Genomic DNA, 144,179 nt, shown 5'->3' with positions numbered 1-144,179 from the left:
TTGTTCAGGAGAGGTGCAAGAAGAGGGTGCAGGTGAGTAGCTAGTGGGGGGTGGTATGGTTGTTTTACCTGGGTCACTGGGATGTCCGGTATGTTCAGGGGTCAATGTTTTCAGCTCCCACTATACAACACGTTCCTCTTGATTGAGGGGATGAGATCTACGTGGAGGATGTAGCAGGTGGGGGATATTGGGAGTTGACCAGGTGAGAAGGAGGGACATATACCTTGTGGTTTTGGGGCTGTGTGGGGGGCTTTGAGGCAAGGTGGAGGGTTGGAGTGATGGGCTGTGTGTTGGTGATGGTTGGGTTCGGGTGTGGTGTGTCTCATCAGTCCTACTAGCGCACCAGTGTGCGGCTCTGATTTGACCAGTGTGTGGCATGGTGTCTAACCTGTGGGAAGAATACATTGCATTTTGTGACTGATGTAGGGGGGGCATGTCCAACTGGGTTTCAACAGTAGATGTGTACTCACCTGGCCGTGGGGCACCTAGTCTGCGGCAGGATTGCTTAAGGTGGGGGTAGTAGGAGCTGGCGTTGGGACACCTGGATAGGAAGGGGGCACCTAAAAGGGGCAGTAGACACACAAATGCAGTAGCCACAGTAGACAGTAAAATGCAGTAGCACCTAAATTTGGGACACCTGGATAGCAGGAGAAACGCTGAAATGGTGATACAACAATAGACAGTAAAATGCAGTAGCACTAAGATTTGGGACACCTGGTAGCGGGAGGGATGCCTAAATGGGGATACAACAGTAGGCAGTAAAATGCAGTAGCACCTCGATTTGGGACACCTGGATAGAGGGAGAGGTGCCTAAATGGGTATACAACCATAGACAGTAAAATGCAATAGCACCTAGATTTGGGACACCTGGATAGAGGGAGTGATGCCTAAATGGGGATGTAACAGTAGACAGTCAAATGAAGCAGCACCTAGATTTGGGACACCTGGATAGAGAGAGAGGTGACTAAATGGGTATACAACCGTAGACAGTAAAATGCAATAGCACCTAGATTTGGGACACCTGGATAGAGGGAGTGATGCCTAAATGGGGATGTAACAGTAGACAGTAAAATGCAGTAGCACTAGATTTGGGACACCTGGATATAGGGAGAAATGCCTAGATTGCTGTGAGTACAACAGTGGGCAATTTGCCTAAATGTGAGATATTGCTACCTGATCCAATCCGTCTGATTGTGAGATATGGCTGACTAACACAATCTACCTAGATGCGAGATATGACTGACCAACACAATCTACCGAGATGTGAGATATGGCTGACTAACACAATCTACCTAGATACGAGATATGGCTGAATAACACAATCTACCCAGATTCGAGATATGGCTGACTAACACAATCGATCTAGATGCGAGATGTGACTGACCAACACAATCAATCTAGATGCGTGATATGGCTGACCAACACAATCTACCTAGATGCGAGATAAGGCAGACTAACACAATCTACCTAGATGTGAGATATGGTTGACTAACACAATCTACCTAGAAGCGAAATACGGCAGACTATCACACTATCTCAATGCGAGATATGGCTGATTAACACAAAGGGCCTCATCACGCTATTACCGCCGCATTTAAGGGTCCGTCCTAATGTGAGTTGGCAGCATTTACCCCCAGCACTAAGCTGGGGGTAAATACGCCAGAAAAATTCATATTTTCAGTGCAAGTAGCATACAGTAATACCACCAGCGGTAATTGCACCAAAACTTCCCCATTGGATCCAATTGACCCAATGGGGAATGGGGAATACCCATTACCACCCAACCCTTGATCCGGTGTTAATAGCATCGGACGGGTGGGCGGTAACACAAATACAATTGGGCGGTATCCCACTTGGGATACCGCCCAACTCGTGATGAGGGCCAATCTATATAGATGCAAGATAGGGCTAACTATCACAATCTACCTAGATGCAAGATATGGTTAAGTGACACAGTTGGCATAGGCGTTAGGTATGACCAACATACAAATGTGCAACAAACTACAAGCTTTTAGATAACATGATAATAAGATGGGTCGGACAGTCTAATGGGGAGCAGTAATGTTTGGTCCCCCAGTCCGGTTCTCGCCTATCTTGTTAGTCACTGCTGGTTGACGGCTGAACAGCAGGCTCCGCTGGCGAACACTGGCAAACACAATCTAGAGCTGCTTCTGCGGGAGCTGCCCTTTGCCTCATGGCCCTTAGTCAAAGGGAGGCTGCATGGTCAGAAGGGCTGCCATAGTGTTATGTGTAATATGATGCAATGGCCCAATCAGGGTCGGGGAAGGGTCTGGGGTGGGAGGAAGCACTGGCACACTAGGAAACAGATCGGGAGGGAAGGGGGAAGCACAGGCTGAGAGTCAGGTGATTTTTACCAGTTGCCCATTATCAGAGCTCGTACATCCCTCAGTGTTCGATTGATTGGTGTGTCCACAGAGGGCAGCCAGGTAGGGGGCAGATGCCAAAGGGGTAGCAGAAGTAGAATGGCCTATTATTTGTACTGCAAGATGCACGGGGGGAGAGTAACACATTTAGGCCAACAATGGATAGGTAGGGAGGGGGGTGCAAGAGTGTCTGGCATAAACCGAAAGTTCCTCATATTTCAAAGAGCTAGCTTGACCTCGGGAGTATCCACTGAGCTCATGTCTAATTACTAGGTGCGCATCACTTGGTTGATATGCAAATAGAGAACTATCAAACTAATTGTGTTGTGATGGCCCAAAGTCTTCAAGGCTGAGGACCACGTGGACGAAGATCGACACACAAAATTGTATCCAATTACTTGGTATTCACTAAGGACTAGTCTATATGTATATAGGGGCCCACTAATGAGAGTGAGGAGGGAATACTGTATATTGTTTGCATCACCAGTGATGCTGCTGCCCTTTAAAATGTCTTGCTTGCTTTGAACTAACCAGTGCACTCCATGGCAGTAGGGTTTGAATGCCCCTGCTGACATGTATTTTCTTTTTAAGAATAAAAAATGTTGTTATCCTTGCCAAAGGTGCATCAAGCTTTTCTTCCCTAGAGGGTTGCATTTTTCCCATGTTTGGTTGTCTGGAGGTCCGCCTTACAACCGCTTGTGCTACGGTGTCATTGTAAAGATTGACAAGGGCCTTGGTGTTAGTTGCTATGTTGGTCAGGTCCTTGAGGTCGGAGAGGAGAGGTATGAGACTGTCTTTGTTGAGGTTTCGGGAGCAATGGGCTAGGGCTCCTGGTTTTACTGGGTGACAAGGTTGGGGTGTTTGCTGATGGGAATGTCAAAGGTGATGGTGTGATGGTCTGAGCACAGGCAAATTGTTAATGTTAATGTTAAAGTTATTTGTACCGTGCCCCGTTACCAATGGAATTGGTACCCAGGCGCTCAAGTGGATCTGCAAACAAGAATACGGGGAGGGGTTAATCGAGTGAAGAGGGAGTAGTTAAGTGAGAAAGGTGATGTCCTGTTGGCAGCTTCAGTTCGGCTTTCACAGTACGCTGAGCTTGGGTGTGAATGTCGGATCGATCTGAGTCCTCGTGTGCTGTTTGTGTGTGTTATGTGATGTTTCTTTGTTGTTGCGGTGTGCTGTAGTGTGCACGGTTTGCCGTGCAAGAAGGTGGTTGTGTGGATTTTTGTGTGACTTAAGTATGCAGAAATTTGAGGTTTTGGGTTAGTGGGTGTTAGTGTCTCTTAGTCCTTATCATTCTTGTTCTATATATCCGGTTGTCCTATGGAGTAGGCATATTCTTTCTCGTTTTCTTTCCTATCCATCTAATTGTCAGGAGTGATGGCCTGGCAAGTTCCCAGCTGTGTTATTTCCAACCTTTGTGTACCAGGTAGAGGCGTGCATTGTTCCCCACTCTGGTATTGGTGCTGTATTTTTACAATCACCCGCTCCCTTCCTATTTATTCCCTGTCAGTGATCCATTGTTACCTGTGTTTACTTTGTAGCCGAAAGTGTTATTGACATATCACCCTTATCCTTCCATCCCAATCTCTCTGTGATCGTTCTTTGGTATGATTCTACCTTATCTATCTTTCAGTTAGTAAGTTGATATGCTGTAGATTGTTCTTCCCTTACTTCAGTTGATGGGCAGTAGCTTAGGAAGATAGGGACGAGCGGTTGACTTGTTTCCTCTCTCAGCATTATTTCAGCTGTGTATGCGCCCCCAATGGCACTCTTTCCAGTTATGTGGTGAAGAGCCAAGATTTGAGGAGTTTTCTGAATAGGTGGTGATCTCTTTTGTTATATATGTGCTTTGGTAGCTCGTTCCAGGCTTTTGGGGTGAGGTGAGAAAAAGAGGATCATCCGAATTTTCTTTTGTTGTATGGTTTTGGTTCCAATCTGATGTCGCTGCAGGATCTGAGTGCCCTTGTTGAGCGGTGTACGTTTATTTTTGCTCTTAGGAACTCTGTGCCTTGCCCGTGGAGTGCTCTGTACATTATGCACATTAATTTTAACTTGATTCGCTCTTTTATTGCTGCCAGTGTAGCGTTTTCAGTGCTGGTGTGATGTGTTCTCTTCGAGGTCGTTTGAGGAGCAGTCTAGCCGGCGCATTTTGTATGCATTGGAGTGTTTTTAGAAGTCGTTCTGGCATGCCCGGATGTAGGCTATTGGCGAAGTCTACTCTGGACATGACTAGAGCGATGAAGGGGAGTGTTTTGTTGGCGAATGACAGGAATGGCAAGATCCTTTTTACTTCTCGCAAGAGAAAGAAGCATTTCTTGATTAGAGTGTTTACTTATGGCACTGGAGTAAGTTTGTTGCCCATCAGAACTCCCAGGTTTTTTACAATCGACTATGGGGCTGGGGATGTAACAAGTTCTCTTGACCAGGGGATGTAGTGGTTGTCTCCTCTGTTTTTTGTGATGATCATTATTTCTGTTTTGCCTGGGTTGAGTTTGAGGTAGTTCGAGTTCATCCAGTTGTAGATGTCACAAAGGCAGCTCTCTAATGTTGTGTTTTTTTCTTGTGTGTCTTGTATTTTGTAGACTATTTGTGTGTTTTCAGCGTAGTTGTAACAGGTGCGGCCGTGTCTTTTAATGATCTTCATTAGTTGAGATAGGTAGATGTTGAATTATAATGGGGAGAAGGATTATCCTTGTAGTACTCTGCATGAGGACTCTCTTGGGTTGTTTTTGAAAGGTTTGATCCATATGGTTTCTATTCTGTTTGTTAGGAAGGATTTGATCCATAGTAAGGCATGGTTGGTGATTCCAATTTCTTCCAATCTCATAATGAGGATATCGTGGTTAACTGTGTTGAATGCCAGGGAGCGCTCTAGGTAGCAAAGAGGTACTATTGTCTGAGTCTACGTTTGCCTTTAGATCATCCCAGATTGAGAGAAGTGCTGTTTCCGTTCCTCTTATTGGTCTAAAGCCTACCTAAAGCCTACTTGTGCCTGGTCCAATAGGTTGTGCTCTTCTATGAATTCTTGGGTTGTTCTATATATGTATGTTTCCAGCAGTTTAGCTGTGTACAGGATGTTGGAGATAGGTCTGTAATTTGAGAGGTCCTCCATGTTTCCTGCTGTATCTTTGCTGTATCTTTGAGGAGCAGCTTGATGTATGCTGATTTGAAGGATTGTGGCACTTTCCCTGTTGAGATTGATTGGTTGAAGACGTTTCTGTAGTAGTCCATGGGAGTTCTTTGTGAAAGGATTGATTTGTATATGTCTGGGGGAAGGGATCCGTGGGGTAACCTGTTTTGTTGATTTTGTTTACCAGTTTTGTAGAACCTAATAGAATGGAGAGGCCTGATTTGTTATCATTACAGAATCATTACAGAACCATTACCCATTATTACCCATTTAGGAATCCCCGTAACACGGGACTTCACTAATGCTGACTGATAACATGGAACAGAGAGTCCCACTTATCGATTTTGCAGCAGTCGAAGTTTGAACATCGTGTGCAGCTGTGTTTTTTGTTAGTTCGTGGGAATAGATATTTTTATGTTTTATGTTTTATCTGTCTTGGGGATGTTATGAATTAGAGCATGCTTCGTCCACAATGTTGTTCACCGTAGGAAGGGACGCACAATTGTCTGACTCACTTTGAATCCGGAATTGAATTAGGAATTGATCCAGAGCAGTATTTCATGACTGGCACTTTTTGGGAATAAATGTACATTTATTTAGCCGAGCTAGAGAAACAGTTTTTTCTTGAAGACGCTTGTGGTATTTTGTTTGTTTGGAATCCGCAGAGACTGACACTTTTTGGGGAAATCTGACCTTTGTTTGGATTCCTATTGGTTGAAATTTGTGTGCACATTTTCGTCAAGTCGACAACTGTATCTGCATGTTTAGAGAAGTCTTGGAACTTGTTTTTTAAAACTCACTTGAGTGTCGTGAGATTTGTTTGGAGAGAAATCCAGAGGGTGAATAATTAAAACTGCAGAATGAGCTCATTTTTTAGTGATTTGAAAGCAGTAAGAAATCGGCTTAGAAATATGCTTGATGCCTGGGAAGTAATTTCACCAGCACCAACCATATTGAAAGTGAATAGTGAAGTAGCAGGAACAGACATGAGTCCATATATTGGTGACTTACAGGCAGTAATATATCGTCTCAGACATGTAATTAAAGACTAGGAAAATGTCCCAACAGCAGCTGTGAAATTACACCCATTGAAACATTTTTCAACAGCAGTGATGGGGGGGAACAGAGTTCCTAGAGAAATGAATATTGTTCATGGGGAGAAAGAGTTACCTTCGAATAATACGGCATTTTTGACAGACATGAAGAGAGTGCATAGAGGGATTGCCTATGAAGATTTGCATTATGAAACTGTAGCATTGGAGACACCTGTGCATGAAGGCACGTATGTTAAAATCTTTGATTTGAATAGTAATGGCATTTGTAATGACATTGTTGGCAGGAATGATAAAAGCAGTATTTTGCCTACGTTATCGAGTGAATTTTGTTTTGTCCAATGACATTGAAACTTGGATAGCCTTGAAGGAGAACGTTAATAGAGTGAATCGTGCTAAAATTGGATGGTTTGAGATAAAGGATTCCTGGAATTTTTTGAGTTTGGATGGGTGCATGGAGAGAAGGATTGTTGACGTTTTTCAGAAAGATTGCACGGGACTAGCAGACTGTTTATTTGAGAAGGAATGTTGTTTGAATCTGAATTGTATTGCACATGCGGGAAGCAGTGTTCATTTGAATGAAATCGATTTGTTTTTTGAACATGGAGTGATTCAGCTTCGTGAATACTTAATGTTGAAAGGGGAATGTTTGGCCAGAATGCATGGAAATGACACAGAAAGCAATTGTTTTGCAGGACATGGAGTGCAATTGTATGAGAGGAATGCAGTTGTGAAATGTTTGAATGTGCAAATTTTTAAGTTGCAATTTTTGAAGTACATGAAATTGGCTGTTTTGGTTTTGTTTGAGAAGGATAGAGATGGAGGCAGAAGTCATGTATTAAGCATACATGGAGAGACAGGCATGGTTAGACAGGCACTGATAGACTGATACACTAGGATTGAGACACTGAGAAACTAGCATTGATGTCTTTAGGAGACATGGGGAGTTTAGAACTAGCTATGTGCAGCAGTGCACATGAGAAATGCTGTTTTGTTTTTGGCTTTGAATACATCTGAATCTGATTGAAGACTGATACTTGCACTTTTGTTTTCTTTGCATGACATCTGGAGAGACACCTTGACCAGACCCAGACCGAGATCGCATTGATGACAGACCAGATTGCATCGCAGGAATTGACCAGACCATGATTGGCAGCAGCATGACGACTGAAAGCAGCATGACTAGAATGATAGATTGACCAGACCAGATTGAGCAGACCTTGATGTGACTTTGCATGGCTGTTTTGAAGCAGCACCGAAAAGAGACTGGCTTTTGTCACCTTGTGATGTGACACCATCTGACTTTTGCTACGCTTTGCAGCAGCACTTCTGGGGAATGCCGACCGACCGATTTGAGGCCTTAGAATGTGGCTGTGCCTATGGCTGGGCTCTGAGAATGTACCCAGAAAACCTGCTTGCTACCCAAATTTCCTGGCATGACAACTATTGCCATGGAAAGTGAAGATCGTGACTGACTGTACAGAGAGAATACTCCTTGCAGCATTCTGTGCCAAGAGAGAGAGAAAGAGCAGTGAAAGAGGTTCAGCAAAGAGAGGGAGAAATTCGTTTGTGAGATGTTTTGTAATCTGCAGCGAGAAGAGAATCCATTTGGAATGCCTTAGAACCATACACAAGTTTGGGGCTGAGGAGAATGAGAGAAATGCAGGAATTAGCAGGAAGAGCGCTCTGAAAGCATTTGAATTCCTGGTCTACGTTTGAGAAGCAGTGAAGCTTTGTCTCTTGATTGAAAGAGAGAGAGCATTGATCTGACACCATGGTGCTTTGAAATTTGCACTTGCATTCAACGTTGGCTGGTCCCTCATTTGAAGAGCAGGGACTAGCATGGCTGGCATGGCATGACAACAACTGACAACATCATGACCTGGCAAGGAAGGAGAGAATTTGAAGCTGGAGTTTGGCCTATGAAGAAGGGCCACTGTGCATGGAATTGCCATTGGAGAGTTGCCATCTGCATTGTTTTGCAAACACTCTGAATGTGTGCCAAGTGAATGCATTGTACATCAGTGCTTTGTTTTGCCTTTGTTCCCAAATTGAATGAAGTGGGAATGGAGGTCTAGGGAAAAGGGAGCGTATGAGCTGTATCAATCTGCATCAAATTGAAAGTTCTGACACACGGTTTTCCCGGTGTTACCATTGAAAAGTGAAGGACCAATGTGATCACCCCATGGGAACAAATGGGGCGCATATGGTACCGACACAATTGATGCTTGCTCCTGCCTTTTTGGAGCTCTGTGCAAAATCTGCTTCATGTTTGTTGCTGTGGAGAACTTTGCGACGAACATTGAAAACCTTTGCTGAAAACATATATATATGCTCATTGTGACACATTTGTGACCGATTTGTGAACACTTGCTTCATTGACACGCTTTGTTGACATTCCTTGGCTGAAACTAAAGCAGAAATGGATTTGTACTGCCTTGGAGGTGTGCACAGATGTGAGGACACACATACCTCATGAGAACCTGGAAATAACTTGGCCTGGAAATGTAAATGAATTGGCCTATATGACCAATATACTGGACGTATACACTGATATTTATGCATTGATCTGTAATGAATTGACTTGGCCTGTTTGGCTACTGACATCTGAAAGGAGCTTTGACACCTGTGAAAGTGACATTGTTATTTTGTGCTTGACACATTGAAACTGAAAACACCTGAATCCATAGTACACATGCATTGATTTTATGCATTGCATTTTCGTTTTCTGCTTGTACACACTTTCACACTTTTGACTTTTAACTTGACCTTTGCTATAATTTGCTATGAGAAATTGTACTATTCTGAATTCTGACACATTTGCAGCTATGCATTTGAATTTTTAGCTTGTCACTGATAGAGTGAAATGCTTGCATTTTTGCATCATGAATAGAATGTTTTTTCCCTTTGCAATTTTGCTTGGTTTTAGCATGCCGCAATGAGACATTTGTGACAAATAGTTAGAATGATTATATAATGATAAGAGGAGAGATTGTAGAACCTGGAGAGGCCTTATTTGTTATCATTACAGAATCATTACAAAACCATTACCCATTATTACCCATTTAGGAATCATTGCATCATGTTTAGTTATCCATCATATATTCTGATTAGTACATGAAACAGTAACATTACACTGTCCACATTATTCTGCCACATATAGGTAGCATTTGCATTTGCTTATAGAATGAGGCCTGGTATATTCGCAGAGACATGTAGAGCCATGTAGAGACACAAGACACATGTAGAGACTGTTATGTATTATGTATGCATGTGTAGAGACACGCATTGAGTGCGCACTTAGAATACATGGAGTTTGCATTGGATAGCGCTTGGATTTGCGAGAGAAAGAGTAAAAGCTAGAAAGCATTTAGCTGCCATTATAAAGCCAATTCTGGATGGGGACACAGAGGAGCGCCGCAGCACTGCGAAATGTTATGGTACAGTGTGAAGAAAGGAATATAAACAGTTTCTTGGCAGGCACAGATGATCCTTGTCCGAGTAGAGAGGGATGCTGGTCTTATCAGCATGGCTTGTGTGCTTCGCAGAGACAGAAAAGGTGGGAGGCAACGCCATGGAGCAGGGAGATGGTTTGCTCTCTGAGAGAGAGGGATAGTGAATGGATATGAATTTAGAAATATGAAGATGGTAGGATGCAAGCAGACAGAAGAAGGCCATGATATAGATAGGCCGAAATGTCACATTGAAATAGAACACGACCAGAACACGAAGTGAAAGTACATGCAAACACAGACTTTGAGGCATTGCTCATATTTAGAAACGCTGGCAGACAGAAAGAGACATTCTTAGCTTAGAGAACAAATGTAACCATAGGGATTTGTATACGTCATTGCACAGTATAACCAGGGGAGAGGAGAGTTGCTGGTTCTAGTTGTTGGAGATGGTGCTAGATGTAGATGAAGTTCGAGTTCGATGAGAGAGAGAGGTCTGGTTGGCATGAGATCAAGAGATGTTTGGTGGGGGATTGATGCAGCCTTGGCAGACCAGCTTGGCAGAGATCAATGAGCTTGGCAAAGGCTTGAGGCAGTTTGAGTGACCAGACTTGGCAAATAGAGCTGCTTAAGGGAGGGATGGGCAAATGGGAAGTATGGTTCATGGCCTAAACTGATTGATTAGAACAGACACTCACAAAGAGCTTTGAGTTTGGGAAAGGGGAAATCAGACAGGGGTTGTATTAAGAGAGAGAGAGTGTGAAGTATGGTGTGGAATGGAGAGGAATGCTGATAGATCCAGCTAAATACAGGCTTGCATTAGAAGCCTGTAAGGTTTATAGTTATTGAACTACATGGTAGATTTGCACCAAAAGTATAAAAGTATAAAAGGTGTAAATTCGATATTTGCATTATCTTATTGTTTGCATCATGCCTTGCTGTACATGAATAAATGTATTCTATTGTTATAATTGAATCGATTCATGTGTGTTCTTTGTGTCTTATGATATTGTGTCCATAGGAGTAAGATAGGAGTATGTTGCATAGCATAGGAGTAAGTAATCTAGGAGTAACACACTGCACATAGGCCCTGAGATACGAAAGCAGGGGGGTATAGCGATCCACACCACCCTAGGAGATTGTCTAAGATTGTCTAAGACTGATGCATGGTCGCCCATGCGGGGCTCGACCATGGTAAAATTTGTTTTATGGTCCCACAGTTTGACAAATGTCTCCACTGATATTTGGGGGAAGCTTCAGAGTTTGTTCAGGCGTTCCTCATGGGGTGGATGAGTTGCATATTGCGGTTGTACAGTCTGCTTTGTATGGTCTGTTGGATGGTCATGATTTTGTTTTTTAAATGGTCTGTGTGGTCATTGCATAGTTTGCCATGTGGGTTGCTCCTTTGACTAGTTGATGTAATTTTATTGTGCTAATTGGCTGGCTAGAGATGTTTGTGTGGTTGTGGTTTCATTATTGAACCAGATGTTGAAGTCACTGTGGATAATCAGGTAATTGTACTCAATGGCTAGGTTGGTGATTTCTTCCGTGAAGGCATCTTGGAAAGTCCCATCGTAAGCTGGTGGTCTGTAAACCAGTATGAATTTCAGGTTTGTTCTGGCGTTTGTTGATAGGTGAAGGATTAGAGATTCACAGTTATCGATGTTTAATGGGTTTTCCAGTTTAATTGCCAAGTGTTCCTTGTGGATTATTGCCAGTCCGTCACCTCTTTTGGTTTTTCTGTTTGCTTGGACGCACTTGAAATTATCAGGCAGGCAGTTGTTGAGAATGATCTTTAAGTTGTCATCTAGCCATGTTTCAGTTACAAATAGGATGTCGATAGCTCCGTCACATAAGAGGTCGTAGATTTCGGTGGCATGTTTGGACATTGACCTTGCATTGATTATATTGCAGTGGATCTTTTTGGTGTGGTTCGGTTTATTTGTTGTTCCTTGTTTTGATTTGTGGGTGTTCAATTGGGATGCTTCTGTGTTGACGCCAGTTGGTTGAGGTTCTGTGGAGGATGCATCATCATTGAATCGGTCTGTTAGATTGATAGTTGGGTTGTTGACTTCTACTGCTTCATCATCTCCTGTGGTTTGATGTGGATATTGGTAGTGCCCTTCCATTCTTGTGATATATGGAGTAAGGATATTGGTATCATCCCATTCTCTTCTTGGGTCCTCCTGTCTTTTTTTTCTGTTGTTTGGGGAATTCTTTGCCTGTCTGGAGAAGTCAATGTCGTTGAAGTATCGAGGTTCTGCGGTTGTTGCGAGGTACGGTGTAAGGTATAAGGATTTTTCTCTTACGATGTTTGTTCTATTGATTTTATTATTTGGCAGGGTTTGTTCAGTATTCAAGGTGGCTTCTACTGGAGGTGGTTGAGTTTGTGTATCCATATTAGTTGTTCCATGTTCCTGCTCTCTTTATCGGCATCCAATTCTGTGTCAGAGCATTTTGAGTCCTTGTGGTAGGAGTTGGTCTGGGTATTGAGTTTACAGGGGCAGATGCCCGCCTGTCGTGCCTTGTGCTAGGATAATGTTGAGTTTTATCCTCTTATTTTTGCGATGCCTGGATGCTCTCCCAGGGTGACTGTCTGCTCAGTCGGTTGCGTTAGGGTATTCCTCTTTCTATGGGAGGACTGTCCAAGGGAGTAAGGGGGTACTAGACGTTGGACTGTGGCACGGTTGGTTATGGGAGAGCTATGGGGTGCAGGTTAACTAAGATAGTGATTTTGCTTGTAATTACTAGTTTTTAGTGGCTGCTGTGTGTTCTTGGGTGTCTGGGATTCTAGGACTCAATTATGGCAGGTACTGATAGAATACCCAGAGATTTGAGATGACAAGATAGTGGGGAGCATAGGATTCACAGGTGGTTTACAATGAGATAGTTCTCTTAGCTTTAGGATATCAGAGGGTTGGTAAGGGACCTAGGTTTCGACGAAGGGCAAGTAATAATTAAACACCTCGATTCCTGACTCCTAGATGAAAGGAGAAAGGCCTAGGCTTGACAGAATGATAGGCAGTAATTAAAACACCTAGATTTGAGACACCTAAATAATGGGAGAGAGGCCTAGGTTTCATGGAATGGCAGGCAGTAATTGAAACACCTAGATTTCAGACACATGGATAGAAGGAGAAATGCCTAGTCCTCACAGAATGGCAGGCAGTAATTAAAACACCTAGATTTCAGACACCTGGATAGAGGGGGAGAGGCCTAGTCCTCACAGAATGGAATGCAGTAATTAAAACATTTACATTTGAGACACCTTCATAGAGGGAGAAAGGCCTAGTCGTCACAGAATGGCAGGCAGTAATTAAAACATCTAGATTTGTGACCCTGAGACAATGGAAGAAATGCCTAGTCTTTTCAGAATAGCAGGCAGTAATTAAAGCACCTAGATTTGAGATACCTGGACAGTTGTGGTGGTAGGGCTGACGGTGTTGTAATTGAGATCAGCAATCCAGTCAAGAGCGTGACCCTGGATGGGGGTAGGTTCAAATGTCTGCCGTGTGAAGCCAGCGTGGTCGAGGGCTGTGGCTAGACATTTTGTGTGTGTGTCTACAGGGTCGTTGAGGCCTAAGTTGAGGTCTCCTAAGATCAGGATTTTGGAGCATGGTGGAATGATAGTTTGCATGAGGGCCTCCTCAAGGATAGAATAGGGCTTTCAGGGTAGTAGATGAGGTGGAGACTGATAGTTTGGTGGGCGAGAAAGAGAGCTTGGTGGAGAGCATTTCACAGTTTGGGATTGGGCAGATATGACTGATGGCGAGGGTGTTTTTACAGATAAGAGCGACTGCGCAGCCTCTCTTGAGAATTCTATTATTGCGTAGGATGGAATATCCTGGGGGGATGGCAATAGATAATGCGTGGCCCGTACCTGGATGGAGCCAAGTTTTGGATATGGCAAGCAAGCATGTCCAGGTTGTTGGAGGTATGGAGGTATGGAGGTTATTTCAGGTGAGCAGTGACTAATCTAGCATTGATCAGAGGACATTTGAGGAGCCTTTAGAGGTGGCCACTGGAGACGACCAAGAATGGTGTTTAGGGTGGGGCGAGAGGATGGCGGGCCAGGTGTGCATGTAGAGGAGCTTGTTTCTGGTGTGGAGAGGGGGTGGTGCTCTGGAAGGAGAGGTGGGCTTGGGTGTGAAAGTTCTCCTGGTGCAGTGCTGGAGTCAATCGTTTCTGGTTGGTACTGGGGGAGTTAGGCAGGTAGGGGAAGAAGTGAGTGGCATGGTGGCTGCAGTCATAGTGAATACAGTGGCACAAGTTGCCCTGATGTGCTTACCTGTGCCCATGAGTTGCGGCCGTAGACGGGTGTCGGGATGAGGGAGCAGTTCGGAATCTGTCGTTGCAGTGTCCTGAGGGTGCCACATCACGGCACCTAACACCTGCAGTGCACAACACTGCACCCTTTGTCTAATCGGGCTTAGGGATGTAATTTTGCAAAAATGCCAAGGGTAGCGGAAGTGACATCATACGAACCTTGACCCCTGATGACATCACAGGAAGTTATGTCATTTGACCCCACCCTGGAGTGATATCACAGGAATCACCTGAACACGACCTTTCACCCTCTGACAAAGCAGGAAGAGGCATCATATAGCATTGTTTCTAAGTACACTACAATAAATATGGTTACGATATCACTGTAAAGTGATATACATTTCATACAAGAATGGATCACCATATGCTTCGTTAATATCAGTGTGTATAGTCCCATATTACAAAATTACTGTGAATGCAAGCAGACGTCCAAGGCCAAACGATAATGATGTGTTATTATATGGTACTTACGCTTAAGCGCTTCATGTAGAACAAATATGCATACAATAGTACAATTATGTTGGTAGTCATTTATCAACCTCAGCAGGATGAAAGGCTGAGTTGACCTTGCTCAACCCACAGAGCTATCTTAACGGAAACCAACCACTCCACAAAGAGCCACTATTCAAAAGTTTTTTTAATTATTTTTTGACCCATGGCGACCCCTAATGATGTCCCTGAGCGGGCATCGCCGCAGTGGGCTTCAGTGTCTGGTCTGTATGCAATCGACGCCAGATCTTGGCATACATTGCGTCTGCATGACGGAAGTGTAGGACCGACGGAATGCCTTATTGATCATGGCTCTGTAAGAAAAGATGGGTGAGGTTGTTTTTGGCTTAGCGGGAGTGGCAGATTCACATCCTGCCATGTTGATGGTTGCAGGCCAGAAGTGCTTGGTTCCTGGTTGCCAAATTTATTTCTATGGGTTTGACGGATGCACTTGCAAGCATATTATTTTAAAGGGTGACCACAAAATCCAAAGACTAGAGCACATTTTGCGCTGGTTCTGGGTGGGTGTGTGAGAGGGCTAAAGAAAAGAGCCTAGCCACAGTTAGATTAGTGTTGATGTGCAAATGGCTGGGCTTCTGGCGGCCACCTCTGGGAGATTGCGTGTGTAGTGCAAAGAGTTAGGAGATCTTAGAAGGGAGTCACTTAAGCGGTGGGGAGAAGGGAGTAGGCTTCTCAGGAAATATAACATGGGGTGCTCCACGCACTCCTACCACCAGTGGGGGCTCGTTCCTAAGAGTGACTGGGGCATAGCCCCCCCTTTCCTTCCCTGTTCTCTCCCCCATGTGCCACTGCACTCAAGAGGCTCTGCCACAGCCCGTCTGTAAGGCAGATTGGCAGAGCCTCACTCATTTCATTTCAGTGACTGTGCATGTGGGGTTGGAAGGGTGCTTTGCTTTTCTGAGCAGCCCCTCGCCCCCAGCCCCACATGCACGAATCAGATGGCTGGGTATCCCTGGCTGGCAGACGTGCAAAATCATGTCTTGGCTGGGCAATTGAATGCCTCGCCTGTCGTGTTGATGGAGGAGTCATGGCCTGCCCTGTATCCTTGCATGTGATTAGTTGGAGTGGGGTCAGGAGCCGCTGATCTTAAACTTTACTCTAACTTGCTCAGGTGCTGTGCGCAGTGGCCAGCTGGGGTTTTTGCTTGTCAATGCCCGGCATAAAGAACTGGATATTCAGGCGATCAGGGCATAAAGAACTGGATATTCAGGCGATCAGGGCAGGGGTCAGAATCCCTAGTCGTTTATCCCAGAGATCTAGCCAAGTGTCTCAAGTCCCAAATTCCTGACACACAATGCATACTGCCATATTGCAAATTGAATTCTCCCTTACTGCTGCCATAACTTGGCTTTCAGAATGATCGTGTAAATATAATTGTTATTTTATAACACGCTTAATACCAACGAGTGGTTTCTAAGCATGGGATCGGAATTCGAACCTGTGTTGTCCTGTGCTGTCTTGCTTCCAAGACAAACACATTGCCCATGAGCTATCCATCCTCCCCAGTGATGCTTAAACCTGAAGGGGGCTCTTCATAATGAAATGAGCAGGGTGGAGTCAGCCTCAAAATTGTGAAGGGCTGGAGGATGGTGTCTTGAAAGCTGATAGTGAGTGGAGCCATTAAACTTACTGCACTATTGATCCTCCCCACTCCAACCCCAGGTGGCTGAATAGATCTCACGCCTTCCTTTGGCCCATTAGATGCATATTTCACCACAACTCACAGGCTATTTTGTTAGACAAAGGGATGCTAATTATTGGAGGTGTGGGCCATCTAAAAGCTGAGACCAGCAGTTAAACCTTTAGCTTAATTACATGGGGTCTATCGATTTCGCCTGGGCAGGCTTTTGTCCTCTGCCTCTGTACGTAAAGAAGAGAAGCCTACTGACAGTGAAGGAAAGGGCATCTGGGCAGAGGATTGGAATATCAGTCACACATCACTGTACTCTCCAATGTTTGGTATCTCTGGCCCCTTGCTAGGTAATGATCTCTGCAGAAGCGCATGCTAGGGGCAGTGCAGTAGATAAACAAAATAACGGGAGCAGTCACAGGTATGCAGTATTCCTCTCAATGTAAGGGCTGTTTTTCCAGTGAGAGGAAGTGACTGTCACTGATTATCATATGCACATGGTGTAGGCAGTGCCTTGGAGTCAGAATGGCATCTTCTCAACCAATAGCAGCTATTTACACTACAAAAGATAGAAGGAGAGAGAGAGGGACTGCCTTTCTGGAGTACTGCGGTTTATTTATTTAGTATTTATAATGCGCCTATACAGCAAAAGTTGTCTCAAGGCACAGCAAGACAATGGGGCGGGGGCGAGGGCGAAAAACAACAAAAACGGTCCTACTAGGCCTTATGTCAGTTGGATCGTGCAAGTACAGAATTCCGACTGTTTTGTGCCGTTTTACATCATTTGCATTCAATTTCTGGTATGGGTGAAAACAATTGTGCTTGCATTCAAAAGATATGTGAAGACGTTTGTTTTGTCTATGTACCCTCCATTTGATTGCCTGGCCATTTCTGCCTTTTTGTTATACATGGCCCCTTAGGGGAGGAAGTGAAGATTCATCTGCATAACCCCAAGGACTGCAAGGGATCCTTTTCGCAAATGGGAACTGCCATCTTGGCCTCATTGGGCCACGAGGGCGTGCATTAAAATGCCCACACTGTTAGCTGTGCATTCACCGCAGTCGGAATACCGAATTGCTTGAACAACCTGCTGCAGCATTCCTAAGGCATGTGAATGCAAGTGATGTGTTCATGTGCTATGAAGGAAGGATCGTAGCAAGCCCAGCAATGCCCTTAGCAGATGGGCCCTTCAGAAGAGCAGGAGTCATTTTGGAATTGCATCTAAATCAAGACATCATCAACCATTCTGATATATGTCACATAGATGAGGTATGTCGCAGATGCCATATCACACTGCAGCTACTTCACACTTAGTAGGGCAAGACAGATTTGGACCAGCACTGTTGCGTCACAATGAACTACCGTCTAATCTCACCAATCTAATCCATACAAGCCATGACAATGAGAACCCTGCTAAACATCTGAAGTCAAAGAAATGCTCAGCGCAGTTACCCTCACCCACCTAGAGACCATCATTAAGCCCCTATTCCATTTGTGCTACTCATGGGACAAATGGGCAGATTCTCGAAAATTAATACAAATGAAGAAGGTGCAGAGGATAGCATTGTTTCATTAGCGTTCCCTAAGGAAATGTGCAGATCACCTCATCCTCAAAGGTGACCTGTGCATTTGTTTGGTCTCAACTGCAGTGCAAATGATGCGCTGCTGGTCAGCCCCTTTGCATACATTAGTTTCTGGAGTGCGCTCCCGACACTAAGTTATAACTAGTTCCCCAGGCCAACATTGGTGCTTGGCGTGCTTTTCGCAGTGACTGACTCTATCAGGGCCACTATGAAAGGCCAAAAAAAGACAAAAATCATTTCTATCCCTGTTTGAGGGCTAGAACTACAAGTGAGGCAGCAGTGGTTCCTACTGCTCCTGTTCCAGGAATGACCTTGTCATGCTTTTTGCATATTTCCCAGTGTCTCTCAAAAGATCACATGGGAATATGATGGTTTGAGAGACACCAGGGAATGCATAAAACATGACAGGCCATTCCCTGACCCTGTAATGCATTTTTATTTCAAAGCACATCCCATTTTCTATTTTCAGGATGCACCTTGAAACACCCCAAAGGGGGTGGAAAAGGACATCTGTGCACCTATGTGATGATCACATTTTGGTGCCCTCTGAGAATATGGAGCAAGTTTAGTGATAACATGCGCTAGTACATCTCATCACTTTTGCCAACAATGTTTTGAGAATGTGCCTGAATGGTCATACCTTGAGGCTTGAGCTGTAAGGCTGAACATCTCATTTGTAATGAGTTTCATTATATTCTGCTTGCTGGAGCCTAACCTCTACCCCAGACACAGGGTCGGATTGGCCCCTCGGCCTTTCGGCCCGTGGCTGGGCCGAAATCATGTCTGGGTAGTGGAGGGCGGTTTCTGTCAAAGCCTGGGCCGATTTGGGAAACATAGAAATTGAAGAAAACATTGTTTTTTCTTCATTTTTTTTCTTTTTTTTACAAAAAGCTTTTCATCTTACTAAAAAAAAGAGCTTAAGCGTAAGTGCTATACAATAACATATTATCATTTGGCCCTGGGCATCTGCTTGCATTCACAGTAATTTGACAGCATTGATCCATACACACAGATATTAATGATACATATGGTGATCCATTCTTGTATGAAATGTATATCACACTAGTGAAATCATAACCATATTTTTCGTAGTGTAGTTTACTTAGGAACAATGCTATTTGATGCCACTTTCTGTTTTGTCAATGGGTGAAAGGTTGTGTTTCATCGCTTCCTGTGATGTGACTTTGGGGGGTGGGGTCAAATGACATCACTTATGGTGATGTCATCAGAGGTCAAGGGTCGTGAGGCAAGGGGTGGGCCACTTTTTTGAGGCGAGGAGTGGGCCACTTTTTTTTGGGTGACCGGGTCTATTTATTGTCCCTGTCCGACCCTGCCCAGACATGGTCGAAATATCCACCCTGTGCTGTGACATGTTTTGAGATAGAGGATAGATGTATACCTGATGCACGGCTCTGAAGTGAGTTGGATAAATTCCCTTATATTAGTGAAAGAGAAACCACTACTCTGAGCACCTGAATGGCTTAATATTGGACTGCAATATTGCCATGTGCCTTCCCTCAGAACATCTAGGAACTAAATCTTATTTCCCTTTGGTAAATGAACAACATTAGATGTCATCAGTAACTTTCTTACACGGTTTTATCACTAATGTAGCAAACATTTACACCTGCAATACAGTGTCTCTTTATAGCACTATGGGTGCTTTTCTTTGTTGCTCATATATCGTCTGACCAACTTCTGACGAAGAATTCTCTGGGACTTCGAAAGCTAATGGAACTACCTTCTCAACATAATATTTTCAGTTAGTCCAATAAAGGTACATAAACTTGGATTTTCTTGACTCACAAGTAGAAACCCACAAAGAAAGCCTGCACTCTTTTATTAAGTGTTCATGAGTAATTATTCTCTTGTAAAGAGAATATATTAGCATTAAAATAGTATTGTCAAACAATACTGTCATGCGCCAGCCATGGCGTGTCTGGCGGCGGTGGAAGAATCAGTACCGAAGGGTACAATGTACTTCTTTTTGTCCCATAAGTGACAGTGACGGACTAGTCCTCATCCAAGATGGCCGTCCGACATCACTATAACAACACACTACGCGTTACGCGCAGTGCGTTGTATCTGTCTTTCTTCTGGGTTCTCGCTGCTGCGTTATACAGTTCCTTACCATCCTGTGTTGCTACTACGCTCCGTATCCAATTATTTCCCTTGGCCTTCTGTTTCTCTCGCCTCTCTTCTGTTAATATTCAGCTGCCGTGACTCAGTCTTCTTCTGTGCCCTCTTTCGTATCTTTGTACTGCAGCCTTCTCTGTGATACCTCCTCCTTCGTTTACCGGCATTCGTCTTCTTGTCTACTTTCCGTTCCGACTTCTGCGCTTGTGCGTTCCAAGTAAGTGGTTTATTGTGTTCTGTATGTCTGTACACCCTATAACCAGTCTGGTTTTCTCCCTATTCCTCTACTTTTCTTCCGCCTGTGATCCATCTTTTTTTGTTAGTTTCCTAGTCTATCCCTGTTGCCACTCTTATTTTTGAAGGATTCCCGGCTGTCATTTACTCCTACCAGTCACCCCTTCAGGAGGACTTATCACTACAAGACTTACGGACAGCTGCTCTTTCTAACTTCCAGAAAGAGTATACTCACCAGTACTATTCCTACCCAAGTCTCAAGGATTAAACTCACTGCAGGGTTTTTTGGTGCCAGCAAGCTTTTTCCCTGCATTTGCGGTTGGCTCCCCGGGGTTCCATTTTGGCTAGGAGTTCAGAACCTGCCAAGGTGGCCTCTGGGGAAGCCAGACCCTACCTACACGACAAGAAGGAAAGGAAACCCAAGAAGCCTAAGGAACCAAGAAAGATACGCCGCAAGCTCACATCTGAGACCCTAAATGGCTCATTTGAAGAAGGCGGGTACTCCAGAGCCATCTAAACGGGACATATACACAGTAAAACAATAAGCAGTCCCCAATATTAAAAATAATGTTGGTGAATATATTTCTAGCCCCCAAAACCTTTCTCACATTCACTACCAGGAATCTAATCCTGGCGCCAATCAACTTTATAGTGTTCAGCCTGAAATATGGCACAATAAAACTGAAATATTTGCTCACTCACAGCAGTGCTCTCAGAATTCCAATCCCATTAGATAGGTGATGTTATCGCAACCACTGTAAACTATTGTACACCCAATAAGGGAAAAAGCCCATGGCTTCTAAAGGCAATTTCCTCAAATTAAAAACAATTTAAAGCCAAGAATAAGGAAAGAACACTATGATCCCCCTGCTACTTTTGACCCTTCCATCCAATAGTGCAAATGTGGTTCCCCCTATCTTGGGCGGGGAACTGCAAGGAGAATAGTGGCTTTTAATGGCTGTATAAGACCATGAAAAAGAAAAACGTGTTCCTCAAAAAGGCTTTGAAAAGGATAAAAACGATGGAGCAGGGCCGAGAACAAGCTGTGCCCGTGGTCTCCAGCAGTTCCCACATTCTGTGACAGAGTGTTCGGTAAGCCCTCACTCTCTTTAGACGATGTAATGCCTCCTCAAGGCACCATTTGGGCACTTATTTGCTGGAGGCCTGCTTCGAATTTTATTGGTGATAAAGAATTCCAGAAAAATAGCGGTTTTGGCAGCAGAGAGAGGCTGCCGGTATAACAACAACAACCAGACACCGGAAATGTAACGGTATGGCAGCAGAGAGATGCCTACATTGTACTCGGCATAGCAACCTGTCATCGAAAATTTGAAGGTATAGACAGCCCTGAGCATTTCATGTACACAACTAATTGGGTGATTAGGTGGACAGCCAAGCGGTGACTTTGATGTACTGTTAGTTCTGCTTTAGCACTAACATGGCTGCCACTTCTCACAATGGGCAAGTGAAAAGTCCCTTCAACCCATGCCACTGATCCATCTGGCTAGGTTTTTGGCAGTGGCTTCTCCAATGAGCACCTTACCCACATCAGACCCAGCTTTACCAGCTGTTACGTCAGATAACCAGCATGCTCATCTTCTGGAAAAGAAGCGTTCCCTCCTCCAATTAATGGCATATTAACTGTTGCAGATATATTGCCTGGTGTGTCTAAGGAACTACAATCCTTGAAGAATAAATGTTCTGAAGAACAACATTTGACTATGTCTTTTCTAACAAGTTTTTTTTTTAAAGACAGCATTTAAGCCTTTATTTATCATCAATGACATTTTAAGAGATATCAAGAAAGAGATCTTGATGCTGACTCATAATTTGTCTATGCAGAATATAAAGCAAGTCATGAGCTCATCGAATCAAATAACTCCTGTTAGTTATCAGATTTCTAGATCTTCAGCACCATTGTCTCTACACAATGTTCAGGACCCACAGCCTCTACGAGTTCCAGCTGGGGTTCATAACCGTAAGGGCAATTCTGTGCTCCCTTCCCAGCCTTCCAGCCCATAATACCTTAAATGTCCCACCCTCAGCAATACCATTGGTTGCCGTGATAGTTGACGTTAATCTCTTACCAGGCAGATACATAGAATCTACCATTTCTCTATTAAGTGGAACCACCCACTGGATTATCACCAGACTAGCCGGGCCCCTCATTAACCCACACACAATTAGAAAGGTTTGAATAGTGGATTAGTTTGGAACGTCTACAAAAGATCTGCAGGGTGATTGTATTGTGGTTTCCTTTTTGAACCTGATCGCAGTACAGTATATTCTAATCTCTAACTTGGGGGTTGGATCTTCTAATACATGGTTAAAGATGTTACCACTGTCTTACTTTTATCCCCAGCCTGTCATGCCTGATATACTTAGGAGAGGTAATTCCAGGTGCCATATTCTATTTTCAAGACCTCCCAAGTATAATTATATTTAAAGTAACTTAATCCATTGCCAAAGGAAAGAACCAAACATTATGAAAAACATGTCTCAAACTCTGGTTATTATGATCCTCAATGACACTGCCAATGAGGATTGTTCATAGACAAAAACAGATTTGAACTATCCACAATAGAGGAACTAGATTGATTACCAGCTCTGCTGGTTAAACAATTATGTTCAAGTTCCTTGCCCATTAGGCAAATTCCAGCATGTGAATTTCCTCTACCGATTTTGGAGGGAAATATTACAAATCAAAGGCATGATGCAGCACAGCTGGATTTATATTATTCCACTCTTTTGTTGGTTTTATGAAATATTGCTGGAGCCAATGACAAAATAAAAGATTATGTTTTATTAAAATGTTTATACTCATATGATATCATCTCCTTACAAAAGACCTGGTCAATAGAGCACATCACAGTTGACGGATATGCCACTTATCAGATGTATGCTACCTAAAAAGATTGGGGTTGAGATTGTGGTACTCATTCAGACTTCGATTATGTGCACAACAGCCCTTTCCCATACATTCTTAAATTATGTACAAGTGCTTAAAATAAGAATTTCAGGGGCGGACCTCATTTTGTTGATTAATTTCTATACCTCCCCACAAAAACATCAAAATAACACTAGTTTAGCATTTTCCAAATCCTTCATGGACGATATTATAATGAAGGCAGTCAGAGAGCATGACTGGGTGATTTAAAGAGATTTCAATTTAATTGCCTCTCAGAAAAAATAACTGGGCTAATCATCTAGTCTGAATTAATTGAGGCTTCAAGACAGAGAAATTTAAGGACATTCTGAGAAACTGTAACACACGGCCCAATATACCAGCGAAGCTCCAAAGGACTAGAAGCTAACATTGAAGATCATGCATGGATAGATAATTTTGCCTCTCTGTACAGATGTAAAATGCATGTAGACAATCTGTTTTCACAGACTGGAACTTCAGAACAGAGACAAATTAAATTTGATTCTCCGTATGACCCGCATCCATGCATTTTTCCATATTCCGAGGCCCTGGAGGTGATAGAGAATCAAGCACTTGGTTATTGTACTGAACTAGATGCCATACGAGCAGATCTATTTAGAGAAGTAATAGTTATTTGGACATGTGTTTTGACCATATGCCTCCATGCAATGATCAAGGAATCTAGTTTCCCAGGATCATGGAAACAAACAATATTTGAATGCATTTTTAAGACAGGACGGAGAGAGAAGCCATCATCATAGACCAATCATAGTCCGAGATTCCCAATTTAAAATTTGTCGACCGGTCATTTTTGCAAAACTACAGACTTGGATCATGGACAACAACATTCTCAGGTTCTTATCTTTATCTCATCATTGTCCACTCAGTGTGCATCAAAGAAGTGTGTATTTATGTAGCGTTCAAGGATCTGGGTATTACATTTGACGAAGGGAATAGATGCAAACTATGGCAGATTCGGCCAATATACTGTTTATTTCCCTGTGACTGTAAGAGCTCTACAGGGTTGTGTACTTGCCCCACATTTATTTTCACTCTACATTAATGACTTGTACACAACCCCGGTAAACATTAGTGCTGACTCGCTAAAACAAATGGCAATAGGTTCATCCCAGTATTAGTATATGCAGATAATTCTCTCATCGTAGCACATACTCCCCGTGCACTTCAACTGTTTATAACAGAATATATGAACATTTAAGAATTTGTTAGACCTACAGATTAATGATGGTAAATCAGCTATTATGGTCTGTTAGGCTGGGAAAAGAATCACCAAAGTGCCTTCTATGTATACTAGCTTAAGTAAAATCACTTGAGTATTAACATTTGATTATTTGGATGTGAGGAGGTCCACTTCTGATTCATGAAAATGTGTACGGGGCAACTTATATCTATTGCCGTAGAGGTCTATAAGATCATATCAATAGCGGTAGGCAAATATGGTTTCACCCTTTGCGTCCTCTTGGATCTCGCACCCCTACAAGTTGTAGAGAACAACTTTATAAGGAAACGTTTAGGTCTCCAGTGCTTTCTGCCTAACTTTGCTGCGCTCATGGAACTGAGTTCTTAGTTTTTATAATGGATAACTTATCATGCTATTTGTATTTTGTACCTCCCTCTCTTGGTTTCTGCTATGCCTTATTGCTAGGCCTCAATCAGCAGGCTATTATGGTGGTGGAAGCAGAAGTCTTGCACTGTTAGTTAGCATGACCCCAGACTCCAAACATTCGCTCATCCAGACCAAGAATGCACTGAAGGATCTAGTGAGAGGTGCCCTTGACAGCGTCTCTAATTCTTTGCAACAAAGCCTTTCTGTACCAGATAGTTTATACTTATATCTAAGGTTCCTGAAGTCTACAATCCTATCCCGGAGCCTGCAACTGTCTAACAGAGTTGCTATCACAGTTTGTCCAGCTGTGCCAAATTAGTGGACTCCAGAGCTCATCTTTCAGGGCAGTATTATTCCAGAGTGATGATTCACTGGACAGAATCCTGTCATGACTTAGGTTCCCCCGATACTTCTCCCCATGCACGGGCACTTTCTTTCATACCTACAGGTTTTAAACATCCCATAACTAGTCCTGTGCTGAGGAGAGCTGCTCTTCCAGGGCAGTGTGTGCTCATTTCAGGGTTCCAATCTGAAAACTTGTGGTGAATACATATCTGTTTATATCACTAGAGCTTCCGGAGTCCAAAGCCCCCACTTGTACCTGCACTATGTAATGTTGGCCATGAGAATTCACATTTCTTTCTCTCATTTTCATTACCTCGGTTCACATTGAATGCCGTAACACAGTGCACCATATTATCAAGCTCCTTTGTCTATTGATTGGACCCTGATTGTGTCGTGGAGATGTGCCTACACAGGTATGGTAGTGCAGGGTAAGTATAAGAACAACTGCACTATGCAGCTGGCCATTGTTTCCCTCTGAAAGCCCTGCTTTCAGTGCACTGATGGGCGTTCCCTGGTTGCTTGTGAGGCTTCCAGAAGAAGGGGGAAGGAGATCTAATCTAGGAGTGGGAAAAACTATCCTACGGATGCGTCCATGGCCAGTCTTTCCTTTTTACCTATAACTCTCCGAATTATCCTGCAGGGTGGTATCCTTTTGTAATCTGCGCTATGTAAACCTCGAATTCACTATCCCAAAACATCCATGTGAATTTTCTAGGAAATGTATTGGCTTTCCTGGGGCCAGCCCTCGAGTCACCCTTGCCCATCCAACCTAATGAACAGAGACATTGGGCCTCATTACAAGTACACCGGTCCGGAGTTAACGCCGGCGGTAAAACCATACCGGCACCGTTTCCACGTCCGCTCAATCATGACCAGCGGCCCAGGAAATAGCACCTCCTCAAACCACCACCACGGAGTTAAGGGTCCCGTAAAGTCCACCTGCACGGAAACCCCTCCGTTACCGGCAACACGAAACACTGTGAGCATCACAACTAGCGCGGACATGGAAACACCGCCAGAAAAATGGCGTTAAAACCGTACCGCCGCCACCGCGAACATGACGTTAAACAGTGCCTGCTCAACAAAATCAGGGCACAGGTGCAACAAATCAGCCCAGCTGGACCCAGCAGCACATGGGGAGCCCACAAAAGGGCCACACCCAGCCCAACACAACACAGAACCATGCAGGCAGCAGCTCTAGTAGCACTTGGACTGGGCCTACTCAACCAACAGGCAGCACTGCACATGATGGCAGTAATGGTGCAGAGGAGGAGGTGGAGGAGGCGCAGACGCCAACCAGCCAACCCTGCACCTATGGAAAACCCCATTGTGCAGCCACCACTACCCCGCAGGCAGCCTGCAATACCACGCATCAGTGCCTCACCCTGGAACCTTACCCCAGGACAGATCCACACACTATACCGGCTGGACCGCCCAACAATCCTGTACATCACTGCCATGATTGAGGACGACATCAGCAGCCACATAGACACCCCCACTGCCACCCCCCCCCCCCTGAAGGTTGTGTCTGTGCTGCATTTCCTTGGCACTGGCACCTATCAACTCACGGTCGGTGAGCTGCACGGCATATCACAACCCAGTTTCTCGAAAATCCTGGTACAGGTACTGGATGCCCTTTTGCGCCATGTGTCGGAACACATAGCCCTACCCCGTACCCTCCCCGAGGTCATTGCCACAAAGTTGGCCTTCCATGCCATAGCAGGCATGCCAAATTGCATAGGTGCACTTGACTGCACCCACATTGAGCTGACAGCACCACGTGCAATTGAGATGGTGTTCCGCAATAGGAAACAGTATCACTCAATGAATGTACAGATGGTATGTGATGCCACGCTACTGATTATACACTGTTGCGCACGTTTCCCAGGCTCAACCCATGACTCAATGGTACTGCGGAATTCCACGTTGCCACGGTACATGGAATGCTATGCCGGACAAAGCACATGGCTATTGGGTGAGTACAGCTGACAATGCTCTGACCCTGTTGAAGCGTTATGAATGTGTCCAGGCCAAAGAGCAATGTGAGTGTGCCGCTGAACCGCACATGCATCACCCCCCCTCCCATCTATCAAATAGACAGCGGATACCAAACATCACAAAGGAAGACATGACAGGTCACCACAGTGTGCCTGTACACACCCTGCCACAGCCCATCCTGTCACTGTCCCATACACCTTGTGCCACTGCAGACACCCACCCACAAATGGAACACTGCCCTCCCAATGCACGAGATGCCTGTAAATGAGACGTCGTGCATTGACTACTTCAGTACAGTGGAGTCACTCTGCCATGTGTGCACATCACTGCACTATGACATACTCACAATCCAATGTCACCCGCAGGGCACAGTACACATGCACATAAATGTGTAGGCCAATATCCAGTTGTGGACATCCACTGTGATGCCCAATGAACACTTCAAACCACTGCATGGCACATATGCATGAATGAACAATGATACAAGATAGCACAGCATCAGATTAAGACATGATACCACAAACACTGACATGTCCCCCCATCTTCATCCCATGTAGGTGATGCTGGATATGCACTCACGCCATGGCTGATGACACCTGTACGGAGACCAAGGAACAGGCATGAAGAGGCATACAATAGGGCACATGTCCGCACACGTGGAATGATTGAGAGGACATTCGGACTGCTGAAGGCCTGTTTCCGCTGTCAGCGACGCGAGCCGCTACAGATGCAGTAGCCCCGAGCAAAGAATACACTCGACGCAAGACATCTACAGGGTAACACAGCAATACTAAGGAACGGCTGTGCTGGTTCCAGTACCCTGACATCGGTTGCCTGACCGTGTTCCCCAGCCTGCAACCTATCATCCAGGCACTTCGAACAAAGAACTGCTTCCCCACAACATCCAGCCCACTATCCGCTGCGGGCAGCACATCATTGTGCCCCAGCATTTCCAGTAGATTTAACATCTACCTTCAACTTTCTCCTTGTTAAGCCCTGATGTCGGACAGTTCAATTGAACTCCCCATCCTCAACATCGAGAAGCCAATTTAAACCCCGGACTTCCGTCCAGGGGAGACCAGGTCGAGGCCCAAGAAGAAGGCTCATTGCCGAAACGTCACGGGTTTACATAACCTTGAGGGCTTCATTCCCACAATCCCGTTTCATTACCTGATCTGATTCCTGACATTGACCAACGACTAGGTCCCTGTCTCTTTTAGAGCTCACAGACACCATGCTGTCTTGCATATATGATCCACCCAAGACACAAAAAAACATGATTGATGGTGACTCTGTGCACTATATTTGTTAGATATGTTGTATTTGCTGAATGTCTGCCACAATTATGTTTAACAATCACTCTTTCTTTTTTAATACATTTCCAAAACAAAATGAATGTATTTTGATCTAAAATGTATATTATGAAATAGCAGTATTTCTTGAAAAATTCTAAATGTATAAAATATGTTTGTGCACCTATTAGCATTAGCAAAATAATAAAAGCATGCTATGATGCACTCTTGAAGGGCTTTTCTTGCTCGTCTTTTTAGAATACCTATGACAGTCAGCTAAATAACAAAGCCACTGCCATACTTAACATGCGAAAGAATTTAGCCTTTACCAAAACACGTAGGTAAACGGCTCCAAAGGAAGTGGCAGGACGCCTTCCCACTTGTTTGAACCGTTTCCGCTGTCTGAGCAGATCTGGGGGATCACTGCTGTACAGCCCAGAGAAGACGGGTAAAATCACGCTTGTATGTGCCATGCTGCACAATCTGTGCCTGCGCAGGAACATCCCAATGCCCCCAGACGCAGATGAAGAAGATGGGGATGGAGATGGGGATGGGATGGCACCACCTCCCCCTGGGGGTGCACTTGATGGCTAAAGAGCACGGGATGAGCTGATTCGCATTTACTTTTGAGACACAGCACATTCACAGCAATGCATAGAGTGATGACAATAAATGATTAGTTGTACTGCAAATGATGATATATTGATGAATTCACAACAGGGAAGGAAGTGAAATGGTTAGGGAAGCTGTACACCCAAGCCCACCCACCACCCAAACGTACCCACCCCCACCCAGGCCCCAATGTTCAAACACCCAAAACACCCTCCCCCACCACCCAAACATACCCACCCCCACGAGGCCCCAATGTTCAAACACCCAAAACAACCTCCCCCACCACCCAAACGTACCCACCCCTCACACCCTTCAAGTCCACGTGTGTCAATCAACATGGCCTCAATGAGCCTGGAGGTGTGGTTGTTACCCTCATGCACATGGCGTGCCAAGGTGACTATTGTGCTTGCAAAGCGTCCAATATACCTTGAGAGGCGACGCACTGACGTGCTATAGCACTCCCTCTGCAGCCTAGATTCTTCAAGCTGCCTCTCCACCAGCTGTGTGAGGGTTGCCTGCTGCTCCTCCATCCGCTGCATGCGGGAATTCAGCTCTGCCATGGATGGGGTGGGTGACCTCATGGGACTTCTGAGTGAAGTGGGGCTAAACTCCAGCTGATGGAAGGAACCCAGGTCATCAAATGTGGGCGTCGCCCTCTGTGGCCCAGTATCAGAGTGCTCTACGGGGGCACTGTTGTCACTACAGGCCGCCTCCTCTGCAGTGCAGCTGCCTTCTGTGTTGGTTTGGGTGGGCATGGTGGGTTCCCGTGGCACTTGTCTTGCCTCAGGCAGCGTGGAGACGGTGGGGATGTCGGTGGTGGTGGCCGGCACATCTGTTGCAGTTGGTAGTGGGGGCTGAGATGCCGAACTGCTTTGCAGCATCCTCTTGTGTGGGGGCGGTGGCTTGGGCACGTGCCGGTGCTGATTGCCTGGCCTGTTGTGCAGTGTCACTGTCACTAGATACAGCTGTGGGGACACAGAGGACATGCAATTAGTGTTGTGGTGGTGGCTGATGGGTGCATCACATGCATTATACAGGTTGGTCATTGTATGGTGTTTGTTACATGCATCTGATTGCTTGGGGTATGCATTGTTGTGATATTGGGTGCCATACGGATCTTGATGGGTCCTTTGGGCCAGTCATGCACTGCCTGGGGGCGGTTTATTAATGGGTCCTTTGGGCCAGTCATGCCCTGCTTGGGGGGGTTATTAATGGGTCCTTTGGGCAAGTCATGCACTGCATGGGGGGGGTTATTAATGGGTCCTTTGGGCCAGTCATGCACTGCCTGCGGGGGGTTATTAATGGGTCCTTTGGGACAGTCATGCACTGCCTGGGGGGGGGGGGGTTATTAATGGGTCCTTTGGGCCAGTCATGCACTGCCTGGGGGGAGGGGGTTATTAATGGGTCCTTTGGCACTGTAATGCCAACAACATATTCTTTTATGGCATTCATGTTTGACCACTTACCAGCATCTGCAGGTGGGCTCACTCCTGCCTCAGCCTCCCCGATCCCATGAATGCCCTCAAGGTGGAGGACACTGCTGCAACGCTCCTCCCATGCTTGCAGCCTCAGTGGGGAAGGGGGTCCTCCACCTGTCCCACTGCTGCGTTGGCGGTGTGTGGAGATGAGGTTACGAACCCTCAGCCTGAGGTCGTCCCACCGCTTGTGGCAGTCCTTGACGCTCCTCACTGTCACGCCCACAGCAGTGCACTTGCGTGCTGCTTCTGCCCACACTTCCTTCCTCCGCTGCTGTGTGGCACGCCGTTGATCGGCACTGCACAGCATCTCTGCATGCTCCACTATGTGCTCCACGAGCACAGTTAGCTCCGCCTCACTGAAGCGCTGTTTGCGCTGCCTCTGCGCTGGAATCCTGGCAGACATGCTAGTGGTCCCTTTTGCCTTCTCACAGTATGGATTGTGCTTGTGCTGACTCTGGATGGCAATGGATTGTGCTTTATATGATGGCCACCTCTCTGTTTCTGGTTTTTGGCGATCATGGTATTTCCGTTTCCGTGGCGACGGAGGCGGACACGGGTTTTGCGCTACTTGTGGCAGCGCTATGTCCATTTCCGTGGCTTTTTCCGTGACGGCGGTAACAACGTTTCCGCGTCTGTGTGGTGCGCGCGACCGACAGCACGTAATCGGACGGTCTTTCCGCAAGCTTGCGGACACGGAAAACTTTATTACCACCGTCACAGAATCACCACGATCCGAAGCTGCCAGGTTGTAATGAGGCCCAATGCTTCCGCATCAGAAGGGGTTCTCTGCTCTTTCGAGAAATTCCTCTCTAAAAGTACTAAAATTCAAATGTCCCCAAATATTTGCAAACAACACAGAAGATTTAATGGAGATGTTTGAGAGGAGAATGGACAGAATTCTACAGATTGAAGCCTTCTCAATAAATGTGCATAGTTACCATTTGTGCCTGGAACTATTGGTGCAGCTAATACAGGAGATCCAGGCTTGTTTACATCAAACAAAAACTCACGGAATACTGTCCCAGCAGGCCATTGAAAGACATCTGTTGGCTCCCGATCTCTTGTCTTGCCTTCTGTTAGGAAGGAGAAGTTTGGGGCAGTCTGTGTGACACTGCAGGAGTCGCCCTTGGAAGCAAGCTTCCCACCACTCTGCAATCTTTTGACAACTGCTTACGCCTCAGGAAAAGAGTGAAGACGTTTCTGGTCACAAGAGCCCTTGACTTTGAGATTCCTTCGCTTGGTGGCTTATCCTTCACACACCTGGCTGCCCAGTGTTTATGTTTATGTTTATTGGGTTTATATAGCGCTTTAATCCAAAGCACTTTACAGTATAACAACAAGGTACAATAATGAAAGAAGCATATTCACAGACATGAAACAAACCAGTGTACAGTGGCCAGTGCCGTCTCATGGGAACACAAATACTTTCGGGAGGTCAATCTTTATACCTGCCATTACCCAACCCCCTCATGTAATTCACTAGAATGTATTAGATCAGTGACTAACCTGGTTTGTGCTTTACCTATGCACTGGCACTTATCATGTTTTGCATCTACTGATATACAGGCACTTCTCGTATTCCCCTAGCCTTCTGCACTTATCTGATCTGAAAGGTTCCATAGCTGTGACCCACCAATCCCATCTCCACTCAACTGGCCCTCCCATCGACCACTAGCCTTACTCCTCTGGGGGTGTAATAAAGTGACTGCGTTTACGGTTGGTTCCTGAAAAAACAGCAATAGATAAATAAATAAATAAATAAATAAGTAAATAAGTAAATATACGTGCTTAGTATGTAGGTTAACAGTTCAAACCTGTGGTCAGAGCAGCTAGTTGATTGTGCTGACTCTTCCCTGTACCCGTGCTACCTTGCACCACCATCCTCTCGGCTCCTGAAGTAAAACAAACCAACTTACCTATCTCTGGTGGCTCCTTCCACTGCATCGGCATCTCCCAATGGCCGCACTTGTAAATGGAAAAGTGTCTCTCTGTAGAGCTGCTGTCTGCCATTGTCGTAGTGACCAGCTGAGGGCCTGATTCTGAGGTGTGTACAAACGTAGGAAAGTGTTTGTCCATGAAGGAGGAAAACTATCCTTACAAGCACCATATTCTGATGATGAAAGGATGTGGTGCAGGGACATGAATGTCTCGCTTTTGCATGTGCCCGATTTACAGCTTGACAATAGCCCTAGTGACCACCAGGAATGCAGGGCAACCACATGGAGGGGATTCTCCTTCCAGAAGCACTGGTTTAGCACGTCAAAAAAAAGAAGATAAAATACGGCACATGTGAGGTGACGTTAAACTCTACTGCACACTTATATAAAAAAGCATTTCTTAGACTGCAGCACCACTTTTCTAGTTCAATGAAAGTTTAAGAAAACATTCTTAAATTAGAAAAGAAGTCTTTTAAATGCATGAAATGCCACTGGAGCACGTTTCCCCCACAATGAGAGATTTTAGGAGCTTCTGGAAAGCAAGACATCTCTCCTCCAATTCTTCCACCCACTTAAAAATGCGGGTGCTGGAAACTGGAGGGAAGAATGCATTTCCACACTCTTTTTTTATCATGAGTTCAGAATTGGGCCCTCAGTTGTATTCTCATAGGTAAAGAAAGTGACACACACTCTGTGTGGAATGTTTTTTTCTCTCACCAAAAGTGCCTTTGACACCCAAGTTGTTGCTACCAGGAGTGCGGGGAGCTAAAGCCATTGATGCCTTCCCTGGTTGGCCTGACTGGGTGGTAACAACCCCCCCCCCCCTCCCGTACTTGCTAAAGGTGCCTGCTTCTATGGAGCCTATTGGCTCTCGTTGCGGGCCATTATCAGTCAGTACAGCATGCCAGGGAAGGCATTTTTGTCAAATAAGTCATTGTGCATGGAAGGTTGACACCTCTGAGTTCTGCAATTCTCTCTGGTTAGAGTGGTGCCTGAAGAACGGGTAGCCTGTAGATTCTGCAGAACAACTTGAAATTCCTCCCACTGTGTGGAAGCACCGTACATTTTGCTCAGGGGTGCAACTCATAGCCACGGCGTTTGAAAGCTCGTCTCTGCAAATTGCATCTCTTTTTCGCCCTTCTGTGACTCCACAAACGCCTTGTCCACTTGACCGTTTCCTTTGGCGGAGGCGAGTATTGATGACACCTCTGTGCAACTGTTAGGGAATTATTTACAGCAATAGCTATATAATCCTGAAAGTAAGTACTATCGATCGACGCAGGCAGGGTCACCCTCATTATAATTATTGCACCCTTAGCCCAATCCCCTCTGCCGTTCAATAAAGTCTCAAGCAGCCAGAGTGCATCTTGGGTCCAAGGGATGTCGTTAAGGACTCCAACGCCGGATCAATACCATGGCAGTTTTTCTTTGCTGCAGTGAAGTCCCGGCGCTCAATCAAATATGATTGCTCTTCTGTCACTGCCTTTGGGCAGAGATGATATGGTGCCCCTTGCTCCCTGCGGTCAGGGATTCGGCCCTCCAGGTGACCCTGTCTCTGTCCATCGATAAACGTGGGATGCAAATTACTCAGAGGTCGACTAGCCCATAGGGAAATTGGGATCTTCAGTGCTGGCTATGTGGCTCAGTAGCCTGCTCCTGTTCTATTGGCCTTCCAGAGACAACACTGCTCCATGAAAGTCTTGCAGGCAAGTCGATTAACCCCTGTGTCTGATCTCCTCAAAGACATGATTGTCAGTGAGGCGACTGCATGAGGCACATGGAAAATGGCCTCAGACACACACGGCAATAAGGGTGGGCGAAATGATTGCTCTTGAAGCGAAACGTGCGAAATTCACACTGGAATCCGCTTCTAATCAGCATTACGGTTTCACTGCCACTGAAACTTCGTCCGGTTTTGGGCAGAGATAGTGTTTCGCTCCCATGTTAGTTTTGTGTAGCGTGACAAGAAACTTTGCACAGATCTTTTTTTCTCGATCTGTGCTAGTTTAGCGCAGCAAAACGAGAAACTTTGCAGGGTTTTTCAATTCGTGATAGGCTCGCTCAGTGATACGAGAAACTTTGTGCATGTCTTTTTTTTGATCAGTGGTAGTTTTGTTCAGCGTTATGAGAAACTTTGCACAGTTTTTTTGTAACCGTGCTCGATTTGTGCTGTGGCTCCAAAAACTTTGCAGAGCTTTTTCTTTGATTCGTGGTAGATTTGAGCAGCAGCACAAGAAACTGTATGATCTTTTTTGATCTGTCGTAGTTTCGCATTACAGCAAGAGAAACTTTGCATACTTTGTTTTTCTCCAACCTGTGCTAGGTTCGCCCAGGGCCACCAGAAACTTCGCGCAGCTTTCTGTTTGATCAGTGCTAGGTTTCCGTGACGGAATGAGACACTTTGCGCTGCTATTTTTTCGAGCCGTGCTAGGTTTGTGCCACGGCATGAGAAACTTTGTGCCGCTCTTTTCATTTGTGGTAGGTTCGCGCAGCAGCACGAGAAACTTTGGAATGCTCTTTTCAATACACAGGGATGGCGGAACAGCAGATTGCGGCAAAACGGATCGAAATCTTACAGATTTCGCTTCCGCTGGTGGCAGAAAGGAATTTAACAATTTCACCCAGCCCTACACTGGAACTGGTCACGAGTTCTAAATAAGAATACCATGAAAAGGGAAATAGCAGATCCAACGGTTTTTCGGAAACATTCAAACTCATCAACCTTTCAGGGACTATTTTTTAAAGGTTGAGGTAGCATCAAAAGTCTAAAAAGTTCTATATCTGGTATTGAAAGTAGCTATTTTTAGAAACATCAGTGCCAGTGAATTCCTGTGCCTACATTATCACACATATCGAATCCCAAATCCTGACATAGCCTCCCTCACATATAGGATCACACTATTGTGGCCTCTCACACATAAAACCTCAAAGCCCGCATTTGCCCAGTCTGCCCACGCAGCACACAGTGGCATAACACACACGCAAAATGTGGTGTTGGGCCCAAGTGATTCCAGCACCTATACACATCCATATTTTCTCATTACTCCCTGCATAGGATCACACAGCCTAAATTATACTGGCCTTTCACAAAGTAGATCCCAGAGCTTGCCCTAGCAGGTCCCTCAATCCCAAATCTCTCGCACGTCCGATACCAAATCCTGCGTCATCGCCCCTCCACCGCGCACTCCCCAGCCACAGGTATAGGTTTACAGAGCTTGCACTAGCCTGGTCTCTCAGATGTAGGATTACAGAACTGTGGTTAGTGTGGCCTCTCACACAAAGGACCAGAAAGCCTGCATTTTTCATGTCCCCAAGCAAAAAAGAGCAGGTGCATAACACACACGTAAGGCCTCCTGCACAATGTAGTGTTGAGCCCATGTGGCTCTACCACCTATAGGCATACACAGGCCTTGGACCAATTAGGGGGCCTGTATGGTTGAGGCCACCTGCTCCGGAGGTGTGTCCCATTACACTGCTGCGGGGGATCTGCATGCCTGCATGAGCTTAGCCTCTCACAAATTGGAACAGGAATGCATTAGCCCGCCCTCTACCTCCAAATACACAGAGGATCGCAGAGCCTGCAATAGCCTGGCCTCTCATACATGGGATCCCAAAGCCTGCTTGTGCCTGCAACCCTCTACACAGCTAGAATCACAGATCCTGCACTCTATTTGGCCCCATGTAATAATGTCCCTGCAAAAAGGACGCCTGGCCAAAAAGTCGCCAATGAAAAATTCCCGTTTTTTAGCAGGGACATTATTACATTAAACATGCAGGGAACACCCCTGCAACCCCAAAAACTTTTTTTTTCAAGTGGTGTGGGGGACACCGCCACAACCCCCACTCCCCTTGACTCCAGACTTATGATCACCATATATAATGTAGCCACAACATTTTCCGGGCAACATCATGTATGGCGACCATATTTATGGGGATAATATTATCTGATACCTTCTGGGTTGAGGTCATGGCAGAAGATCCTACAAATCCCCCGGTCGGTTCCACTACTAGCGTACAGTCTCTCCTAAACCCCCTCCTCTAGAGACAGGAACGTTGAGACTACCTGGGAATTGAGGGGATTACAGTCAGACTAATCCTGGAATTACAATTCCCCCAAAGTGCGGTCTTTGTGGTGATGGGAAGGGGCTGACGACCAGAGGTTGGGGAGCCGGGGCCTGGCGTTGCCCCAGCAGGTGCCAGCTGTCTGGTAACTGCCATTCGCTGTCCTGGATGCCTTCACAGAGAGGGTCTCTGCTCATCCCTCTGGCAGTGCACTTTGCGGCATTGGGCTGTCCTAAACACACACTGTTACTCACACCTGTCCCTCAGGGAGAGAGGAAATGTAAATTACCTCTAGGCTCATTCCTCTGCCACATATGTGGTCTCCCCTAAACATTCAGGGCAGTTGTTTCCCTGGGAGGCCTACACATCGCAAACAGGTGCAGACATCCTTGCAGATAACTCAGTACCCAGGTCTAGGTTAGCTTCAAGCCCGGTGCAAGCTGCTCTCTGGGGAACTCTTCCGGTTCACCACTAGGCCAAAGCGCCTTCGCTTCCCAAACCTAAGCAGACAACCCCTCGTCTGTTCCAGAGCTGCTGTAACAGCTTAAAGGCATCTCCTGTTACAGCCAAACCGGCTTCGCTTCATGCCAGGCACAGAGCTCCTGCCGGCCCCCAGACTACAGAGGTAGACTTTAAATGGTCTCAGGGGTACGTTGCCGCGATGCAATCTGGGCAATGAATCGGCCATGAAGCCTTCTGTTTCACACGGATCTCGCTGATGAACCTTCCATCTGGCCCGGGCTGCGCAGATTGTGGAATGAGTGAGAAATCGCAGTATGTGGGATCTGGGATATTTTGTGTATATCTTAGTAAGTCACCAAAAAGAAAAATAATATATTGTGTGTCTGTACATACATAGTAATCTCGGCATGTCCCCGCGCTCCTACTCTATGCGTGGGCAGTTGTGTACGTGTCCTGTTTTCGTATAATACCTACGTGCACTGTGACAACCTGTGACCTGCCCTTGCCATTCTTCCACACACAACATCACCATGGCTATTTCTCTGCCCATTTTACAAAATGCCCAGGAAAAACGGGTTCTTATCCCGGCCCTTAGACAGTTCCAAGTAAGGATGGATATCTGCACAAAACACAAGCCCTGTGAGCTTGGATTACTAAAATAGATACATTTTATTCGGATGATGTTTAGAGATTGCAATAATGAATTGTACATTTTAAAAATTATTTCTGTTTTAATGTGTAAATCATTTGTTAAGGGCGTTTTAGTTATATTGTTTACGTCCAGTATTGTGTTTTTTTTTTAAGTTGCACGTTTTAAAAAACAATAACCGAACAGACGTACTGATGATTATGATACCAAGGTGTTGCCCAAAACCTCCCAGATTGTGGGAAAACTGAGGCATAAAGAAGGGAATGGAATCTGCCCAGGATCACACAAACCTGAAGTTGTGGAGGAATCTCCTGGTTAAGCAGTGGGCGTTTTAACCGCTAGACCACATCACCTCTTGTGATTGGGCGGCAGGCAGGACCATACATGCAAATATGCCCCATCCCATTAGCGAGATGCTAGCCCAGTCCTGGTTTCAACTTTGCATTCTGGGAGTCCTGGGTTTATAAAGGGCAAACACAGGACTATAAATTCGAGAATGGCAAATGAAAACTAGGACTGGGCTGGCATCCATTGGATAGAATGGGGCATGTTGGCGCATATGCAGGGCAAGCATGCGGAGGCAGGAGAAGGGGCAACAGGACATGAATGGGGGTAGTTATCCCTGTTGTGATTGTTCGTAACTCTGTTGCCATGAGTTACCGGCATCTTCTTCTGTGAGCGGATACATCATTCCTTTCAAAAGCTGCACTGCTGGATGACAGACAGGGTCAAAGGCCAGCCCTGTCCCTCAAACCGTTAAGCGGCCCTCCACTGCACCTAGCTTTAAATTGAATGACGCGTCTGGCCGAGCGATGTCACCTTCTCGTGGTGACAATTTATAGGGCATCACCAGTCATGTTTCTTCAGCCATGAGATGTCCCTTTTTGTGCCAGAAAGACGGTAATAACCGAAAGTGATACGTAAAGAGCTGTCATTGTTAGTGTGTGAAAGGTGGGCGAGTGTCGTGTGTCACAGTACCTGTGATTTAAGACAGGTCACATTACCCTGCTCGCTGGCTCATTGAAGAATTGCGTTGCTGTTTCCAAGGCACTCATAAGATGTTCCATGTTGTTGTCGCTGCTAGGGGCGAGTGAACTATTTGCAGATACAGCAGTATCGATTCCGCTACACGTTCTGCGCAACCTGCGTGAGCGTAACCCCGTGAATTCAGCTTGATTTCCTGTCAGCAGGGTAGAGAAGAGGCAGAGTGGCCAGGGCGTTCTGGCCATCCGGGATAATGGAAGATGTTATAACGTCATGACGCCGAGTGCGTGGAGCTCTGGCAGACATGACGTACAGAGTCTGTAATAATAGACATGCGTGTATCATTTGATATTCATAGGGATGTCCCGTAAAACTGACTGTGGTGGCCCGCCTCCGGTCACAGGGGCGGGCCGCCGCATCGGGTCCACCCGACACGGCACAGATACGCTGCGCCCACGCAGCAGATGATTGTCAGCGATCATCCTGCAGCGCCAGGATCACCAGGGCACTGATCTCAGGCCAGGGGTCACCCCAGCAATAGCGGCCTAGACATTGGGGGCACCCAGGCCAAGCTGCAAACCAGACCGCGTCCACGCGGTCCAGGGACCCATTTAACAAAAACACAGACACGAATTGCCACTTCCTGGGGCTCTGCTGCATTGCTGTCTGCGTGCTAGCAGAGCCTCTTTTAACGCTCACGCAGAAAACCACTATACCAACACACAACACTGACAGTGAAGGTTTTGGGCTCGGAGTCTGGGCATAGGCTGAGTAGTGTGGGCTCCCTTTGCTCCCCTCCCCAGACCCCTAAGCAAGCAATAACATCACAAATAATATTACAGAGTAGTTGTATTTATGGAAATATAGTAGGCCGTAGGCATTTTTATTTTCTTGCAGAAAATACTTAACACAAGAAAAATAATACATAGTGATCTGCTTTTGGGCACACTGTGTCCAGTTTCGGAGTTGCCCAAGGTTTGTTCCGAGTCCTTTTCCTCCTTGGGCCTTCGTCCCTGGGCACATGCCGCCTACGACTTGCTTTGGACCGTGTACGAAGAAAGTACTCGGCGTTCCTTGATGTTCCTTTTTCTGTTCCTTTCTTTTTCCGTTATTTTTGCAGGGCGGGATGGGTGGCCAAAATTGCTTTCCTTTGTCCAGGTCCTAAGGAGCTTACCCGTGAGAGGTAGGCTCCTTACCTGGTTTGTGCCTTGCTACACTACCTACCCCTTCTTATACCTCTCAGCCCCTTTGTCCTTTTCCTGGGGGCCGGGTTTTGCATGGCCCCCTGCAGATAACTTTCGCACCTTTCCCAGGTGCCGCTTCCTCCCTTCCTGTCGTCTTTGTTTTCTGGCGGTGCCATCCCGCCGCCCCTCCCTATGGATTTCCCGCCATCTGCACCCTCACCCCGCGCCTAAATTCCCAGGCCCTCCAACGGCCCGTATTGCATGCGTCCCAGGGCCTGGGTCATAGGCTGAGTAGTGTGGACTCCCTTTGCTCCCCTTCCCAGACCCCTAAGCAAGCAATAACATCACAAATAATATCACAGACTAGTTGTATTTGTGGAAATATAGTAGGCCGTAGGCATTTTTATTTTCTTGCAGAAAATACGTAACACAAGAAAAACAATACATAGTGATCTGCTTTTGGGCACACTGTGTCCAGTTTCGGAGTTGCCCAAGGTTTGTTCCGAGTCCTTTTCCTCCTTGGGCCTTCGTCCTTGGGCACATGCTGCCACACCTGTGTGGGTGTCCGTACCACGCACACTCAGGTCCCCCCCAAAAGCTTTCTACCTACAGCCTCGTTCCTTGAGGGCCCTAAAGATGTTCTCGTTAAACACCCCCATCTATTTTGCTGATAGGTGCACCCCATCCCGATAGAACATGTCAGGATTGTTCTGGTATAACACATGCCTTAAAAATTGGAGTCCTGTGCTCCTGCAATATTTTTCTATTGATTTATTCAGTTGTTTCCTGGCTATTTCTATCGCGTGCCTCCTCTGTGCGCCATGCCAGATCCTCCATGGAATTACTTCTGAAATAAAGATTTCTGTCTTCCACCAACAGTGGGCTATGCTGTTTAGTGAACTGCAGATTTTTCTCTGCAGTTCTCCCCTATTTGTGCTCACCAAGTCATTCCCCCTGAGGTGTATAATGCTTTAACACTGCCTGAAATTGGTACCTGCTGAGTGCACTGCCGTTTTTGTGTATTAACAGCTGGCCTTCTATCTCTGGTCTGATGGTCAGGAAATCTTGGGTTATGCATCTGGGTCAATGATCTCTTTCTTTGATGCAGTTGAGCTCTATTCCTCTCCCCTTACCCGCCTGATCTGTTTTAGATTTTCGTAACATTATTGACATGCCTTTGCTTCCAATGCGGACATCATTTAGAGCCAGGCCATTCCCTGCTACTGTGTTACTGGCCCCCAGCTCACCCACCCTAAAAGCCCCATAATATGCCAGCACAAATGCTGCCCTGAACAAAGCTGTTTCATACCCGTTAGTGCATGTTTCTTCTAACATTCTCAGCAATATCACTAACTTCCCAAAGTTTACCGGCCTTCTGCTGTCTGGTTTTTTCCCTTCCAATTTTGCCCAACCTTTTAAAGCATATTTTATTCTAGGGCTGTTTGTTGGATCTCCCATGCCTGCCGCTTTTGTAGTGTATGCCACTGCAGCCAGATGCGCCGCCGCCCAGCTTTTCCTTTTACCTTTGGCAAATGCCTTCTCCAAAAATTCACACATCTTTTCACTTGAGATATCCCCCACATTTCTTGCTCCTGTTTCTGTTAATACATCTTTTACGTGCTTCTTTTATTGCTTACCCGTCTTGTATGTTAGGGCGTTCCTGGTCAATTTGTCGATGACCCGTTCCGTTCCCTGTGGTGTTTTGGTTTTTCCTGAGCCGACCTTTTGGCCAACCGTGTGTTCCTTCCCATTTTCTCTTGAGTCGACCTTTTGGCCAACCGTCCTTTCTTTAACCTTTCTTCCAGCAGGACCCATGCCTTGCTTGGCGTGGGCGTTTTCTCCTTATTGGCGTCGGGTCTCAGCTCGCTGAATTTTCTCCACTGAAACCGAGACCAGGCATCAGCCATCACATTTACCTCTCCAGCTATGTGTCTCGCCCTTATGTTTGTATTCTTATGTAGACATTCCCCTGTGATGGCCCGCAATAATTGCAACACTACTGAGCAAGCCGCACTTCCCTTATTTAATACGTGCACCACTGCCATCTTGTCGGACCAGGCTGTTACTTCCTTGTTCCTGAGCTCTTCACCCCATGTACATATTGTGTGCCTCCTCTGTGCCCCATACCAGACCCTTCTTAGTATTATTTCTGACATAAAGATCTCGGTTTTACGCCAGCTGCGGGCTATGCTATGCCGCGGCTCGCAAATGTTCCTCTGTAATTTTCCCCCTATTTGTGCTCGCCAGGTCATTCCCTCCGAGGTGTATAACCAGATGCTCGGGGTCCCTGAAAACTATCCGGACCGACAGCCAGTCGTGAATGTCCTCCCGGTGCGTCCCCGGGAGGCCTCACCAGGATGTAATCGCTACTGTCCCTATGCATTAATAGCTGCCCGTCGACCTCTGGTCGAGGGTCTAGGAATTCTTGTGTGATGCATCTGGGACAGTGGTCCTTCTCTCCTGTAATTTTGGTCTGTTGCTCTCCCCCGTTTGGTATGCTTTAGCTTTCTCTAGCATTATAGACATCCCCTTGTCACCCATACTAACATCCCTCCTTGCCAGGCCGTCTCTTACCACCGTATTACTGGCCCCCGGCTCCCCTACCCTGAAAGCCCCGTAATATGCCAGTGCAAGGTGCTGCCCTGAACCGCGCAGCTTCGCCCGTGCTGCTACTTGCCTCTCGTAATACTTTTAACAGAATTATCAGCTTCCCAAAGCTCACCCGGCTACTGTCACCTGGCTTCTTCCCCTCTAATTTAGCCCCTCCTCTCATAGCATATTTTATTCTAGTGGTGTCGGTTGGGTTCCTTATGCCTGACACTTTTGTGGTGCGCCGCCGCCCATCTTTTCTTTTTCCCTTTGCAAACTCCTCTTCAAGAATTTCACACATTTCTTCAATTGCAATTGTACTTCTTTTACCTTGTTTCCACCAATCAGCTTTTCCTTTTCTCCTTCGGTAAATGCCCCTTTGAGACATTCCCACCTTTATCAACAAAAATGTTTCCACCTCTTTTACAACACAACCTTTTACCACTTTTCTTTTTCCCTTTGGCAAATGCCCCTCTGAGAAATTCACACCTTGTTTTCAAATAGCAATTTTTTCCACCTCTTAACGCTTGTTTCCGCCAACACCTCTTTTACCACTTTACTTTTTTCCTTTTGGCAAATGCCCCTTTGAGAAATTCACACTTTTTCTCCACTTGCAATTTTTTTCACCTCTTTTACACCGGCAATAGTCTGAATGCTGATTTGATATCTACCTTGGCCATCTATGCCCTTTCTCCTGCCTTCCTCACTAGCTCCACCGCTTCCTGAAAATCAGAGTAGGTCACCGTTGCCTCACTTTGTGAAATCCCCTCGTTCACCGACGCCCCCGCGGGGTATGATAAGTGGTGTATTAACCTGAACTCCCCCTTCTCTTTTTTTGGTACCAGTCCCAGTGGTGAACATATTAACTCTTCAAATGGCATTGTGGCAAATGGTCCCCCTACCCTACCCAGCTCCCTTTCTTTCTGGATCTTTCTGGTTACCATGTCCTTGTTCTCTGAGGCTGATTTTAGATTTCTTGGAATGACCTTTGTCCCCTGGCCTCTAAAAGGTATGTGAAAACCCTCTACAAACCCCTGTCTGATCATGTTTGCTGCTTCCTGGTCCGGGTAATTTTTGAGCCACCTCCTTATTCTGTCAATTTCTACCGGAGTGACTCCCTTCTCGTTCCAGCCCCTAGTTCCTTTTTTCATTGCTCCTGTTGCCTGTTGCTGCCGGTCTTGTGCATTTGGAGCTGCTGTGGCCACCCTTACATCTCTCACACTTGTGGCTGAACTTGCACTTCCATCCCCAGCTGCATGGCACTCCTTTCTCAAAATTTTTGCATTGCCCTTGTTCTGCCCGTACTGTCCCCGTGCTCCCATTACCTCCCCCTTGTGTGGTTGGGGTAAGCTGCTCTGCCATCCTCTCTGTGACCCATAGTTTCTGCTCCGAAAATTCTGATCCCTTGTTCTGTCATAGTTGCAATCGTACCTTCTATTATTGTATCTATAATCTGTTCTATAATCATTCTGCCAGTACTGCCTCCTCTGTTGCCCCCCTGGGTTCCTTGTTTCCCCATTTCTCCTTTAGTACATTAAATATGTAAAGATTATAGTTCTCTTCGTCTCAACCCATGTCTGGGAAGCAATCCATCTCCTTTCTAAATTCGTAATCATATTCCTGCCATGCATCCCCCACGAATGCTGCGTGCACTTTTAACACTCTTTGTTGGTATGGAACCAATGCCGCCCCATCTTCGGGGAATTTCTGCAGTATGATGGATGACATTACATTAAATGCTTCCATCCAATTGTCAAAGTTTCTTGTAACTGGCCCCTTCTTTAGCAAACCTTTCTCATCTTCCTTTATGTCCTCTGGTGGCACATTTATCCCTCTTTTCTGGCAATCTAGTAATGCATAAATATCGATCAACTCTTTCCTCCATATCTTTTCCTTTACTTTGTCGCTAATATCATTGACCTGCCTTGTGCGTCTTTGCCCAAAGATGGCCTGCCATATTTTGTCATGGTTGGGCCTTCACTTGTATTCCCTAACACCTGTGGTGGTATCCCCCCTTGGGGAGGATTCCCTGCCACTGGTATTGCTGGAGTCCCCTGCGCTGATATCTGCAGTGGAAGAGTCCCTGTTGGTGTCCCCCCCTGGCTTGTTATTTGTAGTGGAGGGGTTGCTATTGGTGTTCCCCCTTGGTTTGGTACTGCTGGTACTAGTGCTCCCGGTGGTGCCGGGACTGGAGCATCTACTGGTTCCCCCCCTGCTCCACCAGCCCCTTTTTGCTTCCCCTTGCTCATCACCCCCTCCACTTTACCCATGCCTTTAAATGATCTTTTTCTTCATCATCGCTGCTTATTTCTTCTGATGACCCAACCTCCTGGCCCCCTTTTCGACCCTTGGTTGCTTTTTTTCCTTCTGTCATTGGTTATGGGCGACTTACCCTTACCAGTCACACAAGTTTTTAACATTTCAACAATTTTTTCCCCCACATTTTTGTTTACAGTACCTCTGTTTTTTCCTTTCTTCTTCTTCTTCCTGGGTGCTTCTGGTTGTGGCTGGGGTCCCCTCGGTTCTTCTCTCCCCCTTTTCTGTCCTTGGGGCACCTCCTCCTCTCCTTCACTGCTGCTGGGCTCTATGAACAGCAGAGGCGATAGTGCCTTAGCCCTTTCTTCCTTTCTCATCACCTCCAGCACCCACTGTTCCCCATATTCTTTTTCCGCTTTTTCTGCCCACTCCTTGAATTCCTGGGCCCTCCGTGCCCTTTCTTCCGTCATCCTCCTTGTTTCCTGCCTTCTTTCCGCCAGGCTACTTTCTTTTCTATCCGCGCTGATGCTTTTGCAGATTTTGGGAAACAAAAAAATTTGGCGTATTCAGCAGACCCCCCTTGAATGGCAAAAAGGCGCGATACAGGGATTGAACCCATGACCTTGTTCTTTTAGCAGCTCGCTCTAATCAGCTGAGCTAGCTGACCAACTCTGGGGCTTGCTCGCCTGTCTCAGGTGGTGCCCGTATCGCAGTATTCAGCGCTCTTGGCCTTGGAACGGAACCCCCTTAAAGAGTTATCCTTACTCCTGCACAATTTCCCCCTTTTTCTTGATATCAGGGACAAAGTTCTTCGAATGTATTCCAAATGCCCCTTTCAGGGGTTAAGTGCCTGTCCCTTTAAGGGGTTTTTGCTTCCGATCGCTCGGCCACGCACACCTGTTGTTGCTTTCGCTTCTGTTTCTTTTCGGCATCCTCTCCGCTCCCCGTTCGGCGACCACTGTGCGTCTTTCGTTCCTGACGTGCCTCCCGTACCACGCTGCAGCTGCATCCACTTCGTTCCGGCACCGCGGCTCCGTTTCTCCATCCCGTCAGCTGTGACTTCTTCCTCCGCCGATCGCAGGCTTCAGTTCTGCTTCTCCGCCGTCGATGAAGGTAAGATACGCCCGCCGCAGCCTCCTTATCTTCCGTAGCCTGTAAACCGATGCAGGATTGATCAGAGTAGGCCCGCAAGAGCAAACTTCCAATGCAGCAACAATTTGAGCCTGCAAGAGCAAAAATTGCTTTCCTTTGGCCAGGTCCTAAGGAACTTACCCGTGAGAGGTAGGCTCCTTACCTGGTTTGTGCCTTGCTACACTACCTACCCCTTCTTATACCTCTCAGCCCCTTTGTCCTTTTCCTGGGGGCTGGGTTTTGCATGGCGCCCTGCAGATAACTTTCGCACCTTTCCCAGGTGCCGCTTCCTCCCTTCCTGTCGTCTTTGTTTTCTGGCGGCGCCATCCCGCCGCCCCTCCCTATGGATTTCCCGCCATCTGCACCCCCGCCCCGCACCTAAACTCCCATGCCCTCCAACTGCCCGCATTGCATGCGTCCCGGGGCCTGGGTCATTCTTGCTCTACCTCCATGTGGACTGCGTCTTCACTGGCAACGCGAGCCCCGTCTCTGCACACCCACTGCACAATTAAGCAATAGGGGAGCACTCGCAGTATGCCCCTGGCTTCTGAACATAACCCACGCTATTTTACGAATGATGTGGCTCCACTTTTTGGAGGTAAAAAGACTGCATTTTATTCTAGAAATTCAGAAAACATTTATGACAGCGACCCACTGTTCTTTGAAATCGTGCATCATCGGTTACCATGACCTTGAACCCAAGCATCCCAACCTACCCGCCAGCTGCCTGATTGCCCTACTGGCTTTCTGAGCTGACCCAGGGTTAGTTGAAGAAAATCCAGAAAAGCCTCGGCTAAAAATCCACCCAATGGGCAACCCGAAGGGCCACCCTGCTGTCCGCGCCTGCTTGGTCTATTGGACGTGAGTGGACCCATCAACCCACAACCTGGGTAGCAAATTTATATTTCCTGTTAGTTTCACATTTTGGTTTTAATATAATCCATTGTGTAGGTCCCCGTCAGCAGCGCCAAAGGGCTGATTGGGCTACTGTCTAACAGCCCTACCGCCAATGCTCGGGTACAGACACCAGTGTTTACTCCCTAGCAAATCGTGAACGAAAGCGTCTACGCCCTCAGGGAAGAGAGGGACACCATCTCTGTGAACAAAACTCTGGTGAGGAAAGCCTTTATAAACCATGCCTAAATCTGCGTAGATGAGGTGTACACGTGAACTTTGCCAATTCCATGTTCAACTTTCTTACTGATGAGTTCATAGCTTCGGAGATCACCCCTTTCCACAATCCATCCTCCGGATTATCTCTGACCAAACTAGGACCGTACCCCCGAAATGATGCATTAAGAAAGCCAACTCACAAAGGATAAATTCCCGCACTTGCCTGCCCCACCTAGACATGTCATTACTCAGGGACGTCATTTCACCAAAATTTCAGGGGTAGCCAAAGTGACATCACAGGACCCTTGACCTCTGATGACATCACAGGCAGTGATGTCTTTTGACCCCACCCTGAAGTGACGTCACAGGAAGCAATGGAACAACATCTTTCACCCCTGGACAAAACAGGAAGTGGCATCACAGCATTGTTCCTAAGTACACTAGGACAAATATGGTTATAATATCACTCTAATGTAATACACATTTCATACAAGAATGAATCACCATATGTATCATTAATATCAGTGTGTATAGGTCTATTTGACCAAATTAGAATGCAAGCAGACGTCCAAGGCCAAATGATAATGATATGTTATTATATAGCAATTATGCTTAAGTGCTTTATAGAGAACAAATTTGCAATCAATATCACCTAACCAGTTTTGGTAGTTATTTATAGACCTCAGGAGGATGAAAGGCTGAGTTGGCCTTGCTGGGATTTGAACCTGCAACCTGCAGATCACACACACATCGCAGCAGTGAGCGCCCAAACCACTGAGCTATCCTACCAGCTATAGCTATCTTACCAGCTATAGTAAAATGAAAAATTACCTGTCTGAATGTTCTCAAAGTCAGAAAGTAAATTTTACTTTGTAGTGGACACCAATAAACTGGTAACTGAGATTTAACAGCAGGCCAGTTTATCTGCAGGTCTGGTGCAAAGTTGGCCACACGTCAAGCCTGCGTAGATCTACGTTTCAGGCTTCAGAGGTTGGCAAAATACATACCATTGCAAGGGTTCATAACTGTGTATTAAAGAATTTAGAATAGCACAGGAAAAGCAGCGCACTCACACGGCATCCCGTACTCTGGGCACTCGTTACCTCATACATGCAAACAAACATCCTGAACACCATGCCATTGAGATGGGAAAGATAGACACATTGCAACAAAGCATCAATTGTGGCACAGTGAAATCAAGGACCACTTGATGTGCAATGGTCAAACATTTCTACACTGTACACAAGCTTTTAGGCACAAGGATTTTGTCAAGTCACAGAGGACACCAAGATGAAATGTCTTGTGATGATCGTAACAGAAACAACGGCAGAAAAAACATGCTATAACTGCAACTTGTGAACAGCAAAATACATATAGTTTTTTTCTGCATTATGAATTTGAGGTGTTTAAGAACAGACAAATCAGACGAAATCAATGACTCACCCCCTGAAGTGTGCCTAAAATAAAGCTTTAATGAGTCTAGCAATTATTGTATAGAATTCCAGAAAGTCTATTTGATATTCCTATTCTTTCTTGTTAGAGTCACTGCTCAAAGTGTTACACTTGTGGAACCCGCTATTTTTTTAAGAGGCCTGGTCAAAAAAGCCAGTCACTCCAGAAACAAAGAGCCAAATATTACTGGCCGCAGCTCAGAAGCTTGCATTAAAAAAAAAAAAAAAAGAAGAAAATGCTATTTATTTCTTTTTTTCTTTTTTTTAGGGGTAGCAAGGGAGACCTCAGGGGTAGCCAGGGAGAGCTAATGGGGTCGCAATTGCGACCCCTGGTGACCCCCAAATGATGTTCCTGTCATTGCACCCAACATGTAGCATCAAAACATCGGGTGAGGACACAGACCCCCCCTCTGACGCTTCCAACAAGACTTTACAGAGCTGTCTTAGGCGCAGGCCTCCGGCTCCCAGCCAGTAACATGCAAATTCATCGTACAACCGATCTCGATACAAATAAATGGCCACATTCCCGAACCACTTTTGGCATGGCCCACACGTCTGCAAAAAGAAATGCAGAGTTAGTGCCAACATCTTTTAATGCTGAACCATTGGCCTGAAAGCAGGCCGAATATAGCGTTGAAAACATTCCGACTTCCCCCTCCCAATACGCTGGAGTGCTTGCGGGGGCAGACCCACACCTGCTACTTCGGTGGCGGCCCCTATGCGGAAGGAGTGGGAAGTGAAACCTGCGTCAGGCAAACCCAACACCTGGCATGCTTTTCTGCATCACCCTTGTACATTGAAATTGGGTCAAAGGTTCCCTCCATGCATGGACCAGCAAGTTATGATGACCCCCCTCCGGTCTTCCCCGAAGTAGCATTCTAGAAGGAGCCTAGGGCACCCCTCCTCGTCGGGGGCAGGAAACAACGTGACCCAAACGCTCAGCCCAACTGGTCCATTTTAGATGTTGACAAATACAACCTGACTTGGTCGGCAGGACATGCGTGTGAGACCATTTCATCCCTCCCAACGGATCTGCTCTAGATGAAGCCACCAGATAACAAACCCTGAATGCTCCAAAAATGCTAGGCTATAGGCAGCTGAAAACAGCACCACCTCATCTGTAGAATCGCAGACTGCAGAGAGAACCTCCCTAGATACTCTGGAGGAGGGCCAGGGTAATTGGCCTGCGAGAATCAGGGGGAACCGGAGCCATCCTAGCCCAACCCTGAAAAGCTTTCTTTATTGTAAAATGAGTGGTACCCCCCCCCCCACCCCCCTGCAACTTTGAGAAAAAGGAGATTGCAGACACCTGTTTATTCGCGAATGCCAGCAACCAGCCCAGGTCCCTCAATGCCTGCAGATTGGACGCCACATTATACCAGTTACCCATGTAACTTCAATCACTCTTTTGTCACTGGAAACATCCCCTCCTCTCTTAAGCACTCCTTTGTGCACCCACTCCTTCAGAGGCCTTCTGCTGATTCTTCCTCTCCGGCAAATAATCGCCTGATCTCCATCACTCCTTTCCTGGGCAAACTCTTGAAAAAGCTGGCCATCTCTCAGCTTAATCTTCACACTGAATCTGTTGGTTGTCTCCATGACCACCAGTCTGGCTTCGGAGGAGCCAGAGCAAGTAAACTGCTCTTCTGAACATCCGTGAAGACTTGCTCTCCAATCTTGACTCTAACCTTCCTTCGGTCCTCATTCTCCTCAATCTTTCTTCTGCTTTTGATACGGTCAACCATGCCCTCCTGCTCAATCGCCTCCATGATAACCTGGGTATCACTGATCAGGGCCTGGCCTGGCTGACCTCCTTTCTCACCGATCGACCCTGCCAGGTCCAGCTGAGGTCCTTCCTTTCTTCTATTTCTTTCTCTCTGCCTGTAGTGTACCTCAGGGGTCTAACCTTTCTCCCTGGCTGTTCAATCAATAACTGGCACATCTTTCCCACTGCATCGCTGCTGTCTGCTCCAACTTTCAGTGCTATGTGGATGACATCTAGCTCTCTTTCAGGCTGCCCTAGGCCACCTCTACTCCCTCTCTAATTCCAGACTGCTTGTGCACAATCCAGGAGTGGTGTGCCGCCAATGATCTCTGCCTTAATGCCAGTAAGACTGAGATCCTCCTCATCAGAACACCAACTCCCGCCTTTCCTCTCTCTCTCTCTCTCTCTCTCTCTCTCTCTCTCTCTCTCTGGCCACCCACTCTGGGCCCTCTTCCTACTCCTACCTGTGAGGCTAAGAACCTTGGGGTCATCTTCAAATCCACCCTCTCCTTCTCTCCTCACATATCTGACGTCTCTAAGAAGTCAAACTATCAGCTGCACGTCCTCAGGGGTATTCTTCCTATCCTCACTTTCCCCTAGAAGTTCACTGTCTCCAGAGCTCTGTTTTTTCTCTCTAGGCTGGACTACTAATATGATATGATATGGAATTTATAACGCACCTATACACAAGCGTTTCAAGGCATGACGAGACAAAGGAGGGGGAACAGAGGGAAGACAAACAACGATCCTACTAGGCCAAGTGTCATTCAGCGATCGTGCAAGGGCACGGATGGGGATGGAGCAGAAGTGCGGGGGGGGGGATAGTGCAGTGCATAGGATATAAATAAATAAATAACAGTAAGGTAAGGCCAGCAGGTGGCAAGTGCAAGGGTAAAGGCAGACAACAGGTGTCAAGTGCTTGTACTGGGACTGTAGGGATACAGAAACAATCCCCAAGTGCGGGGGTAGCCAGGAAGGCAATGCAGGAGTGCGACTGGTGGGGGAGGGGACCTGGGCCTGAGATCAGAGGGTGGCCAGGTAACCAGTGCAGTGTCAGTGTCAGCTAGGTGGTCAGCAAGGGAGAGGGAGAGATAAAGCAGAAGCAAAGAGAAAGGTTTTGAGGTGCTTCCGGAACTGAAATTGATTCTCCTCAAGTTTCAGGGAGGCAGGGAGGTTGTTCCAGAGGGAGGCCCCAGCCAAGTAAAAAGATCTACGACCAACTCGTTGCTTGGAGAAGCGACTGACCCCGAGGGAGTTTGAGGTAGATGAGTGAAGAGCTCGAGAAGGAAGGTATTTAGGAAGAGAGAGTGAAGGTACTGAGGCCCCCGGCCTCAGAAGGCCTTGTGAACGATGCAGAGGGTTTTGAACTTAATCCTCGCAGTTACTGGGAGCCAGTGCAGAGATTTCAGTCCTGAAGAGTTACGATCCCTGGGCTTGAGGCCAAGGACAAGTTTCGCTGTCCTGTTCTGGATAAGTTGCAGGGGGCGGAGAGTAGAAGCAGGCAGATTAAGAAAGAGGCTGTTGCAATAGTCCAGCCTAGAAAGAAACAGAGCTCTGGAGACGGTGAGCTTCTGGGGGAAGGAGAGGAAAGGAAGAATACCCCTGAGGAGGTGCAGCTGGTAGTGTAATTTCTTAGAGACGTCAGAGATCTGGTGAGAGAAGGAGAGAAGGAGAGTGTAGAGTCGAAGATGACCCTGAGGTTTTTAGTCTTGCAGGTGGGATCTGGAAGAGGGCCAAGAGAGGCCGGCCGGAGAGCTACAGAAAAGGAGGGAGCGGGTGTGCCGATGAGGAGAATCTCAGTCCTACTGACATTAAGGCAGAGGTCATTGGCGGCACACCACTGCTGGATAGCAGACAGACAGTCAGAGATAAGGGAAGTAGAGGGGGAGGCCGAGGGTAACCTGAAGATGAGCTGGGTGTCATCTGCATAGCACTGGAAGTGAGGGCAGAGAGCAGCAATGCAGTGGGCCAGGGGTGCCAGGTATTTGTTAAAAAGCCAGGGAGAGAGGTTAGACCCCTGTGGGACACCACAGGTAGAGAAAAAGATATCAGAGAGGAAGGACCCAAGTTGGACCTGGGACTGTCGGTTGGATAGGAAAGAAGTCAGCCATGCCAGAGCCTGACCGGTGATACCCAGGTTATCACGGAGACGGTTTAGCAGGATGGCATGGTTGACAGTATCGAAGGCAGAGAAGAGATCAAGCAGGATGAGGACGCAAGGGGTGTTAGAGTCAAGGTTGGTGAGCAGGTCTTCACGGATGTTCAGGAGAGCAGTTTCTGTGCTTCTGGCAGCTCTGAAGCCATGAAGGCAACCAACAGATTCAGTGTGGAGATTTAGCTGGGTGATGGCCAGTTTCTCCAGGAGCTTGCCCAGGAAGGGAGTGATGGCGATTGGGTGATAGTTAGCAGGGCAGAAGGGGTCAGCAGAGGGTTTCTTGAGAAGGGGGTGCACAAGGTAGTGCTTCAGGGGGGATGGGAAGACTCTAGTGGCGAAGGAGTGATTGCAGAAATCAGCCAGAGCAGGAGCCAGGGAGTCGATAATGTCCTTGATAGTTTTGGAGGAACATGGGTGAACCTGTTTCGACGAGAGTTTCATAGATCAGACTTATCTAGAAACCTTGTCTGCGGAGAATAGGGGAAAGGCAGAGAAAGAGGGAGGGGAGGTGGCTGCATAAAGGCCAGGGGAGGAGCAGGGAGTGGGGAGAGAGAGGGCATAGGAGGAGAGAGAGGACAGGATGTCCTGAGTTTTAGAGATGAAGTGAGAAGCACTTACAGATGGCCTAGGAGGGGACAGGAGAGGTAGAGACTGGGGCAGGATTGGCAAGTTCCTTGCAGATTTTAAAGAGTTCATCTGAGTTGTTAGATGCTGCAGAGACGCGGGCTTGGATATGCGCTCTTTTCTTGGTTAGGACAGAGAGCCGGTATTGCCTTTGCAGCAGGCGGCAGGCCGTTTGTCAGAGGATGTACGTGAAGCACGCCATTTCCTCTCGGCCACCCTACACTTGCGTTTTAGGGTGACGAGGTCTGAGTCATACCAGGAGTTGCATTTGACTTTGGGCTTCAGGCGGATTCTCATGACAGGGGCAAGGATATCAAGAGTATCAGATAAAGCAGAGTGGAGCATAGAGAGGGCTGTGTCAGGATGAGAGTCAGCCAAACGGGGAGGGGAGGTGAGAAGGTGGCGGCGAAAGCCTCAACTGACACGCGCTTCATGGGTCGGATGACCGAGAAGGTGGCTGGCAGTGATGGAAGTGGCTTGGCCTGAGTGTTAGGGAGGGTAAGGTGGGAGGAGAGGAGAAAGTGATCACTCCAGGATAGAGGAATGGTGATAGGGACAGAGAGGGGAAGGTCTGAGGATATCAGAACATCCAGGGTGTGCCCTGCAGATTGAGTCGGGCCTGAGGGGAGAATAGTGAGTGAGAGAGAGTCACAGAGGTCGCAAAAGGGAGGACAGGAGGCATCCAGGTGGATGTTGACGTCTCCAAGAAAGAGGAGTTGAGTAGTAAAGGCCAAGAGTGAGGAGGAGAGGTCCTCCCACTCAGAGGAAGGAGGAAATCTGACCAGGTGGCCGATAGGTAGTTGCCACAGTAAGTGAGTGGCTAGGGGAGAGAGAGAGCCTGCAGACGAAGCATTCAAACTAGGAGTAGGCCTGCGTAGGAGTGACAGGGGCAGGAAACCTCTCAGGGAAGATCGGGGCTACACCCCCACCAGAGTGGATGGCCCTGGGGGCGAAGAGGATCTTGTATCCGTCAGGTAGGAGCATTTCAAAGCTCGTGACAGAGCTGGCCGTGAACCATGTCTCGGTAAGACCAAGGATATCAAGGTCAAGTTCTTCCAGAAGGCGGCAGATATCAGAGGAGTGTTTGACAGCAGAGCAAGAGTTTAGAGTGGCAATATGCAGAAGGTTGCCATCCTTGAAGGACTTCCAGGAGGGGTACAGATCAGAGGTACGCCCTGCAGAGGTCTAGTAGGGGCCCGAGAGGGGGCAGAGAGGGGTGAGGCAAGGTAGCCAAGGAGGAGGCGGAAGGGGGAGGAGGGGTAATCAAGGAAAGGGGAGAGGGAACAGCAGGTGAAGAAAGGAAGTTGATGAGGCGCGGGAAGCGTCTATCAAAGAGGTGAAGGTTGGCCTGAGGGCCTTGGACTAGGACGGTCCCATTAGAGTAAACATTAATGATGGCCTTATAGGAAAGGAAGGAGGACAGGAGGGCATCCCAGCGGGTGCCACCTTTAATGGGAGAAGAGGAGAAAGGGGAGAGCACAGAGACAATATGAAGGGTCCATAGGTCTGGTGAAGGCACGACAAAGAGGATGTCGGTGAGAGTTTCCTTGGAGGAGGCAGTGGTGTACGTGTCAGCAATAGGGAGGCCTGGGTTGGAGACCAGGATGTCCTTTTTAAACCTTTTCCTACCAGATTTAGAGAGGAGAGCAGGATAGTCGATAGAGAAGCAGTTTGAAAACACAGGAGAGACAGAGTGCACAATATGGTAAGGTGGGAGAGGAGGGGGGGTGGGAGGGAGAGGGGAGGACACTAGGGAAGGTCACAGGAGTGGGCAGACAAGACAGCAAGAGGCAAGCAGTTGCGCAATGGGACAGACTACGACACTCAGGATAAGAGTATTCAAAATGCGCCGGTCTGAGACAGGTAGGAAGGCACAGCTAGGTTTGAGCGTCCTAAGTGGGGGAGAAAGACCTGGTTTTTCAAGGTGCAATCATTCAAATACTGACACAGTGTGTATTATAACAACTCAGGGAAAACACCCAAGTTTGAGAATCCTAAAAGTGGGAGAAAGGCCTGGTTTTTCACAATGCAATTATTTAAATACTGACACAGTGCATATTATAACAACTCAGGGAGAACACCTAAGTTTGAGAATCCTAAAAGGGGGAGAAAGGCCTGATTTTTCACAATGCAATTATTTAAATACTGACACAGTGCATATTATAACAACTCAGGGAAAACACCTAAGTTTGAGAATCCTAAAAGAGTGAAAAGGGGCTGGTTTTTCACAATGCAATTATTTAAATACTGACACAGTGCATATAATAACAACTCATGGAAAACACCTACGTTTGAGAATCCTAAAAGGGGGAGAAAGGCCTGATTTTTCACAATGCATTTATTTAAATACTGACACAGTGCATATTATAACAACTGTGGGAAAACACCTAAGTTTGAGTATCCTAAAAGGGAGAGAAAGGCCTGGTTTTTCACAATGCTGCAACAGCCTCTTTCTAAATCTTCCTGCCTCTACTCTCCATCATCTGCAACTTTTCCAGAACAGGACTTCGAGACTTGTCCTTGGCATCAAGTCCAGTGATCGTATCTCTCCACCACTGAAATCTCTTCACTGGCTCTCAGTGACAGCAAGGATAAAGTTCAAGACCCTCTACATCGTCCACAAGGCTTTTTGGGGCCTCGCACCGCACTACCTCCAACACTCTCTTCCCAAACATCTCCCTTCTCGAGCTCTCCACTCATCCACTTCCAACTCTCTGAGGGTCAGTCGCTTCTCCAAGCAGAGAGTTGGGGACAGATCTCTTTCTTCGGGTGGGGCCTCCCTCTGGAACAGCCTTCCTGCCTTTCTCAAACTTGAGCAGAACCACCTCCGTCTCCGGAAGAAACTCAAGACCTTCCTCTTTGCTTCCCCTTTCTCTTTTCCACTCACATGCTGATGATCTTTCTGGTCCATGCACTGGTCACCGGACTGCCCTCTGAACTTGGGCCCAGGTCCCCGCATGGCCAGTTGCACCTTGCAATGCCTTTTGGCTCCCCCAGCACTTGTGGTCTGTATCTGTAGCCCGGCAGTCCCCCCTCTCTGTGCTTAAGAGCCATCCTTTGGCTGAACTTTTGATTACCTGCACTTCTCTATCCCATCCCCTTTGCACTTCTCCCCATCCACTTCCCTGCACTTGCGCAATCTGACTGACACAAGGCCTAGTAAGATTGTTGTTTTGTCCTCCCTCTGTTCCCCCCTCGACATGCCGCGCCTTTAAACACTTGTGTATAGGCGCATTATAAATGCCATATCATATCATGTCACCTAACTTGTTGTCAATATAAAAAAACAAGAATAAGCCCAAACCACCACTTCATATGCCTTCTTAGTCTTAGGATGGACAGAAGACGCTATTAATGAGCTTAATACATCTGCTCATCTGCCTTTGGACACAACTTCCGAACGTCTGCCATCTTAAAATGAGACAAAGCTTCTGCAGTTTTATTATAAACTCCTGGGGCATGGCATGCCCGAAACATAATCCCATGTTGTAAACAGTACAGTATCAACTTCGTCAGCAGATGCAGGATCATCTCACATGTTGCCGATTGTCTGTTATTGACTTCAATGACTGACATGCTGTCGGATCAAAAGATAATTCTCCTAACCTACAGCGCATCCCCCGCATACCCAGACTGCCACTAGTACCGGGAATAACTCCAAAAATGTAACATTCCTTTTTAAACCGGACTCCATTCTGCTGGCCAAAATTGCATGCACCACCGAGAACCAAACTCTGCCCCAAAACCCATGGAGCCCGCCACATTCGTGAACAGAGTGGCCAAATAACCTTTCCATTAAAATCTTCCAAAAAGGTTAACCACAACCTCATGTCGTCCTTCTTTGATTTTTATTTTTTTATTTTTTTTTATTTTTGGTTGGCTAACTAATTAACCTTTCAAAACAAACATGTCATAGAAAAGGAAAATAATCATATAAAAATGTTCTCTAAAATGCATAAGACATTAAAAGTTAAAGATAGAATAGAACTATCTATTAACGACTTTGCAATATATACTTAAGAGAAACATTAGGAGCAATAATAAGTAACAGAAACATATAAGGGGAGAGACATTAGGAGCAATAATAAGTAAAAGGAACATATAAGGGGAGATAAAGCCACCAGTTTCTAAGAGCATACGTGGAAAAACCATTTTTTATGCATATCTTATCATGTCTTAGCTCCACTCATTTATAGTTTACCACTAATAATCCATCATTTATTTCTCAAAGCACGTGGTATACAATGCTGTATTTAAAAATGTAATTGTCGCTATTCTTATAGCAATTTTTGGAGTGGCAAATAGCTCATGCCACAATTCATCATTTGACCGCTTAATGTAGTGATGTTGTGTTATTTTCTTGATAATCGCTTCTCTCTGCATTCTCAATTCATCACAATCAATTAGTAAATGCCTTAATGTTTCTTTGGTATTTGATACTTTGCAGAATCGACACGTTACATTTTCGACTTGTATTAGACCTCTTCTTACTAATATCTGATTGGTTGGCCATAGGTTCAAACAAAACCGTAGTATTTGATTTCTTAAATTGAACAATGGACATTTTAGTAAGTAATCAGCCGCCTGTTGAAATTTTTTGTGACCTAAAAGCGCTCTATCAAAGTCTATTAATTGCAGACATTTTTGTTGGGTGTTATTCCAATCAGACTGGTGCAATTTCAGTTTTGCTTTGTTAGGGTTGTTTAATAGAGTATCAAGCGAGATGTTAGCATTACTCATATCTGCTATTACAGCAGCTCTTCATTTCAACGGGAAAACATGTTCTGATCTTAATAAGTAATTTGCCAACACTGTGAGCACGTTTTTTTCAGGTAAACCTAGTACACATTTTCGGAACAGGCAACATCTTTTCCAGGCTACTTGTACGTGTATAGATAGGTTACCCAGCTCAAAACAGAGGAGAGCAGTAGGAGTTGAATTAGGGAGATTCAATACTCTTTTCCAGAACTGTGCTTCTAGTTTATTCCAGTAAGTTATGTTTTGTGGCAGCCATGTCTCGGCTCCATAGGTAATGATAGGTACCACTTTTTGTTGGAAGAATACAAGAATATGTGCACAAGAGAATTTCCCAAACTTATATTGAAGAATCCTTGCTTGTGAGGTGAGCACTTTTAGTTTATTATTTATACTGTTTAGCTGAGGCTTATTCACAATGGAGTTGCTGAATAGTACTCCAAGGTATCTATATTCATCAACTATGGTAAGCTTTTGATTTTTCAGGACCCAATTCAAGTGATTTTTTTGTCTCTTTTTTGTTTTTGCCTATTATCATAATTTAAGTTTTTTCTAGATTTAATGTTAAATTGTTTTTGTCAACGTACAACTCTAGTTTATGTAACATGTTTTGCAGACCACTAGGCGTCTGTGAGATAAGTACAAGGTCGTCTGCATACAAAAGCCAGGCGATGGACTGCCCTCCAAGTTTGGGTGCATCATGCGTTACTTCCATAATATCTAATTCTAGATCAAAAATGAATAGATTAAATAGAGTAGACGCTAGTATGCATCCTTGTTTTAGGCCTCGCTCAGTATGAATCACCTCAGACAGTAACCCATCCAGATTCAGTTTCACTTGCATTGAGGTGTTTGAATGCAATAAACGTATTATGGAGACTAATGCTGCTGGACACCCAAATCTCACTAGTTTTTGAATTAGCAAATGGCGATCTACAGAGTCAAAGGCAACTCAGAAGTCTACATATGCCAGATAAAGCGGTTGTTTTTCCGACGGATAGAGCTCCTTGATCGCATTTAGAGTTGTAATATTAATCGTTGTGCCAAGGCCTGCAACGAATCCAGTTTGGAATGGATCGCGGCATTTCTCATTAATCGTCCAGGCATTAAGATCTCTTAGTACGATTCTACTGAAGATCTTCCCTGGCGCATCCAGGAGAGATATTGGCCGATAATTGGCCGGGTTTGTTCGATCTCCTTTTTTATATATTGGCACTGTAATCGCTTTGCACCACGACGCTGGCACACTTTGTTTTATTAATAATGTCTGAAAAACTGCATATAATATGGATGCCCATACTGTAGGGTTCCGTTTCATGACAAAGTTTGATATGCCATCCGGCCCAGGAGCTCTCGAGGAGCTAGCCTTTTTAATATAGAATAGCACATCCTTGAGGTCAAATTCGATTGCAAAAGTAGTTTTTTCCAATCGTGGATTACTTGCGCAATACTTGTTTGAGGGAGCGCATACATATTGGTGAAATAGCTCACCCAATCCTTTTCAGAAACCCCATTTAGTTGCGATTGCATCTGCGGGCGTGTTGTACTCATATTTAGCAGCTTCCAAATTTGTGACGAACGTTTGTTCTTAAATACTTTCAGCCAGTGTTCACCATCATTTTGGTTCATGGTAGCCTTATGCATACGCATCCAGTTTTTATACTTTGTTTTTATTCTGCGTAGAGCAAGTTTGCGCTTCTGCACTGGCAGCAAGAGAATCTGTCTCTTTTCCTTCCGGAAAACCATTTTTCGAGTTCTTACAGATTGATCGAATATATGAGTTCATACAATGTTGTGCTTGTTATTATCAGAGACAAGTGCAAACAAGTGTATTTTATCAGAGTACTCGGGGGGCGTCAATCCTCTCTCTGCACGATGTCGATCTTCTCTTAAGCTACCCGCGAAATCTTTCAGCACTGGAGCAGTCCAATGCAGTCTATTTCGTTGTGGATTTGTGACTAGATTCTCCAATATTTTTTGTTGTAATTGAACTTTTTGGGGCTGATGCAACGCAAATTCAGCTTCCACCATCAGATGATCACTCGCTGACGTTTGCACAACAGAGAATTTGACAGTTTTAGCAAACAAACCTCTATCCACAAACATATAATCAATAGTTGCCTTTTGTCCTCCGCTAGACCAAGTATGAGAAGGAGGGGAGTCAGACTCTAGTGCTCCATTCAACATGAGCAAGTCCCAAGCCTTGACAAAGTCGAGCCACTGTGTGGCCCGTTCTGAATTGCTTTTTTTCCCTACTGCCACCAAATGAATATTCAAATCCGCGGCTAGAATCACATGGTCAATGTTTTGAGTAATCATGATTTGTTCCATCAATAAATTCATATCTTTCAAGAATTTATCAGCTACAATTGCAATTGGATTCCAATATATGTTAATTATTGCAAATTTTGAGTTTTGTATTTCTATTATGGAACATTGCACAAAGGAATTCGGAGAGGGCCACTCAGCTAGATTGTTTGTAGTGGTCATGTTTGAGATGGTAATCAGGCCAGACATCGGCCTGCCTTTTTGACCTTTTATTGCTGGCAGTAAATAGACAAAATGGTTATCCCATGACAGAGGTACACTTAGCCAAGTTTCCTGCAATAACGCTACATCATATTTCTTAAGATGGCGATTATCATTATTAAGTAAGTGCTTGTGCCCTCTCGTGTTCCAACTCACAATAGTTATATTATGAGTTGCAGGACATACATCATTAAATCCTAGTGAGGTTTTATTACAATTACAGGTAATTTTTGCCAAACCCTCACTTTTATCCTCTTGCATTCGAGGCTGTTGCAGCGCCTCATCACATAGGTTCTCTTTTGTAGTAGCAATTAACATAAATCCAAGGTCATGTAAAGCAGATCTTGCAGACCATATCATATTATAAATGATGCGGGACTTCATCCACAAACAGGATACAGTCGGGTCATTGTCATCCGGAAATTCAACCTGCTGGATATCTCCTGAGACTATGTCCTCCAAACTATCTATGTCAGAGAATAATTGTAGAATGCTCATTCTATTTAAAGTATATAAAGGAAAGGAGCCTCCCCGACAACTGATGAACACCGAGTACATTGGAGATGTTTTTGTATTCCTCGCTGTCCACTTAGAGTTCCCCTCCTTCATTTTTAATTTACTCTCTTGGTGCAAACCACAGTTCTCTTTTTTAGAAGGTAAATTGAATGAGACGTTCTTCAGAATCACGTTTTCCTCACACCTATTTGCTGCTTTGAGTTTGTTATCTAACATCGATTTCATGGAAGATTTTAATGTCTTCTGTTCAACAGTCAAAGCTACTAAGCAATCTTTGATTGTGTTTAGAATATTATTTTGCAGATCATCCTGCATATTCGGAAGAGCAGAATTTTCACTCATTTTCCTCTCTTCAGTTTTGTCTTGGCTCCTTATGGAGGAGCTCATTAGATTTGTTTTAGTTTCTTTCTGTGAACCTTCCTTCGAGTTGGATGAGGTAGTTTGTTTAGCTAGAGGATGGCTCACATTTGACACTAAGTGGACTTTGCTCATATATTCGTCCACAGCTTTTCTGAGCTCTTGTCTATTTAGTATTGAGCCGTGCTTCACGACCTTGCTCATTATGTTATTTATAGGCAACCGGTCTGTAGACTCTACATCCAAACTCACCTGGCTATTGTTCATCTCCTCTGTAACCTGTACCAACTTATCCAAGGGAGAGTGCGATAGATCAACTTGTGGGACATTTTTAGCATCCTTTACATTCTTATCTCTTTCCAAGGTTTGATTCAGATATTTTTTGGTGATCGAATTTTCCGCTAATGTGGAGCAATTCACTGGCTTGGAAAGAGACTTAAAAAACTGCCTTGTTTGTCCACTCCCACTCACACCCTTGTTTTTTTGATTTTTTGTTTTCTTCAAATTGGTTCTAAGTTCCGATTTCTGGATAACTGGATTTTTTGCAAATATTGTATACGCCTCTTTACTAGGTTTGGTAGTTTTGTTCTTGAGCACGACCACCTCCGGTGGCTTACAGGTTTCGCTAACACAAGTTGAATGTAAGACCCCTTGCACATTTGTTGCAGCATCCAGAGGTATTGCACATATAATACCTTCCACACACAGAACCACCGTCTCCACACATTGTAACTTTGCATCTCCAATTTGAAGTTCCTCTACACAAGGAGCTGCAGTCTTTGAACATTTTAGTTTACCCTATATTGATTGAGTTTCTGGTCGCAAATTCATCTGGCCCATTAGTTATTTATACAATGATGCAATGACTTCAAAATGTTTCGACAGTAATTCTGTTTCTTTCTCATCCGTCACTTGTTTTTGAGCCAAAGAATCTCTGCAATTGTTTTGCCATGCAGCTATATTTTCCAAATTAATATGAATAAGGTCTACCTTGGAGTTTAGAGCTTCAAACAATCTGGCAAGAGACATTAGTGCTGTATCCATATTTTCAACAGTCATCACAGGAGGTTCTTTAAATTGTGAGCCCATATTTGTAACCGACTCGTTCCTAATCTGTCTCCTAGGGGTTGGAGGGATGTATGAAATGGAGGATTCTGATTCTGAGACATTCCTCTCCTGAAACATCGCCGACGATTTTGATAGATCAGATTCATCTTCCTTGGCTGAGAAACAAGAATCTGAGGATTCTAATTCTATAACCGCAGCACCTGCCACCCCATCTGCATCAGACTTATTCAACATGGGTGCAACAGTTCCATAGCAGGCATTCTGCAAAATCATAGTATCAGATAAGGAAATGTTACACAAGTGTTTGTGTCAGAAATCGGTCCCAGGTTCGCAACATCCCTCCAGTTACCTTGTCCGCTCGCAGGCAGCAGCGGGTGCGTTTACCGGATGAAAGACGGGGGGCGGTGGTGTCTTGTCCACGAACTACCTTTTGCAGACCCCTTCGTCGGAAACCGTGTTTCCGACGCTTCGTATGGAAGTTACCATGGAGACTACGGCAGTGGACGCGTAGTTTTCCACGTGATTCTTTACGCAGTGGGTCACGTGATTGACTTACTGCCGGTAGTTTGGTATTTAACTCTCCCTCGCCCTCCAGTCGCTGCTTCTGATCGTGTTTGACAGCAGCTTTTGTTTATGCTTGGATCTTCTGGTTCCTTCTGACCTCGGATTACGTATTTTGGATTTCTCGCCCGGATTGCCCTTCTATATTGCTTCTAGGAATTTTGACCTCGGATCGTTCTAGGATATTCTTGCCCAGTGATTTTGTGTCAGTAGATTTTGGACCTTGGAGGCTGGTGACCGCTTCCTCTCTGATACTTCCTTCTGTTTTCTAATCTCCCTGGGGTTTACTTGCTTTCTTGTTTTCTTACTCTCCTATCTTTTTGTACCACTGTCCCTCCTTCCCGTGTTGTCTTTAGGCGTCCTCGCGCCGGCGGGCACAGGTTAGGTGCTGGACTAGAGACTTCCCTAGCACTCTAGGCGTCCTCGTGCCGGCGGGAATAGGTTGGGGTGCTGGACTAGAGACTGCCTTGGCACCATAAGCGTCCTCGTGCCGTCGGGACAGGCGAATGGTGATTTGGACACAAACCCGGAACTGGAGTGGAATCCTGAGAGACGACAAGGACAAGTACTCGCCTGGGTCTCACACATCCTGAGAACACTGGTAAGAAAACTTTCTCTCTCTTGCCATTTCTCTGTACCTCTTGTTACCTTATTGCTAAATACCTTTTGTTTTCTTGTGGTCTCCAGAACTCATCAGTCTCGAGGATCAATTTGTATGGAACTTCTTTGCTTAATGCCACGTTTCTCTGCAGGTTAGTCTTTTGATTATTGTAGATAGTTATTAGAGGTTTTCTATATTAGCTGGTAATTAGTTGTACTTCTCTGCAGTTATCTGGAGTACCTGGATATCCTCGAAATCGTGAAGCAGTTGCGGTTCCAACGAATTTACAACATCTTTCGATCAATTAGTTTCTCAGTTTGTCCTCTTGTACCCCTGAGAATCACATTGGTAGGAAGAATTAAATACTTCACGACGTGTCAACAAGGAGCACTTCGTCTAAGGGATCTGACAGAATCAGAAGCCTACCTTATGGATACAACTAGTGACCCGTTGGCCGCCTTAGTACAATTAGTGGCCGACCTACGTGCTGATATGACAGCTGCCCATGCTGACACCCACCGAAGCATTGATGCTATGCAGGATGGGATCAGGGAAGTGGCCTTAGGTTCACCGTCTTTGGCTTCCGCGGGTACCTCAGGACAGGCAGGGTCCTCAGCCAGACCAGATTCTGCGCCTGTTTATATGGCCGCCCAGTTTCCGCTTGCCCCTCCCGAAAGGTTTACCGGAGATCCTAAAACCTTTCGGACCTTCATTAATCAATGTAGGGTACATTTTTTGTGTCGGCCTGCCTCGTTTCCTGATGCAACTACTAAAGCAGCCTTTGTTTTATCGAATCTCGGAGGTATGGCCGCAGTTTGGGCGAACCCATTATTGGAACAGGGCAGCCCGCTATTGTTTGATTGTGATGCCTTGATACTTGCTATGACTCGGGTATTCGATACTCGGTATAAGACTCAGGCCACCGATTTGGAGTTATTAAATCTCCGTCAGGGAGAAGCTCCGTTGTTATCGTACCTAGCTAAATTTAATCAGTTGTCTGCTGAAACCGGGTGGCCAGAAGAAAAGAAGGCAGCCTTGTTCTATAAGGGGTTATCAGACTCATTGAAGGATACTATAGCCACGGTTCCGGTGGTCCCTACATCTTTCCCTGACTTCCTAGATTTAGTACTCCAGATCGACGCCCGACGGGCCGAAAGAAAAGGGGAAAAGAGAGTAACCCTGTCTAACCCTGCTGGTCTTCCGGTTCCCGTAACTGGCGCTGAAGAACCCATGCAAATCGGTGCAGTTAGAGGCCCGTTAACAGTGGAAGAGAGAGAAAACCGGAGACAAAACAATCTATGCTTTTACTGCGGTTCTGCTAACCATTTACTTCGTGCATGCCCTAAGAAGCCCCGCAAGTCGGGAAACGCCAAAGCCCGGCAGTAGAAGGAACCCCTACTCCGAGCTGTTCTATGCAGGGTTCCTGTATATCTATGCCCTTTTATGTTAACATTTCTTTGAGCTATCAACAGGCCGTGCCATGGAGTTCTGAAGCGGTCTTAGACTCTGGGGCTACTGGAAATTATATCGATGCTCAATATGTCCAAACATGGGGTATACCTCTTCTACCGAAGAAGGTTCCAGAGGTGGTGAATGCTGTTGATGGTTCTACTCTTCTATCTGGACTAGTTACTGAACATACCAAACCTTTGCAGTTAACCATTGGTCTCGACCATTCGGAAACTATCATCTTTGACGTCATTATGGCACCCCAATACAAATTGATTTTGGGATTACCTTGGCTCAAGCTCCACAACCCGGTAATCAATTGGGAGACTGGGGCTATTGCCTTTAGCTCCCAGCGGTGTCTTCAGGTTTGTAACTCGGCAGGTTCTATACTTGCAGCTCCTAGTCGGGCCCTATTGGATTCCGCAGTCACTGTTGGAGCAGTTGTAAACACTGTCTTGCCTATTGAATATACACAATACATGGATGTATTCGATAAGGGTAAAGCTGAGAAATTGCCTCCTCATCGGCCATACGATTGTCCAATTGATCTCAAACCAGAGGCTAAGGTACCATCGGGACGCATTTATTCTCTTACCCAAAAGGAGGATGCCGTTCTCAAAGAATACTTGGATAAGGCTCTTGAGTTAGGTTTTATTCGTCCTTCTCATTCTCCGTTTGCCTCCCCGTTGTTTTTTGTGCCTAAGAAGGAGGGTGAATTAAGACCTTGTATAGATTACCGCGAGATTAATGCAAGTACTATACGAAATCAGTATCCTATTCCTTTGATATCTGTCTTGCTAGATCAGTTGGGTTCTTCAGAGTTCTTTACTAAATTGGATCTTAGGGGGGCTTACAACTTAGTGAGGTATCGCCGGGGTGATGAATGGAAAACGGCATTTAAGACCAGATATGGCTTATTTGAGTACTTGGTAATGCCATTCGGGCTTTGTAATGCCCCGGCCACCTTTCAGAATTTTATTAATGACGTCCTTCGTGACATGATCGACAGGTTTGTTATCGTTTACCTCGACGATATACTCATTTACTCCCCATCCATGGAAATGCATGTGCACCATGTTTCGGAAGTTCTACAACGCCTGCGTGATCATCTTCTTTTTGTGAAGTTAGAGAAGTGCGTTTTTCATGTGACCCATGTTGAGTTTCTTGGATATGATATCACCAATAAAGGAGTACAGATGAGCAGAAATAAGATCAAAGCTGTACTAGATTGGCCCAAACCTTCTACCAGGAAGGAGTTACAGTCGTTTTTGGGCTTCTCCAACTTTTACCGTCGTTTCATTAGACAGTTCTCATATATATCCGCGCCACTCACTGAACTGACCAGTAACAAGAAACCTTTTCTATGGAACGATAACGCTCAACAAGCATTTGAATCTTTGAAAGCAGCTTTTACCTCTGCACCTGTTTTGTTGCATCCTAACGTCAAACAACCTTTCTACGTCGAAGCAGATGCTTCGGATGTAGCTGTAGGAGCTGTTCTATCCCAGCCTTGCTCTGATACAGGCGATCTGCATCCAGTTGCCTATCATTCACGGAAGTTAACACCTTATGAGCAAAACTATACCATCACTGAACGTGAATTATTGGCTATTAGAGATGCATTTACGGTCTGGCGGCATCACCTTCTTGGTACTGAAATGCCGGTCCAAGTATATACTGACCACAGAAACCTGTTGCCCTTGCAATCTCTGACTTGTACTACTGCCAGGCACGCCCGCTGGCATGAATTCTTTTCTATGTATAACTTCACCTTGACTTATCGTCCAGGGGTTCTGCATTCCAAGGCCAACGCTCTATCCAGAAGCCTTGGGGGTTCTGTTTCACGTCTACAGGATGGGTCTTTGATGTTGCCAACACAAGTAGTGTGTGGATGTGTATTACAGCCCACTTTGAAGACGACGCTCCAAACCTGGGTAACTAAGGAGCCAGCGGAATTAGCAGAATACAACATGGACGTTGTACATGGTCTGCCTTACGTCCAGGGTCGCGTTTATATGCCCGATCATGACACTCGCTATGCGGCTATTGCATTATGTCATGACGCTGCTATTGCAGCTCATCCTGGTTCGCAGAAAACACTTGAACTTCTCAAAAGTTGGTGCTGGTGGCCTTCAATGCGGCGAGATGTCTTGCAATATATATCGACCTGTGCTATTTGTGCCCAATGTAAATCACACTCGGCGAAACCTATGGGGCTACTACAGCCATTACCAGTACCGGTGAAACCATGGGCGATGATCACTATGGATTTTGTAGTAGAGTTACCCTTGGTCGATGGTTATGATACCGTGTGGGTGGTGGTGGACAGCTTTTCGAAAATGTCCTTGTTTGTTCCTTGCCAAGGTCTGCCTTCTGCTTCTAAGCTTGCAGAATTGTTTTTGCGATACATATTTCGATTTTTTGGGCTCCCTGAAATCGTGGTTTCTGACAGGGGGTCCCAGTTTACGTCTCGTTTTTGGAGGCATCTCATGCCCTCATTGGGGGTCGATGATCGATGTTCCACAGCCTTCCATCCGCAAACCGATGGCCAAACTGAGCGTGTTAACGCTACTACGGAGCAGTATCTCAGGTGTCTCATCCTCCAGCATCAAGAATCTTGGTTAACGGTCCTTCCCATGGCGGAATTCGCATATAACAATTCGAGTCATTCATCCACAGGAACGTCACCTTTTTTTGCCTTATATGGGCAACACCCTCGCACTCTACCTCTGGACTGGGAACTTCCTGCAGATTGTCCGGCTGTGCATTCTTGTATCAAGGATCTGTCTGTGGTCCAAGCTAGTGTTTTGGAACACTTAGTACAAGCTCAGAAGCAGGCCAAAGTATACGCAGATCGTAACCGCCGAGATTCACCCGAATACATTCCAGGCATGCGGGTCTGGCTTTCCACAAGAAATCTACGCATCCCGGGGCGTCGGTGTCTGCTACCACGCTTTGTTGGTCCTTATGTCATCAAGGATGTCTTGAGTCCGTTGGTGGTCAGATTAGACTTACCACGCTCTGGGAGGATACATCCAGTATTCCATGTATCCATGATTAAACCTTGTGTCGACCATACTAGGATTGTTGCGCCACCGTCTCCGGTGGTTGTTCAGGGTGTGGAGGAATATGAGGTTAACGCTATACTTGATTCTAAGATTTCTCGTGGGGTCAGGTATTTTTTGGTGGATTGGAAGGGGTACGGCCCGGAAGATCGTACCTGGGAACCGGAGCGTAATGTGCATGCCCCTTTGTTGGTTTCCCAGTTTTTGGCCTCGCGGAGGCATGGGGGTCCTTTGGGGGAGGATACTGTCAGAAATCGGTCCCAGGTTCGCAACATTCCTCCAGTTACCTTGTCCGCTCGCAGGCAGCAGCGGGTGCGTTTACCGGATGAAAGACGGGGGGCGGTGGTGTCTTGTCCACAAACTACCTTTTGCAGACCCCTTCGTCGGAAACCGTGTTTCCGACGCTTCGTGTGGAAGTTACCATGGAGACTACGGCAGTGGACGCGTAGTTTTCCACGTGATTCTTTACGCAGTGGGTCACGTGATTGACTTACTGCCGGTAGTTCGGTATTTAACTCTCCCTCGCCCTCCAGTCGCTGCTTCTGATCGTGTTTGACAGCAGCTTTTGTTTATGCTTGGATTTTCTGGTTCCTTCTGACCTCGGATTACGTATTTTGGATTTCTCGCCCGGATTGCCCTTCTATATTGCTTCTAGGAATTTTGACCTTGGATCGTTCTAGGATATTCTTGCCCAGTGATTTTGTGTCAGTAGATTTTGGACCTTGGAGGCTGGTGACCGCTTCCTCTCTGATACTTCCTTCTGTTTTCTAATCTCCCTGGGGTTTACTTGCTTTCTTGTTTTCTTACTCTCCTATCTTTTTGTACCACTGTCCCTCCTTCCCGTGTTGTCTTTAGGCGTCCTCGTGCCGGCGGGCACAGGTTAGGTGCTGGACTAGAGACTTCCCTAGCACTCTAGGCGTCCTCGTGCCGGCGGGAATAGGTTGGGGTGCTGGACTAGAGACTGCCTTGGCACCATAAGCGTCCTCGTGCCGTCGGGACAGGCGATTGGTGATTTGGACACAAACCCGGAACTGGAATGGAATCCTGAGAGACGACAAGGACAATTACTCGCCTGGGTCTCACACATCCTGAGAACACTGGTAAGAAAACTTTCTCTCTCTTGCCATTTCTCTGTACCTCTTGTTACCTTATTGCTAAATACCTTTTGTTTTCTTGTGGTCTCCAGAACTCATCAGTCTCGAGGATCAATTTGTATGGAACTTCTTTGCTTAATGCCACGTTTCTCTGCAGGTTAGTCTTTTGATTATTGTAGATAGTTATTAGAGGTTTTCTATATTAGCTGGTAATTAGTTGTACCTCTCTGCAGTTATCTGGAGTACCTGGATATCCTCGAAATCGTGAAGCAGTTGCGGTTCCAACAAATTTACAACATCTTTCGATCAATTAGTTTCTCAGTTTGTCCTCTTGTACCCCTGAGAATCACATTGGTAGGAAGAATTAAATACTTCACGACGTGTCAACAAGGAGCACTTCGTCTAAGGGATCTGACAGTTTGACATCCTTAGTACCATCATTCCCCTCCACGTTAGTTGGAGAACTCATTAGCGGTTGCTGAGCTATAGCACCTTCTTGATCATTTAGGATTGGTTGGGAAGTCATGGCGGCAAACCCAAAGTTCTGCAAATCACCAGTTCCAATGGTAGATCGAGTTCTTTTTCGTGAGGGACGATTATCCCAGGGCGCACTTTTCACCCAGGGCCGGGCTGATTTAGGTGTAGATGCAAGACTTTCTTTCAAAGTGGGGTTAAATATGGCACATAGTCTTTCAGGGCAGGGCATGTCTGTGGATAGTTTAAACATTTGTGTTTCTTAACAGCCACACACACTATCTCCCTGAATAAACCACCACAATTTCAATATTCTCTAAGGCAAAGTGTCAATCTACCACTATACTGATTTTGAAGAGCGTTATGGTTTATTTCCGCTCTAGCTCCCCGCTGCGCGGCGGCAAAGCGGGACTTACCGTTGTCTCAAGGCCGGGATCAAAGAGGGAACACCTCTGCAGTCTCCCGTCCAATGGTGCGCCGTCAGCCGCACAACAGCCAGAGGGCTTGTCTCCTACGGGCTTAACGCCGCAAGGGTGGATGGCTCGGCCTTTGGTGATGTCAAGGTCACGTGATGCGTCACGTGAGTCGCACAAGCCCCGCCTCCTCCAGGAAGCACAGGCACCAGCAAGAGCCTCCTCACGGCTCGCAATGCTGGGTTTCTGAAGAGAAAAACGTTAGTTCTGCAAACACGAGTAAATTCCACAGATGCTGCAGTATTCGCCCCTCGGGCGGATGGCTCGGCCTTTTGGTGATGCAAGGTCACGTGATGCGTCACGTGAATCGCACAAGCCCCGCTTCCTCCAGGAAGCACAGGCACCAGCAAGAGCCTCCTCACGGCTCGCAATGCTGGGTTTCTGAAGAGAAAAACGTTCGTTCTGCAAACACAAGTAAATTCCACAGATGCTGCAGTATTCGCCCCTCGGGCGGATGGCTCGGCCTTTTGGTGATGTCAAGGTCATGTGATGCGTCACGTGAGTCGCACAAGCCCCGCCTCCTCCAGGAAGCACAGGCACCAGCAAGAGCCTCCTCACAGCTCGCAATGCTGGGTTTCTGAAGAGAAAAACGTTTGTTCTGCAAACACGAGTAAATTCCACAGATGCTGCAGTATTCGCCCCTCGGCGGATGACTCGGCCTTTTGGTGATGTCAAGGTTACGTGATGCGTCACGTGAGTCGCACAAGCCCCGCCTCCTCCAGGAAGCACAGGCACCAGCAAGAGCCTCCTCCAGTGGCGCCCCCAGACATTTTTCATAGGGGTGGCCACACGTGAAGTCTTGGGGTGGCACACCAAAACAAACACACATAAATGAATGGGCCGGTGGGGGGGGCCCGTGCTTTTATAAGGGTGGCCGTGGCCCCCCTTGGCCACCCCTTCGAGGCGCCCCTGGCCTCCTCACGGCTCGCAATGCTGGGTTTCTGAAGAGAAAAACGTTTGTTCTGCAAACACGAGTAAATTCCACAGATGCTGCAGTATTCGCCCTTTGGGCGGATGGCTCGGCCTTTTGGTGATGTTAAGGTCACATGATGCATCACGTCTGTCGCAAAAGCCCCGCCTCCTCCAGGAAGCACAGGCACCAGCAAGAGCCTCCTCACGGCTCGCAATGCTGGGTTTCTGAAGAGAAAAACGTTCGTTCTGCAAACACAAGTAAATTCCACAGATGCTGCAGTATTCGCCCATCGGGCGGATGGCTCGGCCTTTTGGTGATGTCAAGGTCACGTGATGCGTCACGTGAGTCACACACGCCCCGCCTCCTCCAGGAAGCACAGGCACCAGCAAGAGCCTCCTCACGGCTCGCAATGCTGGGTTTCTGAAGAGAAAAAAGTTTGTTCTGCAAACACGAGTAAATTCCACAGATGCTGCAGTATTCGCCCCTCGGGCGGATGGCTCGGCCTTTTGGTGATGTCAAGGTCACGTGATGCGTCACGTGAGTCACACACGCCCCGCCTCCTCCAGGAAGCACAGGCACCAGCAAGAGCCTCCTCACGGCTCGCAATGCTGGGTTTCTGAAGAGAAAAAAGTTCGTTCTGCAAACACGAGTAAATTCCACAGATGCTGCAGTATTCATGTCGTCCTTCATCCCCTTAGACAGTCTGGTATGGTGGTGTTGCTCTTTCAAACCCAACATAGCTCTAGTGATGCTGTGTGAAAAGGGTCTTCCATTTGGAATCCCCCGCAGTGAAAAATTCAACTGGCTGACCAGCACCTGTAGCTGCCTAAGGGTCACTTTCCCAGGCACATCTCCTCAGAGGTATTCTTCTGTTTCTCACTTTCCTCCAGAAGCTCAACGTCTCCAGAGCCCTGGTTCTCTTTAAGCTGGACTACTGCAACAGCCTCTTCCTCAACCTGCCTTCCTCTACTCTCCACCCTCTGCAACTAATCCAGAAAAGGACTGCAAGACTTATCCGTGGCCTCAAGCCCAGGCATCATATCTCTCCAGCCCTGAAATCCCGCAACTGGCTCCTGGCGGCTGTAAGGATCAAGTTCCAGACCCTCTGCATTATCCACTAGGCGTTCTGGGGCCGGGGCTCGCACTACATCCAACTCCCTCTTCCTAAACATCTTTCTTCTCAAGCCCTTGGCTCAACTACATCCAACTTTCCGATCATCAGACACTTCTCCAGGCAGAGAGTGAGAGGTAGATCTCTCTCCTCTGCAGGGGCCGCCCTCTGAAATGGCCTTCCTGTCCCTCTCAAACTCGAGCAGGACCACCTCAGGTTCCGGAATCAGCTCAAGACCTTGCTTTTCGCTTCTGCTTTCTCTCTTCCTCTCCCTTGCTGACCCTCCTGCCTGCTGTGGTGACTGGTCGCCTGGCTACCCTCAAAACCTATTGGGTTCCAGGGTCTGCCACAATCTGTAAGCACTGCACTGCGTCCGAGCCCCCTCGTACTTAGGGGCTGTAACTGTAACCCTACAGCCCAGCCTCCTTGCACTACCCAAACCTGACTCCCCAGCTGCACTTACTCAGAGCACTGCTGCCCTAACCGCACTTCCCCTTCCCCTCCCCCCTTGCACTTCTCCTCCCCTCCTCCCCCTACACTTGCACAATCTGAATGACAAAAGACCTAGTACGATTGTTTGTTCATCCTCCTTATGTCTCCCTACCTTGTCTTGTCGCATCTAAAAAACACTTGTGTACAGGCGCATTATAAATGACTCATCATATCATATCATATCTCTAAGGAACACTGAAACTCTGCCACCTTGTCCTTGGGTAGCCTAGATTTGCCTGCTAAACAATCCAATTCTATAACCAGAAAAGTCAAACATGTCCCGAGCCCGCTGTCTTTTCCGCTGCCAGCGGTACCCCTAAGTACGCTGCCATCACAATGAATGCTTTCAGGGCCCCTTCGCAAGACATGCTCCCTGGACTACCCCAGAACAGGAAATCCTCCAAATAGTGAAGGACTCCTTCAGGTGTTGAGGTATCAACTAAAGACCATTCCAGAAACCTACTGAATTTTTCAAAATAGGTGATTGGCATACATTTTTCTAAAATAAAGTGCCCCCTCAAACTGAAAACCCAAAAGCTAAAAAATCCACCGGATTAACCAGCAATAACCAAAAAGCCGATTGGATGTTGGCCTTAGCCATCATGTCCCTTTTGCCCAGGGCTACTATCTTGCTGATTGCTAAGTCGAGTGAAGCATACTGCACTGCACACAATTTAGGATCTATGCCATAATTCACGGATTCGCCCTTCGGGTAAGACAGGTTGTGAATCAGCCTAAACTCACTCTCCTATTTTTTAGGCAGCAAACCCAAAGGGGAGCACATAAAGTCTGTGAATGGGGGGCCTAAAATGGCCCTGCCACCCTACCCAGGCTTTTTTATGGGCTGTCTCTGGGTCTAGACGTAAGGACTCCTGATTCTTTTAAAGTGACCAATTTCTGACGGAGGAAGAAGGAATCCTAAAAACCCTCCAGAAAACAATGATACAAAAAACATGCATCTGCTTCACAGGCTAAGTACTCAACTGGAATTGCAATTTCTGGAAATTGATAGGGGAATAGGCTACAGCAAAATCGGCTAAAGATGCCGCTCCTGATGCCTGGCAAACTGACCCCTCACTTTTTCTGTTCCCTGTCCTTTTGCCTTTTGAAGCACTTACTTTCAGTGTGGGAGGATCCTCGTAAAAGCAGCAGATGTGCTGAAAACTACAGGCAGCCCCTTTTGCACACAGCTTCTTGTTGAACTGCCAGCATGCAGACTGGGTCGAAAGGCCTATTTCTGGGGCAAAAGGAGGTTGGTTCAATCACACAAAAGGAATTAAGAGCCCTGGAATGCACTTCTGCAGGGGTCATCTCGTCTAACCAGCTATTACCATATCTCTGAAACCACCTCATCTCCAGCCGGTTGGCCTACATCTGCCGAAACAGGGTGTCATACTTCAGTCATGCTGCCTGATCGTACTTGCAATGTGCAGACACAATGGTGTTGAGGTAGTAGAATAGCCCTTCGTCCATCTATTGCTTTCTTTCTATAAGGATGCTGGCATATATTGCAAAACCTGTGATCCGATTGTACAGACTTTTATCCACCCATATTTGCTGAGGCTTAAAGGATGGATCCTTCCCATCCTATCATTTCTCATCAATTGCCACCCTATGGATCAGATCAAACACATCCACATATTCGCCTTTCCAGATTTGTTCCTTCACCTCACTAGTTAGGTGCCAATATAATCTACCTGAGGTGCTTGCTGATAAAGACACAGCTCCCTGCACCCCCGACTGAGCCTGTGTAGCTGCTGCTGGCTCCCATGCCTTTCTGCCCCAAACCTGCATGGGGAGGCTGTGGGCCTCCCACTTTCGGCTGCCACAACCAACAGGGAGGCGACTATGGGCACAATGGAAGGGAAGGGGACTGGGCACCCCAGTGGAATACTGGACCTTGGTACCAGCTGCACCCCCATCCCCATTGATTGCCCCGTGCATGGTTTGGGGTAACCCTCGGTCCAGCAGACATATTGCCCAAATTAAAAGTGGGCACAAACATTGAACCTTTCTGAGGGGTTTTAAAGGGACCCTGTGGGGAACCCTTAAACGAATTTGGACCATTCCATCCAAACATTGCATGAGGAAATTATACCCTGGCCAACAGGACCCAGGTGGCCCCTCCGGAGGCCCCAGCAGTTCACTGGGGGTCATCAATTGAACAACATTCAGGACAGGCGACTCACCAACTAGCATTTCCATGACTGGGGCTTGTGCCAGTTGCCCCATCTGGTTCACTTGGGGGATCACTGACTGGGTACCTGCCAGGGCTTCACTAGCTGGTCTAGATGGCAAAGTCCCTTCTGACTGACCAGATAACTGCGCTTTCCAGGATGCCGCTGCACCCTTAGGCCTTCTCAGTTTCTTTGTTTGAGGCTCAATGCTGGTGCTAGGGGCTTCCTGCGGCACGCTAGGCTTCCTCACTCTCGCACCTGGCGCCCTTGTGTGCGTGCGCTGCTCAAGTGCTTCTACCACCTCAGTGCCCCATCCAGCATGTCATATACCCATTGCATGCCCTTCTCCTTGGCTTTTTCCGGGAAACGTACCCATCAATGCTAACTGCTCATGCTCAGAGCCTTGCCGACGCGCTGGTGCTCCGACCTTGTTTTTCTTTGGAGCCAAAATGCCGGGGTCCCTCTTGCTTTAAAACGTCATGCAGAAATTACCTATCCAGGCAATGGAGATGATACCATTATAAATCAGGTTCTCCATAAGCAGACACCCACCTCTTAACTTGCATTGCCCCAAACTTTTAAAAACATCCCTGACCCCCCAATCAAGAGACCGCTGCTTGTCTTCCCATGCACTCATGCATAATAGTAAGGCTTGCCAGCCAAAGTAAACAAAAGTATCTGTAATTGCATGCAATAGGGTGCTATCCTTGCTACTGCAGCCTTGGATTTCCAAACCTCGAACATGTGCGCTAAAACCGGGACCAGCTTCTACCATGTCCTTGCGAGGCGCATAATAGTCCCTAAAACAAAAGAAAGTACCTGAAATTTCATACCCTACTATTTCACCATTGACACTTCAGCCCAGGAGTCCCCCAAAAACCTCCAAATGTGTGCAACCCTCGTTCATTAATCATGAGCTCGCAGTGCGGCACCAGCATGACAAAATGCAAAAACAAACCGACTGTCTCTCATGACCCGGGACCGTCTTATCCTTGTACCAGGCACAAACAAAAACAAGTTGAATTTTTTTGCACGCTCTGCCACCTCACTTGCATGTACCTCTGAGGTGGCTTTTACCCAGCAGTAAATTTGGCCTAATTCGGCCAGTACCATTTGATCGATTAAATTTGATTAAATTATATCAAATTGGCTAATCAATTCCTGGGAGGATAGCTCAGCAGCAACGTGTGCGCTTGGAAGCAAGACTACACGAAGCATCGATCCCCAGGTCCACGCTTAAAAACCTCTGGGTGTTTAAGCGCATTATAAATTGCAACTAAGATAAAAAAAAACAATTACGCAAAAAAAAACAATTCCTGTAACAGCGCCTCGATGCACGCGGGCTGTGTGAGCGCTTTAAAAATGCTAAATAAATAAATAAATACCTAACATGGGGATCCAGGGTTGCAGGGGTGTCCCCCAGTCCCCATGTTCAATATTGATGATGGCCTGGGGGGGTAGCAGGGATGTTCCCTGCTGCCTGAGGTTTGGAGGCAGGGGAGGGAAAAAAAAAAGAAAGAGAAAAGGGGCCCAGGCGGCTTTGGATCCGACCTGCGTAAGAGGGACGGAACTGATGCTGCGGGGTCCTGAGAGGCAGTAGACATGCAAAAGGTAAGTGGGGGGATGTATTTAGAGGTCTGGGGGGAAGGATTTTCAGGGTTTGGCCATGGTAGAATTGTATTTGCGGCGAAATTGACCACGATCAATTCTGCCGCAAACAATTCTGCCATGGCCAAATTACATAGATCTGCCATATCGCCCGCGCGGACCACCAAGAGTATTCACGCCCACCGACAGAACATATCTATACATTTACAGATGGTCCCTAAATCAAGGGACCATAACCGAATATTCCCCCTTGCGCCCACCCACATGAACGCAAGGAGCGCAATGCAATCCATAAATTAACTGCATCAAGGCCAACGCAATACATACTTTATAGACAGCCCTTAACACAGGGACCATCATCGAATATGTATGTCCCCTTTCACCCCCATGCTAGAACGCATTTGCGGCTAATGCAATACATGAGCCACTGAAATACATAATTTCTAGACGCTCCAGGCACCGTCACGGAAAAAGCCTGCATAAGCTCTCACTTCCAGACATTACCGCACGACAGACTCGCGTACTGCCTCCTGATGCCACAAAAATGGAAGGACTGCAGGACCCACGAGGCACTTGGTCCAGACACAACGAAAAAAAATTGCCTTCCACTCCAAAACCCAGGAAAGCACACTAACTTCAAAATATAAGAAGGCGAAGGACGGCATTGGGAAAGAAAGAGGAGGATGCCGCGCTTGTTCTTCTTCTTGCTGATAGATTTTTATCCATCAGCTGTGATTTTTGGATACCGAGGCTTGAGCCTCATTACTCCATCTTCTCGGGTTGAGTGTGTAGTCGTGGGTTTGTATTCTTTTTGGTCTGTGTGGTCTTGTCACAGTAGGGCTAGTTTCAGACGATCTTTGCAGTGATGGACAGCACATGCACATAGCGGTTGAAGGGGTTTGCAGTGGTGGCAGTGAGTCTTCTGATCAGAGGGTTCGGGTTCTGATCCAGTCCTTGGCAGAAGTTCTTACTCAACGAAGGATGCCTGTGGCTGGCCTGCTTAAAACCCTGCCCCACCAGATGCATACGCCCACCCATCGCCGCGCCCCACCCCCTTTGCCCTCCCGGAAGTCCCCAAGTGGAGCTGAGGCCTACAAGGCAGTCCCAAATGGCGCTGCTCCTGCAGGGCCATGGCGGCGCCTCCAGTTTCACTAAGACACGTGCGCATCTGGCCACAACAGTCTGTCTGGCCTATCCGTGTATAGAGGGGGGACCACACACTTTTCGGCTAGTGAGGTGCCTCGAGGAACATGGTGCAAGTCTGACTAACCTTCACATTAACAATAATACTGAACTCTAGTACTTTAAGTGTATCATTCTGCTGTTCCGCGCGCGGTCCACATTCTGCTGAGTGCTCATGCAATGAACTCTGCGGGCTCAGACCCCTCCCTCAGGGCTCAATTGTAGGGGCAGCAATATTGCTGATTTTTTACTTTCTACTACACGCACATAGTGCAGCGTGCTTTGCGGCATGGAAGGCACTGGCTATGGTGATGAAGACAACGAGGTGTCATCTTCCACATCTCCAAGCCAATGTAGCAGTGTGGCTAGACTCAGAGGCACTGCTGCTGCAAGTGAAGATGTGAAGATTTTGCACCAATTCCATAGCTGTCCGGTGACAGAATTTGACATAACAGGATCCCCTGCCACCCTGTGTCCTTGTTGGATACTATGGAAGAAACAACTTATATTATTTGCTGCTGCCGGTGCCAATGATGATGATAAAAAGAAATCCATGCTGCTTTTTCATGCTGGCAGCAAGATTCACAAGCTATTCTATTCTAATTACATAGCGCCACACAACCGAAGGCCTTAGGGCGCTCACCTATGAAGAAAACAGGAAAAACATACAAGTGACACAATAAATATCTCAGGGCGATCAAACATGGCAGCGGCAATAGTTGTCTCAGGGTGGTTAATCAACTCCTCTCAAGACCCCGCAGCATCAGTTCCGTCCCTCTTACGCAGGTCGGATCCAAAACCGCCTGGGCCCCTTTTCTCTTTCTTTTTTTTCCCATCCCCTGACTCCAAACCTCAGGCAGTGGGGGACATCCCTGCTACCCCCCCAGGCCATCAATACTGAACATGGGGAGCGGGGGACACCTCTGCAACCTTCGCTCCCCATGTTCGGTATTGATTACCCAATTTGATAGAATTTAATAGAATTTAATCGATCAAATGGTACTGGTCGAATTCAGCCAAATTTACTATCTGGTCAAGTAAATTTGATTAAATTGGGTAGTACCGCTATGGTACCATCTGTAGATGTTACACATTGACTGCTTTTCTGAACGAAGCCCAACGCCGCAAAGGTTAGTACACCAATTTACCTACAAGAAGGTGCCGAGTTCAAGCCACCTCGGAGTTACATGAAAGTCAGGTGGCAGAGCGTGCAAAAACATTCAACTTGTTTTTGTTTGTGCCTAGTACAAGGATAAGACGGTCCCGGGTCATGAGAGACAGTCGGTTTGTTTTTGCATTTTGTCATGCTGGTGCCACACTGCGAGGCCATGATTAATGAACGAGGGTTGCACACATTTGCAGGTTTTTTGGGGAATCCAGGGCTGAAGTGGCAATGGTGAAATAGTAGGGTATGAAATTTCAGGTACTTTCTTTTGTTTTACGGACTATTATGCGCCTTGCAAGGACATGGTAGAAGCTGGTCCCGGTTTTAGCGCACATATTCGAGGTTTGGAAATCCAAGGCTGCAGTAGCAAGGATAGCACCCTATTGTATGCAATTACAGATACTTTTGTTTACTTTGGCTGGCAAGCCTTACTATTATGCATGAGTGCTGGGAAGACAAGCAGCGGTCCGCTTGGGTGGGGGGTCAGGGATGTTTTTAAAAGTTTGGGGCAATGCAAGTTAAGAGGTGGGTGTCTGCTTATGGAGAGCCTGATTTATAATGGTATCATCTCCATTTCCCCGATAGGTAATTTCTGCATGGCGGGACCATGGCATTATGGCTCCAAAGAAAAACAAGGCAACGCTCTCACCATGAGCAGTTAGCATTGATGGCTATGTTTCACAGAAAAAGCCAAGGAGAAGCACGTGCGATGGGTACATGACATGCTGGATGGGGCACTGAAGTGGGCGAAGCACTTGAGCAGCGCACGCACACAAGGGCGCCAGGTGCGAGGGTGAGGAAGGCTAGGGTGCCGCAGGAAGCCCCGGGTACCAGCATGAAGCCTACGACAAAGAACTGAGAAGGCCTATGGGTGCGCCGGCATCCTGGAAAGCGCAGTTATCTGGTCAGTTGGAAGGGTCTTTGCCATCTACACCAGCTAGCGAAGCCCTGCCAGGTACCCAGCCAGTGGTCCCCCAAGTGAACCAGACGGGGCAACCCGCCACATGCTCCTGTCATGGAATTGCCAGTTGGTGAGTCCTGAATGTTGTTCAAGTTATGACCCCCAGTGTACCAGTGTGTTGGCCGGGGGTATAATTTCCTCATGCAATGTTTGGATGGAATCGTCCAAATTCGTTTAAGTGTTCCCCATGGGGTCCCTTTGACACCCCTCATCCAAGGTTCAATGGTTGTGCCCACTTTTAATTGGGGCACTATGTCTGCTGTACCTGGGGTTGCCCCGAGCCATGCACCGGGCAATCAATTGGGGTGAGTGGTGCAGCTGGTACCGAGGTCCAGTATTCCGCTGGAGGGCCCAGTCATCTTCCCTTGCTTTGTTCCCACAGTCGCTTCCCCGCAGGTGGTGCCCACCTCCCCATGGAGGTTTTGTGCAAACAAGCATGGGAGCCAACAGCAGCTAAACAGGCTCAGTCAGGGGGGCAGGGTGCTGTGTCTTTATCGGCAAGCACCTTGGGTAGCTTATATTGGCACCTTACTAGTGAGGGCAAGGAAAAAATCCGGAAAGGTGAATATGTGGATGTGTTTGATCTGATCTAGAGGGTGGCAATTGATGAGAAAAGATAGGATGGGAAGGATACACCCTTTAAGCCTCAGAAAATATGGGTGGATACAAGTCTGTCCAATCGGATCACAGGTTTTACCATATATGCCAGCATCCTTACAGAAAGAAAGCAAGAGATTGATGAATGGCTATTCTACTACCTCAACACCACTGTGTCTGCGCATCGCTAGCACGATCAAGCAGCATGACTGAAGTACGATACCCCATTTTGTCAAATGAAGGCCAATCGGCTGGAGATGAAGTGGTATCAGAGATTTGTTAATAGCTGGTTAGACGAGATGACCCCTGCAGGACTGCAACCAGGGCTCCTAATTCCTTTTGTGTGACTGAACCAACCTCCTTCCGCCCTGGAAATAGGCCTTTCGACCCAAAGTCTGCATGCTGGCAGTTCAACAAGAAGCTGTGTGCAAAAGGGACTGCCTATAGTTTGCAGCACATCTACTGCTTATGCGAGGGTCCTCCCATACTGAAGGTAAGTGCTTCAAGAGGCAAAAGGACATGGAACAGAAAAAATGAGGGGTAAGTGGGCCAGACATCAGGGGCGGCATCTTTAGCCGATTTAGCTGTAGCCAATTCCCCTATCAATTTTCTGAAATTGCAAATCCGGTTGAGAACTTACCCCGTGCAGCAGATGCATGTTTTTTGTATCATTGTTTTCTGGAGGGTTTTAGGATCCCCTCTTCCTCTGTCAATAATGGGTCACTTCCAAAGAAACAGGAGTCCTTACATCTAGACCCACAGACAGCCCATAAAAAGATTGGGAAGGAGCTTAGACTGGGTAGGGTGGCAGGGTCATTTCAGGCCCCCCGTTTGCAGACTTTATCTGCTCCCCTTTGGGTTTGCTGCCTAAAAAAGAGGAAAGTGAGTTTAGGTTGAGTCACAACCTGTCTTACCCTAAGGGCAAATCCGTGAATGATGGCATCGATCCTAAATTGTGTGCAGTGTAGTATGCTTCACTCAACTTAGCAATCACCTGGTGGCCCTGGGCAAAGGGGCCCTGATGGCTAAGAAATGAGTGGAGAGTAGAGATGCACACCTCTTATAGATTCCAAAGATTAACCAATAAGTTAATTTACAAATTAATAGTACTGCTTGCTTGAAAAACTACTTTAGGTGCTCCCAGAAAGTAAAGTGCTACCTTTACTGAAGAATATGGGTACTGGGAAGATTCACTGCACAATCACAGTGAATAAACCTGGGCACAGCAACCGGCAAATAAATTGCACTGTTTTGTTTAAATGTCAAAAATATTTTCATTCCTTCAATGATTCAATCAATGTAAACTTTCAATTTTTCTATTTATGTAAATCATATCCGTGTATTGTTCCACATCATACACGAGTTCCATTAGTTCCACAGATTCAATCAAATCTTATAAACACAAATAATTTCTTTCCAAAAAATAATAAGCATGCACTTGTATGTAGATAACACTTTCAATAGAAATACACATTTGTCATAATATTCATAAATGAGTCCCGATATTTGAGTTGACACAAATTGTTCAATGTTAGTATAACCGTGGTCCCCTCTTCTTAACTACGCGTTTCGGGCGTTTAACGCCCTTCTTCAGGTTTTAAATATTGGGTGACTGTTCTTTCTATTTCTCCTGCAATTCATTATAAAGAAACACTCAATGAATATTTGGAGATTCATATACATAAGTTCAAATACTGAGTAACATTAGAGTACTATATGGCACTAACCTTCATGTTGGACTTGGAGTGTAGTCCGAATATTTATATTCAGATGGATTAGGTAATCACTGAAAAATATATGTATATCAGTGTCAGACGAATATAATGCATGGTGTGGCTGAGGGGGAGCAGGCGCCATATCATAGCGCTGGGTCCCCCTGTTGCCACACGGAAATCAGTATATCATGTTCCTAGTTAAAGGAAACCAACATCACGCTTACCTAAAACCAGTGACAGTAATTAAATTGTCCGGGTCAGTAATGGATAACCAACCGGTTCCCGACTTCCGGGGAAGTTATGTAGATACTGTCCTGAAAAATATATTGGACGTGTAATTAGGGGATGGCTCAAACTATATATTGCCTACGAAATTAGTGATTTGAGGTGGAACTGCTTACCTGTCTTTAGGATAGGACTCCACATACGTTATATCCAGAATCGTTTTAATGCTCGCTCAATCACTCGCTGGTAAGCATGTTTTCAGTAGAGTCTCTGTCGGTAATAATGAAACAGAGTATCAGGTTTTAATCTTTCTTAATGTAACAAGAAAACTGCACTGTTGATGTGAAGCCCGTAAAGTAAGTTTACCTCGGTATCCTTTTTCAATCGTCATGCAACTGAGTAAACGCCTCCTTCGTCTGTTCTTCTCTGCCGTCTCAGGTAAGGATACTACGTTCCCACGAGACTACTAAACTTCATTTGGCCTTCTATTGCGTTCATGGCGTCTCGAACATGGGCGCCATCTTTGAATAGCTTTAAAATCTATTTAATGTATTAAATAAAGCCCGCTATTTCGTTTATTGCCGGTAACTCGAACTTAGATGCTGTATCTAAGTTAATACTCTATATTGCTGTGAACTAGGGGCTCAACCTTACATCACATAATGCATATTGTGCCTCAATTTGTAGTACAATAAGTTGATACTCTAGTAACATGTTTTGAGGATCACCACACACAACTTTGTGATTAAATTCATAACATGGAGAGTCTAACCTCTACATAATGAATGTTGATAAATTACATGAAAGGCAGAACCATGTAGAATGTGTAAATAATGCCATCATGAGTTGAAAATATAAACTACATACCACCCAATTCGGATAAACTTGTACTGACTCATAAATTCTCACATTGTTTTACAAACTCAAATCGCATAAAAAACAATTAAAATCCCAATCAATATTCATTCCCCGAGGTTACATAGTGTCCAATTTCTCGATCCAAAAGATCTCTCTCTGTTGTAAATGTTTCGTCAAGTCCTCCCCCCCCTTTCTGGGAAGTTTCACGGATTCAAGAATGACAAATTTCATTTGTGCAATGGTGTGTCTTTCTGCAATAAAATGTTGTGCAACAGGTGATTTTGTGGAAAGGTTCCTTATATTTGACTTATGTTCCCCCCATCTCACTTTGGCTTTCCTATTGGTAAATCCCACATAGTACATGCCACAGGGGCATTTTATACCATATATCACATTTTTTGTATCACAAGTCGATGTATGCATTAGTGAAATTTTTCTGCCATTGTGTGGATGGCAAATGGAGTCTCCTTTCAATAATACATTGTTGCAGCAATTACAGTTATTGCGCGTCAATGTGACCTTTTATGACTTTTTCACTTGTGTTTTTCTTGTAAAATCAGATTTGATTAAATAATCTTTCAAAGACCTGCTTTTGCTGTACGCAAAAAGTGGAGGATTTGGGAATAGGTTCTCTAATGTAGGATCCAATGCTAGTACTTCCCAATTCTTTTTGATGATATTTTTGATTTTGCCACTCTGTTGTGAATAAGTAGTGACATACACTATCTCATCCTCTTTCAGTTTTACTTTAGGCTTTAATGCCTCTGGCCTGGGAATATATCTCACCGTAGAGTAATGCTCAGACAGGACTTGTTCACTGTAACATCTATTGATGAATTTCCCTTTCAACTCCCTCGATTTAGTCACAAATTCTTCTTCTTCAGATATAATCCTCTTATAGCATAAGAACTGGCTCAGAGGTATGCTGGTGATCGTTTTCCTTGGGTGGAAGCTTGTGGCTAGGAGTAAACTGTTCCTGTCTGTTTCCTTTGTGTAAACTGTCGTGGCCAATTTGTCAATCTTCCAATATATTCTAACATCCAAGAAATCAATATCAGTCTTACTGGTCTTATGTTTAAACTTAATCCTTGGTGCCAATCCATTCATGTATTCAAAGAAATCCTTGATTTCATCTTCGGTCCCTTGCCATACACCAAATAGGTCATCAATGAACCTAATGAGACATTTCAACTTGTTACTCCATCTTGGATTGTTTATAACCCTTGTTTCTTCCAGATATGCCATATATATAGAGTTATTCTCTAATACTATGCTGAGTAACTTGAGAATAAATAAATTATCACTCTTCACTAGTTCACCACTTTTCAATAACATCCATTCCATTGCCTCTATTTCTATTGAAAGTGTTATGTACATACAAGTGCATGTTTATTATTTTTTTGGAAAGAAATTATTTGTGTTTATAAGATTTGATTGAATCTGTGGAACTAATGGAACTCGTGTATGGTGTGGAACAATACACGGATATGATTTACATATATAGAAAAATTGAAGGTTTACATTGTTTGAATCATTGAAGGAATGAAAATGCTTTTGACATTGAAACAAAACAGTGCAATTTATTTGCTGGTTGCTACGCCCTGATGGCGAAGGCCAACATCCAGTGGTTTAAGTGTATGAAAAAAAGAAGTGGAACTATGTTCCCTACTGGACTGCTCTAACTCCCCACAAAACCCATCACCTCGCCCCCTCCCACGCACAATACAACCCTCCGAACAAATGCTCCTGGTGTTTAAGGCAACGTTCAGTGCGGTGCACTGAAAATACACCTTTCAACTTCTTCCTATACATTTATTTTAAAACGAAATCATTCTGGAATTGTTTCATTTGAAAATAAAAGTATAGGAACGGTAAAACTTAATTAAAAAAAGTAGAGGAGCACCGCTCCCAACCGCTCCCGCCCACTTCGACCACTGCAACATCCAATCGACTTTTTGGTTATTGCCGGTTAATCTGGTGGAATTACGGCTTTTGGGTTTTCAGTTTGGGGGGCCACTGTATTTTGATACATTTATGCCGATGGGTTGTTCTTTGTCATGCACCTATTTTGAAAAATTCAGCAGGTTCCTAGAATGGTCGTTTGTTGATACCGCAACACCTGAAGGAGTCCTTCACTATTTGGAGGATTTCCTGTACTTGGGTAGTCCAGGGAGCATGTCTTGCGAAGAGGCCATGAAAGCATTAATTTAGATGGCAGTGTCCCTAGGGGACCGCTGGCAGCAGAAGAGACAGCGGGCCCGCAACATGTTTGACTCTTCTGGGTATAGAATTGGATTCTTTAGCAGGCAAATCTAGGCTATCCAGGGACAAGGTGGCAGAGTTGCAGTGTTCCTTAGAGATATGATATGATATGATGAGTCATTTATAGCGTGCCTGTACATAAGTGTTTTTAGACGCGACAAGACTAGGTAGGGAGACATAAGGAGGACGAAAAAACGATCTTACTAGGCCTTTTACCATTCAGATTGTGCAAGTGCAGGGGGAGGAGGGGAGGAGAAGTGCAAGGGGAGGGAAAGGGGAAGTGCGGTCTGGGCAGCATTGCTCTGAGTAAGTGCAGCTGGGGAGTCAGCTTTGGGTTTTGCAAGGAGGCAGGGGCTGTAGGGTTACAAGTACAGTTCCTAAGTGTGCAGGGGCTCGGACGCAGAGCAATGCTTACAGATTGTGGCAGTGCCTGGAACCCAATAGGTGTTGAGGGTAGCCAGGCGACCAGTCAGCACAGTAGGCAGGAGTGTCAGCAAGGAAGAGGAAGAGAGAAAGCAGAAGCGAAAAGGAAGGTCTTGAGCTGATTCCGGAATCTGAGGTGGTCCTGCTCGTGTTTCAGAGGGACATGGAGGCCATTCCAGAGGGAGGCCCCTACAGAGATGCAGGGGTGGACTGGCCTATAGGGAACTCTGGAGATTTCCCGATGGGCCTCTGCACACTGAGCCTCTTTTCTGTGGTATTTCCAAATTTTCTCATAGGAAAAGCATTGGGCTTGCTGAAAATGTGTCATATGGGGCCACTTTGAACATTATTTCCAGGGCCTCTTTTGGTCCCCGGTAATTATTTCCAGGGCCTCTTTTAGTTCCCAGTCCACCCCTGAGAGCTCTACCTCTAACTTTCTGCCTGGAAAGTGTCTGACGGTCAGAGAGTTGGAGGTAGTTGAGCAAAGGGCTTGTGAAGAAAGATGTTTAGGAAGAGGGAGTTGGATGTAGTGCAAGCCCTGGCCCCAGAAAGCCTTGTGGATAATGCAGAGGGTCTGGAACTTGATCCTTACAGCCACCGGAGCCAGTGGCAGGATTTCAGGGCTGGAGAGATATGGTGCCTGGGCTTGAGGCAAAGTACAAGTCTCACAGTCCTGTTCTGGATTAATTGCAGAGGGTGGAGAGTAGAGGAAGGCAGGTTGAGAAAGAGGCTGTTGCAGTAGTGCAGCCTAGAGAGAACCAAGGCTCTGGAGACGTTGAGCTTCAGGGGGAAAGTGAGAAACGGAAGAATACCTCTGAGGAGATGTGCCTGGGAAAGTGACCCTTAGACATCTGCAGGTGCTGGTCAGCCAGTTAAATTTTTCACTGCGGGTGATTCCAATTGACAGACCCTTTTCAGCATCACTGGAGCTATGTCGGGTTTGAAAGAGCAACACCACCATACTAGACTTTCTGAGGGGGTGAAGGTCGACATGAGGTTGTGGTTAACCTTTTTGGAAGATTTTAATGGAAAGGTTATCTGGCCACTCTGTTCACGAATGTGGCGGGCTCCATGGGTTTTGGGGTGAGTTTGGTTCTCGGTGGTGCATGCAATTTTGGCCGGCAGAATGGGTGGAGTCCGGTTCAAAAATGTTACATTTGTGGAGTTATTCCCGATACTAGTGGCAGTCTGGGTATGCAGTGGACGCGCTGTTGGTTACGAGTTTTGTCTTTTGATCCGACAGCATGTCAGTCATTGAAGTCAATGGGCCTCATTACGACCCAGGCGGTAAGGGGTTTACGGCGGCATAAACAGCGCCGACCCTTACCGCCTGATTCCGAGGTCCCTTAGCGCCATGGAGGATTTAACACCTGCTTTTAGCAGGTGTTAAAATCCATGGCGCTAAGGGACCTTGTTGTTAATTACGCCACCGTAATTTACGGTGGCGTAATTAACGCCTTCCCCACTCCCATTATGCCCTATGGGGCAAAAATGGGAATGGGGAAGGGTAAATGGGGTTTGGGGACTTACCGCCCGCCAACCTCGGAATGGGGCGGTAAGTCCGCCAACCACCATGGCGTAAACATAGTTTACGCCATGGTGGTAAAGGTACGACCCAGGCGGTAATTTACCGCCTGGGTCGTAATGAGGCCCAATAACAGACAATCGGCAAAATGTGAGATGGTCCTGCATCTGCTGAAGAAGTTGATACTGTACTCTTTATAATAAATATGGGATTATGTTTCGGGAATGCCATGCCCAGGAGTCTATAATAATGCTGCGGATGCTTCGTCTAATTTTGAGATGGCAGACTTTCAGAGGTTGTGTCCAAGGGCAGACGAGCAGATGGCAGCGTTCCTTGTGAAATTATGGAGCATTTGAGCCCAGTTTTCAGCTCATTATTAGCGTCTTCTGTCCATCCAAAGACTAAGAAGGCATATGAAGCGGCGGTGTAGGCTTATTCTGGGCTTATTCTTGTTTTTACATTGACAACAAGTTAGGTGACATGATATGAAATGATATGGCATTCATAACGTGCCTGTACACAAGAGTTTCTAGGCGCGACAAGGCAAGGGGGGGGAAACAGAGGGAGGACAAAACAACAATCTTACTAGGCCTTGTGTCAGTCATATCGCGCAAGTGAAGGGGGCGTGGGTAGAGAAGTGCACGTAATGAAATGTGCAGCCAGCTGGGGCTCAGTGCAGGTGAAAGAATGTTCAGCCAAAGGGTGGCTCTTAGGCGCAGAGAGGGGGGACTGTAGGGTTACAGATACACATCACAAGTGCTGGGGGAGCCAAAAGGCAGTGCGAGGTGCAACTGGACATGCAGGGACCTGGGCCCAAGTTCAGAGGGCAGCAAGGTGACCAGTGCGTGGATCAGAAGGATCATCAGCATGGGAGTGGAAGAGTCAAAGCAGAAACAAAGAGGAAGGTCTTGAGTTGCTTCTGGAACCAGAGGTGGTTCTGCTCAAGTTTGAGAGAGTCAGGAAGGTTGTTCCAAAGGGAGGCCCCAGCCGAAGAAAGAGATTTGTCCCCAACTCTCTGCTTGGAGAAGCGACTGACCCTCAGACAGTTGGAGGTGGATGAGCGGAGAGCTTGAGAAGGGAGATGTTAAGGAAGAGAGTGTTGGAGGTAGTGCTGTCCCAGGCCCCAAAAAGCCTTTTGGACGATGCAGAGGGTCTTGAACCTGATCCTTGCTGTCACTGGGAGCCACTGAAGAGATTTCAGTGGTGGAGAGATACGATCCCAGGGCTTGATGCCAAGGACAAGTCACAAAGTCCTGTTCTGGATAAGTTGCAGAGGACGGGGTGTAGAGGCAGGAAGATTAAGGAAGAGGCTGTTGCAGTAGTCCAGCCTAGAGAGAAGAACCAGAACTCTGGAGACAGTGAGTTTCTGGGGGAAAGTGGGGAGAGGAAGACTACCTCTGAGGAGGTGCAGCTGATAGTTTGACTTCTTAGAGACGTCAGAGATGTGAGGAGAGAAGGAGAGGCTGGATTCGAAGATGACCCCAAGGTTCTTAGCCTCACAGGTAGGAGTAGGAAGAGGGCCTATAGTGGGCGGCCAGAGAGAGAGAGGTAAGGAGGGAGTTGGTGTTCTACCTTCAAAGTGACTATATGGAACAATGGTGCCCACAAAAAATAAAGATACTGGACATGTTCAGCTAAACAGAGACAGAGTCAGCCCGGAATATGGAGTCGATGGGTGGATGATCCCGGGGGGGGCGGGGAAGGGAAAAGGAGAAGTTTACAAGTTCTTTGTTGAAAATTCAATAAAAATATATTGGAAAATAAAGGAAGGTTTTTAAACTCTTTTTAAATTGTGCCAGTGACGGAATTGACCTGAGCGGAAGAGGAAGGGCATTCCACAGGGACTGTGCCCAGAAATGAAAATTGGACTTGCCTATCCTTTTCGATAAAGTGCGAGGTTGAGTTAGAAGCTCTTGATTATTAAAGCGTAAAGAGCACCTGATCGGGTCTCTTTCAATCGTGATTTAAGTTATCCTGGAACCTCACCAGATAGGCAATGCTTGAGGCTTGAAAAGAAATTATCTGCTTAATAGGAAGCCAGTTTAATTTCCTACAGGCCATGTGTATATATATGTGCCCACCTGTTCAGACCACAAACTGCATGAACCGCCCCATTTATAATTACCTGAAGTTTCTTTATATTTCCTTGGGTGGCTATTACAACAGTTGCTGTGACAATCAACGCCCTATTGTTTTCTGAAAGATACAGACATATCTCCCAAAGTCTATGTGTCATGTAGGCACAGGATGTGCTTAGATATGAGACATGCTTCTTAAAACTCAGTGTGGGAGTCAAAAACTGCTCCATGTGTTTTTACAGCTTTGTACTTGTACCTATGGTCATACTTTCATTGTTTTGATCATTTAGGGCGAAGGAATTCATTGATCGGATGACCTCAAAACCTCACTCACTCTTGCAGAATCAACAGCATTCAACCTAGTTAATTCCAGGACGATCTGGGTGTCATCAGCATCATTAGTGAATATCACACTCAGATCATCCAGGAGGTTGAATAAGGATCTAGAGTGAATGTTAAACAGCAAGGACGAGAAGAAGGATCATTGAGGAGCCCCACACACCATGGGGAACTGCTTTGACTGGAAATATTCCTTTACCACTCTAGCAAATCTGGGACCATGATGTAATCCACCGAACAGCCATGTTGGAGCATTTCCCAATCTCAGCCAATTTCTCAGCCACTAGTCCATGATCGACCAAATCAAAAGCGTCTGAGAGAGGGGCGCTCTTGCACGATAAACGGGTGAAGACATGACCGACAGCAGCTATGTGTAAACCGCAGACATCCTGCATAATATCCTGCCTTTTCGCCTGAAACTAGAGCACAGCCTTGCAGACACAGATGCAAGGAACTGGCGGGCACCGTAATATCGAGGCTCCCAATGAAACAGTTCGGGAACACAACTGTTGACCTTTCTCAGCAAACCATCTATGCCTGCCGCCATCTTGCTGAAACCCTCAGCGGCTAAGATGGTAGTGAGCCGGCATTCTGCAGCTCAGTGCAGAATGAGGGACAGGATATACTGGACTGCCCCCACCGACCACAGCACTTGCGGACCATGTATGTGCTTACAGACACTGTGGCGGCAGCGCCCTCAGTGAGAACATGATGCAACTGCAATAACAAGGGTTGGGGAAATACAGACCTGACGGACCACCAGCACCCCGTGGCAGCAGGCCAAATACCTGCTATTGACTCAAGCAACAGGATAACAACACCCGCAGTGTGGGACTCACGAACATCCCCGCACCAACTTGCTCTCCCACACTGGTGCCAGATCACAGTGAAGGACCCAACACCGACGGCGATCCCATACTGGGTGATGGCCCTTCCGCTGCACCTCGACTGCCCTCCTTGTTCTCTATCCTCTCCATGTGACACTGGTGGATGGAAGGTGTGGAACGGATTTAACAACGTTCTCCAAACACGTATACCCTCGCTATCTGCAACCATAAAATAAAGGTACCATAAAATAAGGGTACCACAGTGGCGGAACTCATAGAAGAGGAATATCCTGACCGGGCAGTGCTAATTAAGGCTCTGGCACGACAGCCTCTCCCTCTTACCATTTACCACTCCTGGGCTCGAGTACAAAATACCACACCGGTATGAAGCACTGGACACAACCTGTACCACTTGATGCAGCACATATATAAACATTTCGCTGAAAAATATAGAATCTAACACAACACAATGGTTCACTATGCTGCTGGCTACCAATAGCCTTTGTGAGCTGTTGGACTAACACGCTTCTACCTAGCCCCCCGGTGCATTGCCAACTAGGTGCCCTCTCCTCCTTACCACCACTGATCACATCATGGTTAAAGACAAACCCCAAAATATCTCGACCCAGAGCAAGATGCGCCAATATGCGATGTGTGGGACCAACGTGCCCACAAACCAAACTGCGCAGGGAGACACAGCTCAAGGGGAAGATACTCTCTCTTTGAAGGATATGATGGCGGCCATTGGCAACTCTCACACATCCATGGAAGAGAAAATGGATGGCATCTCTGTAGAGGTATCGCTCCTGCGACACGGCCTGCAGAAGCTATCGTCTCGAATGGGAGAAGCTGAGCTCTGCATCCCTGACACTGAGGACTCGGTCAGAGTAATGGAACAGCAGATGCTAAAGATAAAGCAACAACTCAAGATGATCGAGAGCCGGATTGATGAAGGAGTAGGTAGATCTAGATGTAACAATGTTCACATTTTTGGGCTTCCTGAAAAGGTGGAGGGACCAAATATGGAACTATTTCTTGAGCAATGGCTAGTGGACCTGTTCACCCCTAACACATTCTTGAACTTTTCCTCCATCGAAAGAGCCCACCACATGCCCTCGGGAAGACCTACACCTGGAGCGTCAACAGTCATTGCTAAAATGCTGAATTATAGAGACCGAGATGCGCTACTTCAAATGGCTCGCACGAAAGGGTCAATAACTTACAACAAATCCAAAATCGCATTCTTCCTGGGAAGTGCAATGCTCCAGACAATCCTTTGACCCACTGAAATGTCGACTACAATCCCTGGGTGCCAAGTACAGGCTGCTCTTTTCAGCTCAGCTGAAAATCTACTACCAGGACCACAGTCCACTTCACAGACCCTTGCAAGGCATAGCCATGGGCCGAGCAACCCCTGGAAGGTGATTGGAGACACGAAGGATCGAGATCATGAAATAATATCTGGACACGCCTCCAACGATCTTCGGCTACATTCTCAACCGAGACACAGGGACTGGTACCAGCCACAAAAACAGAGGACACCTGATTATTGCAAGATGGAGAAGAAATGTGACAAGCTTGCCTACGCGGGCCTAGGATTGTTCAATCAGCACGATAGCACCACTTTGCAACCTGCAATATGCGGAGCTACAGGGCTGGCATAGCACTGGTTGACTGCTCTGCAAGTCGGCGCACCCCCCACATTTGACTTTTCCATTACTTCTCTAGTTTGAGTTGGTCAAGACCGTATTTACGGCTTGCATGTTCTTGTTTTGTTGCTGATAATGTACTCACAGGTTTATCAGAGCATGTTTGGGCAACAAATACTTTGGGTTGGGGCAGAGTATGGGGTTGAGGGAGTTAGGGGTTCTCCTCTTTTTCTTTGTGTTAGGTTCCATGCAGTCATCATGCACATATCCACTGACACCACTGGACAGGTAGACCTATAACCATTCACACATCTAACCACTAACAGGCTTACCCTCTACTCCACGCCTTGATATGCAGGGGAACAAAACAAAATCTCTTAAACTTCTTACATGGAATGATAATGGCCTGGGTACTGGAATCAAATGACAACTTGTCACACAATTTCTCAATAGGCACTTCCTTGATATTGCCCTTCTTACGGAGACACACCTAGCGGGCACATCTTGCACCCTTTTCGCAGAACAAACTATCAGACAGCAATACATGCAGGCTTCTCTATGGGATCTAGGGGAGTCTTAACATTAGTACACAAACGTCTTCCTTTTAAACTAGCACTGGGTAAACAAGATCCTAGAGGTAGATTTGTGATGCTGACGGGCGATGTATGGGCTGAGACCATAGGTGTACTGGGAGTATCCACCCCCCTCCACTCTCAGCAGACTTACTCAACGACATTTTAGCCATTGTCATAGAGAATCGATCCGACTTGTGGATCCTTAGCAGCGACTTTAACGACAGCATGGACGTGGCATTAGATCGTACACATTTATGGGAACCCCGACGCTTCCACAAAACTAGTGGCTTTCACCTCTGCGCTCGGCCTGAGTGATGTCTGGCGAGATTTCCACAAACGGGAGCGGGGGAACTCATTTCATTCTGGGGTTCACACCTCCCTTTCGAGACTCGACTACTTCTTCGTATCCAAAGAGGACGGATATAGGGTAATTAACGCGAAACTTCTTGCCATGTGGGTCTCGGATCACTCACCACTAGAGAATGAGATTCGCACAAACAGGGTCACACAGACTCCCTTGTGGCACCAACATAGTTATTACCTGGGTTTTTCAGAATTTATAGACCACATCCTGAACTGTACCACAGAATATTTCGACTGCAATGAAGGCACAGTAGAAACACCTGATACACTGTGGAAGGCATTTAAGGTGGTAGTCTCAGGTGATATGCTCTCCTGGATCTCAGCAAAAAAGAAGGCCCAATGCAAAACAGAACTGGGGCAGAGGAAGAGCAAATAAGCAGTAGGAATATTTAATTGCAGGCTCACCTTAAAAATATCGATCCCTGCTTACGGCTAGCGAAAAACTCAACAACATTCCAATGGACAATGCCAAACAGATCCACTGGTAGATGCATACTCGCATCTACGAATCAGGGGACATGGCGGTTAAAATACTGGCCTGGCTCGAGAGACGAGATGAAGGACAGCGACATGTCAGGAAAATAAGTAACAAACAACATGTGACGGTGCGACAGACCACGAGATTGCAGAGGCTTTTGCAGATTATTACGCCACACTCTATGAAAGCCCATCCATGACAGTAAATAACACTATACTAGACAACATTACACTTCCCAGTCTGTCGGAGACCCAACAAGCACAGCTAGACACTGATATAACAGAAAATGAAGTTGCAACTGCCATCACCCAGCTGCACTTTGGGAAAACACTGGGCCCCAACGGGTTCTGGATTTAGATGTGGAAAAAAATGGGAGAATAGATAGTGGCTCCTATACGCAAAATGTTCAATCATTGTATGGAACATGGCACCCTTCCCTATGACCTGTACAAAGCCAATTTTGTGGCCATTCCCAAATCAGGAAAACACACAGAACTATATAAATCATACAGACCTATCTCATTACTCAATGGTGAAACCAAAATACTTGCCAAAGTGCTTCCAAACAGACTAGAGGCAGTAACTTCATCACTGATCCACCCAGACCAATGCAGCTTTATGCTGGCAAATCAACCCGCATGAAAATCCGCCGATCACATCTGATGATTGAATGAGTCCCTTCCATTAGAGAACCCCTTGCATCGTTTGCTATTGACTTTGAGAAGGTGTTCGACTCAGTGATTTGGGACTTATGAAAAGAATGGGATTTGTAACGGGCTTCTTGGACTGCGTCTGACTATTGTATGAATCTCTGCTGGCGGAAATTAGGGTTAATAGCTGGTCTTCCAGAACCTTTCTGCTGGGTGGAGGGACACAGCAAGGCTGTCCCCTATCTCTAAAGAAAAAATGTAAGGCTTAGTGGTACAGCTGGTCTATTGGGCGACTCTTTCAATATTAGGTTGAAACTAAAATAATTTAAGCCAAATCAAAAGGAAAAGTTTGGGGACAGGAATAACCCATTATTTCCACATATTTATCGTGTTTCGTCGCAGGTCACTGGATTGACGGTACGCCAGAGGGAACCCGTCATAAATGGTAATAAAAATATGCAAAAGCATCCAAAAAGATCCAGGACATTGCGCCTTTTAGAGTTTGAAAAAGTTATATTTTATTATCATCTGTAATCATAAATTTGCCCTTATGATAACACGTGTCCCATATCTCCACTGCTATTTGCAATTGCCATGGAACCACTTGCCGTGTGGCTTCACCAGGATGTGTTGTGCGTGGGCTTTCGCTGGCCAAAGGTTGGGGAAGACAAAATCTCACTATACGCAGACAACCTATTAATATATAATTAGGATAGCCCTTTTCCTGCCCAATAGTTACACGAATGCTGATGTACTACAGAACCTTTAGTGGTCTACTAGTGAACTGGGACAAGTCTATATTCTTTCCAATCCAGGGGATGGAGCAAGCGATTCCTCTGAACTGCCCATACCAAGTCGCGTGTGAGCACTTCTGCTACTTGGGCGCTAGAGTCGAGGTGGACCTTTCTAGATATCTCACTCACAATTTACACCCAATTACTGAACGCTTTGCTTCAGACGTCCGACAATGGAAGGCGCTCCCGCTCTCCCTACTGGGCAGAGCTGCGCTTTTCAAAAGGCTTGCACTACCACGCTTCTTGTATGCTATACAGAATGCCCCCTTATCAATCCCAGACCCAGAATTCCATAGGATTGAAAACATCCATAGAGACCTTTTTTGGGGAGGTGGACACCCACAAATAGCCCTCACCACGCTACAACGATCAATCTGGGAGGGTGGAATCAGACTGCCACACATCAAATCATGCTACTGGGCGTCCAAAATGGCGTCATTAATGATGTACATGGGGACCGGGACCTACATCACATTCGGGCAGAGGTCATGGGGCTGCATGTTATGACCCACTTATCAATTTGTATTGAAAGGTGAGAAGGGCCCCCTTACACTGGCACTCCATACGGCACACATATGAACAAACTACAGATGTGGTCAGAATGGGTGGAAGCAGGCATTGTAACAGTAGGGGACATGTTGACCGGGGGGGTCCCTCGACTCCTTTACGGAAATTGGGTTGTCAAACACAGAGCACGATAATTTTCTGCTGATCACTCATGCATTGTCTCGGGAGGATAGCTGGCGGGCAACGTGCTCGCCTTCGAAGCAATACGACACAGAGCAACACAGGTTCGATCCCCGGGTCCACGCTTCGAAACCTCTGGGTATTAAGCGCGTTATAAATAACCTATCATATCATATCATATGATTAAGCAAATACCTTCCCTGTCCATCAGTGACGCCACAATGCTCACCACTAGAGCCAAATGTTCTCCTAGAATCCATTGCTACTATTGTCACATCTACATTATATCAAGCAATCACAGCCTTTGCATCTCCAGAACTATCTAGTCTTAAGACAAAATGGGAAAGGGATGTGCGGCCCATTAACCCAGAGGACTGGATACTGGCTATGATGTATGCATATGAATGCATCCCACTTCAACTGCAGGGCGGGCAGGAGCCCCTGCAACCCCTGACTGAGGCTCTCCACGTGCATCGGCATGGACACACAGAGCCTCCCCCCCTCGATGCGGAGCCCACCAGATGCCCACCAGACAGCCATCCCACCTGATGGCCACTTAACCCTTGCTTTGTGCGTGTGCATCCCTAAGCACAACCTCCTTGCCTGCGGCAGCCACGAAGCGTGATCCTCACCGATGATCACTGGATCCGCCTACGTAGCTCCGCGCGTACGACGGCCTTCCTAAAATGGCCGCCGCACCATAAGCATTACTCCGTTGCTAGGAGACGCCTCTTGTTTATTAACAACCAGCATCCGCCGGCGAGGCGGAAGCCGGCCTACCCGGGTTAAGGCCTGACGGGTAAAGGCCTGTTTCTTTGCCCCCAGCCTCATTCCACTTCAACTGCAGGGCGGGCAGGAGCCCCTGCAGCCCCTGACTGAGGCTCTCCACATGCATCGGCACGGACACACAGAGCCTCCCCCCCCTCGATGCGGAGCCCACCAGATGCCCACCAGACAGCCATCCTACCTGATGGCCACTTAACCCTTGCTTTGTGCGTGTGCATCCCTAAGCACAACCTCCTTGCCTGCGGCAGCAACGAAGCGTGATCCTCACTGACGATCACTGGAACTGCCTACGAAGCTCCGTGCGTACGACGGCCTTCCTAAAATGGCCGCCGCACCATAAGCGTTACTCCGTTGCTAGGAGACGCCTCTTGTTTATTAACAACCAGCATCCGCCGGCGAGGCGGAAGCCGGCCTACCCGGGTTAAGGCCTGACGGGTAAAGGCCTGTTTCTTTGCCTGTTTGTGAGCCGCTGGAGCCTGGGCCAGAAACGCTGCCCCCCATGCATAACCTCTCCAGGAACTCCATCACACCAACTAATGCTGGTAAGACTGCAACCTCCAGCCTGACTGTGTTCTCAAGACCTCTTTATTTTGACTAGACTTGATCCGCCAATATTAGGGCAATGTAAAACTCTGGTCTTTCTGCTAAAATATTACATCTGCAACGACCTCCCATATGTGGCGCTGCTCACTCAGGATATCACACCCATGCTGCGCCAGCCCATTTTGTCTTATTTGTGCAAATCCATATCTGCTTACCTGGCACTAGTTAATGTGTTTGTGCCTACTGCTATGCTATGAACCCCAGCCATATTGTACTATTTGAGCAAAATTCGATTCTGCCTACCCGGCACTAGCTAAACTAGACTTGCCCACCATGCTACGCGCCATCTACCTATCTGAATTTGACGCACTCTGAAAAATGCCATTCAAACCCTCTCTGTGAATTCTCAAATTTAGATGGCCTATGGCTCTGAGGCATTACCTTAAAAAATGCAATACATGCCCTCACTGTGAACATTCGATTCTAGATGACCCCCATACTGCAAATGCACTGGACAGTGCATTACGGTCGCCTAGAGACCACTCTGCAATTGTGTTGTGCCTTATGGTCGTCTAGGGACCACTGTGCAATTGTGTTGTGCCTTATGGTCGCTTAGAGACCACTGTGCAATTGTGTTGTGCTTCATGGTCGCTCAGAGACCACTGTGCAATTGTGTTATAGCTCAGGGTCGCTTAGAGACCACTGAGCAATTGTATTGTGCCTTGTGGTCATTTAGAGACCACTGTGCAATTGTGTTGTGCCTTATGGTCATTTAGAGACCACTGTACAATTGTGCTGTGCCTTATGGTCGCTTAGAGTCCACTGTGCAATTGTGTTGTGCTTCATGGTCGCTCAGAGACCACTGTGCAATTGTGTTATCGCTCAGGGTCGCTTAGAGACCACTGAGCAATTGTATTGTGCCTTATGGTCATTTAGAGACCACTGTGCAATTGTGTTGTGCCTTATGGTCGTTTAGAGACCACTGTACAATTGTACTGTGCCTTATGGTCGCTTAGAGACCACTGTGCAATTGTGTTATACCTATGGTCGCTCACTGACCTCTGTGCAATTGTGTTGTGCCTTATGGTCGATCATTTAGGACCTACCACCTAACGATCGTTAGCTACATTGACTCCTCTCAGTACCTTAGGATGCTCTTCTAGCCCACCCTGGACCTTTCCACACCAGCCTACCTCAGGCCTAGGCCACCTAACCTGACTGTGCCATCCTCAGCACACAATCATGCCTATAGACATCTGCCGGCTCTCCGCCACCACCACCACCACACTGCTCACCCTCCTTGCAACACTCACTACTATCCAACCCTACACTACTATCCGCCCTCTCGCACTCACGCTTCACAGCCCACCCCCCTATCCCACACAACCTGCTGCCCCGGATACCTCTCAAACCCACTCACATCGCACAGACGCACCCCCTGCACCCTGTATCGCTAGAATGTACAGACTGGATAGACTCAGAGCTCGCACACAGACCACTAAACTCAGCACACAAACCCCCCCCATTGAATTTAGAAACTACAGACTGAGCTCCTGCACCATCTCCAAACACATCCCCCACACTGGACACTCCTTCACCCACAAACAACCACCCACTAACCAAATCACACCCCACAATATCAACCCACATAATACATCAGTCACGTCCACCGCCCGCATCTCCACAAACAAACCCCACGCACCTCACATCAAATGTGCCCTCCTCAATGTACGCTCCCTCCCAGCCCATGCATCTGACATTCATGACCTCATAACTAATAACAATATTGACCTACTAGCCATCACAGAAACATGGTTACATGAAGCATCAGGCCCAGCTGTCACACTTGCATTACCACCTGGCTTCACTATACTCAGACAAGGCAGACCTGAACGAACAGGAGGCGGAGTAGCCCTCATCTACAAGGAAAACCTCCAGCTCCGACATGTTAGCCACTCCTCGTCCAACAACTCTGACCTCTTATCGACCAGACTCACACTGTCACCCAACAGCACTATCAACATTCACCTACTATATCGCCCCCCAGGCTCCACCCCTCACTCTCAGGAAAACATCACCCACATCCTGAGCAACAATATCAAAAGCTCCACCAAAACCATTCTTCTAGGAGACCTCAACCTGGGATTTAATGATGCTAAAGACAAATCTGCAGTCGCCTTCTCCAAAGATCTTAGTGACCTAGGCTTCACCCAAAAAGTAGAAAGTCCCACTCACACTAAAGGCCATATCCTAGACTGGATCGCAGACCATAATTGTCTCTCCACAATCACCTCGATCTCAGCACTGCCATGGACTCACCACAACTGCATAGAATACTCAATTCCTATCACCAAAAATAAAAAAACTCTGACCCCGGCGGTCGCTGCACATGTCAGAAGTTCCAAAAAACTCAAAGAAGATAACCTGCGCCCCTTCCTCAACACCCCCAAACTTGCAACACCTTTCGCTAATGACCCCAACATTCTGGCAGACAGCTACAAAGATGTTGTCACTAAAGCTATCAATGAAATAGCACCACTTGAATGGAAGAAAGAAAAGAAATCACTACACACCAACTCCTGGTTCACTGAAGAACTGCACTCAATGCAATCCCTCAAAAGAGCAGCTTTAAAAGAACTGGCAATCTAACCCATCCAGCAGCACCAAAAACGATTTTAATTTAATCTCCAAGCAATACAAAGCAGCTATCACTGCTGCCAAAGCCAACGCTTTCAACACACGAATCTCCAATGCCAAATCGCACTCTAAAGATATCTTCGCCATTTTCAACGAGCTCATCTCCCCCCCCCCCCCAATACACCGGATGAAATAACTAAAGATGAAGCGTGGTGTCCCAGCATTCAAACTGCCATGCTACACAAAATTGACCTCCTCCAAAAGAAAATCAAAGACCATTGCAAAGCACTACCTCAACAGGCAGATTCCAAGCCTTCTAACCCCCCATCCTCCACCTCCAAGCCCACCATACCTGACTTCTCTTTCAGGGACGTCACTGAGACAGAAGTTGTCAATCTACTAAAAAATCTCAAACCCTCCCCTTGTAAAGGTGATATTTGCCCACCAAAACTCATCAAGGACTGCGCAGACTGCTTTGCGCCGCTCTTTACGGCTTTCATTAACACGTCTTTTAAAACAGGCATTATCCCTGCTAGCCTCAAAGAGGCCTGGGGCCGGCCCCTCCTAAAAAAAAAACACCCTTGACCCCCTACAACCTAACAACTACAGACCAATAACCACAGTGCCATTCCTCCTGAAACTACTGGACAAAGCCGCACATTGCCAAATCCAGCACTTTCTGGAAACCCACTCCATCCTTGGGTCGAGGCAATCAGGCTTCCGGAAAGGACACGGTACAGAAACAGCTCTGGTGGATCTGAAGAATTAGATCACCCAAATCATGGACAAGGGCAAGCCAGCTCTCCTGCTCCTCCTAGATCTCTCAGCCGCGTTTGCTCTAGTTGACCACATGACCCTCACCTCACACCTCACTCTCTCTCTGCTAACTTTTCCAAAGAATCAGCGCGATGGGTCACCTCCTTCCTAGAAGGTAGAGCCATGAAAGTCTTCTCGGACATAGCCAATGCCACTCCCACAACAATCCACTGCGCGGTCCCTCAAGGATCCTGCACTGCACCCACACTCTACAACCTGTTCACTAAACCCCTTTTTGACAAACTCGACTCATACGGCATTACATACACTAACTACGCGGACGACACACAAGTACTTCTACCCCTCTCAGGTTCATTCCACGATGACGCAAACGCACTCCACTCGATCTATGCCATCATCCAGGCCTGGATGGCTACAAATGGCCTCTGCCTTAACGGAGACAAGACTGAAATCATTATATTAGGTCAACAGAGCACCTGTCATGATCTCTGCTTCCAAAAGGTCAGGGTTTTCCCAACTCCCTTGGAAGCAGATCCATAACCCAGGTTCCGAGTGCCAACCAGTCCCAATTGGGACATTTTGGACCCAGTCCTGGCGCCAGTGGCACCAGGCTCATAAATATGCCCAGTCCCAGCGCTGGAAGTGCCGGGCTCATAATGCTTGGGTGGATTTACCTGCAGCAGACCATGCTGCTTACTTGCCTGCCAGTTGAGCCTCTGATCCTCTTCTGTTTGGAACTACTTTTCCTGTTGGGTGGGGCAGGAGCCACTCCCTAGATTCAGAACACTGGAACTCTTCTGGAAAGCAGGAACTCTTTTCTTACCTAGGCGTGGCTGTGGAAGGAGACAGCTAAGCACTACAGGAGGCTATTTAAACCACACCCGATGGATGAATCTTGCTTTGCGTTATTCTGCATCCTCTGCAGCAGAACGCTCATTGTGTCTTCTGCATCTGATCCTGGGCCTAAGGAAAAAGGCTTACCATCCTGAATCCAGTCTTCAGCAACACCTATAAAGACAAGAAAGAACAGGTTAGCATTACGGTCTTCAGTGACAGCTCTTCACTTACCTGGTCCATCGGCTGTCACCAACGCCTCGCACTGCATTCCGGCATCTGAAAGACAAAGGCTTACCTACTCTTCGTGCGCTCCGGAGGTCTTCACACTGCATTCCGGCATCTGAAAGACAAAAGCTTACCAACTCTTCGCACGCTCCGGAGGCCTTCGGCGCTGCATCCCGCATCTGAAAGACAAAACAAGGTGCGTTTAAAGACATTGGGGAACTTTAATACTCACGTGCCATTACTCCTTTCCACATCTAACCCAGTGGGTATTCCGGCACCCTGCAGCCGCTCCGAACTTGTACCTGCAAAATAAAAAGACAGTTAGAGCGCATCGTGAAGCAGGCAACAAGTGCTTACTTACGTGCTTCCAGGCGCTTCTATTCATCACACGGGCTCCATCTTCAACTCACTTCAGCCCGTCATCCGCCATCGCCGGAACCCTGCAAAACAAGAAACATCATTACTAAAGACTTTAAAGACATTAGAATTGCTCGAAACTTACCGTTCGTGCAGTAAACGACGGACAGCAGTCCTCTGAAGTCAAGAGGCCTGCTCCCCTTATCCAGTGAAGAAACTGGTTACAGCAGCCTGCCCCGAGGCAGATGGAGAGCACGGCGTTCACTAAGGTGAGAGCGTTAACCTTTGGGGTTCTACAGGAGAAGAGAAAGGGAAGAAGAGAGAGACATTCAATAACCCAGTTCCTTAATCCCATATTTTCTATCTGCAGACATCTTACCCTTCGAGTCAGACATATAGTGCACAGAGGTCCAGCCCAAAGAACCAGCCGTGTGTTACACATCACCTTTGAAGATACGGTATACGCCCAGTCAAGACCGGCGCCTCTACGGGAATCAGGTGAGCGTTACAGAACGCAAAGCCTACCACAAAACTCCCGTCCAGGCGCTATGGAAACCTCGGATACCGACCAGCTAGCCCAGTTACTTGGGGAACTAAGGGCAGAAGTGCATGCAGCCTGTCAGGAAATGAACGCTCTAAGAAGGGAACTGATTATTTCCAAGGAGCGAACAGATGATCTCGCTAGACAATTGCTACAGTCACAAGCCGGACAGACCCCGTTACCCGCATCTGGGGGAAATCTTCCTTCTACATCCTCTATGAATCCAGTGCAGATCAACCTACCTGGGAATGTACCTCTGGCTCCGCCCGAACGATTTTCTGGTGACCCAAAGAGGTTTGCAGTATTTATCAATCAGTGCCGGTTGCATTTCTTATGCCGGCCAGCAGCCTTTCCAACTGATCAAGCTAAAGTAGCTTTCGTGCTTTCGTACCTTAGTGGCAATGCGGCAGACTGGTCGATCCCTCTAGTAAATCAAGATGATCCGGTCCTCCATGATTTTCAAGCTTTTCAGCTCAGTATGGAAAAACTGTTCGCAAGACATTCACAGGGGCAGGCCTTGGACAATGAGCTTCTTTCGTTGCGACAAGGTAATCAAGACCTTTTGGCTTATATTGCGTCTTTCAACAGACTGATAGTGGAAACTCAATGGCCTGAGGACAAAAGGATTACGCTGTTTTATAGAGGTCTACGTGGAGAGCTCAAAGATGTGTTAGCCCAAGTAGTGAATCCCCCACAAGATTGTTCGGACTATATAGACTTAGTCGTTCAAATAGATCACAGACTGCAGAACAGGAAGGCCGATCGTTCCAAGTTTGATGCTCGAGTATTTTCCAAACCGCCAACTCCTTCCAAAGAAGTAGACTCCGGGGAACCCATGCAAATAGGGGGTCTGAAAGGTCCTCTAACACAAAAGGAGTGGGAAAGGAGAAAACAGTTGCAATTATGCCTCTATTGCGGAAACTCAGGGCACTTTCTTCGAGACTGTCCGGTGAAACCTGCCAAGAAGGCAGTAGGAGCTGCAGTTACCAAAGTTACAAACTCTTAGCAGGGAAACGACCTCGCCCGACAAGAATAGAGGTCCTCTTGCCGAGCGTGAAAACCAGTTCCGTGACCTCGCATTTCGTGATACCTATGGTCCTCATTAGCCCTGATAATCCGGATCGATTACATGCAATTGAAGCTTACGTCGACAGCGGTGCCATCGGCAATTATGTGGATCATGAAATGGTTTTGAGGATGAATCTAACTCTTTGTCCCAAGGCTGTAAAGGACGTCATTACTACGGTGGATGGTACGGAGATAGCCTCCGGGCCAGTAACGCATACCACTCAAGAGGTGACGCTAGTAAGTCAAGATGGACACCATGAGAAGATCGTGTTCGATGTGATCAAGGCCCCTCAGTTTCAGATTATTCTAGGAATACCTTGGTTAGAGAAACACAATCCTCTGATCGATTGGCGAGCAAGAACGGTCCAGTTTCCAGAATGTGTCTCTACTTGTCACCCTCCACCTGGTGTTGCACTGGCAGCAATTTCTTCAGAGACTCCCCAGTTACCTCCCGAATACCTAGAATACCAAGATGTTTTCCGGAAGGATCAGGCTAACTCTCTACCTCCTCATAGGTCTTATGACTGCCAGATAGACCTGATACCTGGATCTACTCCTCCTTGTAGTAGAATTTATGCCCTCACCGAGCCTGAGAACCTTCACCTTCGACAATACCTGGATCAATACCTGGCAAATGGGTTTATTCGTCCTTCCAAGTCCCCTGCTTCTTCAGCTTTGTTCTTCGTTCCAAAAAAGGAAGGAGACCTTAGAACTGGTATAGATTATCGCTCCCTCAACCAGATCACCGTTAAGAATAGATATCCGTTACCTTTGATTCCTGAACTCCTGGACCAAGTCAGAAAAGCATGCATATATACAAAGCTGGATCTTAGAGGAGCTTACCACTTGGTACGAGTAAAAGAGGGCGATGAATGGAAGACGGCCTTCCGCACCAAGTATGGGCTATTTGAATATCAGGTCATGCCCTTCGGACTTTGCAATGCCCCGGCCGCCTTTCAATATTTTATGAACGATGTCCTCAGAGAGCTCATAGATGTGTGTGTTGTTGTTTACATTGACGACATCCTCGTTTATTCTTCATCGGAATCTGAACATCGGAAACACGTGAAAATGGTCCTCGAAAGATTGCGTCAACACAAACTTTTCGCTAAGTTGGAAAAATGTGTTTTCAACGTGACTGAAGTTGAATTCTTGGGATTTATATTATCACCTGGCGGAGTGCGTATGGATTCAAAGAAGGTCGATGCAGTTCTCAAATGGCCATCACCATCCTCCGTAAAAGGTGTGCAAAGCATGTTAGGCTTCGCTAACTTTTACCGCAGGTTTATCCCCGAATTCTCTCGAATAGTCCAGCCCATCACTGCCTTGTTAAAGAAACAAACGTTTTGAATGGTCTACCGAGGCGGAACAAGCTTTCCAGGATTTGGAGACTAAATTTATCTCTGCACCAATCTTAAAACACCCTCGCCCCGAACTCCCCTACATCGTGGAAACTGATGCTTCAAGCCTTGCCATGGGGGCAGTTCTAACACAAAAGGACCCGGTAACCAATCAGTTGTATCCCGTGGCATTTTGGTCCCGCAAATTCTCGCCTCCTGAAATCAATTACACAATTACTGACAAGGAACTTCTGGCTATCAAGTCTGCCTTTAAGGCTTGGCGGCATTATCTGCTGGGGGCCCGACACACCGTTACTGTGATTACGGATCACCGAAACCTGCAATATTTGAAAAATGCAAAAGCCCAATCCTCTAGACAACTCCGTTGGACATTATTCTTTGCCGAGTTTGACTTCATAATTACCTATCGACCTGGTACAAAGAACGGTAAAGCTGATGCCCTTTCTCGGATGGGAGTGGAAGAACACTTGATCAACCCTAAACCTGTACCAATCATTCCCGAACAAAGAATTCTGGGTGTAATCGCCACAGAATCCATAGAGGAAGTTAAGGATAAAGCCAGGCAACTTGTAACTCCAGCAGACATACAGAATTGGCATCTGCAGGGAAAGGACTTTGCAGTAAAGGACAACTTATTGTATTTCCAAGAACGATTATACCTACCCAGCACAGATTTACAGAAAAAAGTAATCTCTTGTTATCACGATTCTTTAATGGAAGGACATCCCGGTATGGCCAAGACCTCAGAAAAGATCAAGCGCTACTTCTGGTGGCCGTCTTGGAAAAAAGATATCAGAGACTTTATAATGTCCTGTGGAGTATGCGCCCAAAACAAGAGTCAAAAGGAAAGACCAGCAGGCCTCTTACGCCCTATTGACATCCCACCTCGCCCTTGGCATACGCTTTCTATGGACTTCATCACCGATCTACCTCCATGCTCCGGATACAATACGATTCTAGTAATCGTGGACTTATTCTCCAAGATGGCGCATTTCATTCCGCTCAAAGGCTTGCCAACAGCAGCAACTCTGGCCCGAGAATTTCTCAAAAACATCGTCCGACTGCACGGTTTTCCTTCGGTTCTAATTTCGGATCGAGGTAGTCAATTTATCTCGCATTTTTGGCGAAGTTGCTGTCGGTCGGCTCAAATTGATGTGAGACTATCGACCAGTCACCACCCTCAGACCGACGGACAAACCGAGAGGACCAATCAAACTCTGGAACAGTATTTACGCTGCATGCTGCAACAAACTGAAAAAACTTGGAAAGACATCCTTTGGATAGCCGAATATGCCTACAATAACTCTGTCCATTCGGGAACTGGGAAAACCCCGTTTTTTCTTTTGTACGGCAGTCACCCTCGAACCTCGGAGTTGGATCCCCTCCAAGATCTTGAAACACCAGCAGTAGACTACCTGCATTCTACAATCACCCAAGCCTTTAAGGAAGCTGTTTCTCACCTTCAAAGGGCTAAAGAACAATACAAGAAAGGAGCAGTTCAACATCGGAAGGAAGCCCCTCAATATCAAGTAGGGGATCAAGTCTGGTTATCCACCAAATATCTACCTCTAAAAGGGCCACGCACATTCAACCCAAGATACCTTGGTCCCTATTCCATCACTACCATAGGAAACCCAGTAGCGGTCAAGTTGGACTTGCCCCCGCACATGAAGATACATCCGGTCTTCCACGTCTCTCTATTAAAAACCGTGCAACCTCAAACCCGACTAACTAAATCTCCAAAACCTATCCTAGTTGATGGAGAACTCGAGTTTGAAGTCAAAAGCATTCTGGACTCCAAGATCTCCAAATCTAAACTATTTTACCTAATTGACTGGAAAGGCTACGGCCCCCAAGAGAGATCCTGGGAACCTGCTGAATATGTCCACGCTCCTCGCCTAATCAAAAGATTTCACCGAACATTTCCTGACAAGCCAAAACCCCCGGAGAAGCCCGGTTTGGGAGGGGCCTTGAGGGGGGGTACTGTCATGATCTCTGCTTCCAAAAGGTCAGGGTTTTCCCAACTCCCTTGGAAGCAGATCCATAACCCAGGTTCAGAGTGCCAACCAGTCCCAATTGGGACCTTTTGGACCCAGTCCTGGCGCCAGTGGCACCAGGCTCATAAATATGCCCAGTCCCAGCGCTGGAAGCGCCGGGCTCATAATGCTTGGGTGGACTTACCTGCAGCAGATCATGCTGCTTACTTGCCTGCCAGTTGAGCCTCTGATCCTCTTCTGTTTGGAACTACTTTTCCTGTTGGGTGGGGCAGGAGCCACTCCCTAGATTCAGAACACTGGAACTCTTCTGGAAAGCAGGAACTCTTTTCTTACCTAGGCGTGGCTGTGGAAGGAGACACCTAAGCACTACAGGAGGCTATTTAAACCACACCCGATGGATGAATCTTGCTTTGCGTTATTCTGCATCCTCTGCAGCAGAACGCTCATCGTGTCTTCTGCATCTGATCCTGAGCCTAAGGAAAAAGGCTTACCATCCTGAATCCAGTCTTCAGCAACACCTATAAAGACAAGAAAGAACAGGTTAGCATTACGGTCTTCAGTGACAGCTCTTCACTTACCTGGTCCATCGGCTGTCACCAACGCCTCGCGCTGCATTCCGGCATCTGAAAGACAAAGGCTTACCTACTCTTTGTGCGCTCCGGAGGTCTTCACACTGCATTCCGGCATCTGAAAGAAAAAAGCTTACCAACTCTTCGCACGCTCCGGAGGCCTTCAGCGCTGCATCCCGCATCTGAAAGACAAAACAAGGTGCGTTTAAAGACACTGGGGAACTTTAATGCTCACGTGCCATTACTCCTTTCCACATCTAACCCAGTGGGTATTCCGGCACCCTGCAGCCGCTCCGAACTTGTACCTGCAAAATAAAAAGACAGTTAGAGCGCATCGTGAAGCAGGCAACAAGCGCTTACTTACGTGCTTCCAGGCGCTTCTATTCATCACACGGGCTCCATCTTCAACTCACTTCAGCCCGTCATCCGCCATCGCCGGAACCCTGCAAAACAAGAAACATCATTACTAAAGACTTTAAAGACATTAGAATTACTCGAAACTTACCGTTTGTGCAGTAAACGACGGACAGCAGTCCTCTGAAGTCAAGAGGCCTGCTCCCCTTATCCAGTGAAGAAACTGGTTACAGCACCCTGCCCCGAGGCAGATGGAGAGCACGGCGTTCACTTACCTAAGGTGAGAGCGTTAACCTTTGGGGTTCTACAGGAGAAGAGAAAGGGAAGAAGAGAGAGACATTCAATAACCCAGTTCCTTAATCCCATATTTTCTATCTGCAGACATCTTACCCTTCGAGTCAGACATACAGTGCACAGAGGTCCAGCCCAAAGAGCCAGCCGTGTGTTACACATCACCTTTGAAGATACGGTATACGCCCAGTCAAGACCGACGCCTCTACGGGAATCAGGTGAGCGTTACAGCACCCTAGACAAACTGGACATACTGTACGCTAACTTCTCCATTGACAACTCTATCATCCCCGTCTCCACAGTGCTAAAGACACTGGGAGTATACATAGACTCCTCTCTATCCATGAACAGACAAGTCAGCGCAATCACCTCCTCTTCTGCGCATACCACTAAACTCATAAACGCCATCAAGCTATACCTCTCCAAACCCAACTGCCTCTCCATAGCCAGAGCAACCATTGGAGCCAAACTGGACTATTGCAATGCCCTCCTAGCGGGCACTTCAGCAAAAAACCTAAAGAGACTCCAAGTCACACAGAATAATGCTCTACGGGCCGCCCTTAGCATCCCAAGAAGAGAGCACATCTCATGCCAGACTCTCAGCCCAATGGCTCCCGGTCAAAGAACGGATTACACTCAAAATCCTCACCCTCACGCACAAATGCCTCTCCTTCTCCGCCCCGTCCTATCAATCAGAGACCATCTCCAAACCCTCCTCCGCCCGACCCACCAGGACGCAATACACCAATTTACTCTGCATCCCACACATCAAAAAAGCCAAAGCCGGTGGCCTAAGCTTCCCCGACATTGCAGCCAAGACCTGGAACGTTCTTCCTGCAGACATTAGAGCGGAACACTCGCTCCCGATTTTTTGTAGGTAACTGAAGACCTCCTTCCTTGCTCAATAATCTGTGACCCCCGCCATGCCATGTAAATACTCTGCATTGCTTTTTGTACAAATATCATATTGCCTTTGTAAATAATGTATTCCTTGTTATTATTGTATTATTGCAACTAAGATATGCCTGTAACAAGCGCCACGATGCCCCCGGGCTGACGTGCGCTCTACAAATTTGAATAACTAAATTAAACTGCAATTTCTTCCAGACTTCGCTTGATACAGCTTAAGATTTTTCATAGGATATACTATCCCAAAGTCGCACTGTTTCGATGGAATTGAGCGACTAGCCCAAACTGTCAACGCTGTGTGAGTGGCGAAAACACATTCATTCATATCCTGTGGGAACGCCCTCAGGTTCATACCAGGGACGTCATTTAACCAAAATGCCAGCGGTAGCAGAAGTGACATCACACGACCCTTGACCTCTGATGACATCACAGAAAGTGATGTCATTTGACCCCACCCTAAAATGATATCACAGGATGGAACACAACCTTTATCCCCTTGACGAAACAGGAGGTGGAATCACATAGCATTGTTCCGAAGTACACTACGAAAAATATGGTTACGGTATCACTATAATGTGATATACATTTCATACAAGAATGGATCGCCATATCTATTGTTAAGATCAGTGTGTATAGGCCCATATTTCCAAATGACTCTGAATGAATGCAGACGTCCATGGCCAAATGAACATGATGTGTTATTAAATAGCATGTGTGCTTACTTACGGTTACACTTACTTAAGCTTTATATGTATTGAAAATTGAAAAATTATATGTACAATATCACCCAACCTTTGTTGGTACTCATTTATCGACCTGAGAAGGATGAAAGGCTGAGTTGAGGTGTTTAAGAACAGACAAAATCAATGACTCACCCCCTGAAGTGTGCCTGAAATAAACCTTTGATGAGTCTAGCAATTATTGTATAGAATTCCAGAAAGACAAATAATTTGGTATTCCTATTCTTTCTTATTTAGGGTCACTGCTTAAAGTGTTAGACTTGTTCATTTTTTTAAGAGGCCTGAACAAGTAAACCAGCCACTCCAGAAGCAAAGAGCCACATGGCGCTGGCGACAGCCCAGGATCTTGCGACCCCTGGCGACCCCTAAATGACGTCCCTGGTTCATACCTTCTGACAGACATGCTGTGCTAAGCTGTCAGCCACTACTGCTGGTTATCTGCGGAGATGAGTCCTTTGGTCAGTACGAGAAACATTTTCTATCCACAAAAGTTCTGATCAAGCGTCACATTGAAAGGAAGGGGGTGGCATCGGATTGTCCTAGTTTTCACCCAATCGGTCGCTATGCAGATAGGTGTGTGTCCTTGGAACTCCAAATTTAGACTGCTCGGGGATGTCTGGGAAAGGCCGCCAAGATCTGGCACAAATGGGAAGAGGGGAGTGGATGAGTTTTAACATGTTTAAATATCTATGCAATAGAAATCAAAGGTGACTTTGTATCAGGTTTCAGTACTGCTTTCCAATAATGGTGGGACTGCGTTATTACAGCAAGTGTAACTAAATCGATTTGTGATGACTAATTGATTGATTGTATGTCTTAAGTTTAAAATCAATAAAATGTGATATGAAAAAGAAAAAGAAAACATAAAAAGCAGCCTAGAGTTTGAGAAGGAGCAGCAGAACCAGGCTGCCCAGTTACATTAGATTTCAAATCTAGGAGTGCGGTTTCGGTGCTGTGCATCTTGTGGAAACCTGATTGACCAGAAGCGAGAATTCCTTCCTGTTCAACAACTCCTGATAATGATTGCACGCTATAGTATCCATGATTTTCAAAAGAATGGAACATTTGTAATTGGTCCTTAATTTACTGGGTCGTCAGGATCAAGATTTTCTTTTTTCATCAGTGGTGATATCCATGCTTCCTTAAGATTTTCAGGGACAAGACGCTCCATAAATGAGTGATTTATACAACTGGTAATATAGGAGACAAAAGAAGGGAGGTACTCCTTAAAAGATGAGGCTGGAAAAATGTCTCCTTTACAAGAGACCGGCTTCATTCTTTTTACAATGTCTGGAACATATATTTCTTTAAATGAAAAAGATGTAGATGAGTTAGAGATTGACAATGATTGATTATGTAGGATCTTTTTTTCTATAATGGGGAGCTTGTAGCTGAACAATTTTCTGTATAAAGCCATCATGGACTTTTTGGCACCAGTCATTATCGATATTAACATGTGGATCTGATGATGGACCTTCAAGTTCATGTAAAATGACAAACAGCTCTCTTGAAATTGAGCTGGATGTCATGATACACTCATTTAGTTTAGCCTATTTGGCCCTGAAAATAGTAGGTTTGAGGCTGGGTTCTGCCATACGTTTCATTTCTTAGCTGTCAGAACTTCTGACGGGAACCACTGATACATTTTTGTTATTTTTTAAAGATAACATTGTTAGCAGTGCTAAGGTGTTAACAGTATTATTAATTATCTTCTGAAAGATAGACTACAGACGCTGTGCTGTGCGGTTGCCATGCAACATTTATTTCTGCCCTCTTCATAATGCGACTTGGGCATCCACCAATTCAACTATCATTTTATACATCCTCAGTATGATGACACACGTCGTGCCACCATCTGGCACTTTGTGCATCTGCCGCGACCGGCCGTGTAATCAAAATGGCCGCTGCGTATAAAAACAATGGTATCCATAGCAACCGTTCGATGCTGGATAACAGTGGGGACTAACACGACACACATGAAGGTAAGCGGCTGCGCTCCTTTCCCATGCACAAGTAATTCCTTCACACAGAATGGCCCTTTTTTAGTGCACTACCATCCCTTTGACAGGCAATCTTTTGCTGTGTGCCCTGTCTCCATACAGATTCCTCCAGAGACACGGCACTGAAGCATACTCCCCCTCGAGGGTTTGTCCCGTTGAAGACATCGCCAACAGCGGCACCTACGCTGCGGCCTCTCCCACGACCCACTGTGGAGCCATACTGGTAATTTGTGCAAATACATTGTTCCATGCGGTCAGACACCATGACGTGGATGAGACGGCTAGCCCTGATGACATACAGTCATCTAACAGACTCTCCCCTATTGTTTTATCCCTTAGGCACTAGAAGCACAGTGAGGCCTCCCGGCACCCCATTAATCCAGTAAAACAAAGCAGGACTCCCTATGCGTGCGACCACCGGTCTAGAAATTCGAAACCAGAACCCATCTCTTGTCTAGAAACGAGACACTGTATCCTTTACGGGTTAAGCCAACAGAAGTTATTTTGGCATACAACTAGAGTGTGCTATCACTAGTGAGGAGCAGTGCACTTGTTCTGATTCATATCTGACACCTGTATTCATTACACAGGTTGTCTCTTCTTGAACAAAGAAGATCTAGAGATTACCCGAAGAATCGCAGGCTTTTTCTTTGTTTCAAACACGTGCGAAATCCATCTTGTTGTTCCCAGCATGGTAAGCAAGTAATTTATAGATAAATAAGTAATTTTAGCCTCTCCATTACCTTTGCCATACTAGAGTTCCTAGCATTGACACCTGCCTATTTGTTTTCTCCTCTAGGCTCAGCACACACACAGAGCAGTCCATCTGTTCGCCCTTCCGTCCTGATGAAGGCCCGCTCAAGATTGGCTGGCACAACAGTCATTGAGGACCGAAACACAATTGTGTAGACAATATTTGTAATCACGAGTACAGTGGCTAATTGTGAACACTGTCTGCATTTGTTAAAGTTTGCTTTGTTGTATTATATGTAATCACTGTATTAACCCCTATTGTAACCCACACAATAGTAGGTTGTGTATTGTTTTTTGACTGAATGATCTTGAATTCGATTTTGAGTTTGCTTTCACTTCAAAACTACCGGCAATGACAAAATTGCATATCTGTTATATGTATCGATATGGACAACTCTATAATTTTGTGTGCTAATAGACCAGTTGGTCCTCACCTTTAAATACATATAGACCTGTAGTAATCCATCAAGGTGTGTCCTTTTTCTTCAACAAAGAACAGAGAATTGAAACAACAGTAGAGGAGAGACAGACCCATTCATTTGTTTTTCATTGTTAGTAAGCCCTCCTCGGCAGAATGGGTTCTTAACCAGGAGCCCTTATATACTCAAAATGTCAATATTGACATATTCACAGGAGAGAATATGTCAATATGTAAATATGTCAAGTAGTACCTGTTTATGATGAATTGTCAAATAATCTAGATTCGAAACTGAGCAGGGACCAAGTTTTGAGTAAATAATAGATTGGTCAAGCATTTTGTAATTTGATCAGCCATTTTGAGTGGGACAAAGTCAGGCAAACTCTCAAGCAAACTCTAAGATGAATGCTAGATACAAAATGGTGGACCTTTGCAAGTCATGCCAGAAATAATGATATAATTACCTCATGGCAGTTCAGTGAGAGTTCAGTAGCCAAGGACATGGTTTCTGGACTTCTCGTCTGTAATCTTGACAGTGACGGGCCGGGGGAGCCATGCATTGATCAAGGGAAGATGACAAGAGTACAGACATCTGGTTAAACTAGCAACCATTGCTAAGTTCACAGAGGAGGCACATAGCTGACACCCATATTTCGGCTTCTGTGACACAGAGAGATGATGCTATTTGCTAATAAATATCTCAGGATTGATGTCAGTAATTTTCTCTCCTGACACATGAAAGTATTCACTGTAAAGGTCAAGTGTATCACACACAGTTTTAATTAGTTAGATGCGTCGGTATGACATAGGTACTTGGCGAGTGGCATTTCCGTCAACCAATCCGAGAAGGGGAAGGGGCTTGTCTTGTAGTGCACTGCATCATAAATAGGGAGCTGAGCGAAGTGAATAACATATATAAAGAGGGAAAATGTATAGCTTTTTGGAGATCTGTTGGAGTCTTGATGGGAGATGTATGCTGTACCTTGCCCTGCTGAACTGTGGAAAAATAAAAATGTCTTTGAAAATTCAGCCTGAGTTCTTTTGCCTGCTTCCATACTTGGTCCTCAGAATGCCTTCCCAGATCCAGAGAGAAGTCAAGACCCTAGAGAGCGCGCCGGGTCCTCAAGAACATGTAAGACTTGAAGGGGACGTGTGCATGCAGTGGGAGCCAGTGAAGGTCGATGAGGGATGGGGTGTTGTGGTCACATCTGCATAGACGCTTGATGATACATGCGGTGCGTGTAGAACACTTCTCAGGAGCACAAGGGAGGATGACAGGAGGCCTTCAAGGATGGCATTGTCCCATCCATGTGGGATTGGACCAGTGTTTGAATAGTGGATCTAAAGCTGTCCGGAGGGTGGAAGGGCTTGACTTTCTGGAGGAGGGAGAGCTGATACCAAGCTGTCTGAGTTTGCTTAGCTATATGTGTCTTAAAGGAGAGGTGTTTGTCAATGTGGAACCTGAGGCACTTGATGCAGGTGCTGAGTTTGGTTGTGAAGCCCTCAGGGTTCATGGTTGATAGCCAGGTCTGTATGTCTGGATATTCCATGTTGTTGGTGAGGAATAGGAATTCAGTCTTAGAGGGGTTGAGCTTCAAGTATGGACTGGACATCCAAGACTGGGCCAGCGAGAGGCAGTTTTTGAGCCTGTGAATATCCATGATGGAGTCGATCTTGAGGTATAGTTGTGTGTAATCAGCATATTGGTGGATGTTGTGTGTAGCTACGAGGACTCTTAGTAGCTCCATGTATAGATTGAAGATCACTGGGGAGATGATCGAATGAAAGATTAAAAGAATATCGAGGTTTAATACCACATAATAGAAATACGCCAGTCATGAGTACTAAGGTACTAGTAAACTTTATTTAACAGACAGCTGTCTGGCTCTCATCACCCCGCAATGTGTGCAAGCAGACAACATGAGATTAGAGAGTGCTGGACATTTCAAAAACATGAGTATTTATACAGTTTTCTCACAATCCCGGACACATCTTCCAGCCCCTCTTCGTGTAATACATTTACCTAGGGTACATGGCCTTTCCTCAAAACTAATACATGTTTAAACATCCTTGAATAGCTGGTTGTTTTCTGTTAAACACTTCAATTGGTTTCCAAACATTGGACAGAAAGGTAACAGTCCTTATTTCATTTGCTTATATTTGTCTACCATTTGTTCTTAAGTTTAAAGTCAGCTTAGTTTCAAGGAACAAAGACAAAGATTTCTGCAAAAGCACATGTGCAGCTATTCATCATTCTATTTCGCTATTTGAACGGGGAAGACACTGTTGGTACAGACGGCATTTAAATTAAAGATTAGCACGGCTCTTGTTTAGCTCCAGGGTTTCCTTAGTGCAGGACAAACAATCCACTTCAGCAGCTTCAGCATGTTTATCTACGTTGACACAGTACAAAGTTAATTTTGCTTTGCTGGAGCCAAAAACACAAATTCTAACATGGCACAGAAAGCAGGAGTTAATCAAAATGGTGGATAACTTAAAATGGTGGCGTATTCAGCCTGCGTATTCAGCCTGTTTCAGGTTCATTCAAATGCGATTTACAGTGTGATGCGAATGTGCTTAGGCCAACGTTTACTATCAGGCGGTATTCATGCAAAATATACTTTTACAGGAACCCGGCGGAACTCCGCGGGTGACGGGTAGCTTTGGCGATTTAGAGAGGTCCATCTGGCCAAACTGCTGCCGGTTGGCGAGGTAGGACTTGAACCAGCGTAGGACAAGGTCATTGATCCCCATGTGCCAATATAGGGTGTCCATGAGCGTACTCTCTCGATGCTGCATCTGGGTCCGAACCGGGATTGGTAGATTTGGAGGATATTGTTGGTGTGGATGTGTTGCTGCAGTTGCGCCGTTAACGCTTTTTTCGATGATCTGACCTAGGAAGGTAATATGGGTGATGAGGTGATAATTACCTAGGTTGTCAGGATCCATATTGGGTTTTTTAGTAGAGGGAGGATTTGTCCCGTCTTTAGGGTTAATGGGAAGGTGCCTTGAGTTAGGGAGCTGTTGATGATCTCCATGTAGCGGAGGAGAGTTTCTGCATGGAGGCTCTTGAGGATGAGAGGATGTCGTCTGTATACAGTGTGGCTTTGAGGGCGTCCAGGGTTTCTACTAGGTCCGCTGTAGAGAGTGGGCCTCATTACACGGTAGGCGGTAAGGGTTTACCGGTACCGGTATTTTACCGGTACCGGTAAACCCTTACCACCCTACTACGAGGTCCCTTTGCGGGTTGGGGAATTTAACGCCTGCTTTTTGCAGGTGTTAAAAACCAACCCGCAAAGGGACCAGGGAGCTAATTACGGTACCGCAATTTGCGGTGCCGTAATTAGCGCCTTCCCCATTCCCACAGAGCCCTATGGGCCAAAAATGGGAATGGGGAAGGGCAATGGGGCAAGGGGGAATTACCGCCCCACCAACCTTGGAATAGGGCGGTAATTCCTCTTTCCACCAAGGCGGTGCCGGTATTTTACCGGCATGGACCAAGGTGCTAATAGCACCTTGGTCCACCGCCATCCGTGTAATGAGGCCCAGTGTCTTGAATGTTGTCCAGGGTGTGGAGATTTTGCGAGGAAGGACGTAAGGTGGGTCTGTGGATGCAGAGCTGGTGTCTATGTGCTGGCGAATCTTGCTGATTTTGTCAATGAAGAAGGTGTTGATGGTGGTGGATTTTTCAATGGAGTGTGGTATTGCAGGGCCGGGTAATGGGTTGAGGCAGGGGCGTAGAGAGGGTAAGGCCTTAGCGGACAAGGCCCACCCAACAACTGTACATGCCCACTCAGCAGCACTGTGTGGGCATTTACAAATGTTAATGTCACTGATGTGGGCCCAAGTAGATTAGGTTCATGCCTCACTTGTTAAACAATGGATGTGTTGATTGGTTGTCAGCGGGTTGCTCTGAGTTCATTGAGGAGTGCCAGGTGGGACGCGGTCCTGGAGCGGAATCAGGTTTTCTCTAGTTTCCTGAGGACTCTTTTGATGAGGTTAAGTTATGGCCTGTGCCAGGGTGCTGCCAGTTCAGTTTGCTGGTGCGTTGTTTCAGAGGTGCATGTCGGTCGATGGAGGCTTAGAGGGTGGCATTGAGTGTTCCAGTAGAGAGTCGCAGTTTGGTTGGAGGTGTTCGGTCCATGTGAGGTTGAGATTGGTGAGGTCTTCCATGAGGGCTTCCACTGGGAAGTTCTTGAAGGACCTGAACATTTGTCTGATGGGTTTCTGATGGGAGTGCTTGACTGGGGTGGTGTGCAGGATGTTGAAAGGCATGGGCAGGTAGTCAGATCAGTCAAGCAGTAGAGGAGAGCTTTAGTGGAGGGCAGGCAGGGTGGTGATGAATAGGTCGAGGATGTCACCTTTTTCATGCATTTGGTCTTTCATGTGCTGTGTGAGGCTGAGGGGTTGAGAAGGCTTGATATGGTGGCCTTGTTGCCTGGGAGGTTGAAGTCGTCTAGGAAGATGTTGTTTGCGTGCGTGAGGGACATGGTGGTGAGAGGACAGTGAAGTCTCTTGAGCTCAGGACCATTTAGGAACGTGCATATGTAATGGATGGGATCACACAGAAAAACTCCAAGTCCACATAACCAAACCAACTCAGGAAGATTGCAAAGCACTGTTTTATTAGCAATTATCTAAAACAGGGAGTTTACAGCGAACATCAACGGACGTATGCTCAGGTTCTCTCAGCAATCTGTTCACAAAACATAGGGCCTCATTACACGGACGGCTGTGGACCAAGGTGCACCTTGGTCCATGCCGGTAAAATACCGTCACTGCCTTGGTGGAAAGGGGAATTACCGCCCTATTCCAAGGTTGGTGGGGTGGTAATTCCCCCTTCCCCCATTGCCCTTCCCCATTCCCATTTTTGCCCCATAGGGCATAATGGGAATGGTGAAGGAGCTAATTACGGCACCGCAAATTGCGTTACCGTAATTAGCTCTCTGGTCCCTTTGCGGGTTGGTTTTTAACGCCTGCAAAAAGCAGGCGTTAAATTCTCCAACCCGCAAAGGGACCTCGTAGTAAGGCGGTAAGGGTTAACGGTCACCGGTGCCATTAACGGTGACCGTTAACCCTTACCGCCGTCTGTGTAATGAGGCCCACAGACTTTATATCAAAAATATGTCAGAGATGACATCATACTATGTGGCAATAATGAAAAACCTACCAAGGGTCAGAATTGATTTAAGGGGAACATCTAAGTATACTTTCTATGTGAACTAGAATTCTGATTTGCTTCCCACTATTCGATAGATAACATATGCATACCTCTAAAAAATGTAATCTTCAGAAACATTAGATACACAGGTTCTCATTGGTTTTCAAACTATAACGTCCTTCGTTATATGGACTACTATAGTTGGTTTGCAAGCATGTGCCATGCCTGGAACATTCAATTCACTTAGCAGCACGTAAGCTCAGACCGAGGTGCAAGGAGATGGGGCATGACACTACCTCCCCACCCAATTAGCCCAGCACCTTGCATCGCCCATGCCTTCTGCCATGAAGATTGTCTTTGAACTTGGCCTTGCAAAGTATCCTTGTCTTTAGAATACATGGAAGTGAGAGCACTCACTATCGTGTTCTGGGACTCCATGTTTAAACTCTATTTTCATCCTTCGCTCACGTGCCAGGAGACCACTATTTTGGTCAGTTCTGCAGGTTTTAAATGCTCTAAATGATTTAAACTTGGCACTCTTTGTGTTCTTTCTTTGCACCTTAACAAGGGATGATTCATCCTTTGCACGTTTGCCCATTTCCATAATAGATAACTGACCTTGGCTGCTTCAGTTTTGACTTCAGGCCAGACAACCTCATCTTGCAGCTCCACGATTCTGCTTATTCTTGCTGCGACACAGCTTTATCTTCCCGCTTCATGTGTCCTGGTTTAGTAAATTCATGATACTGATGTCCATCTTCTATATAATGGCGGCTTCGCCTGCGCTCTATTCACTATGTATAGCCAGATTCTATGATGCTTTAATCTGATTTGCGTTTCAGCATCTGTACAATCACTTGATTCCTTACTTCATCATTAGTCTCTTCAGGATCTATACACCGTCTTCAGTCAGTATCTTGGGACATCGTACATACTTTTTTGTGATTTTACTAACTTCTTTTCTTTGCTCTTTTTCATTTTCCTTCAGGGAGTTCCTCCCTTAGGTTATCATCACTTCGGGTTACATTCGGTAGGGATGTCTCAACAGGTATCTCCTTTCGAACACACGCTGCAGTATTGGCACAACTGCTGGTGTCAAACACGGTACAGGTCTCCAACATAACGGAGGAAGGGGGGCACGGTTTCCTGCAGACGCATGCAGCTGCTCCACTACACTCTGAGGAAGGTGTTGGGTTTGTGTTGTCTGTGGATGAAATGGAAGTTGACTGTGTCCGTCGGGGAGAGCAGGAAGTGGCAGGAAAGGACTTTTTTGGAGCAAATGTTGTCCACGTAATGCAGAAAAAGGAGTGTCTGCCAACCCCCTAAAGGTTGTGTCAATCAACAACTTTGCACCGTGCAAGTCACAATTAGAAGTGCAGAATTATATAAGTATAATAAACTTCTGTAGGAGATTCATCCACAACTTAGTTACCATCACCAAACCATTGTGAAACTTGATCAAGAAAGATCATGACTGCCAGCACACCCAAACTGCATTTGAGGATGTAAAAATGTCCCTGACAAAAGGTGCAATGATGGTGTTCTTCAACACCAAACATACCTCTGAAATAATGGTTGACGCTAGCCCCATGGGGTTGAGAGCAGTATTGGTACAGGTCGACAAGGATGGTGAGAGAGATCCTTTGTGTCCACAAGTAAAGTGCTGACCCTGACAGAGCAGGATTGTTCACAAATAGAGATTGAAGCTCTGGAGGTACTATGGGGATGCAGATATTTCCAGCTGTACGTATTTGGCCACCCCATCACAGTGATTATGGACCATAAACCCCTACTACCTATTCTGCAGGGTCCGGCTCTGCATCCACAACTGAGGCAGGAGTGTTTGATGCTGTAACTGCAGAGCTATGGGGTCACAATGCAGTTTCTAGTGGGAGCTGATAATCGAGCAGATTATCTGTCCTGTCATTCGGAGTGGTGAAAACGATCCCGTGCAAAATAGAACCTGGGGCGAAAACTCTAGTGAACATGATCAATAGGATGGAGATTTCGAAATACATGTCGCTGAGTGACATAAGTGATGCTACGACCCAACATACTGGCTTGCAGAAAATGGTGGAGTAGCTAAGCGGTCGACGATGGCGTTCATTTATCGTAGACCATGCACATAATACCCCAGAGACACAAGCTTTCCTACAGGGCCTGTGGTGAGCCATGACACAACTATCTGTGGGTTCAGAAGGCATAATATTGTGAGCAACCCGCATGGACCTTCCGACAGCACTGGTACAGAAGGTGGTGCAAATAGCTCACACAGAGCAGCAAGGAGCAAATAAGATAAAAGCCAACTGAGAGGTTTGTTTTCCTGAGCTGGAGAAAGTGGTGGGCTCCCCCTTAGTGTTTCAGACGGTGTCAAGCAACCTGCATGACTGTGTGTCCTCTATCCATATAATCACTGCTGTAGACATGGACCCCATAGTAAGCGGAGATCATGGACTTTGAAACCATCCACCACAAAAAACACTTTTTGGTAATGCTGCACAAGTGCTCCAGGTATCCCAAGATGCGTTTTGTTACATCTACGTCAGATGAAGCTGTTCTCCCAGTGCTCCAAGAATGATTTGCAGCCTACAGGCTTCAACAATCATTACTGACAGACAATGGTCCTCCATTTCAGAGCAAAGACTTTGAGCAGTTCATAAGATTCTATAGGATCAACCATCACTGATTAACCCTGTGCAGGCCCATGGCCAATAAAGGCATGGAACGGTTCATGCAAACCTTGAACAACGCATTCTGCATTGCCCATGATGAAGGCCAGTCTGTGTAGGTGGCTTAAACTATGTTTCTAATGGCCTACAGAATGTTGCCACACACCACCACCAGAGAGGCCCTTTCTGAGGCATTCCTCAACAGGAAGAATAGGTCCCAGATACCAGCACATGGATCTAGACAACAGCCAGTCATTGATACAGCTGCAGGCAGGCAGGGACAATTAGAGGACAATGAGAAGGAGTCCAGATGAAGACGAGGACACTATCCAGTGTTCAAGTAGGGGATTAGATGCTAATACGCAACATGCGTCCCATTCATAAACTGTGCCTTCCTCATGAATCATCACCCTCGACAATAACCAAAAGCAAGGGTTCTATTGTCGCAGCAACAAGAAATGGAGAAGAAGGCATCCGAAATAGCAGCTGGTTTCGGTAGTTGACGAACCTGGATGCTGAGCCAGGAACAGCAAAGCAACAAGACACAAGTTGACAGAGAATCAGCAGGAAATCATAGAGAAAACTGGAGATAAACATGACACCAACTTGAGCGTAGATGAACTGACACCTGGGCGAGAATATACAGAGGACATTCCTCTGGCACAGGGTACTCAGCTCAACCTCCTCCTTCTTGACAGGCATCTACTGTCTCTTTTCAACTTCCCACCCTCACCTCTCTCCTTAGCATCTTCCATCCCCTCTCCTCCCCCCCTCCGTTGGTGGTACCCCACCACTTTAACAGCCCCTCCTCCATCTCCCCTCAGAAAAACTCTTGAAGGGGGCAAAAAGCTGCACTTAGCTACGCTCAATTCTCACTCCACTGTCAAACACGCCTCTGACATCTGTTTCCTCCTTGAAGACCTTGACCTCGACGTCCTGGCTATCACTGAGACGTGGTTCAAGGCCAGCTGTGTCACTGGTCTCGACACTTTTCTCCCTGAAGGCTCCAAGATTCTATCCAATCCAGAGCCACCCGGTCTAGAGGCGGAGTGCCCATAATTTTCCCTGAGTGGGTTCCGGCCACCATCAGTCCCACTCAATCAAACTCCTCCTTTGAATGCCTCAACTGTAGGCTATTCATCCCTACCATACCCTTGCCATTACGGACTGGGCACTGCCATAGCTGACCTCCTTCCTTTCAAATCGACCCTCACAAGTACAATTGGGCCCTTTTTTCTCCTCCACCTCACTCTCTACCTGTGGTGTCCCTCAGGGCTCTATCCTATCGCCATGGCTTTTCAACATCTACCTTTACCCACTGGCTCACTTGATCTCCCCCTTCTCTCCTCACTTCCAGTGCTATTCTGACAACACAGAGCTCTCCTTTAAGCTTCCCTCCTCTACCTTTTCTCCTTCCTCATACCAGACTGCCTGACTGCTATCCAGGCGTGGTGCTCTGCCATTGATCTCTGTCTTAATGCTAATAAGACAGAAATCCTTCTCACTGGGATGCCTGCTCCCTGCTTAGCCCCCACTTTCTGGCCCCCCTCCTTGGACCCCTCCCCTCACTATCTTGTGAGGCAAAAAACCTTGGGGTCATCTTTGACTCCTCACTCTCCTCTCCGCACATTGCAGACCTTGCCAAGAAGTCCAACTTTCCGCTGCACCTCCTTACAGGCATTCCCCCTTTCCTCACCTTCCCCCAGAAGCTCAATGTCTGCGGAACTCTGGTCCTCTCTAAGCTGGTCTACTGCAACAGCCTCTTTCTCAATCTACCTCTTTCCTCCCTTTGCCCTCTTCAACTAATCCATAATAAGGCTGCAAGACTTATCTTTGGCCTCAAGACCAGGGACTGCATTTCTCCAGCCCTTAAATCTCTTTACTGGCTCCGGGTGACCGCAAGGATCAAATTCAAGACCTTCTGCATCATCCACAAGGCTGTATGAGGCCTAAAACCTCTCTACCTCCAGCTTTCTCTCCCTAAATACCTCCTGGCTAGATTTCTTCGGTCCTCTAGCTCCAACTCTCTGCAGGTCAGACGCTTCTCCAAGCAGAGAGTGCAAGGTATATCTATTTCCTCGACAGGTGGCTCCCTCTAGGATGCCCTCCCTACCCCATCAGACTTGAGCCGGACCGTCTCAAATTCCGGAAACTGCTCCAGACTTTCCTTTTCTCCCCTCCTTCCCTCTTCCGCTCCCTTGCTAATGTTCCTCTGCCACTGTGATTGCTGCCTGGTCCGTTCTGGGTCCTACTGGGGCCCGGCCCTGCCTTGACCAGTCCCCTCCACCACCCCCTTCAGCACTTGCCCTTGGGCACCCTTACCGGATCAGCCTGGATCTGGTCTCCCCCTGTCCACCGCACTTGCTTCCCTTTATCCCCCTTTCCCTTGGCACTTTGCCCTCAGTGGCTCCCATTAGCATTTGCTCAGCCTCCCCTCCCCTGGCCCCCACTCCTGCACTTCTAAACCTCCGCCCCTTCCCCAATCCCAGCCCTGCCCCTCCACTATGTGCCCTCCTATATTCCTCCTGTGCACTTTTGTCTTTGCATTTGCACAGTAAGAATGTCACAAGACCTAGTATGACGTTAATTTTGTTTTTCCTTTTGTATGTTCCCCCTCCCACTTTTGTCTTGTGACGCTTGGAAACACTTGTGTATAGGCGCCATACAAATGTCCAATACATAAACACATTCCAGTAGATAATCAAGAAGAGAGAACCGGAAGCCACCTGCAAAACTGACTACGTGATTGACACATAAAGCTGAGGCGAACAATGGCGATTTGATTGAGCTTATGAAATGAGACAGATAAGAGTGTTAGAACTGTTACTGGCTGTTCATGTTTCATTCTCATTTAGGGTGGAGGAGGGATGTTATAAAGTCATGGCACCGAACGTGTGAAGCTATCGGCGGGCATGAAATACAAAGATAATAAAAGGGGGCGGTGCGACTCGGCAACACTACACGTGCATGTATCATACAAATAGGAGTCTCCCGCATGATACCCCTCACAGAAAACAGTTTGTTCTGGTCAGTGACGAAGCACAGGGCATTTTAGTGTTATTATTGGGCGGCATTATTTTGCAATGCTGGCCGGCTCTCCTACAACTCTCTCTCTGATTGGCTGGAATGCTGGCATGTCTGCTGTGAGGTGCTGTCCTTTTTTGCAGGACATTAATGCTGCCTGCCTAATGGAACATGAGAAGGAGGTGATGTTGCTCGTGTGGGCTCCCCGGTGACTGTGCAGCCGCCAGGAACACCCCGTTTATTTATACAGCGCACGCGATGGAGTGAACGTCACCCCGTCGTGTGCGTGCCCTTAAAGGGCCATAACAACAAACTTGAAAAAGGATGGTCTAAACTACCACACATTAAACAGCACATATCAGAGCACCCACACATCCCCCATTTATTGGCAGCCACCCTGGATCCCCCAACGGCACTTTGCCCAACGGCCTGTACGGAACTACCGGCCAGTATTCCCATCTCAGTCTGTCACATAGTCTGTAAGGCGGGCAGGTTTCCCACGCCCGGTTCTCAGGGGGTACCTCCTGCCAGCCTCTCTGGTCGGTGTTCCTTCGCATGGCCCCCCACGGGCCGAAGAGTCCGCTGTGGGGGTTTGACCCCCTCCTTCATCCGGTGCTTCTTTGAGGTCAATGTCTTCCATGGCCTCCGCCCTTGGCTCACCCAGTCTCTTAAAGAAGCTGGCATTCCTAGTTACTGATGTTGTTCCATCGGATGCGGTCACCATGGACCCCTTGACCGCCACCACGTCCAAAGGGGCTGGTTCATACGTGAGAGACAATTTGCCCTGTGGGTGACGATTCTGCACCAGCACTTCGTCTCCAGGGGCAATCCTTGGGGGTCTCAGACCTCTTCTGTTGTTTTCCATTTCAGTCCTTGCCCTTCTCTCCTCTTCCACCTGATCATTGTCAATGACAGCCGGCTCTCGCCCCCCCACCACAGGTATAACGTCTCTCGGGCAACGCTGGAATAGTGCCTCCGCTGGTGCCACACCCGTAGAGGAGTGGGGTGTCGTCCGGTATCCTCGCCCTTTGTAGGCACTCGCCTTTCCCTTGAGCGATCCTAAACACTTTGTTTAGCGTGCGCATCATGCGCTCCGCCTCTCCGTTGGCCCGAGGCCAGAGTGGAGTGACCTTTCTATGATGGATGCCGTAGTCCTTTATGAGGTCTGCAAAGCTCCCTCCTTGGAAGGGCGCCCCATTGTCAGAGCACAGGATCGTGGGTAGACCGTGGGTGGCAAAAATCTTCTCCATTGCTATCACCACCTTGTCAAACGCCACCGACTCCACAAACTCGACCTCGGGGTACCGAGACCACTCGTCCACCACTACGAGGAAGTGAGTGTCCCTGGTTGTGGACCCACAGTCAGCATGAACGACTTCCCATGGCCTGGTCCCTCGGGGCATTGTTTCGATGGATGGTTCACGTTGGGCCGGTGAAGCAGCTTGGCACCACACACAAGACGACACAAACTCCTCCACCCTCCTTTCCAGCTCCGAGAACCACACCTTTTGGTGGAGACAAGCCTTTGTTTTGGGGGTGCCTTGATGACCCGGGTGCGATGACTTGCTGAACCTTGGCCTGGGGGACCACAATCCTGTCTCCTCTCAGCAGGAGCCTAGACTCCGAGAATGTCAATTCTTCGCGCACCCGCCAGAGTTGTTCCAGCGCTGTTTTGGCCTCATTGGTTCTTCGGCCCAAGGCTTCCAACACAGTCTTCCAGGCACCGTGCCCCATGGCCGTCTTCAGTATTTCAAAACACTCATCATTTTTAGACGCCTGCTCCAACTCCTCCACCTGCATCGAGTTTGGCGTTGCCGTTTCAATGACGAGACGAACATGTTCATCTGCCTCCTCCGCCGACGTGGACGCCTGGGAGCCCCCTCTCTGATGTCTGGAGAGGTAGTCAGTAGCGTTGTTACTTCCCGGACGATAGATCAGCGAAACTCCATACTCGAGAAGCGCGAGCATCCAGCGCTCTATCCTCACTGGTGGCTTCGATGAGGATCCAGCCATGATGGGCAGTAAAGGCCTGTGGTCTGTAACCACGGTCACTGGGTGCCCCAAGATGTACAAGCGAAAATGTCTGCAGCCCCACAGCACCGCCAGGGCCTCTCGCTCGATTTGGGAATACCGTTGCACAGTATCGGAGAGCGCCTTACTGGCATATGCTATCGGGCGGATTTCCTGATCATTCCGACTTAGGTGAGGACCGCCCCCAGCCCATAGGGGCTGCATCCACGACGATCTCCGTCTGTAGGCTCGGATCAAAAAACGCCATGGTATTCTCAGCAGCCAGAGTGCTTTTGATGTCATCGGAGGCCGGCTGCTCAAGCGGAACCCACTGAAAGATGGTGTCCTTCTTTGTTAGTGTCCTCAATGGCTCCGTGCAGGATGCCAAGTTCCGGGTGAAACGGCCACAATACGTGACCATGCCCAGAAAACTCCTCACATCCGCTACATTCTCCAGTGGTCTGGCCTCCTTTATGTCTCTCACCTTGCGGGGGTCATGGGACACCCCATCCGCCTTGAAAACAAATCCGAAAAACTCAATGGTCATTTGTCTCTATGCAGCGTGAGTTCCAGTGAGCGAAGGCATCCAAATGTCTTGGCGAGGCGCGCCAGATTTTCCGCCTCAGACTTGGCGTACACCAGGATTTCGTCGCTGATGTTAAGGACTACATCCAGGTCTGCCTACGCCCCTCGGATGATGTTCTGGAACACCTCCACAGCCAATGAGACCCCAAAACTCAGCATTTTATATCTGTACAACCTCAGATGAGTGGTGAATGTTGTTATATAGCGGGACTCGGGGTGGAGGACCACCTGATGATACCCTGCTCTTAGATCGAGCTTAGAGAAAAACCTTGCCCCTTGCAGTTCCGTTATAATGTCATCAATGGTGGGGTCAGGTGCCGCTCCCTCTTCATGGCCTTGTTGGGGATGCGCATGTCCATGCATATTCTCACTGCATCTGGTTGTTTGGGCTTGCGGGCGATCACAATGGGGGACACCCACGGGGTGGGGCCCTCCACCTTTTCAATGATGCCCAGACCGACAAGGTTGTCCAACTCCAGGTCCACCAGCTCTCTAAGGTGGAATGGCACCCGCCGATGCTTGAGCGCCACTGGCTGGATCGATTCATCTATGTGTAGCCTTACCGGTTCACCCACCATCTGTCCAATTCCTTCAAACAGGGAAGCCCAGCAATACCTGTATGTCATCCAGGTATATCGAGTATGCAAATGTCACGATTCCAAGGGCCTCGGCCGCCGCACAGCTCAGCAATGTGTTGTTGCTTACCGGTGTGATGTAAAACCTGGCTCGGAGTGATGTGTGGCCATACTGGACTTCCGCCACAAACACGCCGTCCAGGGGAATTGGCTGATCGCCCCCAAAAGTGAAGATACGTGCCTTCGGCGTCGCCAGAGCCAGAGGGGCCTGCATTGAGTCATAGTGTTGTCTGGCCATCACATTCACGGAAGCCCCAGTGTCTACTAACATTGGTATTGAGTCCCCGTTGACCAGCACATTGCACCTGGGCTGCCTCTTGGAGTGGTTTTTCAGAACACCAATGCTGGACACAAAAAACACGTTTTCTTCATCCTCCTCCTCCTCGTCACCCTCCTGAGGGGCACCGTCCTTGCCCGGGTCCACCTGGGCGACATTCGACGACCTCTGGGGGCGGAAGAAACCAGCCCGGACAGGCCCTCTGGGAACCACATTCGGAGCTGTAGTCCTACACATCTGGTAAAATGGTCCGCACCCCCACACACGGCCACACTTCACACCCACGGCTGGGTGAGGAAGATCGTATCCGCATTTCATGCAGGAGTTAGTCCCTGCTGGCACTCTAGGTCCTTGGCCACTTGCGGGGCGTCTAAGCCCACGGCCCCTGCCGACCGTGCAGATGTCATCCGGCTTGCTGGGGCGCACTCCGGCCTCCATCCTAGTTGCTCGCAGTTCGGACACCTCATGGCATCTGCCAAGTTCCAGGATGCGGCGAAGGGTGATGCCAGGCTCTCGCAGGATTTGGCGCCGCAGTTTGCCAGACACACACACTTGTATGGGTTGGTTGCGAATCATGGTGTCTGGGTCATTCCACGCGCACGGCACTGCCAGTCTGCGCAACCTCCCATAGAAGACATCAAGGGTCTCATCATCCTTTTGACGCGCTGCCCCCATAAGGAAACGTTCATAATCTGCATTTGCCATGGCCAGAAAATGGTTGTGGAGCGCATCCTTCGTCGCCGCAAACGACCCATCCGCAGGTTGCAGGGACAAGAATATCTCATGTACCGCAGGGCCTGCAGAGTACAGGAGAGTGGCCAACTTACTATCATCACTAGTCTCCATAGTGGCCCTGAAGTACATCTCGAGTCTGTCCATCCACATCTTCCACCTCGGTCCCAGACTTGATGGCGTGCCCGAGACATCAAACTCGGCATTGGTTTTAGGGCCCCAGGTGGCTTCAGCAAAGGTCTTGGCGGCAGGATGGGTGGTGGCTGTGGTGCAGGAGCAGCCGGTTGTTGAGAGGCAGCTGCCGCAGCTTGGCTCATGGTGGTAAGCGCATAGGCACCCCAGGGATGTCCAAGAGATGGGGCCGCAACTCACCCCACACACACCAGTGTTCTTCAGATGCAGTCAGGCAACGGCAATTCCACGATGGGGAAATCCGGTGACCATGCAGATATAGAGGATCCAAAAATGTAGCAGGGTGGGCCCCAAGGTGAGCAACCAGCAGGCCTTCCTTGGCGCTTCACCCAAGAACTCGGTGGAAAACAGTGAAACTGTCAATAACTCACTATGGAAATGACATGCGCTGCTTCTAGTAGCTATCCGCCACTGGATCGTCCAAAAATTAGGCTTGGATGGTTCACTGGCACTTCATTTCGAAGCCGTGACCTCCCAGGGCCTATTCAACAAAATGGCAGCGAGCCGCGTATCTCATACCCCTCTCCGCGGCACGATTTTGCAAGATGCACTCACTTCGGATCATCCACGCATCATGCAAATATCACCGCCTGTCCCGGGGATGGGTCCGATCATTCGTCGCCACTGTTAGCAGTGGCTGGGACTGCATGTCCGTGAGCCCCCCAGTCGCATACACACACTGACACGGAGACGTGATGTTGCTCGTGTGGGCTCCCCGGTGACTCTGCAGCCGCCGGATACGCCCGTTTATTTATACAGCGCATGCGACGGAGTGAACGTCACCCCGTCGCGTGCGTGCCCTTAAAGGCCCAGCGCCACACTTTGAATTCCCTTGCCACTCCTACCCTCTATGTGCATATCTTTTTGCTGATGCGTACTTACTGGGCACAGTACCTCCGCTTGTGCAAAGACCCACAAGCAGCTAGGCAGTGCCATGGGCTACCCACTACAAAATTGATTCATCTCCATATGCATGTATCAAATAAGCAAACGTGGCTCACTGAAGCACACATGCACCTGCGTGAAAGTGCAAGTCATTTTATTTTCTACACACTACCAAGGACCTTAACTGTCATCTAAAGTTCTAAAGAACTATATGAAGTGTTGCATCCTGCAGCACAAATAGCACTAGTTTAGTCTATGTGCACCATCTTTTAGCTTTGTTCTTTTGGTTCCCCATTTGTGTAGGTGATGTCATTCCATTCCATGGATTTGTATGTAGTTTAATTCCATTCAATGGTGGGAAGAACAACCAAGAGCATAGCATTTAGAAGTAAAATGCAAATGGATGCATTTGGCAACCCCAATGGGAGGCTAATGCCTTCCCAGGGAAGGAACGAGCCCCTTGGGCATGGATCTTTGAATTGCGTTCCCGTCAGGGGTGGGCTGGCCTATAGGGAACTCTGGAGATTTCCCTGCAGGCCTCTGCACCTTGGACCTTTTTTGTGTGGTATTTCAAAATTTCCCCATTGGAAAGGGGTTAGGCTTGCTGAAAATGTGTACGATGCGGCCACTCTGGACATTATTTCCAGGCCCTCGTTTGGTTCCCATTCCACCCCTGAATCCCGTAGGCATGCTGGCTGGATTTTTCTTCTGAAATTATGTTTACCGAAATGCTTCTACTCCTTTCCTTTACCCCTTTACGGGGGCTGAGATGCAGAGGGTGGGGGAGCGGGACCCTAAAATATGACCAATGTTATTAAACTTCACTCCTCTCCTTATCTTTTCCTACCCCTGCCCAATGCTGTTTTTTTTCCTGAAGGAAATGCTTCTGTAACAATTAAACTGCAGCTTTCCTTCTTGGGTGGAATCACAGAAACCAAAGCCATGCTTTCAGGAGTCAAGCTAGCATAGCGAGGGCACCCATTCCTGTATTGGTAGGGTGGGGCCACTTGGCTACCCTTAAACAGCGGGCTTGCTGTCAAAGGCTGCATAGGGGTTGTGTTACCTTTGCAGATTTGGTCTTGCAGGCAGCAAGGCCAAAAAAAGAAGACCCTTGCCTCAGTGGGAGGGAGATTGTATGTGTTACCTCATTTACAGAACACTCCCAGGTCCCCCAAGCACACAAAGCTTCTAGAAAAGACTGCAGCTCTATTGGCACCAATCCCAGGAACTGACTCACCTCAATCCATGGGGTGTTTCTAGGGGAGTGAGGTCGTTGTCATGATATGATGTAGAGAAAGTGGGGAAAACAATGTTTGCCTAGAAACGCCAGGAGGCCTTCATCCTCCTTTTCTGTGCCCTCAATTGCTAAATGCAGCATTTAAATAACACAGATGACACTGCACAGTGACCCCTAGGAAGTAGTGAAGGCAGACACCCTGACCTGTTTTGAATTTTGTAACCAAAACCAAAAATGACGCTGGTAATTCTACCTCTGAAAGTGAGCACTGCTAATCAGACTCACTTTCACAGAGACTCCATACTGCAAGGTATCATGCAAATATGTAACTTAACTGATAATGTCTACCCCTCAGCAACTGCCTTGCAGTTTGGTGAGATGCAGTTACAGACATGTAAATTCCTGAAAACAGACTGATGGAACCCAAAGACCCAACAACGAGGGTCTGCCTTTAAATGTACATATCATGATATAATTATGTGCTCTCCCTGTGCCAGGTGGCAGATTAGCATCTAAGTATAATCCATGTCTAATTTAGATGCAGTGGTGCCAAGGAATCTACAATTATACTGGCCAAACCATTTTGGGGTCTTTTTATTTTTAGATGGTTGCTAGGCCCTCATTTCACTGACAGGGCCTTGTGTGTATATGAAGTCTAGGGCCGAGTTTCTCCCAAAACAAGCCATTTGGGCCCAGGCCAGGAAACCCCGCTTTTTTTGCTTTTTTAAATATCTTTATTAAGAACATTAATTATATGTATTTGTATTTGTATTTGTATTTATTATTTATATAGCACACCAAACCCGGAGTTATCTAGGCGCTAGTACTAATGGTTACAGTGCTTGTGGTTACAGTATAGTTGGCACATGGGGTAAATTCAACATATACAGCAGTACAGAAGTAGTTACATCACAGGTGAAGTGCAATGTTACAAGTGGGCACTTTAGTGGAGCCATACTCCATGCTGCAGTGCAGCCACAGCTAAAAGGCAGAAATCCAAGTTCAAGGCACCTTAGAAGGGTCTTACCCCATGTTGCAGGGTGGCCACATCACAATGTGCAACAGGTTGAGTTCAGGGCAAATTAGTGACGCCAGACCCCATGTTGCAGGGTAGCTACAGCATAACATGCAGACATTCAAGTTCAGGGCACATTAAAGGTGCCTAACCCAGGGCGGTTACAGCATGAAGAAGCAGGTCAGGTACGATTGTCAAAATGCATGCCCGCGCCTCATATTACAAGGTGTTTGGGCAGTTAATGGATGGCAAATCATGTAAGTTCATTAAAAAATTGCATGGTCGCACCTCATGTTGTAAGGTGCTTAGACAAATAATGAAAGGCAAGTCCGGTAAATTCATCAAATTGCAAAGCCGCACCTTATGTTGCAAGGTGCTTAGACAAATAATGAGTGGCAAAGCATGTGGGTTCATGAGGTTTGAAGCTGTGCCTCATGTTGCAGGGGTGTGGGGGACACACACCAGCATCACAGGCAACCGGGGGGGGGGGGCACACACCAGCTTCACAGGTGACCGGGGGTTAGGGGCACACACCAGCATCACAGGTGACCGGGGGTTGGGGGCAAACACCAACATCACAGGCGACCAGGGGTGGGGTTGGGGGTCACACACCAGCATCACAGGCGACCATGAGGAGTGGGGGGCACACACCAGCATCACAGGTGACGGGGGGGCACACAACCTCAGCATGAGTGACCGCGGCGTGGGAGGCACACAACATCAGCACGCGCGACCAGGAGGGTAGTGGGGAGCACACAACAACAGCACAGGTGACCAGGGGGTGTAGGGACACACAACATCAGCATGGGCGACTGGGGGTGGGGGAGGCACACAACATCAGCACAGGCGACCAAGGAGGTGTGGGGGGCACACAGCATAAGCACAGGCGACCAGGAGGGGCTGGGGGGCACACAACATCATCACGGGTGACTAGGGGGAGTAGGGGCCACACAATATCATCACGGGTGACTGGGGTCAGTGGGGGGCACACAACATCAGCATGGGCAACCAGGGCAGGTGGGGGCCACACAACATCAGCACGGGTGACCAGGGGGGTGGGGGGCACACAACATCATCTCGGGCGACCATGGGGTCTGGTGGGCCACAACATCAGCACGGGTGACCAGCGGGGGATGGGGGGCACACAACATCAGCATGGGTGACAGAAGAGGTGGGGGGCACAAAACATCAGCACAGGCAACCAGGGGGAGCACACAACATCAGCACGGGCAACCAGGGGGGTACACATCATCATCACGGGCAACCAGGGGGCGTGGGGGATCACATCATCACGGGCGACCAAGAGGTGTGGGGAGCACACAACATCAGCACGGCAACCTGGGGTGTGTGGGGGGCACACAACATCAGCACGGGTGACATGGGGGGTGGAAGGCAGTTTTTGTCCACCATCAACAAGTGTGACACCTGAAGCACTGGTCTTTGAGAAAAGAGTGCTGACAGAACTGAAACTGTTAGAAAAAGACAACATTCCTACGCACCAGTTCCAAATCTTATCACGAGTAGAACGTGTAGCTTTGCAACAACTGAAAGACAACACCCAAATAGTAGTGCGCAAAGCAGATAAAGGCAGAGCAATAGTGTTATTAGATTGTGAGACTTACATTGCAGAATGCGAACGACAACTAGGAGATTACACTTTTTACAAGAAAATTCAAGAATACCTAACACAACACCGCGATTAAAAACCACTATAGAAGTAAAAATTAACAAAGCGCTCACAAGAGGCTGGATATGCAAACAAGAACACAAATTTACTTGCAAAAAAACGACCATACCACTCTTTTTCATTTAACCAAAAATTCATAAATCATTATCCAACCCACCAGGGCGCCCTATTGTGTCCGGTTTAGGTTCGCTGTTAGAACCACTGTCAAAATTTGCAGACGCCTACTTAAAACCTTTTGTACGAGAAATGTATTCTTACATCCAGGATACCACCGAGGTCATAACACTGATCGAGAATTATCCATTCGACAGTAAGACACAAATACTAGTCGGTCTCGATATTGTATCTTTAAATACATGTATTCCGCAGGATCTAACTTTAGAAGTCCTAGAAGATGTTCTCCTGACTAAAAGAACTACAGGTGAATGCCCCAATAGTTTCATTTTATGGTGCGCTTCCATGTCCTTGAAAGAAAAACATTTCAGCTTCAACAAAGAACTGTTCCACCAAATTCATGGGACAGCCATGGGGTCCTCGGTGGCCCCGTCGGCAGCAAATTTGTAGAATATTTTGAGAAGAGTGTAATCTATGACCCCTCCAATCCATTTTTGCCACATCTACAAATTTGGAGGCGATACATAGACGACATCTTACTAATATGGTATGTAAGTGCTCTAGAACTAGAAACATTCATGAATTGGCTAAACGGACAGAACAAATTCCTGCAATATACAGCCACAACAAGTATGACTGAAATTAATTTTCTTGATTTAACTATCTGGGCTGATACCACTGACAACACTCTCAAAGTTAAACCTTATCATAAGGCCACAGATCGCAATGCCTAACTTCAGTTTGATAGTTGCCATCCGAGGTATACAAGAGAAAATCTACCTGTAGGTAAATTTTTCAGACTCAAGCGGAACAGTTCATATACCAACACGTTTGAACAAGAAACAGCAGTTCTAGGCGCAAAACTAACAGTGAGAGGCTACCCTAAAAAGATCATAAAGACAGCCTAGAAGCACGCAAGGAATAACAATAGAGAAGCTCTATTAGAGTACAGAACAAAACCTAAGACTGAAGACCAAATAGTCTTTGTGAGTACCTTCAACCCTCTGTCCAACAAACTGAATGCCATTATAAAACGGAATTGGCACATACTAAGCGGTGGCAAATGCCCCCTTAAACGCCCGTTATGTGCGTTCAAAAGAGGCCCTAATATTAAAGATCTTGTGACCAGGAATGACATCGCTTTGAAACAAGTCCAAAAGACACTCACAGAATCTTGGGGCATGAGCAAACCAATCGGGCATACACCATGCGGCCCATGCAGCTGCTGTGCCAGTACGAAACGCACCAAAGAGGTCGATCTGGGCTTGAAAAAAACGTGGCTGCAACAACAATTTACAAATTGCAATTCGAAAATGGTCATCTATGTCATCTGGTGCCGTGCAACAAAATTTATGTCGGCATGACAGAAAGAATAGTTAAGCAGAGAATTACTGAGCATAAAAGCTGTATATGTAACCGGAATCTAACAGCCCCTATGGTAGGCTATGTTTTAGCCATGGACCATACACCAGAGTCACTCACGTGGAGTGTACTCGTTCAGCTGAACTCAACAGAAGATACATTAGTCAACAAGAAGAAATTATTTAATCAAGAACAAAGGCTTATTTACCTGTGTAACTCGGTAGAGACTGGTTTAAACGAACTAGTAGATTGGAAATCTTTATAAGTCAGCATGAGCCTAGCAAGTGTTGTTTTCAGGTGAATATTAAAAACTTAGTCACACTACGCCATTTGCTTGTTAGTAATGTTGCAGTACAGCACTGTCTAAATACATCACCACTTTTCAAAGATGCACATGTAAAACTAGGTGTCTTAATATGTGGCTTTTTAGCAGAAAGTAGGGCTACAGTATACACTACCTCCTAATTGGGTACAGGGTGGCACGCGATATAGTGTTTAAGCTGACAAATTCAGCTCCAACATAGTAGTGATATTAAATTCAGGAATACAAAGAGCAACTTACTGTGGCCACATCAGCTGGGAAATGCAGTGCAAAACTCGTTATAAATTTGCCCAGGGGAGTTGCACTACACAGTAAAGATTTCTTTCATTTTTCTTATGGAGGCACGCTAGGTGCGCAATACGAACTACATTGCGCATTCTAGCAGTTCACAGAGTTGACAGGTGACAGAGTTTCACTTCCGGTTCGAGAGGTTATCCCAATGCATTTTCCCAAAGGAAAGAAACACAACAGACCTGACTGTGAGTACGGCAGATACAGAGAAAGGCAGTAAGAAGAGGAAAGAAATTGCATGGCAGAAACGCCCGAATGTATGAAATCCAGACTTTTTTTAAACGACTGCAGTGTAAAAACACAGAATTGTCGCAGTTACTGTATTAATGGCAAGCAGATGTACTCTGCCCATGTACGTGTCTAGAGCCTGTTTGGTTGCAATGCACAATGAGTTACGTGCTAGCCCCTGTAATTGCTTATAGGACAAAGCGTCCAACATTGATAAGGTGCATATGCCCAAAAACACCTATTTGTTTAAACGACCCAGAGAGTTCACATGAAGTGTCCTTATTTTTATGCAAAACAAGAAACGGCTCAGATTCGTGTCCCCTGTTTTTCTTAAACAGCTGTCTAAAGAATTCCAATAGATGTGACATTGCAGCAGAATAAAATTGAAGCCAAATTCCTTTGTGCGTGCACAGGAAGACCACTCCATGGCAATTCCACATTAAACGACAACCATGCACGTTAATGGTAAGAGTTAAACTATTGTATGTAAGCACACAAATTACTGCGAGCTGTACTAGAGTTGCACACTGAATGGAGTCACATCAGAAATCTGGTGGCAGAAGCAAATGTGAGCCCGATTGTCGTGTCCAAATAGTACTCCTTGTGCAATCCATTATTTTCGAAGTATACAGTGCAATTAAGTTCTATAAAAAGCACAGGGACCTTTTGTATTAAACCTTAGTAGGTTTAACCCAGGTTCTAACACAGAAAAGACGCAGTATTCAGTTCAAGCAATGTATATGCTTAACCAGCAAAGAACTATCCTTGCTAAAGCCCACTGAGCCACGGATGTTAAATTCAATCAATAGCATAAGACACCCGTTGTAAAATGTAATTGACATGTCCGTATGAAACACTGATTACGTGTAATTTCCTTGTTTTTCCCTTAGGGATCCAGCGCTCTACTAACAAGAAGCGCCCTCTGCTCCACTTGCTAATAACAAAGTCTGAAATTGTGGTAAGCCTCGCCTAGAGAATCTAATACTCAGGTCGAGATGGTTACTCAGTTGTTGTTCTGAGAACAACGCAACTGAGTTAGCACGTTGCGGTTGTGTCCCCCTTTCTATTAGGTGACTGTTAAGTTATAACAGGAAGATACCCCATGAGGTCTGCAACGTCGGTCCTACAAGAATGTTTTAGAGAATTGACACTAAACAAGTCGTGGTAACGATACACCATTTGCGTTATGAAGCAATCCCCTGAAGAATTTCCCTTCAAAGATCTACAGGTTTCGGGAATGAAACATGTTGGGTTAATGATACCGTGTGATTGTTGACACATGAATAACAGAGCACTTAAAGCTTATAACCATTTAAAGATACTAAGAAATCCCACTACTAAAAAAAGGATTAAGTACTAGACAGCTGAATATCACATCTGTATAGCTCTGCTAGTAATGAAAGTTGCTTTTTTCTGATTTGTGTAGTGGTTTTTTAATGCGTTGCAATGTAATCTATGTGTAATGTCTTTTTCTATGTTTTTTCTGAAATAATGATTTTTTGAAAATTGCATTTAAGTTAGAGATGGAATTTAAGTTGGAGGTTTAATTGTCTCCCCCCTTTTTTTTTCTTAAATAATAGCTTTTTCCTTCTTTTTTGTCGTTATGTACTGTTCTTTCTTTTGATTGATTTTGTGTTTTGACTTTTATAAAAACAGATTGTAAACCTATTTTCAGGTTATTTGAATTTTAAGAACAGGATGAAATTTGATATAACAAAATTAAATAATATATATATATATTTTTCTAAATTGACGGGTGCAGTTCTGTACTATGTTGTCTGATGTGATGTTGCATATCCTCATCGTGGTATTGTGATAAATTTCTCATCAGAAAGGGGAACTAAAGAGAGGAGACAGGAACACTTTGTACATTTCAAGTGTGTGTGAGGGGCATGGTCTTGTCGTCTGTTCCAAAAAAAAAAAACAGTCCTAATTCATTTTGAAGGGTGGAAGGCACACAACATCATCATGGACGACCAGGGGGTGGGGGGAACACAACATCAGCACGGGTGAGCAGATGGGTGAGGAGCACACAACATGATCACAGGCGATCAGGGGGCTGGGGGGCACGCAACATCATCACAGGCGACCAGGGGTGGGAGCACACACCAGCATCACAGGCGACCAGGGGTGGGGGTGGGGCGCACACACCAGCATCATAGGCAACCAGGGGTGTGGGGGGACACAACATCAGCACGGGCGACCAGGGGGGTGGGAAGCGTACCTGGAGTGGACAGGGAGCAGACAGGGGCCTTAAAAGTGGGCCTTGGAGGGAGGGCCGGCCAAGCCTGCTTGCTCTCCCATTGGCCGATAACAACCTTGCCCCAGCCAATCAGGGACTGCAGCTAGTAACAGAGTCCCAGGCACTCCGGTGCATGCAGGGCTGCCATCATGGAATGACCAGTAAGCACAACAGCACTGATGTAGCACGGAGAGGCCAAGCATGTGCCAGGACAGATGCTTTCATAGCAAGAGGCAGCGGAGAGCCGCTGCTCGAGCATAGCACAAAAAGTCAAAATAGTGGAAATTCAGAAAAGCGTGCTCCAGCGCGGAATTGCATTAATGCAAGGCCCCAGGGCTTACCTTTCACCCAACTGGTGTGTGGGTCGGCGTCCGGGCTCCAGATGGATGGGAGAGCAAGGCAAGGGCACCAGCACCCTGCGGCTTTGTGTATATAAAGTATATAAGGTTCTTAAAATAAGTGGATAAAGATAAGTAAACGCCACATATTGCCTAGAGTCAGACGTTCATCTACAACAAATTAAAGCAATATAGGAACCTCATATAGTGTAAATAAAAGCTATAGCCTAATGATTGAAATGCAATTCAAAGTAAACTTATAGTTATATAATGCATTTATGATAGACATTAAATACGCACAGGACACACAGGGCTAACATGAACAAAAGGAGGGGAGGGTAAGGGGCATTATTTATCAAGGTATATGATAATAATAAATCTTTATAATTAACTAGGCATTACATTTTCCAAAAAGTCTAGAAATGACTGCCATTTTAATTCCTGCTTGTGCAGCAAGGGTGGCAACACAGCATTGCATGTTTCTATTCTATGAATGTTGCATTCTGAATTCCACCATAATTTAAAATGTACACCTTTGAGATCTTTCCAGTTGGAAGTGATATTCTGGATTGCTATGGCAATGAATAGGTCAAACTGATAACATTTATTTTTATCAATAGCAGGTTGGATAATTTTGCTACCCTGAAACAAAACAGCAAAGGAGAAATCCAATTGTACCTGAAAGATACACTCAAGAGTCTTCCAAACCCTTTCCCAGAATACTTTGACGTGAATACATTCAAAAACAATATGCTTGAAAGACCCCTGAGAACAGAGACAACTCCAACATTTGTCATTTTCAGAGACTTCACCCTTGAAGAGCATTAGTGGAGTAATGAAGGCCCGATGGTGAAAGAAATTCAGTGTTTGAAGTAAACTTGATGAGACAATCGTTTTAGATATATTAGTACCCGGCAAGAGTCAACCAGAATGTTAAACACATTCTGATTGGCTCTCGCCGGGTCGTAATCCGGCTGGGAATCCCTCGGCCGGGATTCCACTACCATTGTTCCCGGCGGGGACGTGGCAGCGCCTCAGCCTATGAGGAGGCTCAAAGCGGGGCTATCCCTACTCCGAGCCTCCACACGGCTGAGAAGCTGCCATCGCCGCCGTCGGGGACTCGGGTATGTTTTCTTTTTCTTTCCTTTCCTCGCCCCTCCCCGCCCTCCTGCCCTCTCAACCCCAATTACCTTCTGATTTCTCCTTTTTCAGGAGCGAACGCGATGGGAACACCTCTGTTCCCAGCGTGTCCGCTCCTGAAGGCCGCCATGAAAAGAGAAAACAGACTCTGTTTTCCCTTTCACAACAGCCATTTTCTTTAACAGTTTTCATTTCTGTCACTCTTGCGGTGGGGGCATTACCTGGCTCTGTAATGCCCCAGCCGCTTGGGGTGTATTGCTTCATTAGTCCACATAGAAGGCCATCCTAGTTGGGAGTCATTTAAGGAGCAATCTAGGCTCAAAGCCTATTGACATTTGAGTAGGACTCCATTAGTTGACATTGACGAACAGATTTTGTAGAACATGGATGCTGTAACATTAGGGTTGGGTAGTTGAAGAAGTCTTTGAGCCTTATAACCATTCATATTAAAACTTAACAGATCATAATTTTCCATATAACATTTATTAAACTTATATATTGCTGCAGAAAAGACATCGATGTATGGAATTTGGTTATTAACTCATCCAAAGCCTGAATGAAGAGCTGCCCTACATATTTAATACCAAGAGATAGCCATGGTCTCCAACAAATAGTTCTCTTGTTAATTTTTATCAGGGGGTTCATTCAAATATACTATGATATAAACTGGGATCTTTTTGTGCTCGACAAGAATAAGTATGAGCGAAGGTACAGAATAGAAACATCAATCCTAGTACTAGTAAAGCATCTATTATTGTTTTTGATGTAGGGACAGTCGCTCTCTCTATAAGAAACCAGTTTGGTATATTAGAATTAGTGGGAATGAACCATAACTGATCTTGTCTTAGAACAAAGGTTGTATGATATTTTTTATAGTCTGGGAAACCAAAACCGCCTTCAGGTCTGAGCTTCTTGAGTTTATACAATGAAATTCTCCTTTTCATTTTTCCCCAAAGGAATTTGAGAATACACGAGTCTAATGATTTAAAGAAAGAGGCAGGAATAGGAATAGGGAGCATATATGGAGAATAAAGTATAATGGGCGAGATCATCATTTTAACAGCTTCAAGTCTACCCCACCAAGAAAATAAAAGGGGTGACCATGTATGTGTTAGTTCTTTCACTCTGGTTAGGATATTTGCTATATTTTGTTTAAGAATATTTTTGGTCAAGGACGTTATATGAATACCTAGATACTTAATGCCTGCTGGGCACCATCTCATTCCGGCACTTGAAAAGTGGTATTTGGTGCAATGTATATTAAGTGGTAGAATTCCAGACTTAGCTTTGTTAAGCTTATACATTGCGACCCCACATGTGGAGTGGGCAGGAGCCCCCACATCCAGCGAGGATGAGGCCCCCTGCACAGGGAAGCCGTGTGCTGCATCCGAGCAGCGACCCCTGTGCACTTGGAGATTCCAGCTGAGCCAGCATCCTGCCCTGTCTGGGCACTACATTGCCTTTTTCTGCACAGAGGCTGATTTGCCTCAATCTGCCCTGAAATCACCCCCAGACCGCACGCGCCGACATTGAGCATTTCCAAAATGTCGGGCCCAATGCGGGATGAAAGTGAGGCTGAGATGCCTCGGCGTTGCTAGGCAACGCGTGTTTGTGTACCATTTAAACACAAACATCCGCCGGCAGGCGGAAGAGCCGGCGGCCATCCAAAGGCCATCTTAAAGCTGATCGACCCTGTTTGCACCGGTTCGCGCCGGGAACGCGACACTTGGACCTAGCAAATCTCGGAACTAATCAGAACACTCTGTTTGCAAGACTGGCCACATCGCTAACTTGTGAGTAGATATTAAAATGCATTCTGTTGCAAAGCTGCTGTCACTACTTGCGTAGTCATTTAATGAATGCATATAACTTGCCTAGAGTCCTCTATTCCACATAGTTATTGCACATAACTTGTAATAACACACTCTGTGTAGTCCAACACACCTTCCCCAGCTGCACCTGACCAGCTTGAAAGTGCCTCTAGACGCCCTGAGTGCCGCTCTAGCCTACCGACTATCATTGCCTACCAGCCCACAGCTCGTGCACCATGGCCATTAGCTCACTGTGCGCCTGTAATAACAAAACCATATGTTCCATGTCTACCCCACCGACCCACCGCAAGGGGATATGAAATAACAGACTGTCTCAATATAGAGCCTTCCCTTACGTACTAGCCTATCTTGAACATGATACTGCTCATCGTGCTTTACCATTTGTATTAGACTATTGTGCATTTACATATTTTCCCAATTAATCTGGGAATCTGAACTAGCCTACCTTGATTTTATGTTTTACTACTTATATTAGACCATTGTGCATTTACATATTCTCCCAATTAATCTGGGAATGTGAACCAGCCTACCTTGATTTTATGCTTTATCACTTGTATTAGACCACTGTGCATTTACATAATCTCCCAATTAACCTGGGAATGTGAACCGACCTACCTTGATTTTATGCTTTACCACTTGTATTAGACCATTGTGCATTTACATATTCCCCCTATTTAATCTGGGATTGTTTGTGAACTAGCCCACCTTGATCTTGTGCTCTACATATTTGTCCAGTCCCTCTTTCATCTGCTACCACTCAACTAGCTATAAACTCCCCCAGCGAAATTGTAAACCTTATATAGAAGAACTTTGCACACTGTAAAGACTCAACAAATGATCATATTGCTCTGTTCCTTAACTATAATGGCCTGCATCAATCTCACACCTTGCAAGAGAGAAATTTGAGACTCCGAGCAAGTTTGCCCCAGATCTATGAACGCAAGACTAATAAAACTGGGACACTAGACCCCTATCTCAGCCATAAGACATGTGCCACAGACTATAATACCTCCACAGCTAGCCTAGAAACTATGCAAAATATTCCTACCTGCAGTACCGCCTACCCCCCTCATATTCAACGCAGACCTAATCACCCTAAACAGAAAAGAAAACCTCCCCAAGGAAAAAACAAACCGACAATTATTTCTGGAGCCTAAATTAACACCAGATCTCTCATGGCGCATAGCACTGATATTGCCAACATACTCGCTATGGATGACCTAGACATCCTAGCAGTTACTGAATCTTGGCTTCATGACGCAGCAGGTCCAGCCCTCATGTTAGCTTTACCTGATAACTACAAAATACTGAGAGTCGACAGGCCCAACTCCAGAGGAGGCGGCCTTGCTATCATAGCTAAAACTAAACTAACACTATGGCTAACTACACCCCCTGAAATCAAATCATGTGAGCTACTCTTAGCCAAACTTCCTATCTCGGATAACAGCACATTAACTGTCTTCTTAACATAAAGACATCCAGGTCCAATCGGTACCTTTGAGGAAGACCTCTCCAGCCTCCCCTCTAACAATATCAAGGATGGCTCTCAATTCCTATTACTAGGAGATTTCAATCTAGGCTTTAACGATCCCGAGCGCAAACAAGCCCACTCTATTGAAGCTGTTAACTGAACATGGCCTGACCCAAAAAGTCCTCGCACCTACTCATATAAAAGGGCGAACATTAGACTGGGTAGCTACTATTAACAAAATAACCCTACAACCTTGGACTGAACACCACTTAATTGCTTTCTCGTCTACTATTGAGCCCCAAAAACAGATAATGCTTGAAATAGCTCCACCCCTCCCTACTAGATGCACAAAAAACATTACCACTGATAAACTACTTCCTCTCCTCCTACCCACCCTTACCGCTATCCCTGATAGCTCTGACACGAACATACTAGTAGCTACCTTTAAAGGAACGGTTCAGTCAGAAATATTATTGGCCAAAAAGATGGCCAATAATAAAACAAATATCTAAAATATATATATATTTTTTTAAGTCCCTACGGAAACGTTCGAGCAAATGAAGCTCAAACTTTAAAATTGCAAGCACTAGGGGGCAACTATTTTGTGAAATGGATGCCGCCTGTGCTTGCATTTGCGACACTAATGAAGCAAAAGCCATCCAGCTGTAGTAAACAAAAGCTTCCATTGGGTGGCTTTTGCTTCATTGGTGCCGGACTCGGAGGACGGAGAACAGAGACTACAGGCAGGAAAGCTGCAGCTGCATCTCGGTAAGTGCTATTTTTTTTAAAATAAGCACTAGCTGTGGTTTTTTTTCTAAGTTTTCCAGGCTGGAGGAGCCCAGAAAACATAGAAACAAAACCACAGCTTTTAAAACCTTGTATTTATGTTTGCGGTCGCTTCAAGCGACCGCAAACATAAATACAACTTGTTGTGTTTAAAAAACGCTGCGGTTTTTCTTTCTAAGTTTCTCACGCTCCTCCGCGTTGGAGGAGCCTGAGAAACTTAGAAAGAAACACTGTGAAAAAGTGAAAGCCAAGGCAGGCAGAAACATAATGCGGTTGTGTTTCCATGCCGCGTTGTTTCTGTCTACAGCTGCTTGACCTTTGGAGCTCTCGGTGGGAGCCCGAGAGCCCAAAGTGAAAGCTGCTGTAGGCAGAAACGCAACGCGGGTATTTAGAAATGCCACAGTGCTTCTCACTGCGGCAGCTTTCGCGTGGAGTCTCCTATGCTCCCCCAACCCAGTGGGATTCTAGGAGACTCCAAGCGAAAGCTGCCGCAGTGAGAAATACGTTTTTGGATTTGTAAATGCTGCAGTATTTACAAATCCAAAAACGTTGTTATTCTGAATGCGGCAGCTTTCGCTGGAAGTCTCCTGGACTCCCTCAGGGTTGGGGGAGCCCAGGAGAAGCCACGCGAAAGCTGCCACTGTCAGAATAACAACGTTGTTGTATTTGTGATTGCCGTGGTTTTCCAACCACGGCAATCATGAATACAACAACGTTATATTTTTAATTGGTGCGCCTCAGCTTTTTGCCTTCGTTTTATGTTTTCTCTGCTTCCCTTGACTTGGGGAGCACAGAAAACGTAAAATGAAAGTCAAGGCAGCCTCTTCAGCTCTACTCAGGCTGCAGTAAGCAAAATCTCCCAGTAGGGGGCTTTTGCTGGTTGTTTAGTGGTTTAGTGCCGCAAGGGCAGAGCCGAGGAGGCTGCCTGCAATCACAAAATGGATGCCCCCTAGTTCTTGCTATTTTAAAGTTTGAGCTTCATTTGCTCGAAACTTTCCATAGGGACTTTAAAAAAATATATATTTTAGATATTTGTTTTATTATTGGCCATCTTTTTGGCCAATAATATTTCCGACCGAACCATTCCTTTAATAACACCATG

The 144,179-nt window shown here is 46.5% G+C and overlaps 1 long non-coding RNA gene across 3 annotated transcripts; it reads left to right on the top strand.

The window, feature by feature from the left end:
* Positions 1-37,430: 37,430 nt before the first annotated feature.
* Positions 37,431-137,000, top strand: LOC138472707 (uncharacterized). Of its 3 annotated transcripts, none has more exons than XR_011268667.1 (3): positions 37,431-37,529; positions 135,607-135,733; positions 136,159-137,000. It is a non-coding gene; the product is annotated as an uncharacterized lncRNA (long non-coding RNA). The 3 variants fall into 3 exon arrangements; XR_011268666.1 differs by lacking the exon at positions 37,431-37,529 and adding an exon at positions 135,170-135,228 and having other exon boundaries at positions 136,159-136,999; XR_011268665.1 differs by lacking the exon at positions 37,431-37,529 and adding an exon at positions 135,205-135,297 and having other exon boundaries at positions 136,159-136,999.
* The last annotated feature ends 7,179 nt before the right edge of the window (positions 137,001-144,179 follow it).

The sequence above is a fragment of the Ambystoma mexicanum genome, chromosome 8 (assembly GCF_040938575.1).
Source record: "Ambystoma mexicanum isolate Mex_15411 chromosome 8, UKY_AmexF1_1, whole genome shotgun sequence".
Classification (NCBI taxonomy): domain Eukaryota; kingdom Metazoa; phylum Chordata; class Amphibia; order Caudata; family Ambystomatidae; genus Ambystoma; species Ambystoma mexicanum.
This window is presented reverse-complemented; position numbering and strand designations above follow the sequence as displayed.